At 44.4% G+C, this 144179-nt stretch overlaps 1 protein-coding gene and 1 long non-coding RNA gene across 3 annotated transcripts; one reads left to right on the forward strand and one right to left on the reverse strand.

The window, feature by feature from the left end:
* Positions 1-38025: 38025 nt before the first annotated feature.
* Positions 38026-120253, reverse strand: efna5b (ephrin-A5b). Of its 2 annotated transcripts, XM_084024472.1 has the most exons (5): positions 119116-120250; positions 52716-53008; positions 41974-42039; positions 41505-41585; positions 38028-40044 (listed from the first exon to the last, which is right to left on the reverse strand). In XM_084024472.1, exons 1-5 carry the CDS (start codon positions 119238-119240, stop codon positions 39917-39919), a joined length of 693 nt encoding a protein of 230 aa, XP_083880598.1. In that variant the 5' UTR covers positions 119241-120250; the 3' UTR covers positions 38028-39916. The 2 variants fall into 2 exon arrangements, with proteins under 2 accessions (XP_083880599.1, XP_083880598.1); XM_084024473.1 differs by lacking the exon at positions 41505-41585 and having other exon boundaries at positions 38026-40044; positions 119116-120253.
* On the forward strand, positions 40609-46213 carry LOC311022886. The gene is made up of 3 exons (XR_014598151.1): positions 40609-40691; positions 45717-45838; positions 46109-46213. It is a non-coding gene; the product is annotated as an uncharacterized lncRNA (long non-coding RNA).
* Positions 120254-144179: the final 23926 nt, after the last annotated feature.

Raw genomic sequence — 144179 nt, forward strand, 5'->3', positions numbered from 1 at the left:
TCACCTGCATTATCTTTGCCTCTCCCCTTCAATATTCATCTCCTCCTTTCACACCATATAATACTGGACAGGATGGCCCCTGTGCAGAACGGCCAATACAGTGGCTGTCTCAACCAATTAGAGTTCAGCAAAGGTCCCGTTAGACCTGAGAGAGGAGTGCATTTGTCAACTTATAGATTTCATTCGGGGCAAAGACTTGGATCATAGTGAGGGAATGCAGGCTATTAATCTGATTATACTAATTTGAGAAAATTAAAAACATTATGAAATTGGATGTTTGGACTGAGGTTGTATGTGTCTACTGTATAATTTTTTTTCTTGACTTTTAACACATAATTAAATAGTAATTAATGTGTACTAAATAATGCTTTGATTTGTTATTTTAACAGTTCATTATTGCATGCATAACATTTTCTATACTACCTAAATGAAGTGTATAGAAGTGTATATTTAGAAATAATTTGTTGAACATCTATAAACGTTATGTACCAGATATTTGTAGCACATTGTTAATGGTTAATAATGAATTGGTTTGTTTATTTATCCATTTATACGTTTATTTTGATGGCTATTGTGAAGTTGCAACCAAATTTGTATAATACCTGTGAAATGGTTTATAAATATTTTTGTAGAGCATCTCTAAACATTATTTAGATAGATAGTAAATACATTGTCAATGGTTAATAATCGTGTCTGGTCAATTTATCTATATAATGGTCATATCTGTTTTGCAAACAATTCAAGTTTAACAGATAATAATTTGGCAAGCATTAAATACTCAATATAGCATATGGAAATGTATATTGTGTGTGACAAAAAACTTTTAAATAGTTTACTAATGTAATCACAATGGAATTGTTATCATCATCAACTAATAATTTCACACCTACCAATATTATGCCTAATGGCAACTAATGATGACATAACAAAGTCATGACTAATAATAAGTGAACATTGTTATTGTTTTCAATGTTCGGTAACAGTTGGCTTGCTATTACCTCAAATTGAATTAATTAAATCAATTTACTGTCTAATGATGGTTATAAATAAAAGTCTGATCTGCAAATTGTTGTTTGTTTCATAAAAGCGGCCGAGTCGGTGTAATAATTACTGGTATTGGCCAGCAGCAACGAAGGAAGCCGGGTGTTGTTATAGAGACACATAGTCTGCATAGACAGGAAGCCGGGTGGATCGGGGGTCAACAAAACATTGCCACGGTACACTGCCAGTTCCCTAGCAACCGCTAAAAGAGATATTTGCCATGTGGATGTCCAATGAGTGATCATCGTACATGTAGTTGATTGAAGCAACAAATTCTTCGGTGTTTCCTTTTCTTCTTGCATCATCTGATGTTACAGCGACGTCGCTGGATGTAAGAACTACAGGCTGCTGTTTCCATTAGAATTTCTCCAGGTAGCCTGACTTCCTTGTTGTCTTTGCTTTTATTGCGGACTAAAGATGAGACCAATCTAAACCAATATCGGACAGATGTTACCGATTGATCGTATTACGTATTGATCCATATCAATGTGCAGTAATGGTGGCGAATGGCCCTCCGGCGGTGTAACCGCTGCAAAGAAGCCAGTTATCTTTTTTCACAGTAAGAATCCTCCGGCTTTTCAACCTGGCAAACACTGCCTTTTGTTTTATCACAGTAACAATCTTTTGGCTCATTAAACAGGCAGCGAGAGCCGCTCGGTGCTCTCGGTAAAGATTCATTTGAATGCTGAGCCAGTGTGTGTTTATAAATGGACAAAGCCTTCAGTTTGTTTTGTCACAATCAGTGTTGAACTTTTGACTAAATGGACGGTGAGTCACTCACCATTCACCTGTTAATAATCTAGTTTGTCATACATGTAGCACTATTCCTGTTGATTTCTAACTCTCGCAGGTAACCCAAGCAACCCCTCAACCAATTCCTCCGTTCAACGTCTGACACAAACAGACCTCTGGCCTGTGCTCTTATTAACTGATCGAAATTTGTGTGTATAAACGTCTCACACTTTTTTATCAAAAAACAGATTTTCAGAAACAAGTTGTTTTGTTCGGTATTTATTTCTGTAAACAGCTGTTGCTCTTTTTATTTTTAAAAAAGACAACAATGTTTCTTCAACCTTAATCAAGTTGTGCTTGTGCCAAACCGTAACCACAGAGCTGTCACATTTTTAAGCTTTTATGCTATTCTGATTGGCACTTTCAAACCATATCTTTCGTCATTTAATGTGTTGGAATTATGTGCGTGGGGAGGAAAAGAGGAAACGTGTTATGGTGAGTTCAAACAAACATGAAGCAAATGTTTCATGTTGCATGTAGTTCCATAATCAGTGTTCTATTTGTGCCATTTATGGACACATTTTTTTTTCTTACAGCAAACGATGCACATTCTTATAGAAATACAGAGAGAAACACACAAACATGTTGACGCACAACGCCTAGCAACCCTACGTATTCAAACAAGTTAACAAATCCACTCATGCAGTCGCACTCGCACAAAGCTGGGAGGTGAATAACCATCTGGCTTATGTTACGCTGTGCTGTGTGATTTACACTCCGAGGCAGAAGGCTGAAACTTTAGCTTGACGTTGCACAGTGTGCTGCTCCAATCAGGGCCTCCATCTTCTGTTTATGGATCGCAGCTACCAGCTGTTAAGCACTTCCACTTGAACTGTAGTCATTTCCTGGCAAAGAGCGAAGGGGGCCAGCTAGTCAAAGGTTCACTCCAAAGAGGGCCAACCAATGTTTCTTTCAGGTAGAGTCCAGCAATGAGGCGAGGGAGTTCACCTGCAAGTATAGTGTTTGGTTTACGAAAGCTGAGTAGAGTAGTAGTAAAGGTTTATTTATTCTGAAGTCATATTTGATTGCATTATTTTTAATGAAAGTATATATGTCTGTTCCCCCCTAATATATTTCATTGAGCTGGACAAAAAAAAATCTATATATGCCTAAAAAAAAATATATTAAATAATACAGTTATGTCGGCCCACCAGTTTTCATCAATTATCACATGTATTAGATGAGGATTCATCTGCCTGAAGACAGCAAAAAAGAATAAATGAAAGATAATCCAACCCTCCTAAAATTACGTTTCTATGGCTCTAAAGGATTTTCCCAATTGCATTGCGGTTACAAAATTAATCGTTGTCTGGATTATGTTCATAGCCCGCTAGGTTTGCAGGACGATGAGCATATAAAGCAGACTTTGACTCCAGGGACCGGAGTTTGCATCCTGACTCCCATCTGCGGTTAGGTTTATGCAATAAAAAAACAAAAAGGTCAGGCAAACGTTGTGGTTTGGGTTAAATGTTGACAATTATGTTGTGTCACAAGTCACTGCAGCCCAGGATCCTCTGCGTATGAATAATTTATTTCAAGATGGGGTATTTATTGGCATAAAACAAATGAAATATAAGTCAGTGAACATTGTATTGAACATTTATCAAAGGGAAGGGCCCTTCAACACTTTTGCAACTTGCCAGGCATGTTAATTAACAACATTTCCTCATTGTGTTAATAGAAAACATAACCATGGCTGCATTACGTGTTTTCTGACACTTTCCTTTAAGGAATTTATAGATTATTTTCCATTAAACCCTTTTTTTCATTTCACAAAATTAACCAAGTAATGTTTTGCATAACACAAGCAGCTGTTATAAAACATTGTCAAACAATAAAATACAGTCTGAAGTTACAACTTAAAACACTAAATATCTAATTAATTAAGATGGAAAATCTGACAAAACAATCCAAAATGAAGCATGTGTAGGAATATGTGCTGTATCTCATTCAGTTTCTATATATTATCAATAAATAATAAGTTCCACCACAACTATAGATATTTTTAATCATGGTTTTTCTGTGAGAGCAAAGCAGTTACATTCAGCAAGACATGGATCTTGGGTTTAGTTTCCTTTATACTGTATGCATGTTAAATGTTGCCTTTCGTTTGTAACCTTAAGGCGACCCGCAGCCACGGAGAACGATCTCCAAAAGTCATTTTGATCGTTGGTTGCCAGGTAACCGGTCAATTTTGTTGCTGTTGTGTCTCCTACTGTTCAACATGAGACCAATCAGACCTCTGGTTGCTGGCGTTAGAAGCACTTCCACTTACATACCCGCGAAAAGGCGCCACACAGGGAGAGGGAAATTAAGAGCCAGTTAGAGTTCCACATCCAGAAAAGAAAGAGAAACAAAGGGATATAAAAAGGTCTCATTCACATGAAGTACACGCATGACGCAATACACAGTAAGACATGTTTTGTTTAAAATTCTTACCCTGAATCATCCTGGTTAGACAAACGTGAGATTAATGACATAAAGAGACATGATTTGGAGAGCATCTTGCATGCCGTCTTCATTTCATTTATGAGGCCTCTGTGTGTGCTGCGACAGGGGGGGAAGTTGCAAGTGTTTCAAGGTTTATGCTGCAGGGTGCACGAGGTCAACAACATATATCTTTACAATGCACTTCGAAGCGGTCCTCAACTCAAACTAAATGGAGGGTATTTTTTTTATGCTCCAGACAAAAAGGATGCAGCGCTTTAACCTGGGTTGTGCATGTGCAAATCAGTAGCAGAAGCATGCTTTTGATGCTGATTAGCATGTAAATGCCCTCCAGTTGTAGCAGGGCAGCTAAACACTCCCAAATGAAAACCTTGTGTCTTGTGCTTCAAACGGCCATGGCCGTGATTGCTTAAGTCTAGCATAACGACAGTCGAGTAAAGCAGCTGCACAAATTCTAAGCTCACGCAGTAATCTCACGTTAATGCCATGTAAGATGTGTATCCCCCCCTCAGGTTAGTAAAACTAAGGATCCCGTGAAGGATCTGTAACGTAATCCGCTTGAGATGTCAGAAAATCTCATCCAAGGTATTTCAGATATTCACTTATATCCATGTGTACACGTGTAACAGCCTTCGGTTGGCTTTTACCGGTAAACGTGAAATACAACAAAAACATAACGAATACAAATGAGTTAAACGGGGGAGCGAATGTGGAGGAGGAGGGGCGGTGCAACAACGCGGAGGGAGGATGCAAAGGGAGAGGAAAAGAAAGAGGCAGAGAATGAGAAAGCCAACAACGGCGTAAATCTCTGTGTGAGCGTTGTAGTCTCCTCCATAATGGAAATGGGAAAATGCATTTTCATGATTCATGGTGGGCATTTCCACTTACTGCCTGCAAATCATTATAGCAACAGTCGTCATATTTCTGTGCCCTAAGTGGCAGCTGAAAATGCTCAGATGCTGCGGAAGAGAGAAGCGCACGGAGAGGAAAGAGTCGGATAAAGGATGCGAGAGGAAATGGTTCGGGATAGGTGGATGACGCAGGACTGGCCTCCCCCCCCCTCCCCTCCCCTTCCCCACTGGCTCCTGTCTGGTTACTAGTGAATACAGTTTACCACATAAACGCTGGCAACCACGGGGCTTTTAGTGGCTTCCAAAGACGGAGATAGGTGTATTTAAAGGCGAGGGCTTATTTCGGTCTGGTTAATGGGAACAGGCGTTTACAACAAGAGCCCTGGTGGGAGCCTGGATTTGCCGGAGTCGGAATACTATTCTAACACCGACGGCTTGGAGTTCTCGACTGAAGCGCTGCTGTGGTTACCTCCCGTGAGCCTGTCTCTCCGAGCTGCCACATCAGCACAGGATTACGTCCACATGCCAGGCAAGGTCTTAGTAACGTTAGGAAACACGCAAGTCATAACCACAAGCATATGGATGCACACAAGGGGAACACATAACTTAATTCAGGCAGATACAAGGGGAGGGAGCAAGAGAGAGAATCATAGAAGCATGAAAGTGACACTACGCTGGTTAACAAAAGGGATGTCTGTGTTCCAATTAAGGAAAAAATAAATCCTTCCAATCGGTTGCAACATGGTGTGTTTGAGCTGGAAGAACAAATAGATATGAAGAGAAAATGGGTAAACATCCAACTTTTTAGTTTAGCCTTACAACCAAATCCAAGATCATTTTCAAAATAGTTCAAATCAAAAGCCGAATTTGTATTTTAATGTTAATTTAATTTGTATTTTGGGACCGAAAGCTGTTCCTGTAGGTCAGATCATTTCAAAATAAAGGCTTTAACTCTTCAGAAACCTTTTATAGGTACGCTTTTATTGGTCTTCACACACTAAGAACCCCAAATAAAGACTGTGTAATGTAGAGTTCATTCATAAAACGGAAGATTTGTTTTGATCCCGAGGTCTTGCGGGTTAAATTCAGGCCTGAGCAACTGTGAAATTCTAGTACTCAAAAATGTCATCATAATGGACCGTGAAAATTTAATATTTCCGCAGGATTCACATATGCCAACGCACTCTGGATCTATTTTATTTCTTCTTTTCTTTTTCTTCCAATTGATTTATTTATTGTGCGCAGCATATTCAGTCACACGTGGAACTTTACTGACAACCTTGTGAAAACGGTCCCTCATTTACAACAGTGCTCTGAGTCAATGAGCCTCAAAGGTCTTAACTCTCTCTCTCTCTCTCTCTCTCTCTCTCTCTCTCTCTGTCTCTCTCTCTCTCTCTCTCTCTCTCTCTCTCTCTGTCTCACACACACACACACACTGAGGGAATGTTACAGATTTAGATTGTTAGCCTCTGAACATTTTTTTTGAAATATTAAGGTTAATTATAGTGCAACATCATCAGGTTTCTAATATGAATTTGCATGTCTCATTAAAGCCATTTGGTTGTATGCCGCAACTAACATGACACTTTTGTAAAAAGCTGCCTATTATACTGACAACCTCCATTGGTCGCCGGCTATTTGGGACAATTTGTATCTGCATGGCTGGGGTTTAATTGAGCTGCGATGGCTCCCACAGAGTACAGAGGGAGGCAAGGTCAGAATGCTAATATACGCAAACGCTCATTCTAGCACATAAAGGGGGACATAAATCATATGATCTTAGGAAAAAAACACACCCCGCTCGCAATTAAGACGTGAATATGGCAGCGCCGGCACTTTGAGTTGATACATCCGGTTGTCATTTTTTTTAATGAATCGTATCCCTTCTGTCTCCGCTCGCCGCCTCTCTCCATCGCTGGAATTGGACCTGAAAAGTCTTTCTGTCATTTCTCCATTCATCTCCCTTTTCCTGTATTTCTCCTAGACCTGACCCTGTGCACTACCTTGGCCCTGATTGGTGGAGAGCTCTGGGCATCACAGCCTGATCCTGGCTGAAAGACAGTCTCATCCCTCGTCTTGTGGATGACAGATAATTGCCGGGACATCTCTCGTGTAAAATCAAAGCGAGACGACCGCGCTGAAGATAAAAGGGAGCAAAGAATCGTGTTGCCACATAATTGACACAAAAAAAAATACATAACGAAATGTTATCAAAGACAGAAAGTGGGACACAACATCAGACAAAAACATTTTTCAAAAACTTTCTTTTTCTGGAGCATTTTCGTTGTCGGGTGTCAACTTCTGGGATCTGAACTGTTCAGTGATGTTTAAAATCGATGAACTGTACACACACCCCGCCTCATCTTTCCATCTAAACTGCTGTGTTAGAGCAGAGTCGTAACCCTGGCGACTGTTGTGGTCTGGCTCAGGGTTTGTCTGCTGCCACTCCTAAATATAAAAAGAAAGGCAGGTCTGCTCTGCTCCGCCTCTTGTCTCGAGAGGCCCTTCTCTCTGTTCCCACGATTGCAATCTTTGTGCCTTTTGGCGGCGCCTTCCGCATCCCTCGCTCCCCTGTATCAGAGGAGCGTTATCACCCGCCACACACCCCGCATCCCTGGACTAATATTCAGGTGGCTGTTGCGTTTTCCCCTCGAGGGGGGGGTTGTCTATCAGATGGAGATAGACAACACAGCAGAAGACACACACTCGCATGCAGATGTGCATTTGTGTACTCTCGAAATGAAGGCATTGTGGGTTCTTATCGGCCCGTCTGTCACATTGAAACTGTCTGAGACGCAGATAAATCGAAACAAGCCATTCATATCGGAATAACCGAAGAGGGGAGCTTGTTTAATTCCCTCTTTAATATCTGTCTCGGCTTTCATGAGCACATCAAAAAAAAGACATCTATCGAGACACCGCTCCGCTGATAGGAGGGCAGAGAATAAAAGTTACAACATCCCAGGGCAGCATTATAACTGCGCTCCTGCTAGAGGCCCGCTCAGCATGGGGGCGCGGCAACGACTACTGCAGACACTTGGAGAAGGAATCCATGCAAAATGAGGAGAAAGTCAATTGCTCGGAGAGAAAGATTAAGGCTTTGCCAAAATTACAAACACTCGTTCACACATTGCACTCGGAGCAGGTTGGGGTTGAGATGTGGGTTTTTTGAGTTGGTGTTATGTCTATAGAGTAGCAGGGCTATTTGATTTGGGTACAAAAAAATGTGGCGGGATTCGCTCACGCAGGTTGGCAGTGATGGTCAGCATCCTGCTTGGAGAACAGACCGATATATACCCAACAGCCTGCGCACACAAACAGAACCGGGCAGCTGTAGACTTACAGAGCGTCCATGCCAGCTTGTCCACCTGAGACAAGCCGTTTAGCTGTAACACACGCCTTCATTCAGTATGCATACGATTAGAACAAATATGTGGACACCGGAACCGTGGTGAAGAAAGAAAAAATGACCAGTGACTGGGATCGTCTATCCAACCAGTGGTCATCCGTTCCATTTGTTTTATTGAAGCACACTTAAATCCAAGTATGTCCACTAATGCAGCTCTATAACTACCAACGGACCGTTGCACTCATCCTGATTGCCGTGCGAGGGAGGGGATCAACAGTGACTCCCTTCGCCTTCCACGGATAACATGCAGTCATCGGCTTTATTGCGGTAAACGCAGTGGGAGACATTGTAGAAGTCCACCCACAAATGGATCCCTCCCAAAGAAATAAGAGAATCAGTGCAACAGAATATACTTGTGCAATAGCTGCTGATGTTAAGGTGTCAGAGCAGCTGTGCTCAAAGCCTGCAGTTATACCATCATGTAACAACTGCCTGTCTCACAATCAGCAGTCGAAGCCGGTGGAGCAAATCATTTAGATCATCAGAAAATGTTATTATCTCATTTTTTTGTGCTTTTTATCCCCAAATTAGTTGAGGGATTCTGGGATTAGACGTGAATGGGGATTATACATGTACAACATTGGGATGCAGAGGTGTGTGTGTGTGTGTGTGTGTGTGTGTGTGTGTGTGTGTGTGTGTGTGTGTGTGTGTGTGTGTGTGTGTGTGTGTGTGTGTGTGTGTGTGTGTGTGTGTGTGTGTGTGAATGTATGCCGTGACTCAACAAAGGATTGAAAGCTTGTGTGTCTGCAGAATCCAGAGAAACATGATGAGATGATTGTGTCTGTGTATATGTTAGCATTTGTCTGTTTGTGTATGTTTATATGTGCGTGTGTGTTTGTGCGTGTGTGTGTGAGGGAGAGAGACAGAGAGAGAGAGAGAGATCCATAACCCCACAGCTCTCTCCACCGCAGATGGTGCAAATATGGATGCCAGCGTGATGATTCTTCCAAACCCAGTGGGGGCCAGAATGATTGTCTGAGATCTTGGAAGAGCTGGAAGACAGAATGAGGCACAAATTAGACTTGTTAACGAAGGACAATGAGTCTGACATGCAGCTGTCTAATCTCATATCTTTGAAGCACGCGGAGAGCATTCAGAGGAGAGCCGCCTCTCAGACAGGGGCCAAGAACATGTTCCGTCCATAGCAACAGCCATATTCTGTCTGAAGATCTGGCATGACGCGTCGGATGTGCTCCACAGTGGAGGGGAAAAAGCACTTTATTCATTCACTCATTTCTCTCCATGTTCAGGCCATCAATCAGCTACTGTGTTACAGCTTCTGGTCTCCAAAGGTTTTCACTTATTTGACTGTGGTTGGAAGCGCGTTTCAAATCCCGCTAAGAAATCAGCGTTGATCCCTTGGAAATGGCGTCGGATTAAGAGATCCCGTATTTATTGCCGTTACCGAAAGGGCGGAATGTGAAGCTATTGTGCTAAATCAGAATGGTGTTTGCGTTTTTTATCGGCTCCATTGACACACTGCTGCTGCTGCTGGGCAACTTGGCCCGATCTTTTGATAGCTTCCTGCCAAGAATTGGCCACTGTCACTTAACATTTACAGCTGGGATATAAACTCGGAGAGATCCAACCATATTTCATAAACAACCAAAACACAAAAACAACAGCCAGTCATTTTTGATGAGTCTCTTTTTGGCCATCTCCTCTTGTATTCTCACTCCGAAAATGGCTTCCGAGTCACATGAATTCAAGGCAAGGCAGTTTTATTTGTATCGCACCTTTCAACAACGGGGCAATTCAAAGTGCTTTACATAAAACATTAAAAGCATTGGAGAAAAAAAACATTAACACAAGCCAATAATAAAATAAATCTTAAAATTTAAAAATGAAAAAAAAAATAATAATAAATAAATAAAAACAAGAATATCAAGGAATAGAAAATACAGTGCAGCATAAGAAGTTCATAGATAGTATTGTTTACTGAAAGCAAACAGAAAAGTCTTCAGTCTTGATTCTTCATAGTAATTATAGTTCAGTACTCATGTATTCATGATGAAGTCATAGGGGAAAAAGTAAAACGTTCCCTGTTGCAGTTACAAGATATTAATACGCAGGGAGAATCATATCGTATATAAAGTGATCACATAAAGTTAGCGGATCTGGAATCGCAGTGTGGGATTCTGATTTCACCACCCGCTTCTTGGCCTCGTGTTTTACTTTTGTTGGCATGCTTGGACGCCGAGCTTTGAACCCGCGACCATCTCCAGAGTTTTTCGAAGCGTCTGCGGACCAATCACGGCACAGGAGGCGTGGACTCTGGGATTCCGGCTCAACGCTCGCAGCCAAAAGCACTTAATGTTATTTCTTCCCCTCTGTCAGGGATTACAAGGAGACACGTTTAAGAGTTATAATGTTCTCTTATATGACCTTACTCAACCAAGCTGAATGATTTTAATGTGGCAGTTCGTATGAGTTATATCCCCCCCACAGGGAGATTCATCCCCTCTGTCACTTCCTAGCTGTTGTGGTTGAGGCCGGTGGTTAGACAGGCCTTGTCAACAACTGCACGGCCACGACTTCAAACGTCTATTTACTTGAATATAGAGCAAAAGAAAAAAAGTATAAATCATCTGAACTATAATAATGAATGAGGGGCATAATGAGATGCTACAAATTGCCTTTCATTATGTCCTCTCCTTTGGATCATTAGCCACGGTCCCACATGACGCTGCAGATCAGGGAACTTCATGTAACTGTTAGAATACCAGTCAAGCGCATTTTAGGGCTCATTTGCACAGCATGCGAGGAATGCGGAGCTTAGCGCTCGCAAGTCTGGTGATTAACGCCTGGCTTTGGTTTATTTTTTCGTGAAAATGGATCACTTCAAAACAGTCCCATTTATGGGAATCGTAAATATCTTAACTCTGAATTCATTCGTCTTGGAGCCGTCGAGTGTTTGTGGCACTCCGATGTTGTTATTTCACATCTGGAATTACTTTTCTACTTTTTCTTTCAAAAAAGGGATGCGAATGTGGGCACACACACACATACACACACACATATGGGCATGATGTTGGTGTTGCTCAAACAATAGCTATTGTTTTAGTATTTGAATGGGAAACTGGGGCAGTGTTCTCAGCTAGCGTGCTCTTTTTTTAAAATGGGAAAATGGGCAGAGGCAAAGAGTGAGCCCGAGCCTAAGCCTTTCCTGTAGACTGGGCTAGGTATCAGAGTTGACCCGACAGTCCCGAGTCACATTTAATTACCACCATGACTCAGCGAGCCGGACAGCTGGCCAGTCAGCTCGCTCGCCTGCCCGGTCTAACCCGGAGCCACGGCAGAACAGAGCAGACTTAGAGACCAAAGCTTTGACATTTTGAGAGATAGCAGCCGCACGGCAGTCTGGGGTTTGCAACCAACTGTCTTTCTTGGCCCCGGGTAGTGGGGCCCGTAATATTCAGCACATTTCCTACACGGCTAATATCTTCTGGACAGTGTCGGAGCCAGTAAAAATACGCTCATTTCCAGGCTCAACGCTGGTTTGCATCCAGCTCTCCTTGACAATTTATGGAAAAATATGAGAGGAGGAAGGGGGGGGGGGGTCATTTCTTGCATAGGGTGATGTTATCCGACTGCCACAAAGAAAAACAGTAGCAAACAGAATTTAGTATACATTTAGTAATAAATCATGAGATAGAAATATACTCTTTACTTTGTATGCAGAGTGGAAACAATGAAACTCAAAAACATTAAACAGTGTGACATTAGAGGACCGTACTGGAGGGGCTGAATACAGATAGCATATGGTGTTCATGCCGCACCGACTGAAATAGCACTGTAGGCTAGTGTCTGTAGACCGAGCCAGATACACAGATGTGCACATGCATATTTATACGTGCACTCCCAGGTACACACGTAAAATACAAACAACATGTTGGAAACACCATGTCAACGGTTCCCTTCCAAAGATGTTTGCTATTACTGACTCCGCGGGCCGAACCAATGTGAACTCCTCTCAGCCCGTTTCCCAGCTCGCAGCTCAAACTTGGCTCCGGGAACAATCTGCTGCGGTTTCGCATTCTTGTGGGACATTTTGGACACGACGGCGTACAGTTTTGAGTTGCGTCAACATTTCTCTGTTTATTTCCCCAAATCTATTGGTCATCAGAAAACACTTAGAACCGAATCTCGTTCGGTGGTTTTTGGACGCGCTCGCGTCGTCCCACATGAAACGGTGAAACGGTTTCGATGATCGGTATCTCGGCGTCTGCCTGTCAGCGTGCAATAATCAGTTTTGTCTGCTGAAATATCAGTTGATGGATTCTAAGCCGCTCATTGGCGGTGTTCCTATTACGCACATTAGGATGTTTTGACATTAGAGCGCTGTTCAAGGAAACCAATCTCTTGCCTGCCTCGGGTCAAGATGGATGTGTTGAGAGCCACAGACCAGATTCCCCATGGTCTTTGGCCATTCTGGGCTCCCCTCTTCCTCCCCCGCCCCGACACCCCCTCCGCTTTCCCTCCCAGGGCTTATTCTACCTCGAGCGGCTGGAAATCCCCCTTTCTGTTGAAAGGCTGGCGCTCGGCAGCAATTTCAGACGGACACGTGATTCGGGTCCGAATGAATACAACAAACATCTCAATCTTTCAATCGTGGCAAAAATGGCAACTGAGTGTTTTTTTAGGGGGAAGGAAGTACTTTGACCGGAGAAAAAATGTTTATGCCCTGATGACTCAAGACCTGTTCGCGTGGATCCGGGACGATATTTCATGGGTGGAGCAGTCAAACCCGACAGGATCATGTTTGCCTATCTTGACAAACGGGACGCGGGCCCAGCAGCATGTTTTCTATCCAAACAACTGGAGCCTCTAGCCTGTGATCGACTGTATTGTTTTAGGGACAATGGACAATGCACTGTAATGCTGTAGTGCAGTAAACGGTGCGGCAGCCAATTACACTGTGAAATCTGCCACCAAATGTGTGGCAACAAGTATGCACATATTTCCAAAAATGCTTCACCTTTGAAATACACCAAAAAGTATTTTCCACGTACTAAAGTGGAACTGGCCTAACGTTTAAAAAGACATCTATATTATAATGTTATTTAACATCCAGCCTCCTTCTTTTTTTTACTAGGTTCAGTGTTATATGGCTCAAGACGCCTGTCTCCAGACGCAGCTTTATGATTCTATCTTTTCTACCCCCGAGGTATGTTTTGCCTCAATATCTATATCCCCATTACGCTTTTTAACATTCCTTGTCAGAAAGGGGATATGTCACTTCCCCTCTGTAAATCTGAGTGGAACGTTAGCTTCCCCTGGAAACGCACCTTTTTACCTTTACAGACCCGATGAAGGTTATAGGCTCTCAGTCATCGCAATGCCGTACGCCGACATTCATGCTGACGAGAATGTGATTTCACGTGCATGAGCTCACGCACGGAGGAGCGCACTTACGCATTTACGTCCGCATAGGAGGCCTAGCCTTGTGCTCGGCAAGAGTGATGTCATGCGACAGTGCTACAGGCCTAAGACGTCACCCCGTAGTGAAAATGCTGTAGTTCGGAAGGAGGGACCTTGAGATAAACACATTGTTAAACACTGAACAGCTCTATCTACAGGCAATTTACTTCAACTGCACTGTATTCCAACTTTGAACCGGATTGACATGTTTTTTTATTCCTCTGTTTGAAACTGCATTAAATCACAATACGCAGTCATGTCTGATATACAGCCGATGACTTTCTTTGTGGCTGCAACATTTTCAAGTTCTTCCCCCTCCCCCCCACCACCCCCCCACAACTCACTTTTTCCCATTATCATTTTCCCAGTGACCTCTGTGGTAATTGCTCGAATAATTTCCCATTAGCCACAAGTGTTTGCTTGAGTTCAATGGCATGACTAACTGTATCTCAAGGTGGAATTTCAGCTCGAGGACAGACTCTGGGTGGATAATGTCTGTGGGAGAGCACACTGACACAATTACTTTAACCATTAAGGTTGGTATAGGCTTACTCTAGACCAGTGATTAAATTAATGCTTGCAGGAGGAGGGGCGGATGGCCTAACAGCCAATTACACCAAAAACCCTGGACCGCATTATCTGATGAGCACTTACGCACACATTACACAACAAAGGAGGAGGTGAGAGGGAGGCACACACTGTAAGAAAGTTCAACCCCCCCCGCTGCCACAATTTGTGTGAAAATGGAAGATTTTCTGCAACTTTGATTGGACTTCACATTCTGGCTCATGATTACTTCCTGTGCTGTGTGAACCAACCTTTTCTACTTCTTAAACACACACACACACACACACACCCACACACAGGGGAATGTCTAATTGATAAAACATGTTATTTATTAAAACTAATGGGCCCTCATTTCGACTGCACATACTGCACAAGGAGGCAAAATGGCTTCACCTGTGCCCTGCTCCACACAAGCACACAGCTTAGGGTTCCTCGTAATGAAAGTGGGGTGGTAGTTACAGGAGACATTTTAAGTGCACAATTTCAAGGTCTGTAACCAGATATAGTACGAGGAAACACTCAGCGCTCTTCCAGGGAACTGCCGTTTTGAAAAGTTGTTCTATTAGCAAATCAACAAAAACCTCCTGTTTCCTCCGTAAATCAATTTGGATAGATTTGTAGGAGAGAGAGAGATTATTCTCTTCCAAAATCACAAAATTCAGTTAAAAAATCCCTGAAATTAAGCATGCGAGATTTAATATTTGTCGTAATTATTATATTATATTATTATATTTTCTATATACTATGTATCCGTCTGTTTATCTATGTATCAGTTTATCTACCTGTGTGGATATAGGTTACATTTAAATGCACACACACATTAATATAATTCTGTTATTTAATTATGATTGAATATAAACATCCCCCTTTTGACATTTCCTCTTCTGGGTCGAGGCAGAATGGAGCTAGCAGACCACTGAGTCTCTTGTTATAGTTGGCAGGATGGACAATAAGTGATCATTGAGCTAATGATGCGAAAAGCAGCTCCTCTCCCTGTTAGTCTGCTAGCCTGACCTGACTCAGGGCGCTGCAGCATGTGGACAGGAACCGTGCCAGAACACCAGTGTTCAGGTTGGTTGATAAAACAGAGGGTAAAATAAATGGACTTTTTTTTTTTGCAGCAGCATTCTAATATGTGACAGTAGTGCTCATTTGTTTTCGTCTTTTTTAGCAGTGAGAATAACCATCGAGGTTTGATCACGTAGCTATACATACAGCAGTAAAGGTGTATTTATTAATGTTTATGCAAATCAAGTAAAGAGCGATTCTACCACACCGGTGCTAATTCACCACATACGGCGACTGATTTGTTTCACACTGCGCCTCGTAGATGGCTGATGAATGGAGTTAATTTGTTTCTCATATCTGTTGCACATCTAGCCGGGGAGGAAACATGAAAAGTGATCATGCAAACTATTCCAGCCGGCCACATCAGTTACCACGGAGGTCGGCAGCCTTTGTGCCGCTGACAAATGGGGAATATCTCATTGGTTTTGCAGCGTGCGATGCTGCCGCCAGAGAAATATGCTCATGCATGATCAATTTTAAAGATTTGGAGAAGTTCTGTCAAAGAAAAACTGATAGGAGGGGGGTAAAAAAAAAAAGAAATCTGTGATCAATCATGTGCAACTGCCGTGATGATAACCTCTCGGGAGCATTACAAATCAGGAATTGAAACTTCAAATTTGCTATGATTGTGTGTGTGTGTGTGTGTGTGTGTGTGTGTGTGTGTGTGTGTGTGTGTGTGTGTGTGAGGGCTTATGTATTACTGCCCAGAGAACTGTGTGTGTGTGTGTGTGTGTGTGTGTGTGTGTGTGTGTGTGTGTGTGTGTGTGTGTGTGTGTGTGTGTGTGTGTGTGAGCAGACAAACCATGATTACCACCATATCTCACACAGCACATATAGTAAATTGTTAATAAATGATTGGAATATGTTGATTTATCAGTTAAAGACACACAATCCCAATAAGAAAAAAAAAAGTATTGGGGGAATAGAATATCCGTACATTGGGATGTACTGTTACACTGAATAGAGATTCAAGACGAGGGGAAAACAACTCATAAATTAGGACATCTGTTAGGAAAAAGAAGCAAGAAGAACCCCCCCTCTTATTTTGTGGTGATGTATTCAGCACAGTGATGTGATAGCAAAATCCCATCTCGTTCTCCCAGACCCTATAAAAAGGGAGTATGACGGTGATGTGCGACTGCATGGCCCTGAGCGCACCACCAGGTGAATGTCCCAGAAAAGCCAGAAAATACAATTTAGCAGTGAACTGGGGATTCTGTGGCCTCTTTTCCAGAAAAAGGCGAGCGAAAGTTGACACTTTCCCGTCTGAGGAATTCCACACGTATTTCCTGAATCAGATGGCATCATAAAGCTGTAAATTAAGCGTATCGAATTTTCTCGGTTTTTTTCTTCTTCTGAGAAATGATAAGCTTTCCCTTTCTAGTGTTTTACACTTTGGTTGGGTATTGATGGGGTTTGTTTTTAAAGGATACACAGGGTGAATGCAAAGACACAGCGTGACAATACTGGTAGTGAATCCATGACGAAAGCATCGCTCTGTGACCTAGAGACGGAAACTCCGGAGCGGAAGTTCAAATGTGGAGGCATGTTTGTGTGGCTGTGTGGAGTGGCGGCTGTAGGAGAGTTGAGGGGATGGAGTAAAAAAAAAAAAAACTCAATTAGTGGTACTTAAGGGGGGCTCTAAGGGAACCAGCCTGAAAGCAGTTGAAGTGGCTCAAGCGAGGAGGAACTAGAGGGAAATCAAAGACATGTTTTAAGCAGAAGGAGTCCATATATGCTTCCATAGCAGGCCTCGGTTCTCAGTTAGTGGGAGGGATGTGTGATGCCTGAAGTACTGCTAGATACAGGGCCCTGAAAGCTTTTTACCATGATACAGACAGAGGATTCTGTCATACGAGTGTTTTCTAATAGGAGCCACATTACTGCCATGGCAACAACGGCACCAAATATAAAGTCACGAAACAATACGAGAGGAATATAATTGAGATCAGGAGAAGAAGAAGAAGAGGAGGAGGAGGAGGAGGAGAAAAGTTCCCTGGATGAAGTGTATCATCTGAAGTAAAAGACTAGTTTGTGGTCTACACTGGAAGAGAGTTCTCCCCCAAAGGAGCTTATTATCCACATATAGACACATCACTTTCCTTCTGAATGACATAGAAGATCACACACACACACACACACACACACACACATCGACTGGTTTTAAAGCAGACGTACTACAGAAAGACTTTCCACCATGTTTGACCACCCTGCTAATCTAAGATGATGAAGTGTCGGTTGCTCTCTGCTGTGGGAAACACATGTGCGTGGGTATGTGTGTATATTTCTGGGTGATTTTATACGGCTACATATGCATGTATGTGTGTGTGTGTGTGTGTGTGTGTGTGTGTGTGTGTGTGTGTGTGTGTGTGTGTGTGTGTCCTAATCTATTTGAATCTTGCTTGTTTCCTCACTGTAAATAATTGCTTGCCAAGCGAGGTTGGTTTTGGGGTGTTTTCCTTTTTCTTTTCTCTTTTGTAGATTTAGTGACAGGGTTTAAATGGACCTCAAACAGCTTCCGTTGGAATGTTGGACCCAGAGTTTTATTGCGTCTACGGGAATGACTGTTCAGTGGAATGACCTCGAATGCAACCCCTGGTGCTAAGGATCAACAGGTACTTTCCCCCGTGGTATCGCCGGCCAAAGGGGATCTGTGTGCAGGGAAAGACTCTGTTCCTGACCCAACCGTTCAAGCAGGGTGCTTTTAAGTTGTTTTGTGGTTCGTACGACTCAGGTCAGTAAAATGCTGTGGCTTCGTCTAAAACCCACTGCATGCAAAAGCCATCCAGTCATTTCTAATTTTCGTTTTGTATCCTGCAACCTCAGACTCACACAGGTTGATTGGAATAAACAAAAGCACTATTGATGAGATTATGTAGATCAATATCCCAATTTGTTCCTCATGTATGCAAGTAGCCATCTGTTGTCAGGGTTATTCATTTTCATGCTTCGTAGCTGGTGAGTAATTCCGCCTACAGGCATATATTCATTCGAACGATTTACTCCTAGCAACTGGGACAATGTTAGAGATCTGCTGGTTATTAAAAAAACTGCATTCGGAACTCCGACAAGACCGTAAATAGATCATGAGCAATAGCTGGGTTGACTCTGTGCATGTAGACACAACCACGCGGTCGCACCCTCCTCAACTGGAATCGCTCTGCAGGCGGAGCGAGCATGCTTCTTAGCAAATTAAATCCGAGGGGAAGAATATCATTATTTCGATTCAATCAAAGGGCTTATCGAAGAAACAAACTGTAAACCTGGCTGTCGCGTCGCCGTGTAATCATCTAAAGCGGAGGGAATCTGATTTGTGTTTCAAATCGGATATTTCAAGCTTATTTTCCACACGGTTTTTTTGTCCAAGTGAGCAGAATTAGTGCTGCGTTGTGGTGCGATTCTTTCCAGCTGCATCTACATTGGTTATTATAGGCCCTGCGGAAGGCATGCATCCTTCTGCAGAAGAGATTTGAATCTCACTCCCCGAATCCGAAACAGCAGCAGTCTGGTTTTGGTTGACTCTGTAGGACTGTCATTTTTTGAATAGTTCGTACACAATGTTTCTGGGCAGCGGGAGGTTGACGCTCAGCTGCATTGTTTGGCACCAGACAGTTAAGCTATATTTATGTTGTTTACCACTCAAGTCACAGCCCATTGTCCGAGTATCACGGAGGCTCGAAATATTTATGAACCACATTCCCACAACTTCATCTGAAACCACGTACGAAAATGTCTCGTTTACAGTTTCTGACTTTGGTTCAGTTTGTTACTTTTGGGCAGCGAGGTGGCTAAATGGCAGCCTGGGCTCTTAAAAAACGAGGTTCCCACACAACAAAACTGCATCGTAAACTTCATTTTGAGGGAAACACATTTTCTCCCGGATTACATGTGTTTTGACGCATCAGAAGTATGTTCCTAATCAGAGTCCACGTAGGGATGAGGTTGGGTGGGTAGGTCAACTCGGGACTTTCTCCCAGTAGACCACTGTTCATGTCCACATATTATTTTTGATTTACACCCATAACCTAAATAACAAAATATTTTTTTTTTAAACCATTTTGTTGTTTCCTTATAACATTAACCTCGTGTTTAAATCCGTGACTGTAATTTGGGAGAAAATAGTTTTCTTGGTTCAGCTCCATTCCACCTGCGAACCTCAATAAGTGGGTGTAGAAAATGGATGAATGCACAATTAATTTCTCCGCACACCACCTCATTAACAAGTGCCTTTAGTGAATACCGTTTGAAAATGAAAGAGTTGCTTTTTACTTACTCCTAAAAGACCTCTCTCCTTTTTTTTTTTTTGTCTTTTGATGTCTCCAGTCGAGTCAGTTTAGTTGGGCCATCAATCTCCATGAGGAGAGCCTCTCCACGTGTTTCACTGGAAACGCTGCCTACTTAATGGGCATTATTTGAAGGCTAAAGGGTTACAATGCTCTAAGTGGCCGAGATAGAAATAAATGAACTGAAAACACCATTATGTGGAGGAAGAGATTATGACACTTAAAGGCCCCCCCCAAAAAAAAGCAGGGGGAAGAACACTTTAGGTGACCGATCACTTTTTATCTCTTTTTTGTATGCATTTAGTAATGGTGCACATGCACTGATTATTTCTATTATCCTTTCAGCATTAGGGCTCTTGTTAAGACTTGACTGTTTGTGATTATGCCCCACGCAGTCGGGCTCTGCCTGACTCAGCCCAGAACATGTGTTTAAACACTTCATTGAGAGTTTCCATGGTCGCTCCGGCTTCCAAGATGAACTGCGATTCTGGCTTTTTTAATGTCCCCCAATAAAAATTCACAGTAGTCCATTTATCTCGAATGCTGGTGTGCGTGATGTGTGCCACAGCGCTGCTCTGAAAAATACGGGGAGGTTTTCCCTTTTCCTGCCTTCGAGTCAGGCTTTGACACAATATTTCTTTCCCAGGTGACCTAGAAATTAGTCAAAATGTCTGCCCACCAAGGAGCAGACACTCTTATGTTAGGGGCCACACAGACACATCATATTCGTGTTCATTGATTTGGCAGTAATAGAGAAAAGAATCAGGCTAATACAATCTAGTCCAGTGATGTAAGTGTGATCAATACTGTGGAGACGGTGGGATCACAGATCACAGCTTGGAAACGAAACAGCTTTAATGGCATTTGGGGAGCGATGACATCAAAGGGTGTTTTTTTTCTTCACTTTGACATATGGATACTATTCATTGTTATTATTTATTATCCACTGAATAAACCTTTTACACACACAATGCATTAAATAGCATGGATTTGATTCTGTTATGCATCAGTAGTGCACAGACATTATTTTCACTCTCAAAGGTAACAAGTTAGCATGCACTAATAATGCAATAAAAGCGACACATATTCTTTTTTCTCTCTCTTTTCTCACCTCTGAGATAAAGAATAGGCTAAACGAGCACTGCTGCGCGGGAGGTGAAATAAGGGAAAATCAATAAGACTATTATAATTCAGGAAGCACAAGCATTATTTAGAGGAAGAAATGAATATAAGTCATCGGCCCTCGGGGACCAAAGCCAGATGATATCATTGAGAGCCTGTTGACGTCAAGCATCGGCTTCAGTAATATAAAAGCAGGGGAAGTAGCTGCGTACTGCCAGAGTTCATTTGTGTAGTGTATTTATGTTTATATTATGCAAAAGAAGGAGCGAACTTGATGGCTTGCATTTCAGTCGTCCCCCATGTACAAATCATAACATTTTATATTTTTGTATTTGATTAACTACCTTTTTTATTGTTTTTTTTATTATTACTTTTATTGACACCTACTCACTGCTGAATACAATGACAATAACCCACAGCACGGTGGGTCATACCAACTCATTTTTATATATGGTGCTAAACGCTGGGCCACTCTGAGGGGGCAGGCTGGTATCAGCTTTCAGCTATAGCCGCGAGTGATAAATGATTACGTGAAACAGGCCTTGACGTCGGTGCTGGATTTTGATTAATTGCCGTTTCATATATTACCACTGTGTGATAAAATAAGGGTTAGGGGGTAAAAACAACGTGCAACAATACAAAACGGTTACATCCGTTACTATTGCCAAAAAATATGCTACACAATATCCCTGCATGGCTGCGTTCCCTTGATATGCATTCTGTAATAAATGCCGTAGAACAGAAAGGACAAAGGGGACACATGAGTCTGTGTCATTGTCTCTATTTTTATGAGGTCATTTACTTCATTCACACACAATTTTATATAGACTTCTACCTCATCTCGCCATTTTGCAGCACTTTATTTTCACAGGTTCGTCATTTCCTAGGAATTTTTCCTTGAAAGCGTTTCATTTGGTGTTAATAAGGTGTAAAAATGGACACAGGGTTTCACTGGTACAGTTTGAGTATATTAATTCCGGTTAATGGTTAGTGTAAACGAGAGAGTCATTTGATAGTGCACAGCAGGTCCCCTGATTATATACACTGTGAAAAGGTGATATTTGTCAAGGCAAGCATTCAATTTAACATACACGAGGAATAAAGCTCCCACCAAGAAATCAGTCGCGAATGTGCTTAAAGGGATACTTCACCGGTGGAAACATGAATCCGTATTGGAGGTGGGTCATATATGTAGTCGAATTGTAAAATACATTTTGAATTTGGTGCCTTCTTGATCAAAAAAAGGCAGATAGTGACTTTTTGGCGCATGTGGATGGAAGACAACAACTCCCACAATGCACAGCTCCGCAGGCCACTCCCACTGATCTGTCCCCCTTCGCCAGTCCCCCGCCGGTTTGCACTCACACATCGCCGTCTCAAAATCATCATTTAGGTCATTTATTATTTCTAGTAAAATCTTGGCCTCTGGATCGCCGTATGTGAGGCGCTCAGGACCCTAGCCTTTAAGGACCGGCAGTCCCACCACTGATGTGTAACAGGTCTGTAGTCTCAGTGGGTCCCGCCCCCTATAAACGGGTTGAAACATGAAGAACTAGTGTTGTAGTCTTACCCCCTCTAAACAAAGCAGCCTCCGATGACGTAAAATGACGATATTTGTGTCATCGGAGGCTCTTTTTCAGAATCAAAATACGGATATCTCCCTTCTCTGGGGAAAATGAGGAAATCACAACCATTCAAAAATGCTACCAGGTTTCTAACGATAGAAAGCTTAATGCAAATGATGGAAGTATTCCTTTAAGCAAAGCAGTTTCTCCTCCTCCACCACTATGATTACAGATAAATACAGTTGTGCATATTGTTGTTGCTCCCCACTGGTTCCAGTTTCACATTATGTTCATTATTATGACCTTGGATTGGCCATAAACATAATGTTTATATGAAGAAGGAGAATAACTACGCCTGAAATGTTCATGTCTGTCGAGTAGCAAGTTTCTGGGCATAATCGTTGGGGATTTACCTGAGAAATATTATGTGTCTGATCTTTGCACACTGTACTACATTCTCAGGTCCTGGCATGAGTTTGTGGTTTTAGCCTCACATTACAACGGTTCACCGGGCTTTGATCTGGAATTAGTAGCTAAGCCTACCTAAGAGGTGCCTACCTGTCGGTTTAACGCATATCACACTGCACACCTTTGCTCTGTCATCATCCACTTACCCACCAAACCCACAGCACATTTCTCATCCACTCACTCAAAAGCTTAAACACACTCAGGCTTCAAGTGGACAAAATGTAACACACACACACACACACAAGCATGTGCATGTAATTCATTCAACAGCCACATTCTAGCTACCTCATTTCATTTTCTGCATCTAGTGCCTTGGGTCTCCTTTGTCCTTGACCCTGTTGCCGTTGGTCACCACCCCCTGCCACGGGCCTGCCTGGCATATTTATATCTTGGCAGGAGGGAGGGAGGGATAACAACGTGCTAAAAAAAAAAAGAGAGAGAAAAAAATCTGGGCATCTGCCAGTCATTGTTCCATTTTCAATAATTACACCACATCAACACAAAGATTGCCACTCTATTGACAGGCTAATGGAGGAGGAGTGCTGCAGGTTAAACAGACTAAAATGCGCCTCCGGCTGGAGAGAGGCTTGTGTGATGTTGACAAATCCTAACATAACCACTGCTGCTCGATTCTCAAAAGACTTAGATCTTACAAGTACATTACATAGAGCCCAATCCTTAACACCAAATCCATTTCTGACTGTAAAATATGTGAAATACAACGCATTCTGTCAATTAGTTTTTGGTTGTTTTCACACTGCAAGCCAGGGCTACAAGTCGGTCTATGTTCCGCGCTCTTGTTGACGTGATCACATTAAATGGAGAACGTGAAACACCGACAGGAATAATCCTCCTACAGCCCATCCTAAACTTTTTGTATCTGACCATAAGGTTACAGTCATGACAGGCACTGAAGTGCACAGCGTTAGCTCTCACAGTGCATGCAAAATCCCTGTCATATCTGCTGCCCACACACCAAGCGAGGCCTACCGCACCTGTCAGATAACATCTGTTCATCTGTCCTCTCTCTCCCTCTCCCTCTCTCTCTCTCTCTCTCTCTCTCTCTCTCTCTGAAACATATGTCTGGATTCATTTTCCATCTCTAGAATGGAAAAAAAGTAACATGTTTTTATTTTTTTTATATACCAGCTCACAACAACACGATCCAGGCTGCTAAAATATTCGCGATGCGTCCTGTTTGCTTTTCCCTTTCCTCGCACAATGCTCAACATGAGTAGGGCTTTCAGCAAACTAAATAATGCAGTGTGATGTGATATGATAATTGCTCTGTTTCAACAACCTGTTTGGAACCTCGCAAAGAGCGTCGGGATGTAAAACGCTGATAATTAAGTGCCCGCAACGGCGGGACGGGACAACATGGAAACAGCAGTTTGCTTTACAAGAGTTTGAGCTGAAACCGCTCCCATGGTTACTCCACGCAGTGTGCACTGCTATGTGATTTTTCCTCATTAGGTCCATTGCGTATTATATAATTATGGCTATAATGGTTGCTCTAAAGGACCGTTTTAGAACTACTTGGACAAGACTTTTAACTTTGTGAAGTTTCTGTGTTCCAGAAGGGATTTTTATAGTGTAACCTTGCCATCGGTTTCATCAGCCTTATACCTTCTCAGTGAAGAAAGATATTTTCAACCCTTTGTGAGAAAAACACAGCAATGCATTTAAATGGCTCAAAACATTGTACTAGTCCATGTGTCCTTGATCTATCTTGCACAGCACTGAGATAAAACACATCCAGCATTCTGTAATAAGAAAAACAAATCTATTTAACTTTTATACTACATCAGGCTATGGAGTAGCCTGGAACAGTTGTTGGCTGTGATAGCACATGTTCTGCCTCGGTCACATGCATATGACACTGTTCCATGTTGTATCCTTATTGTGACATATTTAAATGAAATTTAATTTGCTTGAATTCAAGTGCATCTAAATGCGCATGAGGATAATTCATTCACTCAATCATTCATTAAGCCCATAAACGCCTGGCGTATATATGGAAAATGCAGCACTTTCAGTGGACTTTTCAATCCTTACTGTACAATCGCTAAGTAGCTGCCGCCGGTGTTTTCCAAAGTAGTCCATCTAATGAGGTTGTCCCGTCTGCACGATCAACGCAAAGCTTAATGTATTTTGTCATCAATTATTCAACTCATTTTTGTCAAACACCGTAGAAAGACTCTCTACTCGGCAGGACGCAACCTCCCAGCTGAGCACACACACACACACACACACACACACACACACACACACACACACACACACAGTTTGCACTGAGGTCCCGCAAATATACCACATATTTGTACCTTCGTATACTGTATGGCTACGCCCAAAGCATGGTAGCACAGTGTGTGTGTGTGTGACAGCACGTCAGCTGGGACAACTCATGTACTTGGCGTCCGTAGTACAGGCAAGCATCGAAGGCCATATTTAAATGTTGACCTTGTGACCCCTGATATTTAAGGCTGACCCTCAGAAACCAGACTTAAAAGTCAGGGGTCAGCAAAAGTCACGTAAGGATCTGGCTTCAATGAAGACTTGACTTGTGAGCGTCTAAAAACCATATATGTACATGTGTTTATTCTTTATCATGACTCAAAATATCAATGATATGTGATGTCATATTGATTAATAACAATATACCCTTTTAACCTACACATTTTGTTTGCATGTGTGTCCCATGGGATATTAAATATAATGTGAACTTGCCAACCTTTTCAAATAAATTAGCATTAAATAAAAATGAGAGACTTATCACCAGCAATTCTCTGTACGTGTGTGTGTGTGTGTGTGTGTGTGTGTGTGTGTGTGTGTGTGTGTGTGTGTGTGTGTGTGTGTGTGTGTGTGTGTGTGTGTGTGTGTGTGTGTGTGAGTGAGTGTGTGTGTGGGTAAATTAGCAGGAGAAAGGACAGCAGGGGGGAACAGAGAGAGGTGGAAGTTAGCAAGATCATGCAAAGGTCATTTGCATGATCCTTGGAAATATTGCCATAGCCTCAGGCTTGTACTGATAATACTGAGCTTAGAGAAAAATGAGTTATTTCCTAGACTCTGTGTTCACGCTGCTAATTCAGGATTAATAAATGCACTTCCGTTGGGCATTAAAACAATCATATTAAATAGACGAACAATTAGTTTTGACTTTTCCCTTAATTGTTATTCACTAAAACTTCAGGATGATGAAATCCAATAAGATCCACTGAGAATATTTATGACGAATGCATAATTTGGACTGTATGATTACAGATTCATTTTATTGTATTAATATACCGATGCAGCGACCTCCCAGCCAGTTCTTAGTCTAATACCAGTTGCTCCTCTTTCCTGAAGGGGCATGTCTAAAACAGGCCTTCCACCTTTTCCAGCTCCAACAGTTAAGTGAGGAAAATATGAATGCATCTGTAATAGAATGAATACTTTTCCTTTGGTTATTTAAATATATTTAGATGTGACATGCTAGACCTACTTTTACTCAAATCAAATCCCCAAACTTCTTCCATCACTGCTGATTTCACATTTCACCTTTATGACTTTGAAGTTCACGCACAAAAAAACACGCCAACTGCATATCATGTTGTGTATCTCCTCGTGACATCTTTTCATTGAAGTCAATCTCTATGACGTTAAGACTGAACTGTATCTAATGGCTCCCCCCCCTATCTTTTCCTCCCACCCCCTTTTGTGTGTGTGTCTGTTATGTATGATTTATGTCTGTGTTTATATTAGTTATTTCATCAAATCGATTCATATCAATGTGGATGGCCAAAAGATGCAAATGCCTGTTTACAGGCAACATAGCACTTGGCTTTCACTAACTAGCCAAGGCAAGGCAATTTTACCTATATAGCACCTTTCAACAACAAGGTAATTTAAATTGGTTTACATAAAACATTAAAAGCATTGGATAGAAACAGACAAAAATAATTATACAAAATAAAAACAAGCAAATAAAATAAAAAATAAAACAAGAATATCAAGGGATTAGAAATTACAGTGCAGTATAAGCAATTAATAAATTGTGTTGTTTACTGAAAACAGAAAGGTCTTTAGTCCTGATTCAAAAGCGCTGAGGTTTGGAGCAGACCTGCAGTTTTCTGGAAGTTTGTTCCAGATATGTGGTGCATAAAAACTGAAGGCTGCCTCTGCATGTCGTTTAATTTCTAACAAATAAAACGATTAAAAAGTGAGCGCTATGTTCTGTAATCGCCCCCAGACCTCCTCCCATCGGCTCTAGGCAACAACATTGACCTTGTATTTTTCAAACGATTTTCAAATAGTGTTTTGTTATGCTAACACGATTTCCATGATGAACCACTGCCACTTCTGGTCTCCTTTCGACGACTTCTACCTGAATACGGATCATTTTGTTGGTTGAACCGACACAGCAGGCGTGTAGAGCTGCCTGTTTATCAGCAAAAGATTGAACTATTTGCTGCACATTTTTGGAAAGAATATGCCTCCTTTCGTCCCACAGACAGAGTTAAGCTGCTTGTTGTCAGTGCCTCCTTCTTACGCTTGACCTATTATTGCAGGCGTTGGATTCACAGTAACAATGAACTCCGTCCTTCATGCTGCTCTGGGTTCAGCTCCGACCGAATCACTGAACTGAAAACATAAAATCTACATTGTGAGACTTTGAGGGCTGCACCGGCTTTGGCCCTGCGGTCTATGAAACTGCCTTTTCATCTGTATGTGCGAGAGATAAAACGGCTTCATCTTGGGAATCTTGGTTCAGAAACATGGCTTTCATTACCGGCCAGTCGCACAACCGTTGCAGTAATGGCTATCCTAATTGAGAAATCAGCCGCCACTCTGTTGGACTCCAGTTGCCACGTTATTGCACATTCTGGACGCTTCTGCAGCTCAACATGTTACAGCTGCACGTCGATCCAGCCCATTTATAGAGCCTCACATTTACACCCAGATACATTCCTCTCATTTATTGATTTGGTGCTAATTACATAAGATTATTAAACATTAGTCGATTCAATTGCTTCAGCTAGGATAGGCGGTTCCATATTTTGATTTGATTTGATTTTGTGACAATTTAGCGGCGGCATTCTCAGACATCTTTTAGGTTATTGTGAAAACGCTTAAAAACAGATGTAGTGGGGATGTGTGCTTTGCCTGCTGGAACATCTGCTTCACAAGCTGAGTTGTAAACTGTACCACATGCCTATATTTTAACTAAGGCCCAGACTCCCATCATTTACAACGAGTCAGGATAAGTGGTTGGTGCGATCCATGAGTTTGGTTATTTGACTTCTTCTGGCAATTCAATCTGTTCTCCCCCTATTTATGGAAGTGCTTTTGTCTTCACAAGTGGATAGTGTAAGATATGTTGCACATTGCTGATACTGATTCTGTTTCTAAAGGTAACACTTGAGCTAACTATGCTACTAAACAAGTCTTTTTTAACTCGTCTCCTAAGACTTTGAATTAGTAAAATAAATGTCGTCTAAAATCACTCAGACGAGGAGCAAAAGTGTTAAATTGGAAAGTGCAGGTTCCTTATCGTTCCCTGGGCTCCTCCAACTCAATCAATCAATTCCAATCAATTCTCAAGACAGGGAGAGAGGATGGATGGCACAATTAAAGAAAAGCTAACTAAATCGACGCAGACAACAGGTTTGAAAAAGTCTGAAGTTTTGTCTTGAGTGCTATAGTCTATCAGAGGTATGCTAAATCCAAATGAAGTGTTATGAATGGTAATATAACAATCTATGAATGCTGTTTTGATCCCAAACCACATTCTGACAAGCTGCCGCTGTATTTCTCAGATGGAGAGGCGCATACCAAGTGCTGCTAACCATGAGAACCGCCCTGAAGGTGGAAGAGAAGCCAGATTGGACGTGTGCCACATGCGGGGGGAAAGATCCGAACAGGGGGAAACGACAGGACGGAAGTTGCCAAAAAGTGGTTGTGGCCGGAGGAATGTCCCCATGCATGTAACTCTTTCTTGGCAATGGCAGAGTGAGAGGATCACCCGAGGGTGAGGGCTCAGTCAGATCGCAATACAGACCAGTATCCTAATCTTTATGCTATCGCTAAACTGCGATGGACAGTCTGGAGTAACCGACTGTCTTGTGTGTCAACAATTCCCAACTTGAGCTCACTCAACAAAGCTGACTCCAGTTCAACTCATCCCGGCTTCACAGAGGGAAACATGATTAAGTAGCGGCACTTGTTAATCTGTACATACATACATTATCACACATAATACAACTTAAATAGTGTGATCCCTAAAATCTCTAGTTGTATCTGTTAAGTACTAAAACTGGAACAAATGGTGACATGGTGATCGTGTCATTTTCTAACTTGTGTGTTAAGTTTCATTAATTTACATGGACATGTTTGTTTTTACTGTTTGATACCTTTTTTTTATGAATTCATTACAGTGTTGCTCCAAAGGAGATTTCTTAGACGTTTAAGTCCTCTTGTATCTACTCACAGTGCTCTGAGTTACTGTCGTCAGCTTGTACAGTGTGCCAAAATATGTATAATAATCCATCCATCCAGGGAGATGACACATAGAGACAGACAATCATTTACACTCGCCAATTAACCTACCATGCATGACTGTGGGAGGAAGCCGGAGACCCCAGAGAGAACCCACGCTGATACGAGGAGATGTGGACATGCAAACTCCACACCTCGAAGCCGGGCTCCTCGTGCTGAGGCGCCCAGTAACCACCACACCACCTGTGTCATAATCACTGTGACTAAACCTCCATATCACTGTATCTGGTAATACTTCCGTTGTTAATGTGCTTATAGTAACATATAGTTTTGCTATTTTACCTCTGACAAAGAATAAAGGGCACACACACTGAGCCAAATGTCCCACTGGCTACCCAATTAATGTCATGGCTGGAAATAGGTAAAAGACTCACTGAGATTAAGTGCACTGACAGTGCAAGATGGTTAAAACCTCTGGAATGACAAAAAAACTGGGAAACCCAAAATGCATTTCTGTCAGTCAGTGAGAGAGTCAGAGCTCATCGGTGCGTGGAGATAACTGTTTTTTTTTTTTTTTAGTTGTTGTTTTTTTGTTTTGGTTTTGGAGCGATGCTGATCTTAGGATCACAGAGAATGATGAAACTGACGTGAAAAAAAATGTTGAGGTGGAGATATGTGAATGTCACCGTAACTGTATTATTTGTTTGTTCGTCATCTGGTATCTTGAAAGTCCTTCACGCTTGGCATGCCTTATGTGAGGAGGTTTCATAAATCTGCAGGTTCAGATTGTCAATATTCCCAATTCCAGCAGTCTGAACCTCGGATTACACACATGTCATTGTTTTGCTTCAACAGGGTGCCCATCTTGCATAAATGTAACAATTATACTATAGGACTATACAGTCATTTAGAGGCTGAGATTCATGTTGATGAAAACGAATGGACAGGGACAATCATTTAGTTTATTTGTATTTTCAGTTATTTCAAACAACAAATATGTAGTATGACATACTACACTGTGACTTTTTATTACATACTATATAATCACTTTAATGTCATATTATAGTATTGTTGTGACAATGTTATGACTTTTTAACAATGTATTCATGGCATACTTTATGACACTATTTATTAAATACTATACTAAACTATATTTTGTTTTATATAATAGTATACCATGACTAATTTTTTTGACACATTACACGTTTCTATTTTCATTACAATATTTTTGGTATATCATGACTTTTCATAGCTTACTATACTTTGAGTTTTTGTAGCATAATATACTATGACTTTTATGTCATATTGTTATGACTTTATAATGGGGGGTTTGATGACATATTAATTGCATTCTACTATGATATTTTCTCAAATGTTTATCGATTTTCATGTTTTATAACATACTATATCATGACTCTTTTTTTTTACAGTACAGGCAAACGTCAAAATGTTGTCACATTTTCGGAGATATCTTAAACTAGCCATGGTACGAAATGAACACACTTCCGATTGGTTTCAAACTAAATCACTTTCTAATGAAGAACATGACAAAGATAAACTATGAACAATAATGGTGCTTTTGATTTGAAACTGATTCAACAGATTCATCAAACACAAAGAGACGACATTATCAGGAAACCGACCCCATGCACTTCCCACACCACAACCCTTCCTCTATTAAAGTGTTCATGATCGCGATAGCTGCAATGCTATACTATGACTTTCTTATGACTTTTCTCGACTTGCTATATTACTTTTTTATTACTTTTTTTCAACATTCTATATGACTTTGTTATTACTTTTTTCGACATGCTGTACTACAACATTTGTATTACTTTTTGGACATGCTTTATGACTTTTTTTATTACTTTTTTGGACATGCTATACTACGACTTTTTTCAAAATACTATATTATGACTTTTTTTATGACTTTTTTCAACATGCTATACTAGGACTTTTTTATGATGAACTATAGAATTACTTTTTTTTACTTTTTTCAACGTGATATATAATCCCTTTTTTTAAATATATATTACTTTTTGCGACCTACTAAAGTATTATTTTTGTATTACTTTAGACATGCTATACTAAAAAAGGTCAGAAGAAAAGTCATAGTATAGGCTTGTAAAAAAAGTCATAAAAAAGTCATTAAAAACTCATACTGTAGCATGTCAAAAAAGTAATAAAAGGTGATAGTATAGTATGTTGAAAAAAGTCATAACAATTCACACAATATCATGTCAAAAAAGTAATAAAAACATATCATAGCATTTGTATTAAAGGGAACCGAAAACTTTCATTCTTAATTACTCAGCATGTCGAATAAAAGCTATACTATGACCTTTTTCATTACTTTTTTCAACATGCAATACTATGACTTTGTTTTACTTTTTTCGACAAGTTTGAAATTCAAAATTAAAATGTTTCCTGCCTTCAATTTAAAAGTGCAACTTTTGAAAATACAATTACATAAAACATGTTTGTATAACAACAGAACCTAAAAATATAAAAATATGTTTTTATTAGATCAAACATTTATGATACAAAGGACTAATCTGCTTAATTATGAGATGACTGAAGGACGACATCAGTCTGCTTTTTAAAATACAGCATAATGATTTATCACATTTCTTTGTTATAAAATGCAGGAATATAACTGCAAGCCAAAAGGTTTTCTACTTTCATCCTGACAATTTGTAAGTGTTGAGGGTTTTTTGTTTTTTTATTGTGTTGTTACAGGCTGCACTGTCAACATTTACACCAGGATTAATGAAAAGATGGAACACTAACTCGAGCTGTCTGCCAATCTGATCTCAGACATGCTGCATTCTCATTGGAAATACAATAAGATGCTATCAAGTATTGGAGTGATAATCCAGCCGGAAACACATTTGCAGTGATGGCGGCTTCCAAGAAACTGTGAAAGAGTGAAGTGAAATATTGTCAGAGGAGGAAAGTCTTAAATTAAGAATCAGATCAACGTTATGGCGAGCTTCATGAATAATTCAGCCAATGTTTATTTCCCGGGAAGTCAACTGTAAGACATAGTTTTCTGGCCAAGTTCCCCTGCTCTCAGTACTCTCTACATTTCATCCACACCGGTAATGATGGATGGCATTTTAAAGTAAACTAATTAAGTCCAGAAAAAGAAAATGAATTGTGACAATATTTCATCGCATCAACATCATAATGGCAAGAGTGTCAGATGATTTCTTGCCATCAAAAAATTAAAAGCATAAATCAAAGGTTATGGAGGCCGAGGGGGAAAAAGGAGACTGGGTTTGAAAGTTATTGGTTTAACAGGATGACAAAATCGTTAGAATCTAATTTATGACCCCGGGGCAAAGACTTTTCTATGATCTAGTGTGGGCATGTCAGTGTAATCTCTGTCATATCGTTTGCCTCATTCACTCAACGGGCATTGGAAATATTTTCATTTCAATGGCACACTCGGAGTGGAGTGGTATGAGCTGCTCGGGAGACGACCAGGGCCCCTTCCCCTCTGGCAAAGCTAAATTGGTGTGTTATAAAATAAATATAACTCCTCCATTCTGTGAGGGACGAAGCAGGTAGATGTTCAGGATATAATTCTGACTCGCAATCAACACAAATGTGATTGCACGTCATCCTCATCCTCAGTCCTTCCCTTTCAATCTTTGTCTCATTTCCCTTGAAGTTGATATTTTGCAGTGGCGTCACATCTTCCCGTAATCCTCCCCTGGATTGGCTGCAGCCCCTCATCTCCCGGCCCTGAAGGTCAACATGTGAGAGGCATCAGTAAAAGAAAATGACCTGCATAAAACACGTCGGCCGGAGCTGAGGGTAACCTCCCCTGGATTTATAGGGAGGCAGGCGGCGAGGAAACTGCACTCGTACAAATAAAACATCTTTAAAACATGTACTGCGGGCCATTTCCCCAAATATCAGTGCAACAAAAGTGTTTCACCTTATTGTTTACAGGATGTTGCGTTCTAGTGTTTAGAGCCTGAGATCTTTAGAGGGTCCAGGCTGTATATTTGCCTGATTTATTTAGGAGGGAATTCTGCGAACTTGAGATATGTGGGTTTCTGTTGTCTCCCTTAGCCTACAGACTCTGCACAATGGAAGTAACTAAGACCGTTTATTTGGATGGTTATCGATCAAACGCACCTGAGTGGAAAGACACATTCCCCCTGCTTTGACGGAGACAAGGCGCTTCGAATAAATAGGTTTTGTGCCGATAAATCTGCTGTAAAACAATGCACTGATGGCTTTGTTAAAAAAACAAAACAATGTTTTTCTTTTTTTTCCCCTCCAGCCAGCATTTCCTATTTTATTTTCACTCCCCTTTATAATTATTTCTGTTTTTCTCTCTGAACTTGTTCTTGAAACACGTCAAAGCCATCATAAATCATAAATCCTGACCTTGAATTCAGTTTCCAACTTTCTAACCCAGTCACACTGTGACATTCCACCGTGTGACTGAAACTCTGAAAATGTATTCGGCTTATCAGTTATTTCTGGCACAAGCAGCCAACCCCCCACCAAAACTCCCTCTCAATAAATACGGGGTTGACGAAGTTGATATGCCTCGGAAGCATCCCCCCCCCCCCCCCCTAAAAAAAATATCTATTCATAAAGCAGGGCAACATAATTGGGTGATTTATGACCTTTTCACACCACTGGAGCGATTAACTGAAGACATCATTCAGAGCTGTCAATCAAACCGATTGTTCACATGGAAACGGAACACTGTGCAGCCAATAAGGGAGCAAGCCGACTTGAGAACGACGCCTTCAAAAGTCTTTTTTTTTCACTAAAGTGGCCTCTTCATGACTGTCAGTTGCGCTGGTGTTGCGTTAAGATAAAAACGTCTCCTATCAGAGAGCTACACGGGCAGAAAGACAAACTGAATCAAAGGCACATTCACGTCTCCGGGGTGACGTGGTTTCAGCCGAACGCCATCTCATCCCGGTGCCTTTTCCTCCTGCTCGCTGCTGGTCACAGACTTCCACTATGTTCATATCTTAATGGCACATCTGGGACCCATCTTCACATGGAGCTATCATTAACCTCGGATTTAATGATCAGCTGCAGTGATTTGTCTTTATTGGGCTTCATAGACACGCATCTGCATCTCCAGAGCCTTCCTTTAGTAAGCGCACCAGGAAAGAACAACTTGACACTAATTGGCTCGTCGTGTCAAGTGTGTTCATGCATAAAGCATTTCGATGCTTATGAGGAGTATCACCTTTGGAAAAGGAGGAGATTGGAGAGGATCGCATCCTGGATGAAGATTCCCTGACTTTTACTCCATCCTACAAAGCTACCTGGTCTTCGCTGTCACCCACAGTGGTACTGAAAAAGCCTTACCATACCATAACTATCCTCCAAGAACCCACAATTTATTCATTTCTTTCAAATACATCTATCCATATATGTACCTCCCATACTGACAGTGACAGTGTTCCTATTCTGTGCGGTCAAATTCCGCCGATCTTCATAACAACACTTTAACTGGCTTATCGGGAGGCCTCATCCCGCCCCTTTGGTCCTCAGGGCTCGCTGGCTCTCAGTCTAATTACCAGAGATAATGGAGGGTGAAGCTAAATGACGCTGATGGGGTCCAGCAGAAGGTTATTAGGTGTCCTCATTAGTGCCCGGCTGAAGTGAAAGGAGGTTTAAGGTCTTATTCCGATCCTGATGGATGGCGTTCCTCTCATTCCATCTTTAGAGGGTGTAGACAGCAGAGGCATAGATGGGGAGATACATAAAGAGTGTCTCTGTGTGTGTGTGTGTGGTGATGCTGAATCCAATTTGGCACATGATGAGGCACGATTCTACCTGAGAGAGAGGTGTGTGTTCATTTGCTGTATGACTGTAGGAATGTTTAATGCGTCACGCCTAATGCTGTGACAAATGTGACAGTGTTTCTAATTCCAAGGCGATGACGATGATGGCATCGGTTACACGTTCATTTTTCTGTAAACAGGTCAAAGAAGAAGAAAACCACTAGCCCAGTGATCAAAGCAATGTATTTCTGTTTTATTGTATTACTCATAGTTGCTCAGACACGTGTATATACAAATACAGATCTTTTTTTTTTTTTTGTCCACTTTTTTTTTGTCGTTGTTTATATACTGTAAAAGAGCAGGTTGGAAATATCCCCCCACTGATGGCAACGTGGGAGCAAAGGGGTTCAAAGGTGAAGGGAAGAAGAACGGCGGGTGAAGTGGAGGTTATACAAGCACGGGAAGGATGGAACAGGACAGGCACACAGAAATGAACAAGTGGCTCATGGGCAAGAGGAGAGCTGAAGAAAAAAAAAAAAAAAAGGGTTTGCCCCCGTACGCACAGGACCTGGATCGATGATAGGCTTTACCCCGTTAACAATCCATTTTTTAGGATTTGGTGGAAGGGGGGGAGCACTAATCCTTGAACTGTGCCCAGGACCAATGTCTACCGTGGGGAGAAGTGATTCAGGGCTGTTAAAAAGAGAGAGAAAGTGAAGGGCCCCGTTGTAGTCTCTCCGACGCCAGCAGCCGCTCCGTGTAAAAGCACAATGGCAGAAAGCGTCTTGTACACAGACGTGGGCCGCCGGGGCAGAGGCTGAAGGGCTAAGGCATGGGAAACACTCTTCGTTGCCAAAGAGGGTTGCCGCTTCCCATTCACTGCGGCAACAGCAAATGAGGCACGCACACACACAAACTCAAAAGGTCTCACACGTTTTTTTACGTTTTTTTTTTTTTACACACACTGAAAAACGTCCACACACTGATGTATACACCCCCCCCCCCAAAAAAAAAAACCCTGCCTCCTCCTCCTCAGGGAGAGCAGAAAGAGGATGAATAGTAAGAAGAGACAGACTGCAACTACATGGGATGAATTCAGTTGATGGGGACAGAAAGAGTCATTCTTAGGAGAGGAAAAAAAAAAAAGTTGCTTTTGAACTACAAAATGACCGACCCCACCCCCCCACTGTAACTTCACAACGATGGTTTGTGTTATGTACATTTGTCATCTGTCACTACACAGCTTTAATGACATCACTCAAATGGAGATGCAAAACAACACACACACACACAACATGAAAGTGACCAGAAAAATCTAACATGTCTTAAAGAAAATAGAAAGGAAAAAGGAGCAAAAGAAAACTTTCTTTTTAAAACTTTTTTTTGTTGTTTTTTTAAGATTTTTTTTTTTTTTTTTTTTTTACATGTCATCAAGTTCATGCGCATGCCACATAATGAAACTGGCGAGATCCTTCCGTTAAAAAGCAAACAAGTCCACCCCGGGGCACATCGTTGAGCTGACCGACATGCTTTTCAAACACTGAAGGCAAAAAAGTACAAATAAGCCGTCCGTTGAGTCCAAAGTGTTCCTTTCCCCCCGAGGCGGGATCCTTATGAAGAAGATGTGAAGAGTTGGTGACTAGTTTGAAACATGTAACAGGTGAGCCACTCGTTGGGCCAATGTTCGGCCTTTTTTGTACACTGATGTACAGGTTCCCCCCTTCATATTTAGCTCAATGTTTCCTTTAGGCATTGAGGATCAAAGCACACAATGCGTTTGTTTGAGGACGGCACGCGCTTCCGGAAAACCCGGAGACGAGACCGCGTTTCGTTTTTATTTATTTTTTTTAGAAAAGACATAAGAACCAAATTAATACTTTAATATCAAACACTATTTACATCAAGAAGTTTTTCCTAATAATAATAGTCATCATCATAACAATAATAATAATTATACAGTTTTAACAATGATCTATTTTTTTCTTCTTCTTTTGTCCTCCAGAAAGGTACAAAACAGATACTAACCTAACACTACTTGGTTTATGGTCGACTACCTCAGGATACACAGTATCCAGTTTATAAATTGATCCTCATTTCCCAGGTTAAGGTGTGTACAGAATAAACCATGGTAATAATAGCAATAATGACAAATAGTAGTATTGGTAATTATAAGAGAGTACAATTGAAGCTGGTTTTCTGATAAAAAGTCTAGTGTTAATCTGCTGATAAGCGTCCATTTTGAATCTTATGCAGTGCTCATTCCCTGTGGTGTTCTCATGAAAATTAGTACCTCATTAAATGGCCTCGTCTCCTATTAACCCCCCCATAGCTGAGCTGCTATTCCGCTGTAATAGCATTGTTACCATAGCGCAAAAAAAAAAAAATAAAGAATCAAATGGCAAAAGGCAAAGGCAGTCTTTCGGGGGAAGAAAAATAAAACAGGAAAAAAAAAGGCAGCCACAAAAAAATGAGAAGAAAGCAAAAAAACAAAACAGTGCTTTTGAGACAAAATGACACTGAACAAAAAAGGTTTGTCATTGTGAATTGTTTCCTTCAGTAGTGTTGCATGGGTTTTTTTTTTTTACTTGTGTTGTCTTGTTTTGTGTTGTTAGGCACTCAAGTCACACTACTTCCGACGTCTTTCCTCTCTTTCATTTTCTCCGTCTCCTTCACTAACCCATTCTCTCAAACTGCAAGGTCATTGGTGCTTTAACCCCCCCCCCCCCCCCCCACAGTGGAAATCTACACCCCACCCCTCCCCTCCCGAGACCCCCCCAAGCCTTCCACCATCTATTTTTAATACCAGGAATAACTCCCCCTTGCCACAACATGGGGTCCGCATGCCTGTCATTTTGAACCTCATTAAAGAGTCACTTAAACCTGTAACACTAGGAGCCCAAGGTGGACAGCAGTTGCTCCCGCGCTCCTTTTTCTTGCTCTAATTCACTTGTTCCATCCGCCTTTCTGAACCCAGTGGGTGAACATTTCTCATGCCAAAACGTGGCTCGAAAAGGAAGGAGTTCATTTCCATGCATTTCTTTGAAAGCAAAGAAACAAATTCCTTTTTTTTCTTCCCGAAAAAAGAGACACTGAATTATGCTGACTCACCATGTGTGGGAGCTAAAGGAGGCTGAATATCATTAGAACACAGTGAATCCTTTTTTCGTGTAAGTGCTAAGATAAACCTGGCTGGACTAAATAGAGCCGGGCACTGCCTTGAAACCAACGGATCGTTTCTCTATTCACACTATTTGTTTCCAACTAACTGGAACTATGCGTTATTCCTGTTGCACTAACCGAAGGTGATAACCAGCTAACTAATATCCCTAAACTGTGATTTAAGTGAAATAGACAAGAAAAAGTGAATTGTGTGAAGCGTCTTTACGCTTTAATCAGTTCTAATAGAAGTGGATTTGTACAAAATCACAAAGTTAACAGTGTCTCCAATTTTTTCAAAGACAATGTTTAGAGACGCCATCGGCAAAGTAAAATAACTTAGTAGTTCAGAAAGAAATTCAAGTCTTAAATTTATCAGTGAATTTAAGAAATCACTTTAACAATCAATATCAGTAAAAAAAGAAGCTGTGTATGCAAATGTCTAACATACCCACTGATGCTCAAATGGAACGGAGAGAACAGTGCAGCTCTTCTCGGTAAACGTCGCATTAAAACGACTTGAGTCTGCCGCCGTGAAATTGTGTGATCAACTTTCAGAAGGTATCGACCCGCGGTCTTAACGGCGATCTACGCGGTGAGAAACGGTGAGAACGTTTCAATTTGGCTGTTTTGTGAGTCGCGGCGAAGCAGTTTTTTTTGTTTGAAAGCCGTTTTATTGAGCCGACTCAGCGCGTTCTACCACAAAGGACGAGAACGAAATGCCTCGTGGTCCCATTGGTTTTCAAACTTCGTATTCAAGGGGGGGGGGGGCTATCTTTAAACTCCGACAGTCTGAAGACCGGCGGGCTAAGGTGCATGCCGTGTACGTATTTCTCAGTGCTGTGGTTAAAACCATTCCTCTTTTCCTACATCTTTGTCTTTCAGCTTTGTTGAAAGAAGAACTCCATCAAATACTTTCCGAAAGGCTTCTTGAGAGGTCTTGGGGGGGGAAACGATTTATTTTGTGTATGTACAGTTCTTTCTACGACCTAGAATCTTCACTTTCCTACTGCTACTACTCCATACTACTGTTTAAAAACCCTACTGCTATTGACGGTAAGTGTGGCGTCCTGTGACTTTGACTCTCTCAGCGTGTGTCTGTGTATGTGCTGTGTATGTGAGGGTGAACATCAGTGCTGCAATGACATAAACATGATGTAAAGGGATGTCAAACGTCACCGGAAAATAAGAATCTCTACGTGTCAAAAAACGGGATTTGGCATCTCAGTTGAAGGTTTGAGAGGGGGGAAACTGTCTCTCCCGCTTCTAACATCAACTTTTTTGTTTCACTCACAGACGGAGAAAAAGACCACTTAAATATATTTCTGAAAAAAATAGAGGGTTCCTTGAGAAGCCTGCTTTGATTTGCCCAATCAAGCAAACGCGCTTCCACCCATAATCCCGCCCCCTTTCCCTGCAGCCTTTCGGGCAGCTTCAGGCCACGCTAGGTGTAAATGCCCTCTGGGACAGAGGGAGGGCGCTATAAAGTGGGGAGGGCTGATAGGCAGACCAGCAACAAAGCCAGGAGTGGACTCGTTTTCTGCAGGTGTGGCGCGGCGTTTGTTTCGTCACTCCGGGAAGGTTCAGCCGGTTCGTGGCTGGTGTCGTCTGAAGGGTGAGAAAAAAAGGAGACAAAGGATCCTTATTTATTGTGCAAACTCTTATTGCAACACCACACCACAGAACAACAGGACAAGGTTATGCAATTCATCCATCATCATATGGTTTGAGCTTCTATTGTGGTGCAGAAGGCCGTAAGCTTTATTTAAAAAAAAAAAAAAAAAGGAATGGCAACAGCTACTGAAATGCATAAAGTTGGAACGGTGACGTCTGAGTTGCCATATGAACTTAAGTCGCTATGTCGCACTTCAATTCTCGTCGGAAACATTTGGTTTAACTCCCGGTGAAGTGCCTCTTGTGTGGCATCAGTATCTCGGAGCAGCTAACAACCCTCAGCACCACGGGGAAGTCGCTGAACCATGCACAGCAAAGGACAGATAGGCAGAACAGAGAGCCGTTACATAACTTTAAGTGTGTGTGTGTGTGTGTGTGTGTGTGTGTGTGTGTGTGTGTGTGTGTGTGTGTGTGTGTGTGTGTGTGTGGTAGGGCGTGGAGGGACATCGTAACAGTAGATGACGGGTGAATGTTTTAATTTCCCTCCTTTGGAGAGTGAAACAGGGGAGTGAGCCAAAGGAAGCATGCAAGGTGAGCGGCAGCCATCAAGCAGGCGGGACAGCAGGCAGACATATAAGCAGGTAGGAAATCAGGCAGATGGGCATCACCAGCGCCCTAGGATTTGGCCTTGTGTGTGTGTGTGTGTGTGTGTGTGTGTGTGTGTGTGTGTGTGTGTGTGTGTGTGTGGCAGTTTATTACGAAATCTCATCCTCACAGTGAAACATTTCAGAATATAATTGACCAACATTCCAATTTTCCATTTCGTAATGGCCCATATTGAGCAGGTTGTTGGTGTTGTTGGGAATGAGACAGCAGCATGTTGTGATGCTGAGTGTTTCAGATCAGTGCCTGGATTGGACTCACGTATGAAGAAAAAAAAAAAAAAAAAACGCTGCACATCCTGAGCACAGAACACAACCAACGGCGTGCTAACCGAGCCAAACGGCAGCTCAGTGAGGAGGGAAACAAAGAATTGTGTGATTATGTGCACGCGTGTGTGTGTTTGCAAACTATTATTGGGCCGGGATAATATTCGTGGGAAATCAACACTAACGTTATGGAGCACAACATGAGTAAGAAATGAAAAAAAAAGGTTTGAAAACAGAATGTGAAACAAGGGGATATATATGCACTTAGTTATATACTATAAAAGATGCGGTGCATATGTGCATATATATCAACATGCATCCATCGACATAATGTGCGAGCAACAGTAGCATGCCACGGCATCTGGAGAAGATCCAGTGGAAGAGAAGCTTCGAGCAGGGGATGGGGAAGGAGGGATTCCAGACGTACAGCGTCAGAAAGGGAACAGGCACAGAAGAGGAGAACACGTGGAAGGAGGTAGGGAGGTCATACTTGAGAGAATCAAAAAAGCAGGAAGCCATACTAACCTCGTGGTTCTAATGTATTGTCTACTTTCTCGTTTACATCAAAAACGCGGTCATGTACGCCTATAGTTTTCACACAGCTGTCTATAACAGAAAATAGGGAGAATGAAAGATCATTAGAGGTTTAATGCCAAATAGGTTAGTGACATTTGAAGCCCCTCCCCCTCCCTCTCAGCCCTGAAATTAAACATCCCAAGCAACAAAGCTCATGGCAACATTCAGATGAAGTATGAAGTGACCTCAGTTTCATTTGACGTGATCGTCCATCATCCTTTTCATGTTTTTAAAAAAAAAAGAAAAGAAAAATACATATATATTTCTAAGCAAGTAAATGATGAATGAAAGGGGGTATGTTGGACAGTGAGCATACGGTAATCGAGGAGGAAGTGAGGTAACCAGAGACGTAAACTGTCTTGATTTCCAATCCGAATGTGCACTTCAACGAGCTCTTTCTACGAATGCAAACACTTACTTGATGGTCGGACGAAAACTTTGAGCTTCAGGCATGTTTTCCTCCCGTTCTCGGCAATGGTGGATGCTGAAAAACAAAAAATGACAAAGGCAAAGACGGCGGTTAATATCACACTAAATGGAGTGTCACGTGTGCATTCCGCAACGTTCCTGACTGTATTTTCCCTTCCTGTTTAAAAGGACTCTTAATGAATAACTCTTTAATCATTAATATATTACTTTCCCTGCAGAGTCAATTAGAGGTTTATGCAAACTTTCAGATGGTTAATGTTGACTCTTAAGGGGATTTTGTAAGGGTTAGTCATGGTCCTTGTGAAATTATAGCCAGAAAGTATTTACAGATGTGCTGGGGAAATGTATCTGGGGAAAACGGAGCACTTTACTCAGTCTAATTGTAGCATTATACATTCTACAACTGGCAGCAGCTTCAGGATCAAGGAATTAGCATCGCCGATGTTGTGTTGTACTAATACTTCATATGTATACATGTATGTATTTTCCTCTGTAAAAACCTCAGATGCTCCGAGGATGTATGCGCCGCACGTATGGATGGTTTGTGGTTGCTGTCAGGGGATAGATCCCTTCCTGTCAAACCCTTGAGGGTGTGAATGTCTGAGCGTTAGCTATCATAGTGGTGGTATCACATCCCCTAATAATATCTTGTGTGTGTGTGTGTGTGTGTGTGTGTGTGTGTGTGTGTGTGTGTGTGGTTGAGCACTAATGGTATTGCGGTGAGGCACCAGGTGCTGTCTCCTGTAGGCGAGGATCGGGGTCAAACACATGTCAGTGAGAGTATGGTGGGTGCGTTATGTGGGCATCCATTATGGCAGGAGGGGAAAAAAAATATGCCGTTGCCTTGTGTCAGGACCCCATTTTTTTTTTTGCTTCCCCCACTACTGTGATGTATAAACGTTATTTACTGTAAAACTAGATTTCATTTCCACCATCCTACTAGCCCCAGAGGGACCATATTGTCCACTAAGATGCCTTCGGGGCATCGTTCGCGGATCATTCCACAGCTGACGCGATGAAGCCGAGCAAGGCGACCATTTGGGATCTGTCAACTCCTCTCTAGTGAACCTTTACCTAAGCTCTCCCTTCCCCTTCTCTCTCTCCCAGCTGCGTCACCCTCTCTCTCTCTCGTCTGTCAGCGCCGCCATATCCATTCATCAGAGCTCAACTGACTCGCCTTTATCGTATTTTACATCACACACACACACACACACACACGCTCACGATGCCGGTTTTAATATCTGCCTGGAAGTGTTGCTCCTCGTCCTCTTCAATAACAGCGTTTGCAATTTACTGATCTCTCCTGGACTGCAGAATGCTTTTGCATTCAAAGACGTCCGTACACATAGCCGCGATCGACGTCCCGTCATCAATTTCATGTCGAGGCAAGTTGAGGGAAAAAGCAGCGAGCCGCCTCTGTAGCCAGGGGATATGTTCATTACGAGAATTATCGACTAATAACTATGGAAAGGGGCCTTTTCTCGCACCTTTTTTCATCAAATGCATACATGCGTACTTCTTCAATCACTGTCATTTCTGCAAAGGCTTCTCTACAGCTCATCGAGCTCCCCCCCCCCCCCCCCCCCCCCCCCCGCCCCTCGACCTCGCCGTTGCAATTTAATGTTGTTGCTTCATCAGCTGTTTCTTAGTCATGTGTCGGTGTGCGAGAGAGGTGACTCGAGATCAGGCGTCCTTTTTTCACGGCTCAGTTCCTACGCAGCAGAGGCAGAGGGGGGAAGAAAACGAAGTGTAGAGAGAGAGGCCTTATTATTTTGGTGTGGAGGCAGCTGATGACACACTAATGAACCTTGACCACAGTCGCTCACCCACTCAGTCATATACCAGCACCCACACGATTTATGTCGCCCTTCTTATAGCGCTACCTCTCTTTTCCCACCGCTACTTAAGCTGATGTGTGCACATACCCTACGTGGCCACACACACACACACACACACACACACACACACACACACGTCTCCAGATGTCTTATCTTCATCATTGTTGTGGGCAGAGCTGAGTCACAGCCATCGACACCAGCCACTTAGCAGTTGCAGCCGATCACAAGAGAAGTATGGCGACGAGGAAAAAAAGAGAAGCAGAGTCTCTGTCATGATGACAGGTTGTGGAGCTGTTGTGATGTTTATAGATCTGGCCATTACAACCCTACATGAGGAGAATCACACACATAATGTCACAATGGCGGTAACCAAAGTAGCTTTCTCCAACTATATGTGACGTAGATACACTGGAATTCAGGTAAGAAGCATGAAGCTAAAAAATCTTTGATTTTTTAGAAATACAGTACGACAACTAAATAAGCCCAAAAGTGCTTGGACGTGTCCGTTGTGTTTGGGTTGCTGCAGCTGTGTTGCTGAACCTTCATGAAACTACAAAGGAAAAGATTAAACTTTGGCTCAGCATTCTTGTCTTGGTGGCAGCACCAAACCGTCCGCACCAGTGCCTGTTCATTTTGGATTAACGTGCTGTTGAGGGCCAGCTCATTGTTCTTTTAGGCCGCAACATCAACACCTGCTATTCTGGTTCCCATCAGGCCAGCAGCCTCCACCATCAATCCATCCAGCCCGAGCAAGTGGCTTCTTTTGAAGGACAGAGGCCCTGAAAAGATGTTCAGAGACGGGGAGGGGGGGGGGGGGGGGGTCAGGTTACTCCTCCAAGCCATGTCCCCTGGCTGGTAATGGCCGGTCCCTTCAGTACGCTGCATTATGCATCAGCATTAAGGCAAATGGAATGAAGCAGAATCCAATTACGGAAGAACAAACAGGTGGGCTCAGCGCGGCTTAGGCACAGTATTGTTTCAATCACAGCCCGGGCCGGGCTTTATTGCAACTGTAATGTTATCTGGAAAACACATTTCCGTTGCCTTTCAATGAAAGACTCGACGGCGCATTCCAGACATGAGGACGTAAAAACCATGTGTCCGTGGTGACGGGGGGCTGAAAGCTAAACGTCTACGCCGTCTAAATGCAGCAGATGATATCATGGTAGGGATATTGATTTCTTATCCATCATTTTGGGAGGTGTAATGGATCAGCTGTCATAGAATACGGCAGGGCGAGTCAATCAGACTTTACTCCTCCTTTGTCATGTGGGGTCTTCCCATAGTCAGGGAACCGTTTATATTGCAATATTGCACATTAGCGAGCATCAAGTGTATGTTTCAAGTTCTTTCCGGCGACAACTTTGTTTAAGATGTTGGTCGTTTTGTCCCAAACGCCCGTGAAAATGTAAACCAACATTAATAGCATCATGTTAGCATGCCTCTAGAGGGCGTCGGGTCTCCAGCTGGCTTTAATAATGGTGCTCTAATCCTTTGATCCCTGCTTATTTGTTGGGACGACGGGGTGGGTTAAACAGAATGCCCTGTAATGTTGTGTCCTACGCTGAGCTAATTCTGTCAGCTCTCTGGAAAAAAAAAACTGAAAAAAAAAAAACTGCCGGCCTTGTCTTTGATTTCCAGAGATCACTCATGTGGCTTAAACCTCACACATCCCATCAGATTTGAGGTCCAGGAGGCTGAGTTTGTGTAAAACCAGTGTCCAAGAGAGACACCTATGGCGTTACTTCCTAGAACCTTTGTCCAATCTTCTCCCCTCGTCTCTGTCTTGTTAATTAGACAGTTTGCAGCCAGAATACGTTCCCTATTTTCTGTGTGCAAAAAAACCCCCAAAAAACACTGCTGGGATTCATTTACACTTGTCCTTCGGTTTTAGGGTAAGGAATCAGTGGAAAGGGGACGGCGTTAAAACCAAACATGTGGACGAAGACCTTGGATTCAAGAGGAAGTTTCAGACAGAGAAAGAGAGAGAGGAGAATTAAATGACCCATCCAGAAGGTAATATCAACTGCTGCACTGTCTAAACAATAGCACACACAGTGCAGACCTAAGTGAAATGAAATGTGCACATTCTTGAAACGTTTGAATATGACTGAATGTCCTTCATCCAATGTCCTCCCACATTCAACCGGCAACAAAGCAGAATATCTCTCTACCGAGACAGAAAGAAGGGGGAAGAAAAAATGATATAAAGATTCAAAACTACCAGCTCATGCCATAAAAAAAAAAAACGATCCGCACTGTGTGTCTGTTCATGTGCCCACACAGAATGTGCACGTGTAAGATGATGGAAGATGCCATCCAGCGAAGAGGCCCATTAACCAGATGCTACGACAGTGAGCGCACAATAGGAGGGGAACGAGGAAGCTGGGAGGAGCGGCGAGAAGAGGACTTGGATTGGAGCAGCCGAGGGAACCCTCCCCGCCCCCCCGGTGATAGCTGGCCTTTTGCTCTCTCCTCGCATCTTTCAACCGCCGCCAGAAGTGAACCAAAGCTATCCCTCATGCCGCTTGCTCCGAGGTCACGAGGAATGAGGAAAGGAGTGAGAGGAACAAAGGGGGGGGCATGTGAGTGGAGAGGGAAAAGTGAGCTGAAATCGATAATGCCTAATTAAACATCTCACTAGTTTCCTCAGACGATTGTATATCGACGCAAGAGTGCGGGGTTGCAATTATTTCCCCGCGTTATTATGTCAATCCGCATCGAGCATCATCGTTTTTATGAACAATCCTATCATGATTATCTCGCAAATTATTCCACCTTCTTGATTTTGAAATGCTACAATTTCGTCAGCTCATTCAAGTCTTCCGCACTCGAATTACAATAAACCTGGTGAGTTATTAACACAAGGGGAGTTCGGCTTTTTTTTTTTTTTTAAAGCAACCACACAATAATAAATCACTGTGCATAATAACGTGTCATTGTTGCACTTAGTGTATCCCATCGAATCATAATATAATTGTTATGGCCCCGAGTATCCACCCACTGAATAAACGTGGAAGAACTGTGTGTACACAGATGTGTGTGTTCGTCACGGAGAAGGAATGAATAAATGAACAATCGTCAATTAAAAATAATGACCAATGCACCGGGTTAATAATATATGTGTTAATGGTTTGATGGCCAAGGATAGAATGTCCTTGTCTTTGTGATGGTGAATCATAATCAGCTCCCGAAGACCGCTGTTAGAAGCATGAATCATATTATGCTGAGAGGAACCTCGTTGCCCTCTGAATCAAAGCCCTCGCCTGCCCTACTTTTCCTCTGATCTCTTGGCTTTTCGCAGTTTCCTGGCAGACAAAGCGATGACTTCTTTATTGCCGTTCAAACTCAAAGCGACTTGATTAGAGACTTTTCTCTCTCGCCTCGCTTTCTCAGGGCCATCAACAAGTGCGCCCGGACTTTGTTCCATTGTTTCTGCAAGTTTTGTAAATGCTTCTACCTTTGACGGTTAAAGCCATTGCACATGATTCACACCATAGTCACGCAGCAACAGGCCATGCATTGTGCCCTGTATGGAAGCACCAGTTTTCTTTTGAATTGTCCAGAATGCATTTGTTTGTACTGTCCTTAAATCTAAAGAGAGCGATGGAATGAAAAGAGGGAGACGAGAACTTGTGTTGTCACCAGAGGTGGTGGGATCCCGATCCCTATATCAGGATCCTAATAATGCATTCCAGACTTGGCTTTTATGTACCTCCGTTCATGCGATGTTGTGCGAGTGTATCCAATGCGAGTGTGTGTGTTTCTGTCACATTACTCCGTGTTGTCGGATCGTTTCTGAATCCCGACGACAGGCTTGATTTTTCATGTGAATGAATGAGCGGTCTGACTTATGATGGTGTCCATGTGCACGTTCCCTCCCCGCACCGCAACTGGAACGGCAACGGGCTCTTTATCATTATTAGCAGACAGCTTGGAGCTCTAACAAAACACAGACGCCATACACCGTCCCCCCATTCGCCTCTATTTCATTCCTCCATTAATGCCATTTTCCTGCTGCTGCTCCTAGATTTCCTACTTCTTCCTCCTCTTGAGAGCAGCTTGAAGGAGCCCGGCGCATCACGGGATTTATGATCAGTCGGACGACGGCCATCTCTTGCAGGATCTCTTTGAGCTTTGTTTCTGCATGTAGCGGCCCAGCAAAGTTGAAATAGACCATACGAGATCTTGTGGAAATGTTTCTTGTGTGTTTTTTATGAAAAATCTTCGTCTTGTGTTGAATTTTGCATACTGGCCCGGGGGCATCTGCAGTGAGTGATTGAAGCCTCAACAAAAAGTTGCAGACTAACTGAGGTGAGGCTTTGAAGTGATGACTAGGAGTAATAATATAAAGCATGGAGCCAGGCTAAATGGGTGAAATGTAACAATGCTTCACCCACACACACCTGTCACTCCGTAGGAACCTACACGCTGTCTGCTCTGCCCAGTTTCTCTAACCGCTGGATAATTAGCTAGCTAGCTAGATTCCCCCTTCATTAATGCTACACTGTTTACTGAAAATGAGCCAAGCAGCAGGCCACAATTCTATTTCTCTCTCTGAGGTCTCTGAGTTGCTCCAACATCCACCTTTCTGGTAGTGTCAGAACAGAAATATCTATAAAATAACTCCATCCTCAAGTGAGACGCAAAAATGTTATTGATCGTGTTTTCCGCGAGAAACAGGACCGGCCCGTGTATGCGAGTCAGTCAGTCAGACGGCAAGAAAACAACATCTGTTCTGCCAACAATCCACTGCTGCATGATCACACACGCACACACGCACGCACACACACACACACACACACACACACACACACACACACACACACACACACACACACCAAGTGGTTTCCTATTCGCCACACGCATGAAAACACCATCGGCTCTCATCTCTTCCAATGAGCCGCTGTTAATATTGGATCGCTGCCCTTTTCAGGTTAAATTCACTCAAATGCCCGATTGCGGATTGGGTCCAACGTGCTTGCGTCAGCATTCTGGGAGATGGAGTTTCACTTAAACCGTGAACGCACTGTGAACTCCCGTGACCTGAGGAGTGCTCTAACTGGCCGCTTATCCCGGTCCGTCACAGCGGCAGACATTCGGAGCTGTAACTCACTCGATACACTACGCCGATCCTGCATTTGGCAGAATCGCTTGCATATGTGCGTCATTATTAAATTACTCTCTGCATCTCCCCGAGTCCGCTCCGTTTTCACATCTTTCTCTGTAAATGATTTCTTTCTCCGCCCTGTCTTGTGTTAAGCTGGGGGAAAACACAGCTGGGCGTTGTCTCCACAAAGATCAGGCTCCTGACTGACTCCAGCCCTTCTGCTTCGTCTTCAATTACCTGCCAGGACAGGCTGACACTAACAAAAAATGAAGAATTATGACCTCCGTTTGAGCACATTCCCTCCGTCCTGCTTGCGTTGATTAAGCTGTTTCTGTTGTTGGAGCAGATGACAGCAGAACCCTGTCTCCTCCATCTAATTTGATCAGAGATGCAACAAATCAACCCTCGACCCGCATCGAACTCGTAGGGCGAAAACACCATTAACGGGCATTTTCTCCTCGGGAATATGATTTGACAGCTTCATTTTCATCTACAAACAAGAACGCTAATCAATCACGTCACTGAGGGCATATCTTTTTCCATCCCCCCATTCCCCTCGGGTCGTTTGGCTGCAGAAAGTTATCAGAGGTGAGGAAAAGATAAATATTCTGGCACTATTTATAACGAAGGTATCGGCTTTTTCTGTGTGCAGCTAAACTTTGGTTACACTGAGCAAAAGCAGTGATATATTGATCGTGAATAAATACTCAATCTTCATCAGCAGTGCTATAAAAACCAAAGAAATTATGCATTTCATGAATTCCCCTAAATTATATAGTGTTATGTCTGAAGTGCGTGAGCCCCATTCGCAGTTAGGTATTGCTAACCTCTGCCTCGTGTGCTTGTAGATGGGGGCCTGTGCCATTTCTGTTTCATGTAGGCGTGCGTTGAATAGCCAGCTTCAGCAGGTAATGAGGCGTGAGGTTTTCTCTGTTCGCTACGCTACACTACGCGGTAGTACGATAAGCACATGGCTACAAGGGCAAAAGTCTGACCACTGTGTCTTGTGCTGAACTACAGTAGAAATGTATTGGCTGTGTTGTGGTGTGATGTTCATCCTTATTGATTTTTTAAATGTCAATAAAAAACGATACGTAAAAATGAAATTAGCCGATCCCAGAATTCTACAGGTAGCGGGAAAATTGACTCAAGTGGGTTGGCAATGTTGCTTGTCGTGTGACTATTTTCAATTCTAAATGAGTTGAGTGATTGTGAGAGTGGAGGAAATGCCCACCACCGACAGGGTCGCCTGTAAAGTTAGAATAATTTGCAAATGTATTGTCTTTCATAGTGCCAAACAAATGTGATGCATGAAAACATTTTCACCTGGGTAAATGTGACACATAATGTAATTGTTGCACCTGGTCAAAAGCGATTACTGATGAACTTAAACAGGAATAAACAGAGGATTGTGTCTTAGAACAAAATATTCCAGCTTTATCAGCAAAAAAACACTAAATATTAGGGTGAGGCTGATGTCCGGTTTCAGCGGTTTGGTTCAGTTCAGGGCTAAACCGGTTTAATGTATGCACGAACCGGTTGAACCGGCATTTGTCCTTATGGCACATTCTGGAAAATTAAAAACATCAGCGACCTGTGCAGACGGCGTCACAACACTAAATCCAATGTCTTTGCGTGATTACGGCACAATCTTCTGTGTAAAAAAAAAATTATCACTCGGGAGGGTCTGTTATGACTAGTGGGAAAGGTCGGTAAAACCGGTTCGGTCCGGTCTTTGGCTTAGTATCAGACCGGTTTGAAAATGTTTATACTGGCCCAAGCCTACTAAATATCACTTGAAAAAATCTGACTCAAATGCAGGTGTGGAATTCAGTTTTGTTCTCTTAAAAATTGAAGAGACATTCAAGTATTTTGTTTGCGCGCCCTCTGGTGACGAGGAGAAGGACGACGACGGTAGCGATAGAAACATGTCGCAGATAAACTGGCAGGTGTAGCGGTGTAACTACCTCTCTCCCTCTCTTAATCTACCTCCTTCAGCTCTACATTCTGTCCATGAAAGAGACCGCCCAATCCATCAGCAGCCATCTCCCCCTTCTACTTCTGGACATTCAGGCTGGACAGAATGGTAGAGGGAAATCACATGTCAGATGACTTCATGGTCGATGACTTTAATATCCGCCACAGTAGCCTGAGGCTGTACTCTAGAATCATTCAATAGCCAATGAAGCCGCGGGTCGCTAAACCAATATGGCGTGCAACAGCAGAATGGATGTGTTCCACGGAAGCCCTGTTGGTCGCAGTGTAATTTAATCCAGCCCTAAGGACAAGCATCTCTCAACAGAAATGGAAAAAAAATACATGGGAGAAATGGAGAGTTGAGCAAGTGGATGAATTGTATAACCCTTCCCTAACCCCCGTCTACGCTCCCAACTTCGGAGGCTTCCATTTTCCCCCTCGTCTCATTAAGTATTTCCGTCAATGCAAATCGGCTATAAAAGCGAAAAGGAAAATCGGGTTACTTTTTGACAGACAAATGGCCGAATGCCTGGTTGTTGAATGGCCTCTGGAAAAGAGAGCTCGGGCTATTTGTTTTGTGGACAGGCTCGAGAGACAAAACACCACGGAAACAACGGCAAACATTAAGGAGGCGCTTTTGTTTTTTCCAGTCTTTGACTCTTAAGTGTAATGGAGCAGAGAGAGAGAGAGAGAGAGAGAGAGAGAGAGACATGAAGTGAATAAAGGACAGAAGTCTTGGCCCGGCTGTCAGGTTAACTGCTTTATAAAAAGGTGCCAATTTAGAAAACACATCTCAGCGTGAAGACGCTGCTGACTTTTTCAAGGCCGCCTCTGAGAGAAGCAGAAAACACAAAGACGCGGGGGGTTGCATTAAAGCCACGGGCCAAAACGTTGCAGATAAACAGATGCAAGTATAGCATAACCGGCAGCGTTTAGCAGGAGAGCGCTAAATGTCAAAAATGACACCCCCCCTCGCTGGGAAGGGAATTTACACCGTTTTTCATGCATTGGCCCACAAAGCTTAAACTTTTCCTCCAACAGCTGAGGCAATAACGCATTTACACTGCATGATATTGCGGTAATGCCATATGAGAACATAACGCGCTTCCCGTTTCGTAATATGGGCGAAATCCCTGTGACAAATGTGTTTGGTGACTGCACCTACTGACAGTAACGCCTCCGTGTCGTCTGTGGTGGGAGGACCAGATCAAACCGCCTTGCTTTGATAAATCCTCGTCTCCCAAAGGCTTCAACTTCGGATGACCTCAGCCGGGGCTCCGACAGACAACCTCGACGTCTAACGCGAGCCGAGTAACTGCATAACATAATGGGCTCCTTTTTCTTGAGGGATACGGCGTTGTAGGAAGTGAGGTATAACTTTCAGAACTGTCTCAATTTAACTGCCCTGCCACGAATTCCATTGCCATTTTAGGGAAAAGGCTCTCTCCACAACCGATGAGAGCGGCGTGAAAAAAAAAACACCCTTGGCTGAAAGCACAGCATGAAAGCGTCTGCGGCGGGATCACTGTAATACCACTCTCAAAGCTCTGTGGTGAAGTTATGAAAACACGGGTGAGCAACAGCGTGCGTGTCTCTATCTCACTCGCTCGGCGTATTAAAGAGAAAACATCAGGTCAGGAAAGGGCCACCTGGAACCTCGCAATCCATGTCAAGTTATTCCACTTCATATTTGACTGCAAATGCATGCGTGGACATACCACACAGCGTACTTCTAATATTGATTTCTCATGTTATGGCTTCCTTTAATGTGTGATATGCGTGTGGGTGGTGATGGCGGGGACTCACATATGTAGTAGTACTCCCTCCCCGGTCTGAACTCGAAGCCCAGGGAGAAGGGAGTGAAGAGCTGGAACTTCTCCGAGAACTTGAGCGGCCCGTTCGGGGAGTGCGGCCTGTTGCACTCCCAGCGCTTGAAGCCCTTGGCGGTGTGGTCGCACGTGCTGTAGCCGTCGTAGTTGACCATGTAGAGGACGTAGCGCTCCGTGCGCTCCTCGGGCACCGCGTCTTCATAGTGAGGACAGTAGACGTCCAGGTAGTCATTTATGCACACGTCGATGTGGTAGTCTCCACGGTGGAACCTGGTTTTGAAAAAGAAGGAGAGGAAAAAGGTTAATCTTACTATTTTTTATTTTTTTTATGCAACCTTTATTTATCCGGGATAATCCGAATGATATTTGAAATGTCTTTCACAAGGTGGTCCTGGTCAAGATACAGCATACATAAAAAAAAAAAACGTAAAAACACAGATAAAAAATGTAAAATCAAAACAGCAGAAAGTAAAAACCATAAAGAAGTCATACGGTTGAATAATAACTTTCTGATACAAACGGCAGTCATGTGTGTGGCAACCCAACATTGTAATGCAGCAAGACACAATGAATCTGATTTATGTAAGTTTGACATTTTGAACACATACATGTGTTGATAAGTCCGCATTGGTTCAATTATCGCAGAAAAAAGGCTGTCTGGATTCAGCACATAAGCAGAAAATGCAGGTTTGATCACTGCAATCTTTCAGTGCTGTGTGGAAAATTTACAAGCAACAGTGCTCTCATCTTCTGGCTTCAATAAATCCATCATTGCAACAGATATTTACTCACATGTACACACATCTGCCTTCTTAATTATAGCAAACTTAAGTAGTGAATTCTGGAAAAGAAAAATATGCTTTCAACAAAAAAAAAAACACTTGGGAAAATAAAACAACATAGACGCCAAAATGATCAGAGAAATACAGGATGGTCCGGACAGTAAATGTCATAATAGGAAAAATACAGAGCCGGGTCGTCCCTGAGGGGTGAGCGGTGAGGCATCTTTACAACTGCAATGATCTAGAGCAGACCACACAGGGTCAGAGGGCTTCAATACATACAGGCAGATTCATCAAAAGGCCACACGCTGTCACAAGCACAAGCACACACACACACACACACACACACACAGTTTCCTCTCTGCTGCCCACAAAATAGGTCTCTGACCTGTGGAATTTTCACCGCTACCAAAATTGGAGTGCGACCCTGTGTTGTGTTGAGTTTTCCGTCTGGGTCTGGCATGGTACGACCCTATGACCTCGGGGGTCACGCATGAGGCCTCAGAAGGAAAGCATGGAACACCTGAAAACTTGCTGGAGATGCCCTCAATTTAGAAGACACACACACCCGAAGCCCTCCGAGAGCCGGGAATCGATGCAAACCACAGAGCGCACACACAGGTTGGGTTCATCGTCGAGACGGCGCTGCAAGAGCACAACCTGGCGAGAGTTTTGACAAAACTTTTAATTGAAAACTGCCACTGCTGTCTATAAGAGGGGCTCCCCAAGCTGCTGGATGCACAAGGCGCAGAGCATATAACAGGCTAAAATACTTTTATCCTGAAGACTGTGGAGCCTCGGGATTAACATACTGTGCATTGTGACTACTTTCTTTCACCATGCATTGTTTATCCCATCCTCTTTTCCCGTCTCAGCGGTGGCGAGGGGGTGGCGTGGCGAGGGTCGGCACCAGGAAGTTGCTGGACGGTTGTTTACAATCCATCACTAACTGTGTCATGCTGATCCTTCATACTGTATTCTTACTATGGTCTATTCTGTACACCCTGTTGTTCTTACGGAGTCTGTCCCTGTTAAAAGTTTCTTTGTTTTTTTTCTTTCCAGAATAAATGCAGAATGAATAGAGGGTGTTGTGTGCTGTAAAGATCCTAAAGTCCCTCGAGGTGATTTTTTTAGATTTTTGACATCGAGCCAAAATCCCTAAAATTGTCTTGACTGTACATTTCTGTTGCTCTCAAACGTCCATTACGCTGTAAGGATTTTCTACAGAAAGTGATGATTCAGCAAGAGAGCTTCAAAAGAAAGACAATTCTTCTGATCTATAAATACCAGTTGATTCTTCAGATGTTGATGAAAATACTACGCTGCACAACGGCATTAAAAAAACGTCTCTACTTTCCCCGCTGCTCTCTTTCCACCCACTCGTTTGCTTTCTCTATCAAAGCAGCATAATTGCAGCTCATCATTGCAACGCCAAATTTGAGTCCCGATTCTAAAGAATGGATTTTTCTAAGATCAAACCCCTGCACCATGCGCCGACAAACACTTCTGTCCGCAGTAAGCAGAGCGAAGCTACACGGAATTACAATCAAACGGCAATTTCAGCTAAAAAAAACGCGTTTTGGCGCCTTCGACTCGTCACCTAATTCACATTGATAGTTGGAATGATTAATGTTACAATCAAAAAGTGATGAATCGGGGCTGCAGCCACTTCACATTAATGTGATCATGTGTGTCTGCTGGTTCTGCTCTGTATATTTATTTGTGTGTGTGTGTGTAGATGTGTGTGTGTGTGTGTGTGTGTGTGTGCTTCTCTGTGTTTACTCATACAGGGTAAATACCAATGTGAGGATGTTTACAACCGAGGCATGGAGGAGCTCATCTGTAACATCCCATTTAAAACATGTCGGTGGAGGTCCAGGTAGAGCCATGCGTCTCCCTCACTGCTTTAAAATGTCACTGACTTAATGGTCACATCCTCCCATCCGCTCGCCCCGGCATGCATGCGCATGTGTGTTTGTGTGTGTGGGACTGTAGTGTGTGTGTGTGTGTGTGTGTGTGTGTGTGCAAGAGAGATAAAAAAAATAAAAAAAAATGTGTGTGATGTTTCAGCTGCCCTTCTCTCCCCGTCTCAGCAGTCAGAATAGTGGCTTGTGGCCCTGACTGCAAATGAAGCAGAGGATGTTTGGGTGAGTGAGCACATAAAAGGGACAGGACGGGCATTTGTAACACGCACACACACACACTTACATTCTGTGTGTGTGTGTGTGTGATATATGAACGCACACCTGCACGTGCACGCACACCCACGCACATGCGTTGGGTTGGTGTTATCAGCTCGGTGAGCACCCTGGCACCTTGGCAAAGGAATGGCAGTGAGACAGCCAGAAGCTGCTAATGGCACCGAGTGAGAAAGAGAGCGAGGGTGAGAAACAGACAGGACGGGAGAGAGAGAGGGAGAGGGAGAGAGAGGGAGAGAGAGGGACCTGGATCCAAAAGAAGGCGAGGGAATACGAAAAAGAGGCAAGACTGAATAACGCAGATAGTGACTGGGCTCCCAGTGAATCCAAGTCTCTGCAGGAGTTAGTCGACCATGAATTTATCATTAAGGGGGATTCTACCAAAAACCATATGTTAAGGACACGACTCTGTTTTGCAGCCAAAGCTGTAAATCTTTCTCCCAATTCCATCCAGTGCAAGATTATCACCCAGATGTCTCTCGAAAAAAAAAAACGTCTTGTATTTTTTGTAGAAACCTGTGTTTATTGTCCTTATAAAAACGCTGTTATCGAGGGACTAATGTGGGAGCTGGAGATGCAGTCGGGATCTTGTTTATAGCGATGGCAGCTTTAATCGGGCTGCTGCTGTTCTATAAACAGGCTGCTTTTCCGGCAGAAAGAGGAGAAACCGTTCTTCACCCCCCGAAATGGACGTGTTGTTCAAACATACATCAGCCTCTGTATGGGAGACAGGAGCACCAAAGGGGGGTTGCACCAATGGAGTGTAAATCAAGGCTGCGCTTCTGTGAGACAACCGAAGAGTGAAATATAGGCAGGAGGGAGGGAACAGTAACACGGGGGTCGATGGGAAGAAAGAAAATGGAAAATAAAGCTGCATTAAAATTGGCTGTTTTTGTGCGTTTGTGTCTGGAGTGTGCTTCCAGAATAACTATACATTTCCTCTGTGTTTAATGATGTTAATCTTACATACGCACGTATATATTTACATAAACACATATTGATCAATTAATTCATTTAAATAATTAATTAAAAATCTGTTATTTTCTCTTTAAGTAATAAACTTTTGTTTTTGTCATTGAGCTCTGACACAACATAAAAAGTGGCCAATCAAAGTTAAACATTAAAGCTAGGACGCAAATTCATTGTGAGCTGGCTGATGTAAGGGAGACACATTAATGGTATAAATGCTATTTTAATTGATCAATATGCAATGGTTTTATATAGCGTACGTGTTTATTTCCATTAATGTTCCCGAGACGAGGGCCTAAAGTTAATACGAATACAAAGGAAATGTCCAGATGAAGTTGTCCTCGCTCCTCCACCAGTAACACACACACGCACACACTCCGCCAAAACCACCACGATCACTCCCGATTACACTACGCACTAATGGAAACATCACAAGGGAGGATCTTTTTCCTTCTAGTGAGTAAAGAGTAGCAGCTGAGGGTGGCAGCGGAGGCCTCGGAGCAGGAAAATAGGTAATTAAGGAGCAAAGTTGGATGGCGGGCTAATTCTCAAATGGCGATAATTGCGTGTCTTTGTTACGCCACAGCTGTCCCAGCGAGCCGTGGGTCACAACGGCATGCCAGGGAAATCAGCTGGACACAGAGGGTGGCTGCATATATGTGTGTGTTAGTCAGTGAATAAGTGAATAAGCAAGAGAGAGGGAGATAATCTTTATTACCAGCTGATTACATTTTCACACCACCTCCTCGGGGCCTCGGGGCTGAAACTGAAGGGCCAAGGATTGTCAGCACAACACACACACACACACACACACACACACACACCACACACTCACTCACTAAGATACATAGAGACACTTGCAAACACAGCGTCACAAACAGAGAGAGTGAGTCTGGGGGAGCTGGAACAGTGAAGTGAATGCAGGGTAAGGTGGCACACCACTGCAGTTGCTGATTGGCTCATTTCCATTTCAATTACACAGCCCAGTGACATCGCTGTGCACACACACACACACACACAGTCACAAGGAGACAAACACACGTGCGCGACTACATTTGCGCGCATGCACACACACTGTACCCAATGAACTCCCATCAGCCACCTCTCTGGGCTGTGCACCAGTGGCTGCAGACAGAAAGCAAGAAGGACGGGGACAGATAGCTAACCTGAGTGGAACAGAAAGGCAGAGAAAAGCGAGGAGAGCAGGAGCTCAGTGGCAGGCGGAGGAGAGCGGAGAGCAATACGAGTCATCTAACCAGTTGAATGAGTGAGATTCAATAGAAGGGGGAACTTCAACGCGCCGCATTGCTCTAAATTCCGAAGGTGTGAACCTGGAGAATCAGAGGGTGATTACTTCCACAGGATATCGGAGATTCATAATGATCCTCTTTGAAATGCTTTTCTTGTTTAGTACGGGGGGGAAAAGATATTCGCTCTCGTCTTCCATCTCCTTCATTGTGAAGGCATGCCAGGCAACACAGCGTGGAATCATAGCAACGCCACGCAGGCCAATACGCACTTCTGAAGGCTAAACGTCGGGGCGTCCCCCGCATGAAACGGCTACACGCTGTGAGACTCTGCAAACTGCAATGACAAACATTTAGACTTGAAAGACGGACAATTGGAAAAAAAATGTACGGTGACAAAATGCTATGAAATATGGCTTCTTCCGTTGAAAAGAAGGAATGACTGAAACAAAAAGCTGCAGTGACTTTGACAGGAAGTGTCGCGACTGTAGCGCGAACACGCCGCTGACAGCTGCGCTGCATTACAAAGTCAGAGCCTCCTCCACCTGAGCATAACAGATCGTGTTTGTTTGCCTCTCCCGCTCCCAGCTCAGATTCTTCCCCCTCGCCTGAGTTTCCCCGCTCGGGCCCGGTCCCGCTCATGACCCTCAAATCAGATCTATTTACATTATTGCACCTTCCCCTCTGTTGAAATTCATACATCTGATATATTTTCAATTCAATATCCTCAGGCGATGTTCTGTTGCCTGATAAATCAAATCATGGTAACCTAGAAAAACGGGGGGAAAAAATGCACTTGGGGCCTTAAAAGGCAAAATGATACCCTGTCGAGTGCGTGTCCTAAGGTGGATGAGTGTGTGTGCGTGTTCCTCGAGAGAAAGATCATTTGTTGATTTTGGTCCAGAGGGAAAAATATGTTTATCCAAGAGAAGATGAACTCCGACTGAACCCCGGTGCTAAAGTACACATGAGGCGAAGGCCTATTCAGGACCTTTCAACACACGCGACACAAGCGCACACCGCCCAACACTTCTCCATTTAGTTGGTGCAGTTGTCTAATTGCCAATGATTGGTTGGGTTGTCGGCGGGGTGAAAGAGAGAGGAGAGCAGAGAGGAAGAAAGTGAAAGACAGAGGGAGGCAGAAGGGAAGAAAGATGAGTGAGAAGGACTTTTTTTTTATCCGGAGAGATATTCACCTTTGTTATTACTGATGACAGACGAGAGCATTGGACGAGTGAGGAGGGGGGGCAAGGAAACAGATAACCGCATCCAATGTTTCCACTCCACAATCATCTCGACTGTAATATTAAATTTCTCACCGGACCACCATTTCAGCAATTCTCTTTTCATTGGAACCGGGAGATGGAAAGCATTTTTCTTTTTTTTGTCTGAGAGACGGGTAAGAAAATGACAATCCCACCCTCTGGGATACTCATATTACAGCTCGTAGTACACGACAGACTATTTCTCTACCCGTCTAACAATCCCACGGAGCGGTCGTCGGCAACGGCCTCGTATGCAACCGTGGCTTCAAGGAATCATTACAAAACCCCCCCGAAAGAAATACAACAATGGAATACGAGAAGTACAACAAACTCTAATGAGGTCAAAAAACTGCTCAGATAGGTTGTAAACACGCCAAAGGTTTAGCAAGATTATCTAAACCGTCTGAAATGTTGGCAACAATCACTCATTGCACTGTAAAAAATATGTGGTGCACAATACACTTAATACAATAACCAGAAGTGGGTCTGTATGGACATTTGGGGAAGGGTCGCCCTTGTTTTTCTCCAAAGAAGCCGACATTTATCTGACTGCTTGTGTCTCTAAATCAAATTCCCTTGCTGGCTACCACGCACCATTTATACCCATAGGAATAATGGACCAAAAACAATGAAAAATAAGCCTCTAAAATCCGAGCTCTTATCTCAACTTCTTCGTCTAATCGGATTTGGTTGAAGAACATGATACTGTGAGGAGAAGAGACGGAAGCCCCCTAAAATACGAGCATGGAGGTGGAGAGGGGGGGGGGGCCGAAGGAGAGGGCAGTGGAAGGACATGCGAGAGTGTCGCTGGTTATATGAGTTGACAGCCACATTCCTTGCTGGCTAACTGGCCGATATAGGCTCACGGCGACGGGAGGGGATGGGGGGGTTAGAAGACTCGGAGACATCAGACCTATAGAGTATCGCATATTACAGATATTGGATGCGGTGGAAGGCTGGTGTGTGTGTGTGTGAATGCAAGCACATTTTAATATATTAACACACACATATGAATACATAGCTGCTGGTCATGGTGCATTTTACTGTGTCCATCTGCTGTAGCTTTATGGAGGGTGTCCTGCAGGCCCAGAGCAGGTGGTCAGCCCAGTATAATATACTGACTGTCAGCAGTGAGGGACACAGGGACGTAACCATGCATTCCTTCATCTCCTGTTCTCACATGTACATTCACTCAACCTCTCCTTCTCCAACCCTTTTTTTTGTTTCTCTCTCCTTCTACACCCTCCCCCCCCATCTGCTCCCTCGCTCTTCTCACCCCACTTTCTCCCGCCGCCACCCCTTTCGACTGTGATCTTACGATATTCATTTCTGCCATTTACGTCTGTCAGCGCTCATTTCGCCCCGGGGGAGACAATGAATTAAGAGCAGTGACAGACGAGTTCTTGTTCTGCTCTCGGTGCTGAGTGAGACGGCGAGATGCCGGGGCTCCGGCGGCGTGTTTGATGTAGTCCGCATTAGCATGCCGCAGCTCGAGTCCAAAACAGAGAGGACAGAAAAAGAAAAAGATACTTCCTCTGAGCTCATCTAGTCCACCAAACAGCCACTTTTATGGCCGTGTAACGCTGATGCGTGGAGGCTATACATGCCAGTGAATGGCTGAGTGTGTGTTTGTGGGTCAGTGTAGATCTCCCTGTGTGTAAAAGGATTTCTTTATGTCTCAGCTCGTCACCAAGGGAGTCGGGGGAAAAATGACACACCACCCCCCCAACCCCCCAACATCCTGTCAGACCCCGGGGCCATTTTCCTGAAACATTGCTGCCCCAAACCCACTTCAATCCCATTTGTAAATACTGTACGCTCTGAGATGTTTACCAGGGCGTGTGTGTGTGTGTGTGTTTGTGTGTGTGCACAGGCCGTTAGTGTCAATTAATAGCTTTACATCACTGAGTGGGGGACATGTTTGCCATTAATCATAAGTCATTGTTTTATAGTGACATGGTATTTGGCAGCTGAGACAGAACAGCAGCAATGAAACGTCTCTGAGCCGTGTAACATGTCTTCCTAGTGTGTGTGTGTGTTTGTGTGTGTGTGTGTGTGTGAGAGAGAGAGAGGACTACCTTTACATCCATTACCTGCACTCGGCTCTGAATAGCTGGGATGTTGATGTATGTCCCAGGTTAGATAAACACAAACACCCCACCCGGTTACTACAAGCTGCGGCAAAATGCTTACGTAAGTATACGTGACACACCTGAACACTGGCGCTAACATGCGTGTGTAAACACAGATACAAGCAAACACCGCATGTTTGCATTGTGAACAATGTGAATAAACCATAAATAGAATAAAAAAGCTCTCCACCAAAAAACACAGGGAAAACATCACTTTAATGTCTCCTCATACTGAGAAGATCATTCCACTCACAACACAATGCTTAGTTGCATTACATAATGTCCCTGGTGTCGACTTTTAATGGAACCAAAAGAGTCTCTTCGAGAGGCGGTGAAGCTGTGGCTGGATTAAGTAAAAGGCGTTTTTAAATTAAAATGTGCACTTTCTCTCATACTTCCGAGACGATCACTACACTCGGGGGACAATGCTTATGAGCGAGAAGGCCAAAAAACTTCAATAATAGAATATCAGACTCTGCACACTTAAATCCGATGCAGGAATTTAATGGAGCCAAGACCTCCATCTGGGCATAAAATACATAACAGCTCAATAAGTGGGGTTGACGAATGCTGTTACGAGGCTTTCCAACCTGCTTTGGACACAGACTGGACACCGCTTTGCTTTTGTGAACAGATGAGTTGCACCGATCGATTGTCTGGTCTCGTGTATCCAATACACACACACTCAAAGGTTCCCGATGGGAAGTGCGCCAGTAACCTGGAGAACTATTATTTTTGTGTTTTCTTTGAGTGACAGGAGAGAAATTCATGTAAACTGTGTAATTTTGAACATAGCATTGAATTTCAATTTTTCCACAAAACAAAAGCACTCAAAAATTTTCGTGATTGCTGTCGATTTTTAGGTTTATCTCTAGTGAGCAGGCTTTTTTTTATTGAAATTCTTCCAGAATTTGCCTAAAACAAGACAGCATGTTCAGCAGACCTACGTCATATCTGCTGCATTGAACAAAACCTCCTGTGGGCCACCTGTACACCGCACATTGCACAAGAATGTCAGCCCACTTTTCTTCTGTTGTTGCTGTGTAAGCCCCCCCCCCGCTCACTCCCTGTCTCACTCTGTCTCCCAGGACAAATGATCAGCAGATGGATGGAGGAGTGAAATGAGTAGGAAAACTGGCACATAAAAAAAGGGCAGAGATGGACAGAAAAAAAAAATAAAGGAAGCAAAACATGTGGGAGAGGCAGCAGAGATCCAGTGTGGGAGGAATGGAGAAAAAAAAAGAAGAAGAAAGGCATGTATGAAGGTTTAAAAGCTGCACAAAGATGGTGGGGGACATTAGCAGAAAGAGTTTCACGTGGGCAGAGAAACACACAGAAGCGAGGATGAGACAAACATGTAAGTGTCTCGTTCGTTTCATCTCAGCGAGCCTGTCTATCCTCAACCGTTGCACCTGATCATTATGTCGGGAATGGCAGCCGTGAACGCCCACGTGCCCCGCCCCCCCCCCCCCCGTGTATGTATCTGCACGCGAAATGCACATCGGGCAAATGACCTTCAAGGTAGGTTGCCGGAGCTGCGTCAGGGTATTATAATGTCACCACTTTCATAAAAGGGCGGCCCCTTCGCCACCGTTCACAAACCACCGCCTGGATGCCGGCGCGGCGCACGAGTTCCTGCTCGTCGTGTTCGGGGGCCCCCCTTCCGTGAAACGTATTGATCGGCTGCGCATTAAATTGTATAGCTGCTTATAAAGAGGCGAGTCTCCTGGATGTAAACAGCCTCGTTAAACGAGGAGCTCCCTCTCCATTGGTTGATGCTCCGTCTTCCTCCCACGGCCCTTTACTCCCATATATCCAGGATCGTTCCTAGATTTCACTCTTGATTGCTCCTGGATGGGTTTCCTATTGCGTAGGCCGGGTTTTGATCCAAACCAGACTTTTGGAAAATGTTTTGTCAGGCATCGAGCACCCATCCCCGCTGAGTTAAGACGATATGGCAAGGCTTTTTGGGATTCCAAGAGCAAATGTGAGTTATTTTCTCACAGATGCATTATAATCTATAGCCATCCTCCTCGACTTCTCCCACGACTGTGCCCCCCCCCCCCCCCTTGTAAAAGTTACAAGGTATTTCATTTAATGGATTTTGCTCGTTCCCGTAACGAGATGATACGTCAGCCGTTCATTGTTCCACTAATTGCCGCCCTAAGGCGATACAAGTGGGCTGTGGAGTGAAATGCAGCGCAACTTTGATATCTTGCATTAGACTAAACCACAAATTTCCCGAAACAGTCTGATTCACTGGCTCTGTGTTGCTCAACAGACAGACGAGTCGTCCAACTGGTTTATTTCATTCCGCCGGACGCTCGTATTTTATTTCACACGACAGAATGATGTTGTTTGATGACATGTTTCATCACATCGTGTCGTGTTTTGCCACTTTATTATCTGCACCAGTCCAGACAGCGTTTTAGTCATATCATGGTCTACACAATACCGCCTTAAGAGAGGGTGTTGACACATCCATGACATACACAAAAAAAAAACCCTGATAGCTATCACCCTGGGAGCTATCCGAATCCAGTTTTAAGTTTTCAAGCTACTCTCATCTTAACAGTGAACATCCATCACAGTGATAACAATCACAGGGGCTCTGTCTTCTCTCTCTCGGTCCGATAGCAACTTTCAAGTTCAATCATACGTTTTAAGAACAATCGACATTCACCGACGTCCTCGGTGTTACGACTCTGTTAATGAACCGCAGATCTGGCAGAGGAAAGATGTGGTTGATGTAGCAGGAGAGGGAAAGGAGGAGGTAATTTACAGAGCATCTGCTGATTGTAAAAAGGCAGAGTGTTTTTGAGAGCAGATGGTTATGGAGAGATGATTGAATTCCTTCGTAAAAAAAAAAAAAAAAAAAAAGCCTTGCACACACAAGGCAACAGCAGCAACAAAGGGCCTGCTGTTTCTAGATATGGGAAAGATTTGTTTCCATCATCAGCTGTAAAACAAGCGTGCGTTCACGCAACGATACTCACGCGTAGTCTGCGTGTTTGTAGGCGAGCGGATGCTTTCGAGGGATGCACCGACTGTTTCAGTCCCAATAGTAACACCTGGGCTCTGGGTATCGGCCCATAACGACTACTGATCCAGGAGCAGCGTTTCATAAATAAGCGGTATGCCTTGCTGTGTGGGAGGGAGTGGGCTCATTCTTTTATTGGTTCAGGCAACTTAAACGTTGCTTTCCTAACTTTGTAAAACAAACTGTAACTCATAAAGACATTGATTTAAATATTCCAACTTGTTTTTTCATCATCACCATTATAAATTGTACACCAGAATTTTTTTCAGAATTAACAGAATTTTAATGCAGCATCAAATTGATGAAAACGTAAACTTCTAGTCCTTAATGTTTAAAGTATATAAGTTAATGAAATAGATCAGCCTTATTCTCAGCGATATCCGATCCAGCTAAGAGTCGGCTCGATATCTGTCATATATATATAGGTGCAACCCTAATACTTGATTTATTAAATGTGAGTGTAAAAAAAAGTGTAAAAACTCCAATTACACTTTCCCAGGGCCCAAGCTGATGTCTTCACATTTTTTGTTTGACTCAAAAATACTCACTTTGCAATGATGAAGACACATTTTTAAGTCGTAGACATAATGGAATCTGTATTTTTGTAGCATAGCTCTACATCTTTGTGTTTCCATAAATGTCAATATCTGGTGTGTACGTGTGTGTCGGAGGAGGTTATCTAGAGGCGGTCAGGAGGACGGAGCAGGAGCTGGAAGTCCAGGGGGATCGGGAGTGTTTTTGTCAGCAGGGGTCTGAGACATGGGCCTCTCTGCTAATTCCTCATGCTTGTTTAAAAGCTATACGGCCCTTCAGCTATCCTGTATACGCACGTGTACACCAGTCTGTCAATGCACCGAGGTTTTGTGCAAAGCGTGTGTGTGTGTGCGTTTGGTATGAAGAAAGTATTCTCCAGGACCTTCAGGGTCAGCCTCCTATGGAGAAGCTGTCAAGGTCCCAGGCAGGGGGTTAAGCGGTGTGTCGGGTATTTGTGCTTGTGTCTTATGTGGGCAATGTCTGTGTTATACAGGGCAGCAAAGGTCACTATATAATAAAGACGTGAGCGTATCCACGGCCATACACACAAATCTGAATGTGGCATGTGACATGTACACACACGGCCATGGCCGTCTATTACGGAGAGACCTTGTTCAGTCTTCTCATCTGGCAGATAGAAATGTGTTAAAAAAACACAAAGCGATGATCAAAATATGTTGCTGTCTCACTGTATTATTGGAATTCCTATCAAATAATTCATAATAAGCAATTGAATTCTAGCGCTATATATTTTACAGGAGCTGATTCATGTTGCATATTGAAAAAAAACAGCTTAATCAATGCATCACAGCTGTCTGAAAATTCCTCCGAGATGAATGACCTCCAAGTGGAAATATGTTAGGAATTGACGAAGTCTGTGCTCGTTGGCTGTGGCAGCTCCTGCTTAGAGTTTGCTTCGCCTTTTTCCGGTGCGTTCGACTTTGCAAACAGGATCAAACCTTGCAAAGTGGGAGCAGTCGGTCCCGTCCTCGCCTTTGATCCCACCTCAGCCCCGTTTAAAAAGGCCCAGTCTGACGGAGCAGGAACTCCTGTCAGTTTAAAGGAGCTTTTTCGTCACGTCAAAACAAGCAGAAAGGTGCTCGTCGGGCCTTTGTTCTGCCATCCTGGCGAGTGCGCCTCGGGCGATTAGCGCTACAAACACGGCGCGTGTGTGTGTGTGTCCTTACTGTATGTGCTTATCTCTATACGCTTCACAACGTGGGGAAAAAACATCCTTATCCAAACCATTACACACACACATCCCTTCCCAAATCGTCCTGATAATGGAGATTCTGATTAATTCTTCCTGAACTAAAAACGACTTCTGCATTCAGACTAATTGGCTCGTGGAGTTTCCCCATGTGTGGAGACACGGAAAGGCTTTTTGGCACTGAAACGAGGTCTGTAGGTCGCGTCTTGGTGGGCACAAGCTACATTCTGTTCACACTCCCGAACTAGCGAGTTCACGAACTTTTGAACCCCAGGAAGATCATCAACAAGCTTCTGGAAGGAAACGTAAAGATTTCAACACAGAGACACTGATTTGTTAGAATAGCAAATAATTTGGCCCCTCTCTGCCGTTTATTTATGCACTCTAGTTGGGTTTGTGCAAACAGAGAAATGCTCCTCAATATACCCCCCCCCCCCCCCTGCACACACTTACAAAGGGGGTTTTATAGAAGCAAGTGGTGACACGCTGTGGACAGGTTTTGGGAGGTTTACCGACATGTGTGGTCTAAAGTTAGCGCGGGGTGGGAGAATGCCTTCCATCCTTTGCTTCCACCCGTCCCCGAACACACACTCCTCTCCAGCTGTCTCCTTCATCTCATCCTCTGACCTGAGCTGGCTGTCAGGGCCCCCCGCTTGCACACATGCATACTGCACGTTCACCGCATACCGGGGCCGGGTACTGCAAGACCTCACAAAGTACGACAATCAATCAGTGTTATAGAAAGAGGGTCCAATTTGGACTTAACGACAAAAAACACCATATGTTGTGCCGCGTATGGCACATATGGTGGTCCTTATTATTACCGCCATCTTTAATAGTTTGGGGTCCTATCATTTTGAATGCATTTTTCAACCTTCTCGCTGGGTTTTATCGCCGCAATATTGTTCATGTTTACGAACAAAATAATGTCGGTATTATCATTTTGGTGCCAGTCTAACTAACTCCACCTGCTGCTCTTCCTCCGCACGCTGATGTTAGTGTGTCAAAAGCCTAAACCGCCTGGTACTGATGTCCCCATCAGGGCCCAGCAGGGGCCCCTTCATCACTGACACACACACATGCTTGGGTGACGCATCCCAGTGGAGTCATAAGTCAATTGGTGTGTGTGTGTGTGTGTGTGTGTGTGTGTGTGAGACGGTCCATGTCAAGTCAACAGTGCAGACTTAGTAGGGTTGGCTGAAACCTCCCACAGGTGTTAGGGATCAATGCTAACACAAATCATATCACACACTAATCCCCATGCACGCCCTCACCTGCATGTTTTACAACTTCTGACATTACACAGCTGTTAACATGCAGAAGAATCTACTCATTTTTCCACCGGATTTCTTTTTTTTTTTTTTTTTCAAGCAATGAGAAGGGGGGAAAAAAACACAAATTCCCATAAATACCGCTGACCTTTTGCTTCTGTTACAGGAAAAAGAAACATCAGGAGGATATTTGGGGAGTGAAAGAAAAAAGGCCGATCAAGATAAGGCAAAGAAGAAAAAAGGTGACACGATCCAAGAAAAACTATTTCTCTCTTAATATTTCAAAGAAGATGTGGGGCGTGAGCAGAAGAAATTTGATTATGAAGCTATGTCACGGACAAGAGGAGTTTAAGGAAAAGCTATTATCAAAATATTAAAATCATATGTTACTATCTAATTGACCATCTCTGAAGTTCAGCACATCAGCATGCAGTAGGAGGCACACAGCAGTCTGATATCAGCCTCGGATTTCATGCTGTTTGACTGAAATAATCTCGTGTGAAACACCAACTTGTGGAGACGGAGAGAGAGAGAGAGAGAGAGAGAGAGAGAGAGAGAGAGAGAGAGAGAGAGAGGAGGCATCTGTTCAACTACAGAGAGCACTTGCACATCTCATTTAAGCACATTTGACAGATGACAATGGATCAAAGTAATACGAGAAACAATCAGTGTTTCTCAAAATGCTACAAAAGTTGAGGCTGCCGTTAAACTGGCTGGCTGACGTTACGGATGGTCTTTAAGAAACACACACACACACACACACACACACACACAAACACACACACGCACGCACGTAACATCACAGACACTTTCATTATTCATCAGCGCCGACTCAATATAGATCCCGATGAATGGTGAAATATTTGAAGTGGATGCATCATGAATAAACAGCGGAGGAAATGATTGTCTGGAAAAGCTTATTTATCAAGAGGATGTGAGGGAGGCGATGGGGGAGGAGATTAGGTTAAAGGGAGAAAACAGGGAGAAAACAGGGGATTTTGTCAAAGGGATTGTGGGTAATATTATTTCCACTGTCACAGTTGGTTGGCCTTGAATTAAACTGACGCACAGGCCGACACATTTGAGCATGCGTGTACACAAACGTGCACTAGAACCTAAAGAACATGCAAACACTTAAGTTTTAAACGTGTGCAGACAATCGATGGGCTGAGTGAACCGACCCGAAGTCACTTTTGTGTACCTACGTCCAATCCAGCCGCTCGGATTTTCATCATCGCCGCAAACAAATACTCTCGCGTTTAATGCAAACTGCCGACCAAACCCAACGAGGAGCGTGTGGGGGGAAAACACGCCGACACGCAAACAATCAGAGCCCGCTGTGATACGGCGGAAACACACGTGCTATCGAAGACGAGCGTGCCCTTGCATAAAACATCATTTGAGCGTTTTAAGTGCCTCTATTGTAATCAGGCCGACGCCATAACAGCTCCCATAAAGGCATGGCGAGAGAGGCTGGAGGTCCATTTAGGCGTCCAGAACAAAGACCATCAATTGATCAACAGACAACCTCGTTAGGGCAATATGCTGTGGCGGGCACATTCTGAGGCACATAGGGGGGGGGCAGCAGAATGAATATACAGATGTAAAGCAACATGCATGAAAGACCGTCCAACAATCAACAACAGAGTGCTTTGCGCTTGTGAAAAACTAATGAGACCTGTGTGTGTGTGTGTGTGCGTGTGCACGTGTGATCGAAAGCCACTAAAAGCTCTTTAGGGGCACCTCAGGGAGCTATCCTTCATGACTTATCAACTAGGCAGACAGGCAAAAGTGTGCGTACGCATACACACACACACACACGGACGCACACACTTACATGCACTCACACACACAAAGTGGATCCTTAATGAACCCTTGTCGGTTTGAAGGGAACAAAGGTTAGAGGGAAGAGGAGCGCAGAGTGGAATCAAGAAGAATAGAGTGGAGGCGAGGGGAGAGAGGAGAGGAGAGGAGAGGAGAGAAGAGGAGAGGAGAGGAGGGTGGATCCTCTCCGGGCTGTTTGGCCTCGAGATCGATCGCTTATCACTGTCACCTAATCTGTCCATCTCCCCCCCCCCCCCCCCCCCCTCCCTCCTCCACCTCGCTCTGCTGCAGAAAGGTGTGGAGTAAAATGAAGGGCAGACGGAGATATAGGGAGACAGAATGATGGAGGGTGCGCCCTCTCATGAATAGAATTAAAGGAGGAGGAAAGAGCGAGAGGAAGTGGTGTGCGGAGATGGAGTAAAAAACAAAGGCAAATAAAGACTCACAGAGAGGGGGGGGGGGGTGGGATGACAGCAAGCACAGAGTGACAGGGAAACAGAGGGGGAGATAGAAGGGATGATGTGCGGCCCGTGAATCTACAGTAAATCTGTTTTGAAGCGCGGCGGCACTTCAGATATATGAAGAAAAAGGAAAAAAAGACTAAAACAGAAGCACCGAAGGCGCAGACAGATATTCAGTTGGGGAGCACAAAGCTATCCATATCTAATCCTCGAGGTATGGGTAAAATAATAGTCAACATAATAGTGGAGCTGGGTAATATATCAATATCGATATCTTGCCAGGACAGTCTCTTAGTCTGTAGTTTTGTGTAGGTTTTCTATTGGGTGTCTGCCAATGTATGTATCAGATGGTACAGTACCGTGGAAACAAATCTCCTCCTTTGGGGGACAATAAAGTCAATATCGGATATATTTTGGATATTTACTTATCGTAATACGTGTTTTAAAAGTTACAGTACAGTCATTTTCTGAACACCAGACTGATCTAACTGTTCTATTATTGCCATCATTATATCCACACTGCTGATGATTATTTATTCAAAATCTAATTTTGTGGAAGCACCAATTTGGTAAAGACAAAATCCTCCATTTCTGCTCAGGTTGACGCCTGGAAAAAATCTTTAAAAAATGGACGTGGAGTTTTTTTTCTTCCCGACAACACTTACATGAAAACATTGAGAAAACTCTATATTCAGTGCATATAAATGCACCATAATGGCACATGGACCTGCACAAAGGGGTCACAAAGGTGCTGCATTATAAAACTGGATCACACCAAAACTCCATCAACCCAAAATACTTCTACAAGATGTTGCATTTCCACCATTATTCAAAATGTATGAACATCTTAAACTACACCCGAGCTCTCTGAGGGGCCGCAGCGCAGCAGGAGAAAACCATCATCGCGCTTCACTTTCGTCAATTCCCCTCTATTGTACAATTACTACACACTGTTTCCCCCTTTCCTCTCTCTACCTCCCTTATCATCCTTCCTTCCTTCCTTTCCTCCCTGTTATTACCCCGCTCCGCCTCCTGGCTGTCGTTTGGCAGCGCAGGAGGGATGACGGATGAGAGGGAGGAAACAAGACGCGGGGACATCGAGGAGAGAGGGAACGGGCTGTTCGCTGTTGTTGCACCTCCAATGTCTTACAGTAAGCTATGAGGATTTTACTCCCGTGCTCAGAAGTAATGGACATTGTGCAAATAACCTTGTGCAGGATGGAGAGTGAGGGAGGGAGACGGGAACTGACCTTTGAAGTGAGCCATGGGATTTCCCCAAAGGGTTGCTTTGAAACAACAGAGGATGGGTGGTGTTGTGAGAGTGAGAATACAGAAGGATGTTAAGGGTGGTGTAGACCCCCTCTTTAGCTGTAGTGGAGGGGTGGGCTCCACTTAGGGCTGCAATTAACCTGCACACTCAACCCCCATCAGGGAGAGAGACAGACAGAGAGATGGAGGCAAACTTTACACGGACTCCATTAAACAAAAAAAACAAAAGAAGCCGACCATCAAACGAAAAGAAGACTTCTCTCGAATTGAACGTCAAAATTGCACCGATCTGCAGTCTCCCGAGTGCATTTCTCAACGCGCGGTATTAAAAAGAATTCCACTCCGGCAAACTGCCAAGCCCACAGCATGTCTCCACTTTAGACACAACTGATTCTCTGGATAAATGTGTTATGACTCCGGCGTGGTTTGTTACGCATCTTTCCTTTCACTTTTCATTCTCGGGGAGAGGATTTGTAACCTTTTTCTAGAGATATCTTTTAAAAATCCTCACGTTGAATAAATTCTGTGAATAAATTCTTCTCTGGCACGGTGATAAGCAGTTGAAGTGTCGCCCTGACAGCAAGAAAGAAGGCAGAGTTCAAGACTCGTTTTGTGTTCACCGTGCTCCACTCCGTCCCATCGAGTAGAGGCTTACGGCAAAACCACTGATTAATGGTATTGCCCAGAATGCACCACACAGGGGAGCGTGGTCGCTGGACAAAGAAATAGAAAGAATAAGCAGAGTTGTTTGATGTCAGGAGATTAGAAGGGGAGACAAAAAAAGTGAGCTTTCAGAGGATTTTCCCTCCTCTGTCCTTGAAACTCCCTGCTAATCTCTCCATCCATTCCCTCTGCAAACCCGTTCAAATGTTTATCTCCACTTAACGCTCCGCCTTCCCACTCTAACACACTTTCTTCCTGTCATTATGTCACAGTTATCCATCCTCCTTCGACCCTGATAATGCAAACACAAATGTGTATTCACACACAGCGGGAAGCCATTCGAGCGCTGTTCGAAAGACTTGAGGAACAAAGTGGGCAAAGGGGGAATTAGACAACATTTAAATCATATTACTCATAACTTTACAAATGGACAGTTGGCCTAAAAGCAGAAAGCTCATCTTGTTGATGTTTTATGATTTGTTTTATGATGTGTCAGATGGAGAAATATTTCCGTTTCTAAGTAAAAATTTTGAAAACTGACTTTTCAAACTTTCAGCTCGTTTCCAAATATCTCTGTTTAAGGAGTTCAAAAACGACCAAAAGTTATGTATTTTAAAAACAAGAGCGTGCTAAAAAAAAGTGTGTGGACGAAGCCCCGGTTTCCCCAAAAATGTCTGTCATCTTGTTTAAGTGCCAGCTAGACACCGCTGCGAAAAGGACAGACGGGCCCCTGTTTAATTGCCTTCCCGTGCTCCTGACCTCGTCTGGGACATCCCAATCATTAACAAACATGGCTGACATTTTCATCTTCACCCTGTGTTGCCAGCGGTAGAGTGAGCCGCATCATCACTCAGCTCAACATGAAGACGGATATTAGGCAGTATGGCGCAATGTGAGACGTCCTCTGGTGAAACATTAACATGTCTCGAGTAATCAGATTACTCGGACCACATCCAGAGGGGGTGTGGCCCACATCCTTTTAGCAGCATGTATGCAAAAGTGAAGCCCCGCCTACTAACATGCATTACTCAAGAGTTATTCTACGCGCTACACCTTTTCATTAAGGTATTAAAATAATGGCAAGCGCTTTATTACTCCCACTTTGTCAACAGCTTCTCTTTTTCTGTTCTGACCTTTCACAATAAAAGCCCTGGACATATAGCCTACACCGCAGGCTTAATAGCTTGATGCCTAGCAAAAACAGTGGTGTGGGCGGTGCAGAGATCAGCGGGGAACACCAATAGACATTTTTATGTTCATAAAAAGCACCCACCTTGTATTGATTTGCCACATTCAGAAGTCAGTTCCAAGTGTAATTTAATTACATGTAACTACGGTTAATTACATTTAACAGTTAGTGTTCACTAGTCATTAGGGATATTAACTTAGTGAAAATGTTATACATAAGGAAGACACAGTGTACTACATTTCAACAGATACAATTAACATGCGACAAAGAAAAAAGATAAATCAGTGCCATAATAAAGTAAAGTGGTGCTTAAAACGCTCAATGGCTTGCTCTAAAAAATGATCAAGATTAAGGCAGCCTGCTACAAACTGAGCTAAAACTGCAAACCATAACTACAATGTTGTCATATAATGATATCTGAAGGGCCACTGAATTCAAAACTAAGTGTAAAACTGAGGAGAAATCTGAAGCGTGCTTCAAAGTGATCCGACTGTGAGGAAAGTTGGACCGTTTTCTAATCTGGGATGGATCCATCATGTAATGAGTCAAGAGTAATCTGAGAGAGCTCATCACCGTGATATATTACCAAATACCATCTGGCAGGGAGGACCACAGTTAAATGTTGACAGTAATGACAATTTAGTTCATCGGCCTTATTAAATAAAGAGCTCATTTGTGCAGACATATGGCCAATCAACCCATTGCCTGGCACTTCATCATGCACACACACACACACACACACACACACACTTGCATGCAAACGTACACACAAAGAATAAGACAAACCTGGATGCATAAACACTTTGACATGCAGATGACGACGTATTCTTGACGACTTATCAAGAATACATCTTTGGCCGAACATCGACTGCGACTCGCTTTGTCTGAAGTCAGAAGTCTTGTCAGAGTCGAAGACGCACGCTGGCACATAAAAACATGCAGTTTTCCGGCTCCCATGCTTGTTATAAAAAGCCTATTTTGTTTGAGGCGCGATCCATTTCTCCATTTCTTCCCCCACCGAAAAAAACCCCACATAAATCAAGCATTTGCCCGTTCGTTATCAAGCTGGAGCCAGGGGTGGGACTATTAGTTTGAAAAAAACAGAACCAAATCCATCAGTAATATTGTCACATGGGTGTTAAGGCCACACAGAATCACAGACACACATATCACTCATGCAAACGTTCTACCAGAGTTTTAAGGGTCAGTTGGAGCAAAAAGGAAGAGTTGTGCGATTATTGGTGTGGGGATTTGGAGGGCGGACAGACAGACAGCTGGGACCATCTTTATTGGATTCCACATAAACACTCCAAATGTTTGTGAGAGCGGCTGTCTGTCTGTCTGTCCGTCGGTCTATCTGACTGTCTGTCTATCTGTCTTTATACATGCCTTGTTTGTGGGGTGTGCGCAGGTGTTGATCTATGTAAAACGCCCAATGACGCAGCTCCTGTTTTACACACACACACACACACACACACACACACCTACTGTACATGCTCGTTTAGATCCAAAATGTCAATAATGTCACGGATTCCCACATGTACGGTACACAACTTCTTCTTTTTTTTTTTTTTGCATTCGACTGAAGCCTCATCAAAGCAGCGAGGGAAATCCCACATCACAGCGTCTCTCAAACAAAAGGAAACGTTGCATTTAACTGGTTCGAGGAATTGGCAAGAAATCCGGCAACGTTTTCCCAGCCTTCTTTGCTCATCGTGTTCTAAATACTGACTCACATGTTTTGGGGGGATTCTGTTGATTCGGAAGAGTAAAACCTGTTCTCTGCTTTGCTTCCACTCGTGTGTTTGGCAGCTGTGCAAGAACTGTTTTGACTGAATGGAAGTAGAAATCTAGGTTCAAAGGTGTTATATCAATAGTATATCATATATTCATCAATTAGTGACTGCATTGCTCTAAGATTCACTTTGAACACTTTTTTATTTGTGATATATTTCCTGGAACTGTTGTTTTTGAGTCGAGGTTGATTTTTTTCTCCCGAACGGACACATTCAAAATGTAGACTGTAGCGTACAACAAGAGGCCAGATCAACTCCCTCCGTTCTCACCTTCCACAATGAAATGCCCCAGAAACATAACACTGCGTTGCTGTTTACCAGAGGGAACTCAAAATCCCCCTAGAGCGTTTCACTCAAAGGAAAATGTTATAGTGTAGACAGACTGCCAGATGCGGGTTTGCCTTCCCATTGGCAGCCATTGCATTTGTGCATATTTTGTGGGCTATAACGTAATTTTGTAAAGTGACTGAGATTAGCCAGAGTATATGGTATATGGTCTTTTTCTCTTTTTTTCCCCCACTTTCTTGACATCCAAATATAGATGCTCGTCAGAATTTCCACTTAAACCCTCGTGTGTACTCATGGCTGTCAGAAAACCTCGTGATAGGTATAACATGACTCACAGATTCTCATACCTGATAACATTCTTCTGTTATTTCAGCCGCTGTTTCTCTCCTCGCCATCTCTCTATCATCCCTTTCTCATCTCCTCATCTGTTATTTCTCCTATCCTCGCCGATCACCACGGCATACCACTCTTCTTTCCATCGTTCCTGCTCACATCGAGCCGACGTCCTGCAGCACTCTCTCACTTTCTCTCTCTCTCTCTCTCTCTCTCTACCTCCCTCTCCCGTCTCCCCTCTCCCTCGCTCTCAGGTTCTGTTTAGATAAGGCTAGAGGAGGGGATTATTGAGAGCTCTCTGCCATGTTTGCCTTTGGCACAGAGGACAAAAGGACTGGGACGTTCACTACTCCGCCATCTCCATTCACCTGCCTGTGTGTGTGTGTGTGTGTGTCCTTGAATGGCTGTTTTCCCCCCCACACACACACACTCACCTGTGTAATGGCTGTGTCACTGTGCCCCAGTTATGAACTGAATCAGCATAATCCCTTCACACTCCATTAATCAAGAAAAGGCGAGGTGTAGTCTCACGTAATGCACACACAGAAATACAGCGCTGACACATATTCTCACCCCGTGTGGTCTTGCCAGTTTCAGCCGGTCCCGTGGGCCGATGTTACTGGTCCACTGAACCGAGTCAGACACAATAGACTACACAGTCTACAGGTGTGCAAGAGGATGCATGACTGTGGGCCCATATATGTCTTTTTTTGTTTTTGCAGAATACGATCCAAGCTACATTTCCACTATATGCCCAAATCTCAGCAGGCGATTCTTGTGATTGTTCCGTTTCATATCTCTCAGCATCGCTATGATTCTCCTTTCGTCATGTTGTCTCCTGCTGAGATGATTAGTCAGCTCACACCTCAGCCTTTAATGGAGAAATGAAGATGTTTGATTGTGTTCTCCAAACATCCGATAAACACCATATGACTGCTGCAGGGTGGACCGGCCGTGTTCCCCGGCTCCCTCCCAGTACCTGCCAGCCCCATCACTCCTCACCGTGCCTATTACGGCCCAAATACTGCAATTGTTCAAGCATGTGCTTGTGCCGGCAGACTGTCTGGAGGAAAAGTGATGTGTGTCAGAAATGTGGACTTTTTGGGCAACGGAGAACAGCAGTCATGGTTTATTAACTTGTGAAAACGCTGTATTTAAAATAGTCCAACGGTCAAAGATTGATGGCCATTCTGGAGGAGGTGCCAAGTCGATGCTAAACACGCGCGTGGACACAAACAGAGGCGAAGCGTAGAGGCCATATCATGAACATACATCAGCTAGTGTCGGAGCTGTCACACTAAAAAGCACATACATGGCAGTCGACACGCACGTGAAAGAAAGAAACATTGTGGTATTTCATGTAAGAGAGCAGCTGCTGTATTGTTTGGTATGAAGGTTGAGTTTCCATTCCTCCTCCTACATCGTTCGTTGAAAAAAATAAGAAAACCAGAGCAGCATGAACCTCTTGTGCAGGCCAATGATGACTAATCCTTCACCCATCATTAATGGGTGAAGTGAACTTAACATCCATATCGTGGTGCTAATGTATACTGGACTGTGCTTTAAAGCCAATGATGCCACCCACGTTCTAAACCATCTACTACCTGTCCATCTACCCATCAGCCCGTCGGTCCCAGCTGGGCAGAGCCCCCGGGGCCGAGCTGGTCCTCAATCTGGAGCAGACTGTAATCTGGAGCTCCTATCGTCGGGGATCCGCTCGTCCGCAAAGCGCCGAGCGTTTTGATAGGCTTGATAGCGAGCCCAGTGGGCGACGAGCCACGATCAGTGTGATACCTACGCGGCAAGAAGAGGCGAGCACGTGAATGACGAGCGCGTGCAGGCCACAAGAAACAGTACACGTGAAAATAGACGGATCCAGTGAGTGGGCAGGAACAATATTGAGTTAGTGAGGGGAAAAACAAAGATGGAGAAAAAGAAAATAAGCAAAGGGAGGAGGATGAATATGTGTGTGCTAGAGAGAGAGAGAGAACTCTGGTTTTTATGTTTGCTATCTTGCGAGTGTGTGTGTGTGTGTGTGTGTGTGTGTGTGTGTGTTGTTTTTCTAGCACCCACCTATCAGTCAGGGCCTGCAGGCGGGGAGCAGAGCAGTGTGGGTAGGAGAGGTGTCAGCTAATCTGCTGTGATTGATGTGCAGGTCCATCACTGATGAAACTTTACTGTACACGCCGTGGTCTCTTCACAGCAGCGGCGCACACACACAACCGCGCACACACACACATTTCTATATATGATAATAGCGCACGCAGACGGTTCTGCTCCGCTCATCTCGGAGCCTCCGCTTGCATCCTCTAAAGCCAGAGATCTGCCACCATAGCTGAGGTTTCACTGAGACACGCACTCTGTTTCGCCTAATTGCCCATGAAAAATGGACGACAAACATAAACAGCAACAGTCATAATGTGTGTGTGTGTGTGTGTGTGTGTGTGTGTGTGTGTGTGTGTGTGTGTGTACCTGCGTGAAGAGACGGACAGTTTGAGCACGCGCGTTGCTATTTATGTGGAAACTGGCAAGCATAAACCGAAATGTATTCTATTTGTTTTTAAGCCTAATTGCCGGAATAACAGTGTACTTTCAAACAGCGGCCAGATGTGGCAAGAACACCCACACAGAACTGAGAGAGGAAAAGGGGGAGAGAGAGACAGAAATAAGCATGGAAGGAGGAGAGAGAGAGAGAGAGAGAGAGAGAGAGAGAGAGAGAGAGAGAGAGAGAGCATTCTTCTTTCTTTCTTCAGAGAGACGGACAGGAAAAGATTCCTCATCTCCTTCCTCGTCTGTTATGTCATCAAAAAGCAAATTTTTTTTCCCGTTAAATGATTCATAGGCTACAACTTCACAAATACCACACACACACACACACTCACACACCTTTTTACTTGCATAAAAGATGACCTCCTAAGTGATGATGTCATCTGTGTGAGAAGTGAGCAACAGCAACTGTTGTTCTCCTTGACAATGATTCATCGGTGCAGCTCAAGGAAAAAGACCAACATAAATATGCTCAGGGCTTCTGCTTTGAAGCAGTTTTAACAATTGAACAAATATTTGCATGTTTTTTTTTTATATGCAAGCCTTGAACTGTTTACTGACTCGATCGCTGCTTTCCAGAGAGAATGTTTCGAAATCGCCATCGAGACACTGTGTATTTCTTTTCTGCCCGAAAGCTTTGAATCCTAACCGGGCTTTGTGTTGGATTGTAGTCTGTAGTCGGCTGTACTGCACACACACAGGGTCCTCTATTCAAACATGCACAGTGGTGTGCAGAGTGGAGGCCTTGCTATCTGTACACAATCTGTGTAAGTCAATGAAGGATTTAAATGCACACACACACCTACAGTGTTGAAGCACTGTGGGAGGGGAAGACGTTTCAAAAGTAAGAAGCACAGAAATACAAAAAACTACAGAATCTGTAGGCAACAAACAGGGTTTTGCTATGGGAAGCCTTCTGGTTTCCCTGCATAGTCAGAGTGGTATTGACCAATCACGTTCAAGCCTTTGCTTCTGGAAGTGAACCATCATATGGTGCTGAAATGATTACACTCAAAAAGTGTGAGGACGGGCCACGAACCCAAACTTCCTGCCCCATTTGCTGCCTGACGTGTGCGTGAGAAAGAGCGTTGAGTGGTGACGCTCAGAACGGAACATTATGCAGGAATGTTTTTGTTTTTCATTTCAAGCAAATCCAAATTCCCACCAGTACTTCCCAACACCATCACACACACACACACACACACACACACACATATACACATGGGACACATAGGTATGCACGCATCGAAACTGCAACAGGTCCACTCTCTTTCTTTCCCCTTTGCAATTAAAATGTAGAACGCCAGGAACAAAACAAGGAGCCAAATGCAAAAGGTCCTGCAAATGTTCAAAAGCCTCCAAACAAATCTTCAGTAGGTCCCCAGAGAGGGAGCGAGAGAGAGAGAAGGGGGGATGGGGGGGTAAGGCCTGGGTTAGGATTAGAATCCGAATCAGCGGTGAGGGGCATTGACATTCTACACCAGGTTTGGGAAACTTTGGCGGGCTTGTTGGTTGTGCCAGGCTGGAATTCCTGATGAGCTGATGTTTATCTAATCTCGGGGAGAGTACAAAGTCATTTCTGAAGGGTTTTACATCAGTTCGGCTAATTCAAATGTGATATGGACAAAGGGCGGCACCGCTTTTAATCAGACAGGGAATGCATGTAAACGCCCCCATCAGGCATGACAGACACATGCCCTCAACAGCCGGGTAAAGCATGTTCCCACTGCCAGCGGTATGCAGAGTGAGGGCCCGGACGATGGGCCCTTCTGCAGTGCAGGAATGAGGAGAAAGTGTCCCTCCTTCAGCAGCGAGTCTCTTGAGGACCAATTAGTCAGAGGAGCCATGGTTAATGTTACAAAACTCTCTTCTTTGCTTCATTTCCTCTGATGGCTCCTTTACCCACCATTAAAACATGTACAACAAAGCAGAGCAAATTGGGGCGGACAGTCATTCAGGAATTTTAGCGATTCACACTCACACACACACACACACACACAAACACATACACACACACATACTGAAACGTGCAACATTTTTTAAAGCTGGGTATTGTTTTGCTGGATGTCATGCAAATGTGCATTTTCTCAATAAAAAGATTCACCCGTCGACCTTCCAAACTGTGCATATTGATACGTCTGCTTTAATCAGAAGGCCTAACACCTGATTGGCTCTTGCTAGCTTCCTTCCTGCTCTCTACCGGCGTTCTTTCCTGGTGCAACAAAAGTAATTACCAGAGACCTCTACCCCGCCCTAGGGACACCGAGGAGAGCATATGCTATCAGACACACACACACACACACACACACACACACACACACACACACACACACACTAACATTGTCCAGTACGTGTTCATCATCTTGAGCTCCCCGGCCACTGAATGACAGACCAGCTAATTAGAATCTGATTTACCCATTTAATGAAAAAAGGAATAATTAGATAGCTAGATAGCAGCCAGGAGACATGTATTCTGTATGCGTTCAGAGTCACAGAGTCAGTAACACTCCCTAAGTGTGTGTGTGTGTGTGTGTGTGTGTGTGTGTGTGTGTGTGTGTGTGTGTGTGTGTGTGTGTGTGTGTGTGTGTGTGAGACCTGGGGGGATAGAGTGTTGAATTAAGATGCCTGATTGCACCGCCCATCTAACTGCACACTAAATGAAATTACCGTTCATTAGATACACATATGTAAACGCTCACGCTCATAAGCACTCACACACACACACACACACACACACCGATACAACTAGTACAAAGTGGTGCCCCTGCTGCCCCTGCTGTGTTACAGTGACAACATGGCTCCTCCTTCATTCTCCGTTTCTTATTTCCGTACGGCTTTCTCTTCAAATTTGTGCGCATTTTCACATCGGATTGTGATTGGACACGCACCAATTTGATTTAGGCATTGGTAAATGAATTTCGTCTCGCCACAACTCGTGTTGGAAGTGTCTCTAAAGGGGCAGCTTGCTGCTTCTTGCCCTCACAATACGTTCTGTGTGCGAGTTTTCTGTCATTACAAGATTGCCTAAATCCATAGCTAGAAGGGAATATCTTTTTGGAGGAAAGCAAGATGAGCGTTATTGTCTGGAATTGAGTAAGGGATGATGGATGGGATTAAGGTGGTATGTATAATATAGTGCGCTAAGCAACGTATGAAACATAACTGTCACAGTTGATCGTTAAATTGTTAATCCTGACTGGATTTGAAATGATGTGTGCAGTCTTAAAGGATTATACTAAACGCCAGGCATGTGTTTAAAGCAGTGGCAAGGATAGTGAGCTCCTTTCAGAGGGGAAGATGAAATTAAAAAAAATCTTCAAAAGCACAACTTTATTTTGAAGCCAGGATTTTCCTTTTCCTTATCAAATTAAAGCTCATAATATCATCAAAACGCAACGTTTACTGGATACATTTGGTGCTTTCCTTCGCTTGCAGCAAGCTTCAATGTCCAAGATTCAAGAGTCACCTGCCAAAAAGCATTACATTCGCAAGTTATGCTGTCAGAAAATCGATTCCGGATGAAAAAATAAATAAAAGGAAGATGTGAAAAGTAGGAGGAGCATTTTCTTCCAAAGGAAAAACTGCTGATGAGCAGTGGGATCTACCATCCACATAGTGCCTAAAAGTGAGTAAGCAAACAAATGAATGCAAATTATTCAACTCCCTGCCCTTTGTCCTTGAGCAGGATGCTTTGGTAAATACCCTTAATGGGCAGCTTCCAGGTGTGGGTGGATACGCATGTGTCTGATCCTTCTGCAAACCTTCCCCTGGCCTTTGCTGTACATACTAATATGAACCACTGCACCTACCGGTACTAATAAGAGGTATTATTTCACATTAAATTTCAATGAGAAGGTCAAAACGAGTTTTGGTGTTGTCGAAATTAGTCAAAAACCTTCTTTTACCCTTCTGACTCCAAACTCTCCATATGGTGTACACTAACACAACGAAGGACATTTGTTAATGAGATGGCATTGGTACAGCTTCTCAAGTTGTGGGCATTAGAAGACTCTCTCCCTCTCTCACTCGGGGGCCACACACACACAGCCTGCCGCGTGGGATTAGAACTAATGTGTTAACGCGTTGGTGTGAGACAAACAAACAGTCGCGCAGGCGGCCTCAAAGAAAACACGCCTTGCACACCACATCGTAGCTCGGGCTCATGTCCGTCGCCAGATTAATTACCTGCCGTGTCGGAATTGCCTCACTGTGGCTTTCCCGCTTTCTTTTTTTTTTTTTTTGTATTCATCTATTTATTTTTTTCTCCCCCCATTTAATCTTGGCTCTGCATTCTGGAGAGAGAGAGTATAAAAGAACGGCCCAAGCCCACGGGCCCGATGTGAAACGCCAAAAACTCCAAAAAAACCCCGGTCCACTTTCTATGCTGGAGGTTTGAGCAAGCTGCTCCCGAGGCAGAAACGCCCGGCCGTCCTCAGGGAGTTGATGGAGCATTCACCTTACGCCTCATTGAGCTGACTCACTGTACCATCGCAGAGGATACAGCATATGGGAGGAAATAAATAAACAAATGCCCCAAGTGTCCTCTCTCCAGCTTGGCTCCGAGTCGACTCCCCCCCCCCTCTTCACTCAGCTCTGGTGAGAGCAGCCCTGAGCGGCTCCTGGACTCCTGTGTTGATCCATCATGGTTCATCATCATGCTGGATCAACCACCACCATCCTGGTGCCGGAAGAGCTGCTCCTCTTTCTGCTCTCAATCTCTTCCTCTCCCCTCACACAAACACACACCTCGGCCCCGAAAACGCCATGCCTTCCAGCTCGCTCTCTTCGCCTGTCAGGAAACTGTCTCGCACTTCCGACACCTTAACTTTTCCAATGGAAGGCCAGCTGGAAGACGGGTAGAAACTTTGGGAGAAGAGGCAGATTGTTGCAGGCTGTTTTGTCCTCGGGGCCACCGATTAGGTGACTTATACTGCCGGCATGTATGCATCATGTATCTTATCTCATGTATCTAGTTTTCATCCCGTTGTGACTAGAGTGCAGGAAATAAGACGTCTGCATGGGAGTGAAAAAGTTGCGTGTACACGTCGCATAGCGAGCGAGAGCTCCTGAAGCGCTCCTGCCCGTCGAGTGCAAGCCTCGACACGGAGTCTGAAAGTCGCCCGGGGCAACGTGCCGTCTCGGCGTCACAGCACCGAGGTCTGGTGATTGGCATGAGGGTGTTTGCAGTAAACAAGAACAAGGGCTGGCAGGCTGGCTGGCTATTACGCAGGAATGCACCCTGCTCTCATCTTCATTCTTTCCCCTTGTGTGTGTCTTTGGCTGCGCTGGAACCAGCCCTCAAACACCAAACACAGCAGTCACTCCGACGTACGTGTGTGTGTGAACGATGTGCGCGGTGAACACCCGACCGCAACAGTGTGTGTGTGGCTGCCTGTTGAATGCACAGTGTTTAATTAGGTGAGGAGAGCAGAGCTCGCAAAGTAAGGTCAGACTAGCTGTCTAACGAAGAAAAAACAAAAAGACAGGAAACTGGAAACGGTTCAGAACAAATTACTTATTTACTCTAAATTAGAAAGTGTCAACAAAGGTTTTGAGACGCCACTCGGAATTTCTCTTTCTTTTCCAGTCATGCTTTGAATGACTGAGGTTGAATAAACAGCCTCCTGATGTAGCTCGTCTCTTTCTACAACTGATAAACAGGTAGTACAGCTGTCATTTGTAATCATTGTCTCCTCCGTTTTGACAACTGGCTCTCAATCACACAAATGCACAAACACATTGATATATATATATATATATATATATATATATATATGGGTGTACATTCACAAACACAACACAGTGACTTGTATTCATTCCTCACATCCATCTGCCAAGTTTTCCCCTCTCTCTCTGTCTGTATGTGGTGACGTTGATTATCTTAAGTCCAGGGTGGCACCACCAAGTCAATTTTGAGATAATAATCTAATCTCTCCGTCTTTGATCCCCTTCCTGTCTTGCATCTTCATCACCATGTGGTGTTGTTAAGCAATGACTCCAGGGGGGGAATCATTGATATAAAGTGTTATTTACAGTGAGCTGTGTGAGCTATGTAATTTTTGACTCACTGTAATTCTCCCCCAAAACCACCCTGTTGTTTACTGTACATTTCCGATCCCACTATCTATTGTTCTTCCAGGAAGCGCCCCCTCCGCTCGTCTACGCTAGTCCCCCATGCTAGATGACATGGATACTAAAACACACGAAGCAATTACACATGAGCTTTGCTCATAAATACTGATGGTTTTCCCTCGGAGCTTGCGGCGTCCCACATGAGTTCCCCTCGCTCACAGTTTGTATTACAAGGGAACTGCTATGGTGACAAAAGCCAAAAGTTAACACGTTGTATATCGGGGTGAATACGAATGCGTGCAAATGAAAAGAAACAGTTTTGAGTGAGCACGCACGCACAGCACTTCATCCTCATTGTCCTTCGCTGGACGTGGCGGTTTTGTCAACACGGCACATCAATAGGAAGATGAGCGCAAATTGGTTCTGGCTGAGAACGCATTGATCTTGGTCGTTTTGGAGCAAACGGCAGTCGGCTGGGTGGGGAAGCTGGTGCAGGTTTGTCTCGTCCCCTTCCTTTCCTTGCCTGCCTTCCTCTCATCCCTGACCCTCGCCCTGTTCTCATTGCCTCTTCGTTCCAAAATGTCTGTTCTGGTTTAGCGTCTGGCCTACATTCCTTCGCCCTTCCTCAGCCCTCACATCATCCCAAGACAGGTCCAACTCCTCTCTCATAACAGGGTGTGTCCTCGCGTCCTGGATTCGGGGCCAACCATTTCTCATCACTTTCCCTGGCCCTATTAGTCCCCTTTTTCTGTATACCATCCACTTCCAGTCCCCGCCGCCTCCTCCCCTCCCCCCCTCGTCCCCTATAGCCCGGCCTCCTAAGGAGTGTACTTAATCCCTGTTGTTGTCTCTTTACTGCTGCACACAGAACAAAACCACAGTACCCTTTTTTCCTAATCAAAGTGTATTTTCCCCTTTTAGTCTTTTAAAAGGAAATCAAACAAAGAGAGAAGAAACGCATAGCTGGTCCCCGGTTGCTAGGAGACGTCGTGTCCACGCTTCAAGCAGCTATTCACAAGCTCGTATTTACTCTCTCTCCCTCTCTCTCTCTGTGTCAATTCTTTTCTGCCTCGTTCTATCTAACTCTGATTCACTGTATCTGTTTATTGTCCTATTACTTCATCTCTCGCTATCTGGCCAATGAGGAGAAAGACGGTGAAGGCCAGATAAACTCAGACTGAAAGCCAGTAAAAGGCAGCGACGCTGTAGAGAAACCAAGGGAAACTTGAAGAGGAGGAACAGAAAGTCAGACTATTGATTTGTCTCCCTTCTCCTCATAATCTCCTGCTTTGTGTCATACGAGGGGGCAGTTGTGAAATCAAAATGTCCCATACAATTTCTCTTTTTCTACCCTGACTCGCATTTTCTTATACTCCTTCACCTGTTTCTTTCCCCTCTTTGTCTCCACTTTCCAATACCAGCATCCGTGTGTAGATTTCTACCCTCATCTGTCTCCACTCCCCCTCCAGTCACCAACAGCCCCTCCTCCCTTGTATATCTTCCTGTCTGACAGCAGCGCCGGGGACCCGGGGCAGTTGAAGGGAGGTGTGGCAGCCATTAGCCAAGCACCTCCAGTCTGCCGCAGGGTGGTGGGAGGATGGAGGAGGGACAGAGGAAGAAGAGGAGGATGTTGCGTGGCCGATCCGAGATCATCTCAGTTGCGCGTTTCCTCCTCTGTTCCGTTCCGTTTGGTTTTGTGTCCCTCCCCTGCATGCTCCTAATGGCTTCCTAATGACAGCTTGCAGGCACAGCACACCCAGCCATTTATAACCATCTAGACGGAGAGACTGTGAGCCTGTGTGTGTGGAGTGATTAGAAGACAGGAGGGGGGGAGGGGGGACATTAAAAAGCAGATGCACCTCATCCGCAACACACGCATGCTGTTAGCCATTTGCCTCCGCTGTCCCCGTTTAAACGACGGCGGCCCGGGGGGCAGCGCTACGTGAACCTGGAGGTGACACAAAGAGTTTCAGCATCTTACCAGGCCAAGCCACACATCGTGTGGAAAGTATCATTAGTTTGCTCAAATACCTGCAGGCAACTTTTACTTGCACTTCACAATCCGGCTCTTTCTCCACATACAACTCACACGGAGTCGGGGGAAAAAAAGCGTACAGCTCGGCATCAAGCTGTCAGATATTTCACTGCTGGTTGTAAAAGAGCATGTTGACCTGTGAGTAATGAATCAAGAGATGTGAATCAGCTCGCACTTGAGCTAGCTGCGTGCCTGGCCCTGTCGCGGCGAGTCCTGCTGGCTGCATTGCTAAAGATTCAACTCACCGCCCGGGGATGAGAGCAGAAAACACACTTTATCGTTGATGTATGGATTACATAACTTCCAGAGACGAGCCCTGCTGTGGCAAGTATGGTGTGTCATTGGGAGATCGGGTGGCGGAGGCAGCACTCGGCATGTGAGCAACAACAGCAGCGTACGTGAAGGACCACGGGGATGAGAAGGAAGAAGGCTTTTGGACCCGCACCAATATGCACCGCATCTATGTATGGATGTGTTCCTGTCAATTTAGAAATAAAAGGGGGCTAGAGGCGAACAAGAGACTGGCATACATACACAGGAAGGGAGCGGCGCAGTATATTCACATCGAAACCTGTACGGCGAATGTGAGACGGGAGAGATCCTATCTGTGTCCGAAAATCATTAAGCACGTTCCTCCTGGGCTTAAAGCGAAATCCCTCAGCGGATGAAGACTGTGTGTGTGTGTGTGTGTGTGTGTGTGTGTGTGTGTGTGTGTGTGTGTATTGGGGATGTTGGATCAAATCAACACCTTCCCTCTCTCTCTGATGTCTCAGACTGTGACCACACGCAATAACCGGACACCGGGGAGGTCCTGAGATCAGTGTTCATTCGTATAAGAGCTCACGTTTTTTAGTTGGATTATATTCTTATATTCAGAATTTGTGACACAAAACAGCCAATATCAGTCTTTGCATATTACCAGCAAATGAATGCCTCAATTTTCTCCTGAGATTACGAAACACAAGATTTGCCATTCAAAGCACATCCTCAAGCTGTTAGCAGAGCCGGTAGCGGCCACATGATCACAGTGTTGACAGCGTTCCATGACCTCACCCATTTAAATCCATTTTCAGCTCAGAGGCACAAAAAATACCTAGTAAGAAGGGAGTGAATAGAGGAATTGAAAAAAAAATGAAGAAAAGGGTAGGAAGACAAATAGGGTGACAGAGAAAAGGTAAAGAGAGTCAGGGATACGAGGAGAGAAGACTCAGGGGGGGAAATACAGCAGGGAACAAAGGAGGGAGAGAAAAAACGAAGACACGGAGTGTGTGTGTGTGTGGGGGGGGGGGGGGGAGTGCACCTGGCAGCCAGTCACAATGCAAATACACTTCAAAGCTTCGCTGCAAAAGGTGGGATCAGATCGTGAACGCTGCAGAGAGTTGGCGGCTCAAGGAGGTGACTTGGAAACTTAACCTGCATCTTCAAAACCCTGAACAGAAAATAAAAAAAACAAAGTGAGGAAGTTGTGAAGGTTCAGGCGAGGTAATCGAACCTGACTCGCGGGTCTGGGAGAGCATCATTGTTATCATTTTTGCCGATGTTTGATAAATGCCACCTTAATGCTCTCTTTTAAAGATGTGTCAGCTCCTAACGTCGGCTGTCTAACCGGCCTCTTCTCTTTCAGTTCTAATTCACTTAACATGGCCTGGACGAGAGAAAAGAGCTGAAGGGCGAGATAATGGAGCTGACTCGCAACCTGTCTACATATCAGCGCGACACACACACACACACACACACACACACACGTCCAAAGATGCACACTCACTCGTGCATATACGCGCGCGCGGCCACAAGACGGCGATCAGGACGGAGTGGATAATGAAACTGCCTCTGACCCCGTCCACTTACGGCCCTCCGTCCATTACCCAAATGGACACCACTCTCTCTTATTGATCACGGCCCCTCTTTCTCGTTCGCTCCTCGTCGTTTTTCATCTCGTTACCTCTCCGCTCATCTGCATCGCTCCGCTGATGGTTTCCGCGGGCCGTTGATGGGGCGATAAATCAGGGGGCCGCGCCTGGCGATTATGACCGCGGAGACCGTCTGAGAGCACGCACTCCCCCGACCCTGAAAACCCCAAAATGTCCTCGATGGGAGCGATACACACCTTCACCGTTCACGGTGGGCAGGTCCAATGGGCAGGTGTCCTCTAGCCTCGAGTCTACCTTTTGGGGAGTAAGTGGTAGACTGTGTGTGTGTGTGTGTGTGTGTGTGTGTGTGTGTGTGTGTGTGTGTGTGTGTGTGTGTGTGTGTGTGTGTGTGAGTTATGAGTTACGAGATAATGGAATCCCTTCCTCGATATGGAGGTGCTCGGCCCATTCGAAGGCCCGTCAACCGTGAAAATGTCAGCCATGATCTAGAGGGGCTGGAGCAGGTTTATGACATCATCAGTGTGCTGCCACAGCAGAGATATGGCACAGGAGCTCCCCTGACAGTCTGATCTATCCGCAAGGTCTAAAACCGCCGCGCTAACAGTCACCAAAATGTTGGAACGTGTTTTCCGAAGTGCTTCGTTCTTTCACAAACAGAATGAGACACTTGAGATAAGCATGGGGGGGGTTAAACACCGAAACACAACCAGGAGGCCTTCAAGTGTGTTGCGGGTGAGACAGAAGGACACTGGATACAGGCGTTTTAGCCCAGTATTTAGTCTGTGGCAGGGCTTTGCTACTTGTCTGCCACTGTTGCTGCCAATCCAAGCAAACGAGCAAAGGCTGTAATCAGAGCAGGACAATCACAGGGGATTAATACCAGCATACACCCATCACCACACACGCACATTAAGACACTTGCAATATGCAACCGCGTGCATGCACACGTAAACACAGAGGAGCCCGCAGATGTACACAAAGGGCACCCTAACCCCCCCGAGCCGAGCTCTGATCTCCAAACATATGGTCGTCTCCATTTTGCTGATGGATATGCAAGAGGCTGAGCTTATGGAAATGACTGTTCACTCGCTGTCAGGAGACTAAATGTAAATAAAAATGTTCTCACAGCGAGGCCTGTCAACGTGTCATTGACAGACGAATGATGTCGGTCGCCATTCAAGGCCTCCAACCCCCCTCGGTCACATTCCAACCGAAAAAAATAACAACTGGAAATTACATTTTTTACAACGCCGGGATACTCACAAGGACGCGACGTAACGCTGCAGACGTCAGGGGGACCACAGGTGGGGGAAACGGAAAGACATAATTGAGAAAAAATGAGAGAGGAAGCAGAGAAGGAGGGGGGGGGGGGGGGACAGGCAGGAAAGAGGGAGCATGAATGAGCAAGACGGAGAGTCGGAGTAAAAAGAGCGCTATGTGGATAGTGGTAAATGATAGGGTACAACTAAATGAGGGTATGTAATTTGGGGTGTTTAGTAATTACACTGGTTTGACAGAGCCATGTCAAACCATCCCTTTGTTGATCTCCCACTGCTCCACTGGCTGCTTTTTTTCTGCCAGCATCCTCATGTTTTCCACATTTAGCTCTTCTCACTCTCTCTTTCCTGCCCTCCCTCCCCTCCCTCCCCTCCCTCTCTCCTGCTCGCTTTAGCTTTTAAACGCTCCACTCCAGTCAGCAAGCGTCGGTCAAAAAGCTTTTTTAACCAGCGGTACGTCCCGTCTACCCCCTTCATTTGACAAGCTTGAAATACAGAGGAAAATGTTAATATATGTTTTCAAGTCACCGGCCAAGTCTATGAAACGCATTTTTTTTTTTTCTTTTATTGGCGGACGTCGTGCCAAGGAGCCGACGGCGGCCGCGTGTGATCTCGCTGTGATTTATTTGATCCCAAAAAGCATATTATTATGAAGTGTGAATGTGTGGATTGCGTGTGTGTGTGTGTGTGTGTGTGTGTGTGTGTAGAAAGAGGGCGCGAGAAAGAGAGCCAGCGTTTATGTGTTTGTATTATATATTACTTAAGTCTTCTTATGTCCAAGAACATAACCCCAAAGCTCGAGCACCGACTGTGTCGCGGAGGGTTCAGTTGGAAGTATAAAAGAAAAATAAAATAAAAAGGGGGGAAACGTTACTTTTCGCTCAAACATCTATATCCACATGCTGAGTTGATAAAATCGACATTAGTGAGGCAGGAAACCGGCAATAAAAGCCGACACATGGAAACAGTCAGGCTCCTGTGATTTCGCAGTAGTATATGGGCTCTCCGATGAATATGAAGCATGATATGCCAATGATGAAAGACTAAACAGAGAATAAAGTGGGCCGCGGAGAAGCGAGGAAATAAAAAGACGGGAGACGTATTGTGTGAATGCGCGTGGCGGCTTTTCTTGGACACGGTAACGGCTGATGTCACCGATAGAACCGGGGTCGTGAAAACACAACGAAGATTCGACTTTCCGATTTCAAGATTTTCTTCTTCGTGTAAGTGTAATCACACACACACACACACACACAGGTAGAAAAGGACTGAAAGGGTGTTGAAATGGACATAAAGTCGGTATTAGTTTAACCGCCCTAAAAACCCTGGGAGAGCCATTCTTTTAAACCCACCCCCCTTATTACATTACACGGCCGCAGATTTCTTTTAACAACCGCACGCACAAGCGTATAAACACATATCCAGGCGAGCACGCAAGTTCACACACAAGATCACACGCAACTATACGTCGCTTCCCAGTTCTATTTGAACGACCCCGGGGCCCCCTTACAGTGTTTGAACCCTGACCTTGTCACATTTGAGTGGCTCCGAGGAGGGAGGGGATTCTAAGGGTTCGATTTTTACACGGAGGAGGTCGCGGAGAGCGGCGACCCTCAGACAAAAGCTCCGGTTGTGGCGGGTGTCTAGCGGGTCAGGGTGGGTCACCGGGTCAGGCCTGCACCCTAACCTTCCTTCTGTGTTTCGCCTTCTTCTCTTCCCTCTCTTCCATCCGTCTCTCTTTTCAATGGGGAGGAAGATCCGCAAAAGGAACAATGGCCTTCTTCTGCCCCCACTATCATCCCAACAGTAGGGATGCATACTGAACAGGGGCCGAGGCGAGCCAAGGGGAGCCTATTTTTCTCCTTTTCCTCCACGCTTTCACCTCCCCTTTGCCCATTAAACTCTCCGCCCTCCCATCTCCCCCCTTCCCACGATACCCTCCTTCTGCCTCCGTCACCATCTAAAACAATCTCCTTGTCCTTTTTCTTACCTGAAAGCGTCAACCTGCTTTTTATGCGTTACGTGACAAAATAAACATCGCACGATCAGATAGTAAATCGACGTTGGCTCTGCATCATTTCCTGAAACCCACTCCAACACACCACCCCCCAACTTTCATTCATTCTCTCGCCCTCTTTTTTTCTACCCAGTGGGCCTCACAGGCCTCTCTCTCTCCAGCTGGCACTACAAGCTGACCTTTGCCACGACAAAACAGCTAGAACACTCTCTGCCTCCGCTTACACGCACACTCACACACACACACACTCACACAGACACACACACACACAAAGACGCGTGGACCTGCTACAGCGACATGCAGGAGGAACGCCAGCGGGAGGACGAGAGAGGCCATGCTCGCATACAAAACGGCAGCCTTGTTCCTCTTTCAGCCGCGGGTTAAACTAAAAGAGCTCCCCCCTCCTGTTCTTCCCTTCCAATTTTGTGCTCGTCTGACCTCTCGAGTCCTTCTAGTGGCACCTTGGCAAAAAGGAGGGGCTCACTCGGGAAAGTGGCAGCCAATCCGGGACCAACTGTGATTAATTTGCTGCATTCAGGGTTGTTCTCCACACACAATGGAAATGGACTGTCTAGGAGTCCATTAAAAAGCCAGAGGGCCCCCATCCCAGGCACTTGGCAACGACCAGGAGGTCACACACTGCAGTCAAGAAGTTTTCAAAGGTGTGTGTATGTGAAAGAGAGAGAGAGAGAGAGAGAGAGAGAGAAGAAGAAGAAGAAGAGATAGTGTGTACAAGGCTGGAGACTTTAAGGATTCCTTACCAGAGAAATAATATATTAATAAGCCTGGCACGTCACAATATCTGACAATAATTCAGCATAACAAGAGGCGCTTCTGCTGTGTGATGGGAGTCCATTAGAAGGAATTCCTGAGGTAATCAATCACGAAAGGCAATCAACGTGGAGAAAAAAAAATCATAGAAAGCACTCAAACTGGGTTTGTAGTAGCTGTTGCTTTGCATTTGTTTTGTTTTTCTTGCATCTTATTGGAGCTGATCATCTCCTTGGAAGCGGTGCCTTAACTTTCTAAATTCATCCGAGAGAAGAAAGAAAAGTGCTGCACTAAGTAAACTGCATTAAAAATAGAAAGTACCGTTTAAATAACAGCGGATGCATCGTAACGCGGGAATTCCCTCGATGCACAAAGAACTACACGGCGATTGGATGCACACATCTTCACTTGCATCTGTATTCCACCATCCGCCGGTGGAGCGTCTCTGTTTGTTTTGCCGTCTCGCAGCCACTCGGTCTCGTTTGCTGAAATAACGCCGCGGCGCTGGAACAATGTCATAATTAGCCCTGATTGATGTAGCATATTAAGCAGGGGACAATTAGCATACAGTATATTGCTACTCAGGCCATCTGAGAATGACTGATGGGACTGACCCGCACGGAGCTCAATACCAGAGAGAGAGAGAGAGACAGAGAGAGAGAGAGAGAGAGAGAGAGAGAGAGAGAGAGAGAGAGAGAGAGAGGAGAGACTAAGTTATTTTTTCACAAACAAATCAATACAATTTGCCTGATTTTGAGCTGAATTGAACACGCTGAATGCTAAATAAGCCTCTGTATGCCAGACAGGTGATATCTGTTTTTATTTTATTTTCCCATTCAGGGGTTCAAACGGTGACTGCAGTGTTTTTCAGAATGACGTTCACAATTCATTATGTACTTATACTGTACACGCAGAGACAATACGCCAAAAAAAACACGCCGGGGTTTAATAGACAAAGGACGAGGAGATTAGCAACACGCTCGTTTGACGTGCCTCATTGTCCTCTCACAATTAAGTGCGGCCTATCATTAGAGGAGCTGCGAATGCTCCATTCACGCAGAAGAATGCGGAAAAGCCTGCCTATTGTCAAGTTGTCCGTCAAGCTGAAAGTTTACACCTCGGCTGCGTAACAAAGCAGAAAAAGATTACAGGGTGTACATGTTCGGGGAGATGGCAGATATCGCAGAGAGACAGAAATGACACGCCGCTTCACGTTTCCTCCAGTGAAACCAGTGTGGAACAGTTTCTGCCTGCCCGTGTGACAAAGAGAGAGTGTGATTATGGCGGTCAGTGCGTTCACTTGGACACATGTGTGCACAGGAAGCCGCCTGTGTCCGACGGGGGCCACATGAGCCGCGCTAGTGAAACTGGAGGGGGTCAATTATCCAGCTTTGTTCTTAGCGTGGGACATCATCTTATCCCTTCACAAAGCCGAGGGCCGAGACGGGGCCTCTGCAAACCACCGCGGCCAATTGTTCTCTCCCCGTTAGACACATTCCACCATGTTTTACGATAATAAATGTGCTCAGAAACACTTCATCCGATTTTCTTTTTTCTTTTCTTTTCCGACTCCGTCTACCTCTATTTCTGCCTGCTCTTCCCATACGTCTCTCCGTGGTGCAACACCAGACCTGGTGCAGCCATTACGGGGTCTCTAGAGCTCGCAAATCCCTGTGAGGGCTCCCACGGCAGCTACAAGCCCCCAGCCTAGGGCTTCCTACCTGGGGCTCTGTGCTTTGGATATTTCCATGGGGACCCTGAAGACACGGGGAGGGGGGAGGCTGGAGGGATAAACACAAATGTAATACTACTGGGAAGATTTAAGAGGTGAGAGTAAGGGAGAGAGCACGGGAGGTTACGAAAGCAGATGAAGTCAGAGAGGAACTGAGTGGGAGAAATGCAGAAAGGCAAGGGTGAGAAAAAAGGGATAAGTGAAGTAGTTGCTAGCAAACCAGTCTTTTTCTGTGATCAAAGTATTTCTCCCCCCACTAGGCATGGGTAGGTATGACCGGGCAGGTTTCCCAAAATGTAAATTAAACAACAGATGAAAGCGAGTGCATGAAGTGTCTTTCTTTGAAAGAACAATGGCTTGCATGGAACACCCAACGAGTTTCTTTCTGCATTGCATGGAGCCACCGAGCCCGTTTCTAGATCCAGGTACCACAGACGATGTTTCATTATCGTATTCTAACGAAACAAATACGTTTTTTTTGGTGCACGAATGGATTCAAAGAGAGGGTGACAGCTGAGCGATGTCCGTTTTATATATGGATTACTTTTTCTGCCATACATGAGAGAATGCTGAGTATGCCTTGAGTATATATGTGTGTGTGTGTGTGTGTGTGTGTGTGTGCAGCACCGCGGTGTTGAAAGAATGCTGGTATAAAGCCACAGGGGATGGAGGGCACTCCTCATCTCGCGCCAACAGAAAAGGTCAAGCTCCTCAATATTAACTCCAGCTCAGGTCAACACGCTGATTACGCTACAATAACCATTTTACACACTGCATCTATGGACCCCCTCCACCCACACACTCACACACACACTATCACACACACACACAGCATTTTTACCCGTCCTCACACGTCCATTTGGAATTAAAACCCACCCCGAGGGAGAGCCCCGTTGGCGCCCCATGCAGACATACATAAACACATTCTCACACAATCGTCCGCAATCACGATCCTTTATAATGGTCTTAGCATAAACCCAGGGCCCCTCAGGGACCCCCGGCTCGCCACGCCGGGCCACACAGTGGAAATATAAGTTGATATGGTCGAGGTGTGAAAATGGACACACATGCACACACACATACTGGTGGGAGGCACTGACGCAATACGGCATTAGGGCTCCAGGAATGTTGTAGGTTTACACGGGGGGACTTGACTTAACCTCCAATCTCCCCAATCTCAGCGTTTCTTCACACGACGCCCAGACTGGAGCTCTCAGTCCTCCCTCCTTCCCCGACAACAAACTGGACTTTTGCCCTCACCAAACTTCAACAGAGAGGAGCGTGGAGCGAGGGAACATTGCGACCAATGAATCATAGCACATTTCGGGAGAGATCACGCGGAAACTGTTTTGAGTTATGATTCCGACCGGTTATGAAATGTGGTCACTTGTTTCACTGCACGCGCATGTAAACTATCTGACATGAAGTAAACTGTCGGGATGACGGTTAATCACGTCATGGTTTTCCTGGCGAAACCTGTCGACGGAGAGGGCTTCGGCAGGCTTCAAAGAAAAAAAACACCAGTAATGGGCATGTGCGAGTGTTTCAAACACCCCCACCCTCCCCTCATGTCAATAATTACAGAGATGAAATGGACTAATTTTCTTGCAAATTGGTGGTATTCTGATTGCTGCCACATTTGGAAAGAAAGACTGGAATTAAATAAATCCATTAAAACGGGCGAGGAATGCAAAAAAGGAGACGGGGGATAAATATATAAATAAAGAGAGTGAAAAGAGCAGAAGTCATCGTGAGTGAATTAATTTCGGCGCTCGGCGGTGGAGCTGTATTAAATGACACCTAGTGAAATGTGTGGCTAAAGCTGTCAACTGCAGCGCCTCCTTTTCTACACTGAATCATCCTAATCCTGTCTAATACCATACTGCTAAATGTCTGTCTTCACTGCCTACGGTGTCTCATATTAGCCCGGCGTTGTGTTAAATTATGCGGCTGAGCCTTTTCCTCCTATTGTGGCACCAGAGAAAAGGAATGCAGCGGGGCGGACACAAATACAACACGATCACATTTAACACTATTGAACCGCCGTGGTCACAAGGTGTCATGGTGAGTCGTAAAATGGTCAAGTGATGATCAGGCGCCAACCTCCGGGTGTGAAAAAGGGAAGCTGATGCAGAAGCCAGTTAAATTGCAATCGCTCATTTCAAGTCTTCTTCGGCATGATGTTGATTTGGTCATTTACGGTCCCGTTTAGAGGAAAAATAGGCAATAAAGCAGGGTATGCTATAGGGCATGGCTACCTTATAATTGATGGTTGTCCATAAGATAAGATAAAAATCTGAAGATAGTCCTTTACTAGTCCCACAGTAGGGACATTTACAGGGTTACAGCAGCAAAACAGGGTGCAAATAACAAAGGCATCAATACCAGATGCAAAATACTACTATGTACACAGTATAAAACAAAAGGACAGTAGAATAAAAAAAGTGATAAATAAACAGTGTCCATGTTTTCGTCTTAGAACTTTAACTCTTTCATAGTACATTTTAGTTCGGTTGTACTCCGAATTGAATTTTTTGTTGTAAAAAAACTAGATGGTCACGGCAAAAATGCCAAGAACCCAAGGCAAGTCCAACAACAGTCCTCGAACGTTTGTTCTCATACACGATACTCATGCATAATGACCCATTATGAACAAAAAACAAAAGACATGACCGACTGTTTGCCTTTCCTTTTTCAGCTTAAACAGACTTCTTAAATACTCATCACCCATGTTGGACCATACATCATCACCGCCGCCGAATCAGCAGATAAATCTGTGTTAATTGTACGTAATAGCCACGTTGGCCACCACGAAGCAAACGGCTTAGTGGATAAATCACATTCGCCACTAAGAGATGCCACGCGCTCGCCTAAGAGGTGAAGAATGACTTCCAGGTATAAAGGGGAGTCGTGACGGATCTCTTCCCTGGTCTCATATCTGCTCCCACTGTGATCTGGGCCATCCGTGGCTGAGGGATGACTCTCTGAGAGCGCAGGAGAAACGCTCTGTCATCTCTGACGATGGGAAGGAGGCAGTGTCGGGTATAATCAGCGGGGGTGACGGGGGTGGAGGCAAAGAGGAGGCACGATTTGAGGATGGATGAAAGGAGGCTGGCGTTCCTCTTGTTAACGCAAATTATTAATCCTGCTCTGCTGGCTGCAGAGTTTAGAAGGAAAACAAGAGGAAGAGCAATAATTTAGCCGTCAAATTTAAACAAATTGTGAGTGCAATCACATCGCCTGTGACATCTTGTCTGATAAGGACTGATACGTAGTTCTTGTGACCTCTATATGATCACATTAAGCAAATATGAGTCAGGTGCATAAAGAACACATTATGCAAAACAGTGGACGCAATTCTGCACGTGAGGAATTGTCATCTGCCTGTTCAACGAACCATCTTTGTTTCCCCTTTCAAATGATCCATGCAGGCCGTCATTAAGGTCAGCAGGGCAGGAGTGGAACATCCCGGGATGTTCTATTATGTCTCTGTGTTGTGTCCATGACATGTGAAGTGGCAGACCATCTTTACTTGTTTTATATTAGTGTTTTTTGCCCCACTTGACAATAAAAAAGAGCCTTATATTGACTTAAATTAATTATCTACCCATTCACCCAACGGGTAGATTATCAATTATCAATTATGCCAATAAACAAGCTTTAGCTACAGTGCACAGACAGAAAACAAAACGGGGAAAGAGGACCATTTTAAGCAAATCAATTACCTCATGTGATTCCCCGGCTGCAAAAGAGACTGTGTTAGCCGGGAAGCCGCAGGGCAGACCACGATATGATTCATAACGGTACAAAAAAATGGAAAAGAAAACTGAGCAGCTAACTGAAGAAATGGATGAAAGAAAAAGAAAACAATGAAAAGAGCTTTACTTGCCTTCCTGTATCATGGATTCATATTCAAATGTATTGACTTTATCTCTTAAGTACACACACACACACACACACACACACACACAAAACTCACAAAATCAGAAAACTGATGAATGCTTAATCACAGCAGATAAGGAGTGAATAAAATAGGTTTATTAGCTAACTGTAGTGCTGCAATTACCCATCTACCCAAAACCAAAAAGGCACACCCACACACACATTGATAACGTACATTTAAGAATGTGCGTGCATTAGAATAGGATCTGATGACCCTTTCATTAAAAGAAGAGCTCACAATCCAACTAACCGAATTTGCAAAGCAATCCCAGGCCGCGTCCTATTTCGCTGCTGCGAAGCACATTTCTTAATTCCTATTGATTGAGGAAGATTGACGAGAAGAGCAGAACTGCAGAACAAAGTTGTTTTTTCTTCCTTTCTGCCGCCATGAAGGCCCTAAAGAGAGTCCAGCGTATATTATATGAAGGGAAAGAGATGGAGAGAGAGAGAGAGATCTCTTTTTATCTCTTTTTCCACTGGCTGACCTCCAGATGGAATCAGGGAGCTGTCATGAAGCACAGTGCCCAAAGAGGGCATAGGTTCCTGGGCTACCTTTTCACCGTGTGCACCCTACGACCACGGGAATGAAAGAGGAGAGACACATGAAAGCAGAAAAGAGGGGATGACTTCCCCCTGATCCCCCTCCTGTCTTCTCCGTCACCCACCCGGAGGAAAATTTAATAAAGTCCACATACCGAGAGCCACACAAGAGAGGGAGACCAGAATACATGAAAGGAAAGATGGAGAGATGCGGAGAGGTGGAGGAGATGGAGGGGTGGCGGTGATGACTGACCCCTCTCCCACGGTGTCATCTCTGACCTTCAGAATAGCTGGAGAGCGTTGAACTCGGGGAAGCGGGATGAAACACAGAGATGCAACAAACACAAACACAACGCCGACACAAAAATAGAGCTTGTGCACACACACACACACACACACACACGTACAGATGATGCAAGCACACTCCCTCACACACACAGAAGTATACCCTCATACATTTAAGTTCAGCATCAACTCCTGTGACATTGGTCATTGTGCCAATTTCAAAAACAGGATTTGAAAAAAAGCAGAGAATGAGCCCTATTCATGAAGGTAGAAGAAAGCAAGAGTCATGGGATCAGCAACAGACTGATCCACACACACACACACACACATCATACGGTCTGAGCGACTGTGACCTTGAGGTAGGATTTGGCGAGCGTGTGCAGGGGGGGGAGAAGTAGGGAGGGAAACAAAGTGGGCCATGTTGGCATCGCGGGCCACTCAGACGGCGACACACACAGAGCGAACAGTGTTAGCTTTGGTAACATTAATGTTTCCTCTTTCATAGATGATTACTCCCAGCAGGAGAGGGGGCATCCCTTTAACGACGAGTCTTTCACACCCAAAACACTCCCAGTAGACAAGGGGGGAGGGGGAGGGAATGGGGAGAGCAAGAGTTGGGGATAAAAGACACGAGGAAGTTAAGGAGAATGAAAAAGAGTGGGGGAAAGGGAGGGCAGATCACATGGAATAAAACAGAAGATGAATGTAATAAATACTGGCTACAAGGAGGGAGAACAACAAGGTGACAGGAAAGACTGCACTAAAAACAAAAAACTGAAAAGACGAAGGTGACGGTGGGCAAAGTTTAGTGGAAAGGAGAGGAGTAAATAACGTTAACACAAAAAGGTTAACAGTGCAACACATGTGTAAGGTTGTCTTTGTGTGTGTGTGCGTGTGCTGAAGGAGGCAATGCGTTTGTCAAGTGCCAGCCAACAGATGGTGTCTAATCCCCCCCTCAGGGCACAGCGGGAGCTAAGGACCCCGAGTGGTGCTCACAGTCATCAACCGCCGACGGGCGGAGGAACACACACGAGCACCAAAGTGACTCACGCACTCAGAACACAAGACACATCAAAGATGTTCCGATCCAGATTCAGATCAACGTGCATATCGGCCAAAACCGAGTACCGATCAGAGAAATGGAAAAAGAAGCGAGAGGGCTTGCTTTTCCGCTTCATCATCAAGTTGAGACGTGCACATGTGCAGTACCGATCCGGCGGGATCGGGTAGCTGGCGACACATGTTGTTGTTCCCGCGTTTACGAGCCGATAAGCGATATGATAACGTGGACTCGCAGACAGGGGCCGATACCCGATCCAGCCTTCAAGGCTGCGTCGGAGGCATTTCTGACACTGGTATCCAACTCCACATCAAACAGATTCATATAGTGCTTAAACGCTCACTCATCAACATGCAGCATTGTTGTTTAAATTCACCAATTAAAGGGCCAGTACTCCTAAAATACTGATAAAAATGTTTTCCTTTTTAGATTCCATCTCCCAGTTATTCTGGAGAATCCACAAAATACATATTCAGCATATTTCTTTGCTGGAACTATATTATACAAAAGAAATAGAGCCCATGAACACTGTTGCCAGGTGTATGGAGCCTCCAGAGCAACGGGGACACTGCTGAGTGGGTGGGAGGTTCAAGGCTGAAGTCTCAGAAAAAGGATAACTCCAACTCACTACAATTCTAAAAATTCTGCATGACTAGATACAGTACAGGTAAGTGAGAATACTCACTGACCCTTTGAGTTTGGGGTTAAATCATGTTCCAGAGGGTATTTTTCTTCAGAATCAAATGACTTAAAAAACAGTTTGTCCTCAAATGGCTGTCATATCCAATCGGTCACAAAATTAGGGCTTTTGGCCGACACGACCGCATTACGAAGAACAGGTGAGGGCGAAAACATCAAGAGCACTCAACGCTAAACACCGGCTGTCAAATCTGCGACTCCTGCATTATGGCACCCTCTCTCACGCCACAAGGCCACCCTGTCTGCCCTTGTGATAGAGCGTACATTTCGGTTGAATACAGTACAAAGTGAATCAACCTAAAACCGCTCATGCATCCTCCTGACGCGCGTGCACGCATCCCGTCCAACTCGCACGCGCGCAACTTAATGTCTACGTGGCTCTGCATGGTGTCTGTCTGGCGTAGCCCCCAGTGCTGATGCTGCTGCGACAGCTGTCTGAATCAGCAACATCCAACATTGACTGACTGCCCGGAGGAAAGGTACAGCCAAGCAGGAGCCCAGGATGAAGGTGCGCGTGGATATGTGTGTCCTCGTCGACTTTTCTGCATATAATCGGGAAAATGAGAGGAGGAACCATGTGGGACGAATTAGGCGTTTCTGTTTAACAAAAAAAAAAAAAAAATGGAGGTTCTGAAGGCCTGATGAAAACCTTGGTGTGAACAAAGGAGAACTGTTAGGCACACCGACCCCCCCTTTAGGGCTGCCCGCTCCTGTGACAAGCAGTGAATCAGAGGCCATTTACACGGTAATACACAGAAATAATAGGCCTAAATTACTCAGTAATGCCACCTTGTCAATTTTGAAGGAAATTATTTTCCCTTGAGCTGAATGTCTAACGGTAACCTATTGTATTCGTTGTGCAGCCGAAGACCAGCCGAATTGCGACGGTGCATTCCATTAGCGGTGAACGTTTCCTCCGTGACGCCGTGCCGTAATGGGCTACATTGTGTCCAATAGATGCGTCCATAGAGTCGGGTGTACTGTACACGGGGTGCATCTATTCCGTGGGTGTTGCTGTGATAACTATTGTAAACGTCTGCTCACCTGACGTTACATGCTACGTGATTCATGGCCGAAATGCGCTCGCATCGCATTCTGTAAACAAAGTAAAAAGGAGACGCGTGAAGGTGAATGAGGTTCTCGTCGCTCCAAAGGGTCCATTTCTCACAGATATGGGTCATTCTATCCGTCTGTGTCTCATTCCCCCTCCCCCCCTCCCCCCTCTTTACCGCCTTCCAGTAGTACCTTTTTTAAATTCAGTCCATATAACCGGGCACTTTACACCATTAAACCCTCCCTCACCCGCCCCCACGGCAGCTCCGAGCGTCTGATCTGGAGACACAGGTCATTTGTCACCAGAGAGGGGGGGGGGGGGGGGCTCGAGGAAAGACGACGAGGCCCAGCATGGGAGCTCCACCGCTGGGCCTCGACGGCTCTCGACGCCGCTCTGAGGATTCGTTGAATCCAGTCAAAAGTAGTCAAGTAGAAGAAGTGTGTGTGTTTGTCAGTGTGTTTCGGGGCGACGTAACACTCGCCTTTGTTTTGCTTTTCTCTCAGGATGTAGCTTTTGACTGAGGGACAAATAGAAGGTTAACGCGGCAGAGGACAGTAGATGGAGTCAGCTCTGCATACATAGTGTAACCTACACACACACACACACACACACACACACTGGAAATGCACTCACACCCGCGCTCGGTATGGGGTTATAATGTCTCGCTCCGTTGTGCGTGTTTGCTCTCACTGACCCTATAAGAACTGATATTACTCTCATTACTTACACACACTCACTCACACACACACACACACGCAGTCAGACTCTCATTACAAGCCATCCCGAGGAGGAGGAGGAGGCGAAAAGGGGGCGCTGTAAATGCATTTGCAGTCTCTTAACTTTCTCACCCTTCTGCATTACATCTTTGCATCGATGAGAGTGAGGAGGCGGGCGGGGGAAAGGAGGAGGCACGTAAAGAGAATTAAATAATCGGGGAGGTGAGGTGTAGAGGGAGTGGACGGACTGGGAGGGGAGGTGGAGGATAAGACACCGGGATAAGGGGAACGGGCAGGCAGAGAAAGGATGAAGAACACGAGGACGCTTGGCTTAAGAATAGCCAACCCCCGGCTGTGTTTCTGTTATAGCGTGCGTTGTATTTTATCCCAATGTACATGCAGATACTGTATTGATCCGGGCTGTGAGGGGGGTAGGCAATGGCAGAGGGGTATTAAATAAAAGAAAGAGGGGGAGAAGAAAGGATCAGAAAATCAATTGCTTCTGCTTTAATGGCAGTCTGGAGGAAAAAGGAGGTAAAAAGAATAAAAGAGTAGGGAAGAAATAAAAAAAAGAGGAGTGTTGGTCAGCAAGCCCCGTTGGTCTATCTGAGCCAGGCTGTTTATGGCGTACCTACTTCGTCTGCACCCTTTTGTCGCCGGATTCTCCGCTCAGCACATTCTGCCTCTTTGTCTGCAGAACCTTCACCTTTTCCCTTCTGTTGTCAATAACCGCATCGCTACAAAGAGTGGGTGGAAAGGCACCGAGCCACACTCGGATGCACACGCAGAGAGAGAGAGAGAGAGAGAGAGAGAGAGAGAGAGACACACACACACACACTAATAGACACAGATACAGACAGGTGCACAAAATGCACAACGCAGCTCACAGGTGACTGCCTCAATTAGATTAGAAGTCATTTAAATACAGCTTTCTGTGTCACCAAATGTCAAAGGTGTGTGTGTGTGTGTGTGTGTGTGTGAGTGTAGACAGTAGTCTGTCTCCAAGTTGAGCGTGTGTGTTGAGTTCAAAACATTGCGTGCCAAGAATCACCCAGGGAGATCTTTTTGTGCACCCCCCCCTCCCACGTGACCCAGTCTACATCGACAGCATAAGCCAGACATCGACCACTTATCTACCGGCCGCCACCCTCCTCCTCCTCCTCCTCCTCACTCCACCCTCCACCCAAACCCCATCAACGACACAAGGCCAGGCAAGCGTGAGAGGAGGGCTGGCGATAGACACGAAATGTGGCACGAAATGCAGAAATGGAGCCCTTCAGACACACATAAGAGTCGAGCACACAGACGTCTCAGCCTTCCAGCCAAGCCTACAGTGTGGTTAACTTCTGGCATGCCACGCAGGACCAGAGGCAGCTGTTCTTAAGAGAGACGCCATGGCTGGATGGAAAAAAAAAATCTTACCCCGGTGTCAAAAGCAAAACGAGAGGACTATTCCACTTACGTGTAAAAATTGTCAAAAACAGCAGTATGTGCCTATCAAACTCCAAAAATATCCTTTGTGTAGGAGTGTGATCTCACTTCATCATGTAATGAAATTTGCATCTTCATTCTTTCTTTGAAAAGGGCAAAAGTTTGACAAGGTGCAATCAAAACGATGCTTTAAAGCGAGGTTCATTTTTCAAATTCAATTTTTACATCAGTTCGTCACGCTATATTCTCTATCCAGATGGCTAATATAATAACGAGAAAATTACATATTTATGTCCGCGGGTGGGTTTGGATAACCTTTAAATCTGCAGTACGTGGGTGATCTCCTGCTACTCTGGAACACGTCCCCCTGACCTTCCAATTAGAGCTCCACTACCCAACAGCAGCAAAGCACTAAATCTCCCACAGGCTGCAGGTTTGGACACCGGTATAAAACAGCCTGCTATAAAATCATTACTGAGCTGTAAAACACTGGAAGAAAATTCACAATTAAAAGACCAACAGAGACACGGAATAAAACAAAGCCAGAAGGAGAGGAATTATCTGTGTCCAGATACGTGGAAGGGAAACATTTGCCCAACAGACGCGGTGACGTGTGAATCCCACAGGGACGCCCGTATGTACAGAAGTAATGTCATTTGTTTCAAGGGCACAATTAGAAAGAAGAAAAAATGAATTACCGCTGAGATATAAACTTATATTCTATGAATAGAAGCCTGTACATAAATCTGCATGATAAGCCGTGACAAGCAAACAACACCACAACAATCGTAAATCAACTGGCTTTTTTCTCGAGGACGCATACATCACACTGAGCTCCGTGAGCAAATAAACACATGGCTAATCTGAGCTTCACCGTGACATTTAATTAATTGGCTGTTTACGTGGAAAAACTGCACATAAATAACACATGTTCAGACAAATGTATCAAAAAGACAGGAGCGCATCCTCCAATCAGCCAGGCGGGGTATTTCAACTAAATGCCAGCCGAGCCGTGGGCTCTGGCGGTGGCATTTCCTGATGACACTTTTTCTTGATAATGCACTAATTAGGTCTAGAAAATTGGTCATCCCAGTCGTACAAGAGAGGGGGGGGGATAATTTTCTGTTGCATTTCTGCCTTATGTAAATACATAAAGGCATGTAGAATAAATTGCACGGTTGCTTGTAAATATGCAAAAGCAAACCATCAGTGAAGCAATTAACGGCGATGACACATCGAACTGCTGTACAATCTAATTAGTGACGTCGTAATAAGCCATTATGTCGTATTAATGACGTTACATTCATGATGATAGGGTGGGTGGGGGGGGTGTAAAAGGCCACCGAGAGATGATTTATCGGATCCGGCCTCATCAGTTTGGCACCAGAGATCGTGCCCTGAAATTGAAAAGTGTAGTGCTTCCTAAGCCGAGTCCAAATGCAGATCTCTGAGAGTCCTGGTCCACCGTGGGAGGAGGATTCCCTCAATTAACTTCACAGTGAGACAGACAGGGGTCTAATCCACACCTCCATTCCAACGCTGGCACGCTGAGCCGAGCTGTAAATAAATAAGAGCATGAGCTCAACGACGCAAACTGGCCTATTCGCATGTCCTGCTGCTGGAAGACCCAGACTGTATGACACCAGGGAGGGGGGGGGGCACAATTGTTTCCACGCACAACAGCGGCAACGTTGTTTACTTAATACTGTGTTGATTATTGCAGTCTCCTTTAATTAAAATTCATTTCTCATTTGGGGTATCGAAAAACGAATTAGTTGCATACAAAAAGAATAATTGCAATGAAGAAAGGGGGTGAAAAAGCACTGTGGTCCTTCCAATTCCTCTCTTAATAAGATAAAGGCTAGTCTCTGAAGAATTGAAATGCTACCAAAGATAGAAAACATTCATTCCAGAGGAGTGCTGCAAAAACAGTTCAATGCAGCATTTAGCCTGTAGGAAGAAAACAATGAAACAAATCAATGGTAAGCTTGTAAACGCCGCAATTTTTAGTTTGAAAAAGGAGAGTCTCAATTGGAAATAACTGGGCGAAGTCCACGATTAACAGGCCCTCTATCACTTATCGATCCGCATTTATTACTTTTAAATGTGGGTAATTGGAGAGAGTTTGGTGCAATCTCTGTCTGCATCTTTATAGAATGGCTCCAGTAGGTGTATGGGCCTTAAGTGCACTCGTAAATTGGCTTTATGAGTTTCTGAGACATATCGCTACTAATGTTTCCACTCGGCGGTTTTATGGCTGCATTGCAGCGACTCTGGTGAAAGATACTTTCTAATATATTGCAAAAATGATGTGGAGTATTGAAATATATATATATATATATATATATATATATATATATATATATATATACAGTATATATATATATGTATGTGTATGTTTTGTTATAATTAGAGGAGAAATTAGCAGAATCGAGAAAGGCATCTAATACTGCTGTGATACAATTTGTGTGTGTGTGTGTGTGTGTGTGTGTGTGTGTGTGTGTGTGTGTGTGTGTGTGTGATTTAGCATTAGCACACACACAGACACTGTACAACTCCCTGCATTATTCTCCCAATGTATCCCAGCATTCAGCCGCCTTTCCATTTTCCGTCATCGCCCCCCGTCCCTCCTGCTCGCACCATCCGATCCCTCCATCAAAGCAGGCCACTTTGCCAAACATGATCCCCGCCTGTTGTGTGTTGGTTTGGTTTCGAGAAGCGGATTAAACAGTTCCCACCAAGTCTCTGATGTGGACCTTATCTCAGGTTTCTCTCGACACCGGCAGTGCCGCGGTGTTATTAGGAGCTAAAGGGCTTTGTTATGGAGCACAAAAGGCAGAGCTCGGCAGCAGTTAGTGCGGCTTTGTTAAGGGTCAGAGAGGTGTTAAATAGACTACACCTGGGGCCGTGTTAACACCTTCACCTGAGACGTTCAAACTTCCATGGCAGGGTGTTCCGCTTAACGGAGGCAGCTCGCAAAAAAATGGCTGGGTATCAAACTATAGGATGAAGATATACGCAATGACAGGTTACTTTAAATACAGACAGCATTCTTTTTTTTCTATTTCCAAGAGAGGAGTATTATAGTCTTGAAACATATTCAGAAGGTTGTCTCACTCAATTTCCCCAATAAGATGGCCTCTCTTTTCCTATTGGACTGGAGCCAATCACTGCTCTCTCCCTGGAGGTTGCTGTTTATTGATCCTTGTATCGTACGGTTGTAATGTGATGTCCGTGCCTCTCTTACCTGCCCGAGTGAGCAGGCGAGGAGGGAAAAAAACGTGCTGGATTGGGTCCAAAGGAACACCCAAACCTACAACAATTGTGATCACTTTATAACACAAAAATAAACTGTTTTTTTTCCCATTCCAAAATCAAATTCAATTCAATTTTGAAGTATTTTTGCCCACAGTGGAGCCTCCAAGTCACTTTGGGGTGGGGGGGGTAAGACCACATTCTGGGACGGCTCAGCGTCAGGCCTTGTTACTCTGGATCCCCATCTCCTCTCTCTCCCACCGCCTTTCATCCCCCCCGACTTGTCTGGCTGGCCTACACACGCGATCCTCACGCTAGCTAGACCTAAGCCCCGTAAAGGCCAACACAAGCTCCTATAGGGGCCCACCACCGCCCCCCCCATGCCCCCCTTCACCACCCCACCAATCCCTCTCTTCCCTCCCGGTGCTGCCCGACTACACTTTCGCTTTGCATTACTTCTGCTATTCTAACTTTTCCACTTCTGAGCACTATCAATTATGCACTAGAATAACAGTGGGGCCCGGCTTGGCAGCAGGACATAAAGGCCGATTATGAGTGTGAATAATTCAGCCATCTTCGTGCCATGTTCCTCTTACCAGTGATACAGGCAGGAAGGCTCTGCTGCTAATGTACGACAGCAGACGCAATCTGACCTGGTCTTAATGTAAGGACGGCTCTCCGCATCCCAGGGAGACGAGAGGATGGAGAGCCGGGAGGACATAAAAAGTGTGGCCGGGCTGCATTATTAAAACCGCCGCGGACCTAATGTCACTCAGGTTGACACGTCTGACACCGTCTCGGCCCCCGGCGACTGACACCTGTCAGTCTCTTAACAAGAAAACCGTTAATTAAGGCCAAATTCATCACGAAAAGTGCGATAAAAGTTATAACAAATATATGTCTTTTTAAACGAGAGCAGACAAACAGGAAATGTGTCCAGTTGAACCAGCCATCGTGAATTGTTGGGGGTTAGAGTCACATGAACCAGACAGGCAGACAACCTTCCATCAAAGTCATGCTCACAACATGTCTGCCGTAACTTCATTTTTCATGAATTGCGTGCGAAGGGTTTGCAAGTGCTACTCTTCTTGGGGATCGCAAACAGTGATGAATATTTCATCACTCCACCCTCAACCGGGCACGCACTCAAATCCGATGCGAGAAATATGATGCATCGGTTTTTCCCACAGGCCAATAATCTACTTCAACTCAGTACAATGAAAAATAATACCACTGAGGTGTCAGCAAAATTGTTGGACTTTTCCATAAAACCTATGGCGATGAACGGAAGGCAGATTAGCATTTCTAAAGCTGAACCAAAATTGCGGAAAATCTCAGATCTATTCATGAAATGCGGTAAAAATATATACTTCATTTTAACTTCACCTGCGGGTCTGAGTTTAACTCCATTCACTGCATAATTTTGCTAAAAAATAGGCCTGTGGGTGAGAGGGGGGGGGAGAGGTGCTGGGGAGGGGTGGGGGTGCCCAACCGGTCCACTCTGTCTCAGTATTTGCCTTGCAAGGTCCAGGGCTGACTCCAAACAGTAGTCTCAATGGTTAAATAATTGAAATAAATCGTTTTTAAAAATACATATATATATATATATATACATACATACATACATACATACATACATACATATATACATATACATACGTATATATATTTCACTGTAAAAAATTGTCAACCACTATCAAACAATATCTGTAGTTTGTTAGTTGAGTTTTCTGCACACAATTTCAATAATTATTTAAAAATAGCAGCTACTTCTAATCATTTTTGTTGTATTTTTTTTTTCATTTTGTTTTTTAATCTTAAATTGGCCAATTTGTAAATAAATAAGTATATGAGCTTGACTAGGAATCATGAATCATGAATTATTATTCCCATGTCCTACTGCTGGATAAGAAAGAATGGATTTCACAGGGGGGCGCAAAAGAGCAGCAACGTTGCTTACTTAATAATGTGATTCAATTTCAATATTAGTATTTTCTTCTTTTTTTTTATTGTGTAAAAATCACAAAAAACATTATAACCTCAAAACAGCAAGGCCAAATGCTATTTTAAAAAATAAATTCAAAAAAGCTCCTTCGCCTGCTCGTATTTGTGCTTCCGTTTGTCATGCACGCACTAATCCTGGCTGGAATGTCTCCGGTCGTGGAGTCTTGCGGCCCCAAGGAACAGAACAGCAGGTGAAAGTGAACTCTCTGAGGACTTGTCCCGCCTCAAAGCTACTCCAGTAGTTCTACTGATGTAGTTAGACCAGACCCTCTGTCCAACAAGAGCCCAAATGTGCGACAAAACAATTCTTTTTTGGGTTCTCCGAAACAGGAATGGGAAAATATAACCTACATTTACTCTTCCAATGTATTTTTTTAAACATCCCGTATTCCGAAATGTCTGCGTTGCTAATTTATCCCGTCCTAACTCACCCCTGACATCTGCCATTTTTTAATTATGGGTAGATTTTTAGAGAATAGAGATGATTTAATTTGCCTCACTAAGAAGTTTGAATCACTGTTGCCTAATTAATCCAATTTCTTTAAATCAAAAATATTTACATCTTTTATCTGGTTGGTTTCATCGCATACACTGTCTTAGAGATGATAGCTTTAGTACAAACAGGGAGAGGGTTAATGCGGTACATGTTTTGATATTTTAATTATGGAAAAAAATAGAGGAATAGGGTGAATGAGAAAGGGAGTGTAGTCGCCTGTCAGTCAAGTGCTGCAGCCACAACACTGACCCTAATGCTGTCAGTGGGCATGCTGGGTCACCTCTGCAGGTCCCCGAGAGCCAAGGACAGTACAGTTTAAGATCTGTTAATCCCAGAGACAGGAGAGAGGAAGGGAGGTAGGTCGGGGGAAAAGGGAAGACAATATGGCACTAAAAGCAAATGAGCAGGAGGAAACTGCCTATAATGTGCTTGGCGGGGTTAAGAAACAGAAGGCATGAGCTGCATGGTGGTGTGACAAATTCACAGATGCATCTTCTCAATCTAGAAATCAACCAAAACCATGAAACCTCACCATTTACAAGGAAAGGTGATGATTTCCTCTAAAGAAAAGTTGAGTTTTTAATTGATGTTTTGGTTTTTAAAGCACAACAGTGAGATTAAGGACATGAAAGCTTTTTGTATGCATGACTATGCTGTAAAAAAAAAAGGAGGGAAAAAATAAAACACTACTGAGGATGTAGCCATAGGCAGCGCTCATCACCTCTGCTTATCCGGAGGGCTTAGGCCACTTTGGGGACTCCCTTTAAGTCTCACTTATCTCATTAGACCCTTAAAACTGATTAATATGAATGCCAGCAGAGGCCAGCTCAAGGCATTCTTAAGAAAGGAGGGAAGGAGGGAAAGAGAAGAGAAGGATGGGGGGGGGGGATTTTAGAGGAAGGGTTTTTTGTGTCTCCGGACAATGAGCTGATGGCTTTTTAAGCCTCTCAGTGGCTCTGGGTTAATACCCAGGGCTGTAGTCATGGGATAGGCCGCGGTTCAAAGGCTGCTGCACTCCGAGTCTCGCTGCTCGCTGATTTAGAGGAAGAAAATAAACAAGCAGAATAAATACCACGTCTGCTGCAACTTGAACCTCACTAAATAATGAACTGTCCTTTCAAACCAGCGTGTGTGTGCGTGTATGTATGTATGTATGTATGTGTCAGTCGTTCTATGTTCTTTAGGGTGTCATATTTGGTTTTGTGGGATAATGTTTGGAGTAAGCCGGAGCAGTCAGAAGTGGGCTCAGATGAGAGGAGAGGGTGAAGATGGGATTTATCATACATTCCGGGGATCAATCGGTTTCCCCTTCAGGGGGAAAAATACACACTCGGTACGGATTCGCACAGGCACACCAAGCACCACATACAAACAAAGGCCGCCATGCACACGCACACGAAATAGGAAAAACTATCCAGCAGCTCTCGGAGGAGAAGGCTCAGAGAATTGGGTCAAGAATAGTGCTGTGCTCCGCTATAGTAGCGGGTGTGTGTTTCTGCTGCTTCATTAAAGCAGGCCGCGGTCCAGAGGTCGGCTCGGGATAACCACGCACACACACCCACACACAAACGCAGAATTTTACGACAAAGTTGCATTTTTTTTTCATATAACTGCAGTCTGCATCTGAAAATATGTACTTAAAAAGATGCTGGATTAAACAGGATAACGTTACATGTGCATGGAACATAGCTAAGTTACGTAGCCGGCTAGCAAACCACGGTAACGGCCGTGTTGCATGTTCAACGTGCACTAAAGAAGTGTGCTGAATCCTGCATATAATGATAGATCTCCAAAATGATTGCAATTTTACATTTGACTTTTGATCGCCCCGAGCCTTCACGGTGACGCGGCGAGAGATTCGGCGAGAGGGGAAGACAAATAGGAAGACATTTATTACAAAATGAGATATCCACCATTTGAATTACAATCATGCGTAATTATACACATTCATCATCAAAATGAAAGGAACGCACCATTTTAGGACTATGCTCGATAAGTAAATCTCCTTCCGAGGACAAAAACAGCTCATTCTTATTGTGCCAATTTGTCTCCGTGGCAGATGTATAGCATTTTAGAATGAACCCCCCCCCTCCTCCATTAAGCTGCTACATTAAACACACCACGGCATTCCCACTGTGATACATGCATTTCGGTGGGAAATAAACTTTCAAGGACACAGTGTGCAATGTGTCACAGTATTTACGGGCGAAATGCAACTTAGTGTCAGGGCGCCGATCCCCGAGTAAACACAGCCCTGTGTGTGTGTGTGTGTGTGTGTGTGTGGGAGCCTTCAGTGTCAGGGGAAACAAAAGCAGGGGTCTGAACCTGAGCGGGCTTAATCCCGTCTCTGTAGAAAGTAGCCCCGGGGTCGCTAAATCCGGACCGAAAAGACGACACCTCCTCTGGGTGAAGACCGGGAGTCTGTCCCCTGGAGAAACCACCACCACCAACCAGCCGCATGCATTTGTAAACCGTGGCTATCAGACGAGAAGTGGAGGGGAGGCCGGTGGGAGAGGATGGATGAGGTTAGTGCGAAATGAGGGGGGGGGGGAAGCGCCACCTCTTCTTTCCACGCGCTCTGTCACTCCCGGCGACTACGCGCCTCCTCCCCTCGTGTCTGGAGCTCCGCGTTTCTTTGCTCCTCCTCTCCTCCCCTTTTTTTTCCTCCCCGTCTCAAAAGCGTACTACGACTTCAGCTGTGCGCTCTCCCTTCTCCCGAGCCATTCACACCATTCTCCCTCACTCCTCTCCCGAGCCCTCCCTCCCCTTCTCTCAGTTTGAAACGCATGCACTGGCTATGTGGAGTGGACAGACAGAGCAGAACAATGGCAGCCTTTCAGTCTCACGGCCCAGCATCGGTGGGGGGGGGGCGGTCTGGGCATTGGCTGTTAGTATTTTTCTCTACTGTCAATTCAAACGGGCTAATGCAGCTAGCTTATTATTGGCACGTCTGTCTCGCCACAACGGTAGACTGAACAAAGTGAAAGCACTATTGTGTGTTTATTTATATTTATGTCAGTGGGAAAGTGTAGCAGCAGCGGGGAACTTTACAGAGAGCCATCCGTATTAAAAACAAGGCCAGGGAATCAATTAGCGCTTTCAACTTCTCGTGACTTTGCCCAAACGCAAACAAAGAAATGCCAAATGGAAAAGCCGCCAATGGATCTACTCACGGCACAGGTGAGGCGGTATGACAGCATCTCTGGCTAAAAAGCAGCAGTTTTCTATTTTTCTGGGGGGGATATAAAAAGTTTGGAAATACACCCAAGCAGATTATCTGGACTCCGAAGGGAAAGCAGACCACGAGATCGTACGGCCCCTCCGTGTGTTTCTCAGTCCGTCTCCGAAGACGAATGACCTCATGAGTCATTTACAACTGGCTACAACCCGTCAATTAGGTCTTTATTCACAAGCTGGAGATGTGTTCTCTTCTGGGATCTATTCTCCACACTGCTGCCCAGCTAGAAAAACATCCAGTCACTTCCCCCGCAGCCCCCCCAGCCCAAGTTAAATAAGGAAAACGGCAGCGTAAGGTCCGAAGTCAGCCTACCATGAAAGGAATTGTCTGTGGAAAATGTGTCTGGCAAAAAAAAAAAAAGTATGAACGGTCTCAATCGTTCCCGTCACATTTTCCAGTTGAATAGTGAACGGTGACAGTAAGAGAAAACATTTTTTTTTTTTTTTTACAAACCCATCAGTCCCTTCTGGCCTTTATATGCCGTTGTGGTTCCTGTAAATATAATACGACGTTGACAGTAAATGAGTTTAACGAGGTCAAATCAAGCAACGTGGAGAGAGCTGGTTTAAATCAAGCAAGCGCACGTCGCATTCGCTCCCAGCTGTACACCTGAAACGCCATGAGAGCGGGAGGGTATCAGACCTCTCTCAGTAGCGCCCCTTTCTGGTCGGGGGCGATAGATCAACGGAGCGTTACTACAGTAACAGCTGCTCGTAAGCCTCCATCTTACAGAGGAGAGCAGAGGAGCTGAAGAAAGATATGGAAGCGCCATTTTCCCGCCATGAACAAGGACTTGTGATACACAATGAGCTTCCTGGAGCGGCGTTTCGGTCCTTAGCGGACCTGCAGCAGTTCTGCATTCCTGTTAATAACTGCTTTTTGGGGGGTCTTAAAATGAAACATATGCTTTTCTGAAAAAGAGCAAAATAGTGTATTCTCTTTCTGTCTACTCTGTTCACATCGACTCAACCAAAGCTGCTCTGGGTGGCACAAAGTAACTCAAATAAAGAAACAGTTGGGCCGGGAAAACGTTCCACAATTTTGAAATTGAGAGTGAGCAGAGAAAGAAGAAAAAAAAACAGAATAAACAAACGCATGCATCCTGCAGCTGACAAAAAATGGAAACATTATTTTACTGAGTTCCGCACAGACGACGACGCCGCACGAGCTGGTTAATACTTTATTGGTTCCACGTAGAGCTCTACGGAGCATTCCCCCTGAAAGCCACGGGTTGAATGAGGGCTAAAAGACAGATCACTCAGCTGATAGCAGCGTTTCAGCACTCCAGCTGACCTTGGAGTGATTACTTTGAAAACAAAGACCTGGACGTTAAGAAAAACCGGGTTCTCCAGGCAAGGAAGGGAAACGTGTGCCGCTGAAGTGAAGATACCATTCAATGTTGTCTATTCCTGTCAGGATAATAAGAGATCCTGTCCGCCCTTTGTCGGATAACCAAACATTTGTCGTGACAGTGGTATTTTTAAGGCACTTAGTACCAATTCAACACAGTTAACCTTGGTCAGGCTATGAGTAATATTTATCTAATCACGAGCAAACACACGGTTTCTCAGGTTGTGTTCGGAGAAATAAATTACCAGCACGAAGGTCAATAAACGGTATCAGTTGCTCAAAAGTAAAAAATATATATATATTTACAAAAACAAAAACAAAAATAATAACCTACCCACTATTGAAGAACAAATGTATTGAAATAAAATGATAAATAAATATAGTTTATTTAAATATATATATATATATATATTTTAATATATATATAAATACCCAATAAATAATTTTAGGAATGTCTTTGTCTATCGTTGTAGGCTGCCTTTACTTTGAATTAGCATATCCAAGAGAGCCTGACCACCAGGCATCCCCAGCGACAGGGCTGCTTCTGTCCGCCCGCATAGCACCTCCACCAGGGTCACGGCCAAGAGTCCTCCCCCTCTTCCACCGCGCTGAAGAACAGCTGCTCTGCCAAGCACATTGACTAAGCATTGACTACTGCCTGCTGGGCTCATTTTCTAGTTAATAGGAAGAAGGAGAAAAAATCTAATTTAAACGGAAAGTGCATTTACAGGTCTGGTGAGAAAACACAAGAGTGTCATTTAAAGCTAATACAAGTATTACATCACACAACAGCATCATTATAGTTTTTTTTTTTCATCAGGTCCCTGTGTGTTTATTTTTCTACAGCCTCTGCCTCGGCTCCCTTTGTGTCCCCTACACTTTCTGTCCGTCCCCTCAGCTCGGCCGCTGCTCGTGCTTGCCAATGCCACGGGCATAAAAGAATGACGGAGCAAGGGGTCATTAACGAGAACTAATCAGCCCTCAAACAGAGAGACGGAGGGAGAGAACCCGGGGAGAGAGAGAGTAAAACACGGCTCCGAGCGAGCCGCTATAAAAATGATAAGGGAGACAGGAAAGACTAGCATGGGGTCAAAAACGAGCCACTTTTGCAATCAAAAGGCAATATAAACTTGATATTAAAAACACCGGCTTTCGAAAAAAAAAATTGGACTTATAAACAAAAGGTTAATATCGCAATATGTCATGTCCACATTTGGTGGAGACAGATGGGTGTACGGGCTAGCATTCCACCTCCGTGCGTATGTGCCTTTTGTTGGTGTACAGTCAGCATTTACACACACACACACACACACACACACACACACATCAGCACAGATTGACTGATTCACTGGTCTGCGACACATTATGAAGAAGTCCAAGGGAGAAAGGCGTAATTATTCTGGTATCTATGAGTCTGAAGGAGAACAAACAAGCCCCATATGACCTCATGGCTCATTTGGTACAGTGGAGACACACACACACACACACACACACACACACACACACTAAAATATCAAGGCACAGACAAAGACGAGCCAGACGTCATATGTAGACCTCCAGTTACAGTACACTAAGAATAAAAAGGGGGAAAAATACTTTCCAGGCTGCTTGTTGAGCAACAAATTACACAGCAAAACACAAATCACCTTGACCAATTTGCGCGGCCACAACTGCATCAAATGGTTTCGACGTTAACGACACTCTCCGCTTCAAGGAGAGCCGTAGTTACTAGTTTGTCATTCGCAGTCCAACTTTTTTTTTTCCGCTTCGTTATTCCTCGCCGCATGCGCGTGACCTCTCCCTGAGCTCCTCTCAAGAGCGGGCCTGACCTCTGCGCGTCTTTCCTCCACCGTCCGCCGTGGAGGGACTCCCGAAATATCTAATTGTATTCATTCATTTTCTGTGCCCGGCAAGGAGAGACGGACAGAGAGAGGCGAGAGGGAGGGAGAGAGAGAGAGACGGGGAGAGGCAGAGCGCCCGAGAGGCAACACGGGGGAAAGGCGAGGAGGGCTACGGGGAAGAAGAAAAGGGCAGAGGGGGAGAAAGGAAGGGAAGGGCCGTCTCTTCGGCTTTACAGTGGAGACCCCATTACAGCCACTGGCTGTCCCCTCATTAGAATAAATACTCACAAGTACAGATGGCAGAGGGCAGAAACCAGAGAGAAACGTCCCTGGATGTGAAGTTATCTTAAGCTGAAGGAAGGACAGATAGAACTAAACCCTCAAAACCACTTTTTTGAGGGGCTAAATGCTGGAAAAGCTAAAAACCAAAAGGAGAAACGTGTGGATATGTAGAAGAGAGAGAGAACAAACTAGCAGATAAAGGTGTTTCAAACACAAGAATTAGACAGTTTCTGGTTTCATGCAGGAGTTGATACATAGCAGTGGACTGAAGCCAACGAGACACCATGGAAATCCCCCCCCGAACCCCAACAACACAAACACCCAGCATGAGCCGTGGCTAAGATACACTAAACCAATACAGAAATCCATTCAGGTCAAACAATTGCTTGTAATTCTGACCAAACAGGAAATTCTAACCTGCGGAAAACATTTTTGTCGACTAAAGGTTTCACAAAGAAAAGTCCTGATTTGAGATTCCCCCATTCTTCCCTACGGCTAGTCTGAGCTGTGGACGTGGCAGGAGAAGCCCTTTCACTTATTTCGGTCTATGTCCAGTTCATACCCTCTCCAATCACCCTGAAAATAGTCAATTGAAAATTACGATTAACAGCTGTGACAAAGCTAGCAGGTTGGGGTCTTTTCATTTCTCTCAGAGCAAACAGAGCACAACGTATTCACGCTGATGTGTAACATCCAATTTGGGCACGACGATTTCACAGCAAAACAGATTCCGTAATCAAACCAAACTCAGAACTACTGTTCAGTGTGACGGACCATCATTTCAACAACATGAAGAGAAAGACAAAAATTATCTCTGGAGTTCCCTCCATCCTTGATGACCAATTACAATGTTCATTTAATGAACTTCCATCTCGCGTAGCGTCGGCTCAAATGTGCCTGTTTATTACGTGCATTTGTGGGGCGTTCACACAGTAAATTTGAACCTTTCAGTGCCACACCAGCTTTCTGTACAGCAGCCTAAGGCACGGAGAAAGGGGACTCGATATGTATTAACCGAGTCGTCAATGAGACAAGTTTGCTATCTCTCCGTCTCCCCCTCGCCTGCTGCTGTGTCGCCTTTCTGGCTTCCTGCCTCGAGTCAGAGGGGGGCGAGAGTCAAGCAAACTCAGAGCGGGTAGGAGAGAGTGAGTGGCGTTCGCTGCACTATAGCCTCTGTGAAACCTGTTTCCTTTCCTCGGGCGAGTCGGCGCTTCAGAAACGCACTGGGGCTCAGGAAGCTATCTATTTCTCCGATTTGACTTCAGACGCAAAGAGAGCAAAAAGGAAAAGACGCAACACGCATGCAGCCAAGCGGATCACAAAGTTCTTGTTTTCTCCCCTCTCACTTTCAGTGTCAGCGTGTTGGATAGGAGATTAAAAGATTTACTTAAATTTCCCCCCCCCCTTTTTTTTTTTACTAACTCCTGTTTTTTTTTTCCTTCACTGAAACTGAGAAAACTTGTCAGCACATCTGGAAGATATCAGGTTAACTGAGCAGCCAGTCAAGTCAAAACTTTAAAAAAAAAGTAATAATAATAATTAGTGTCTAATGAACGTCTATCAGCAGCAGTAATCTAGATTCAACTCAAAATTGTGTTTGCCTCTATTGAAGAAAGCAGTCTATAAATAAACAGCTGGGGAGAGACAGAGTAAAGACCTAGACCACAACAGTCATGGTCTATGGTATATCGGGACAGGGATCTAGGCACCCTGCGAGACCGGCCCCCGGCTTCAGGAGAGGGCTTACAGTCAGCCATCCGTTTGAACCCCTGACCACTAATTGCTTCAAGCAATAAATCATGTTTTCTAAAAACTTCAAACTGAATATAAATAGGTGTGCAGCAAATTCAGCATGTACCATTAATGGCTTTGTGCACACTTGGAGGCTAAGCTGAGGATTTTATCTGACGAAGACTAAAGTGCCGTTGTGGCGGTTGAGTGAAGGATCTCTGTAAACTCGGCCAGCAGTGTTTAGACATAATAAGCCGAGGGACGAGGCTGTACAGTCGGACACCGTGAGGGACTTTTAGTGGGAAACGCCGTCTGGACGGACTGAACGCCGAGGTCGACTCAAGTCTGTCCCGGCTGGAGGTGGACTAACAAACTTTTATTTTAAACTTTCTCTCTCGTGGCCCAACTAAGTCAACAGCACACAAAAATCCTCCCTTCACCACCAACAGTGCTGAGTCAAATGTAGTTACCATTTTATTAATATACCTGAAAAGTGACCACTTTTTCATTCCTAAAACATTTAACAATATTTAAATTAACTGTTTGAGTATTTGTATTTTACATATCGGTATCATGTAACGTGTGCATCCGGACATATAAATGAGTAACTACTAAATATGAAAAAAAAAAAAAAAAAAAAAAAATATGTTAAGTTTCATTTGGGGAAACGTCCATTTTAGAGTGAGACACTATCAAAAGTTTGGAACAGGGAAAGTCTGTGGTTCCCACAATTCACTCTTTCACAGTGTCAAACAATTACGCTATGATAGATTTAATGATCCACAATATGTTTGCATTATTTATTATTAATTTCATCAAAACCATGATCTCTAAAAAGCTATTTTTTTTCTCTTACTTTACAATAGTGTGATCCAAATGTCAGTGATAAAGTATCTGTGCTGCACACACACACACACACACACACACACAAAAGCTTCTGAACTTAACTAGAATGATTTAAATCTTGCTGAAGGAAACGTCTCCTCACTATCCAAGAGGTGATTCAAGAATTATTTAACATTAATAGTAAGAAAAAAGAAAATCACCATAACGAACTTGGGGCTTACTCACATACGACTTTGTCTGCCATGGTGCCTTTAGAATAATCACGAAGAACTGTGCCGTATGCCCAACAATTGATAATAGCTGTAGTGAATTTGACGAAGGAGCGTTATGTGATTTCATTTAGAATCGCTTTGACCCACAATTTTAACTTTTCCGAAACAAGCCTATCTGATGAGAAACATTTAAAAGCACATTTGTGGTGATTGTTGGGACTAGTTAGACGCTGCTGTTAATACCCAGTGAGCCCCTGTAGCTACCTACAGCTTGAAAAACAACGAATGTCCTCATGTGGACACCGTTGACAGCGGGTGCAGCACCGGACGATGGATGATACGCCCGGGCCTTATGGATCTATAGTTTGGGACGCGCTGACAATGAGAAGGAAATAAGACACTGTAGCCCCGTTTTTTCTCTCTTTAAAAAAAAAACTCCTGTTAATAGCCTCGGCTACCTACAGCTACTGGCAGTCTGCCCTCACTGCGGAGAACAAACACCGATGTGGTCCAGCGGACCTGCGGACCCCCGCGGTTCATGCAGATGCGCGGAAGGAGACGGAACACCCGCCGACTCTCCCGGCCGGCGCGAGGACACTTACTTGGCGTTGGTGCGGTTCCAGAAGACGGCGTAGCGGTCCGCCACCACTTTGGAACTGGGCTCCTGGCTAAATACACACGTCAACAGCACCAGGCAGAAGAAGATGACCATTTCCATTTGCAGCATCACTACGGTGAAACTTCGGCACGTATTCCTCTTCGGTCGGTCGGGTTCCGGTGCAGTCAGTCGAGCTGTTTGCGGGGCGCTTCAAACCGGGACAGGTGAAACGCTCGGTCTCGTTCACATGTGGCCGCGCGTCGCCGGACGCAGTTCGCGAATGCTAAGCAAGTACGAATGCGCAAAACATGGGGAGGGGGGGAGAGAAAAAGGCGAGAACGCGACCGTTCGAATAGGGGGAGAGGGGGAGACACTTTGGGTGACAGTTGAACAGGTTGACGGAGGTCGACGCGTCGCCGTGTCGCCTCTCGGATGCAGGTTCGGATGAATCGCAGTTTTTTTTTTATGTCACGCGGAATGACACGAAAAGCGCGAGCGGCGCGCACGAATGCGCAGCTACGACAACAGGCAGTGTCCCGGCGGCGGTGTGGTAACGTCCTCCCCTGATACGGGGAGCTGCTGGATGTGGCCTGCGTGTCAGGGCGAGTGACAACTGCCGAGCACTTCTTCTTCTTCTTCTTCTTACTCCAAAGCGCGCGCGCGGGGGGGGATTAGTCAGTCCACGGTGTGATGGAGAAAAGAGAGAGAGGCTCAATGTGTCCAATGACGCCGTGTGGCGCATCAGATGTCCATGTTCTCCGTGCAACTTTTTAAAGCCATACAGTCAGATGGATGGTAATGTTTCGTCTTCGGCGTGTAAAAAAAGAAGACTGTTATCCCTCTTCTGCGATTAAACCGGAGGTGTCACACGGCCGAGGCGGGGAGGAGTCCTTCTCGGTGTCGGCGGTGCGTTTTCTCCTGCGCTTCTCTCCGTGGAGACGCTCGTTTATGTCCGCGTCCCGAAGTCTCGTCCTCATATAGAAGTCATCGTAAAGCGTGGGGGGGGTTGTTGTTGTTTTTTCTTTTTTTAAAGATGAAAGAAAAAAATCTCTGGCGTTGTCCCACGTGTGTCTTTCCTCTTTCTGATGTTTGGGTGTTTGAAGACGCTAGGACACGCCGGAGAGGTGAGGGCAGAGGCGGGCAGCTCCAGACGCCGACTGAGAGAGTGGGTTTGGTTACGGCGGAGCGGGGGATAGTCCCATTGGTTTGAGACGATTTCAATGGGCGTCACACGACCAAAGCCAAGCCCCTCCCCCCGCCTAAAACCGAGCTAATTCAATTACCCAGAGGTAGAGCTGGAAGGGGACGAGGGGGACGAGGGGAGGGGGGGGGGGGGGGGAGAGGTGCACAGGACAGGGACAGCTTTTAGGAACTCCACTGTCAGATCCGACCGATACGAGCGCGCGGCGCTATTTAATTACATGCAAACGGACTTGTTACTCCCTCCGTTTAATTGAACTCAATTAAAATGTGCTATATTCTAAGAATAAGCCTGAGCTTGGACGATAAAAACGCGCAGTGATAATAATATTAATTAAAAAAAACATATTTTGGCGGAGGGTGATGGCTATGTAGATGCGACCGGGGCCAGCCTGTTGCGGGGAGCGGACTGGGGGGGAGGGGGTGTGCCGCTCCAGCGCCTGGACGCCCCGCCGTGGCGAGCGGGCGGGATGGCTGACTCAAAAACGGCCACAAATGTCGAGTGCGCCAGGGGGACATGCGTCTGTCGTCGCCTTAAATCAGCGAAGGATTTATGAAACGTTATAAAAAAATAAAAAAAATGAGCAGCAGGCCTGAATTCAGGTGGGAAATCCCAAACGAAAATAACCGTAACGTGAATTCATGCTGACACAATGTGCAGAACGTCTGGGGCAAATGTATAATGACCTGGCCTTATGGCATGTTTCACAAAAAGTCTATTTCTCCAGATTTAGGACTGTGAGGTGGAATAATCGGTTGTCTGTGTGTGTGTGTGTGTGTGTGTGTGTGTGTGTGTGTGTGTGTGTGTGTGTGTGTGTGTGTGTGTGTGTGCGCGTGTGTGTGTGTGTGTGTGTGTGCGCGCGCGTGCGTGCGTGCGTGCGCTTGTGTTTGTGTGTGTTTTAAAGATGACAAATATATATATTTTTAAAGACATGTGAACTTAATTAGGCATGTGAACTTTGAGGGCAAGAGTAATTGTATATCTCAACAAATTGAGGTTGCAGTAAAGTGCAAGAACGCCCACAGTATAGGGAATTGAAATATAAAGCTAAAAATAATATGGATGGTAAAGTTATAGAATAAATAAATATAAACATTAAATCTAAAATGTTTCAGATTATAAAGAGCCTTTTGAAGATTATTATGCTCTTCTTTATATCTTCTTAATTTTTCTGTCAGCCAATATAAAATATTTTAATTTTACATCAATAATGAATCTTTGTATGGTTAAAAAAAAAACAGATGCATGCTAGTTAGTTTTAAATGCCTAACGTGTGTGTGTGTGTGTGTGTGTGTGTGTGTGTGTGTGTGTGTGTGTGTGTGTGTGTGCAACAGGTGCTGTTTGACGTCAAAGGAGAGAGAAGCAGTGGGAAGACAGAAGGAGGGAGGAAGGGGTGAGAGGGCAGCTTATATTTTAAGATAATTCTCTTGACCTCTTCCCATGGACTATTGTGAACTCAGGCCCATTCACTTCCAGCTATCACCACACACAGGCAACACACACACACACACACACACACCAGGACCACCACACAAACTCCAGCGATCATTATCACGTACTCACAGCATTTTTTTGCAATGCTCACACACACACACGCACGCACACACACGGACACACACACACAAAATCCTATCCCCTACCAGGGGAGGAGGGGTGGGTAGGTCAGCTTGGAGGTCAATGAACATGGCTGTTTTCACACCCACTTTACAGCCATGACTGCATTCCTCTCCTGCTGCGTCCCATCTCTTTCTCTCTCACACACACACTCACTCACATACAAATACTTGATAACAAGCATATATGACTGACTGGAGTGCACAGCGTGTACCCCCAGCTGCTTTCATTTTCTCGGGCATGGAAACACAGCTTTCCCTCCCCATCTCCTTCCCTTAACCCGCTGTCACCATCATCGTGGGCTGCGTTGATTACTTCTCTTCCCGGGCTTATTTTCTCCCTCGCCCCCGTCCACATGCGCCAGCAGAGCGGCGCAAAGATGCCTCAAACTCTATTTCCACAGAAAAGCTGGGTGGTTTTTTTTTTGGATTTTTGTTGTTTTGATTGATTAGTGAGGAGGAAATCGATACTGACATGGGCTGTCAGCAATGAGATGATGTGTTTTTCGAATAGGATGAAAAGGTGACAGACAGACACACACTTATTTCTTCTCTCTTTGCTCTTGCTCTTAAATCTCTCATCTTTTTAGCTCCTTCGTCACAGATTGTTTATATTCACGTCGTATGCACACAGCGTACTGAGCCTCGTCTTTCCCACTAAAATAGTATTTAACTCTGAGGTTTTATTGTCCAATTCAATTTTGGTCGTGATGCCTTTTTGATACAGGGTAACTGGCTTCATCAAGAGCTTTAATGTGAGTTATAGAAGTCATTCTGGCCAAAATGACAAGTGTCTGGCTTCAAGCCTGAGATTTTCCTCCTCTCACACAGCCAGGGTCACAGCAGGGTGAGCTGGGAAGGCTGGTGACTGACTGACTGACTGACTGACTGACTGACTGACTGACTGACTGTGTGCTGTTTTCTTTTTTTTTTTAAACGTTATTGTTCTTTTGCCAAGTGCACAATTAGAGACCGCATCACAACACAGACTCATTAAAAAGATGTGAAAATTCGGTATGTCGGGTGTCAACACGGCAGGTCAGTCGTGCCAACAGGTAATTAGGGACATGAAAAGCAAAAAAGAGCCCTTTGAACAAGTTCTCTTGAAAATATCTGTCAATTAGCGGTGTGTGTGACAGCGGCAAAAACATGTCATACTGTTTGGCAAAGCATTAATTAAAACTAATCTAATCACCTTCCCTCAATTGAGATCTTTTGTATCCATTAGAGGTGAATTTGTCGTTGTGTCGAAAGACATATATGTGAAACAAGGACAAAGTGTCGCCTTGAAGGTAAAACGGCTTGCTTTTAATACTATAAACTGTTAAAAAGGAAACACGGTTGGAATAGAAATGAAAAGGAATTTACCAGAGGAGTCGCCCCCTGATGGCCATTAGAAATAATGCAAGTTTAAGGCTCTTCCATGTTGGCTTCAATTTTCAGAACCGGAGGGTTCCACCTGGATATGTCAAGCGGAGATCAAAGTAATGATCTATTCAGACAGCGTAGCACCAAGTCTCATTGATATACACCTCACACATCCATAAATATGATGCTCTCTCACAAGCCCGGGCAAAGGGATAGTTGTCAGTTAGAATTACTGAGAGCAACGTGCATGCATTGTGCCCCGTAACCCCCATTCACACTACCCCATTCGCAGATTAGGCTGGGTTACATATGAGGAGAAAATAGGTTTTCACCCCTTCAGAGCACAGGTATGAAAATGTCATGGCCATTTGCGAGGATAATGATCATATTTCTCCTTTATGGAGCTAGAGGCAGGCTGAGGAGTTAAAATGAAGCCTGTGTACCTGTGTATCTTCATAATTTGAAGGAGTCGAGTTTGACAAACCATTAAATGCGCACATCTTACACCTGAAATCACACGTTTGCCAGTCAGAATGAAACCCCCGAGCGTAGCATACCAAATGCTAGCGTCTGTATCCTGTATATTCATAAACTTGACACAAGCCTTTCTCATTACATCTGAGCTCATCGAGAACATTACCTCCCTTCTCCGTCTCGCTGCCTCGCTCGCTCTTAATTCTCCGCTGCCTCCCTCTTTCGAATGCATATTAGATTAAAGATTTTATTGTCACACTCAATGCACTTAGAGCGGTGGCAAACTAAATCACGGGGAGACAGCATGTCATAGAAGAGACACCTTGGGTTGACTAAGTCATGACGAGCCAGCACAAATCGATGAGAGGGACTAATCGGATGTATCTGCTGGGACGGGGGCCTGCCCTGAATCCAAATGATGGACAACAGATGGGGGACTGATGTTGCCATTAATACACCATCAGTGCAGTAGACAGGCCGACGTAAGGACAAGGGCTTCCTATTCAATGAGGAATCAGGTTTTCAATACAACCAAGGTCCTTCTATTAAGGGAAAGCAGGAATCTACAGCTGTGATGGTTTACCTGTGTTTCTGCCGGCCAAAGAGAGAGAGAGAGATGAAGACAAAGTTTGTGTGACTGTTCTCCTGTCTGGGTGTAGGCCTACTTATGAGGACCACATATACACACAAGGAACGACGGATAAGGGAGCTGTTGCTCCTACAGGTCTAGTATTTAAGTAAGATCCAACCCCATGTGACTGTAAAGATAATGATACTGAAATATAAAATACTCATATGAGCATTTTCTTTATTAAGTATGATTACGCTTTAACAACTTGGATAAAGTTTGGGTTTGGTTAAAACTGCAGGTCCACCCCTGAGACGTAGTTGCAAAAAGCAGGGAAGGAAGATGGACTATTTGTAGAAGATATGCACGTTATAGGCCTTTATTTTAAAAAAAAACAACGACCTTAAATAACCATAGATTTAAGAAGGAGTTGCGTTCAAAAGAACTGGAATAATTTCCTGTCCTTACTTACTATTATTATTATAGGTGAGTGCATTATTATTCGCCTGGAAGGATTTCCAATTGTTTCCAGACTTTATGCTAAGCTAAGCTAACTAGCTCCTACGTTATTTACTGCACATACACAAACGTTGTTGATCTTCTCATCTAAATATTTGCAAGAATGTCTATCCTAGGAAATATCCTACTATGTCTGGAATTAATTTCCTCCCTCAATCCCCCAAATTGCACAGAATGTATTGGCCCTCACTACAGGAAGGTCCATTCGAGGAGGGCATAGCGAGCAAGCATGTGCTCTATGTACATACATATCACATATCTGGAGTTCAAATCAATCACGCACGTCTCTGAGAGAGTTTGGCTTTTAAAGTCTCGACTCTTATCTTGCATCACAAAGTAAATATTCCCGAAAAAGCAGTTTTACTTTCTTGGATGAATGAGAATGTCCACGCAGGCATGTTTCTCCAGGGGGGGTTGGACATGCCATCAGCTGATAAAGAATTAATAAGAACATTCCTCATTCTTCAGCTGGATGTTATCAGCTACGGCTGGTGTGAAAACAGTTGTTTTATGTCCTGACCTACGCCCAGTTCTTCAGCAACCTTACAGTAATGTCATCTGTTTTTTTTCCCTCTCCCATTCTGTCCACAGTTAAATGAACAAAGGCTCACACGCACACAAACACACACACACACACACACACGTACACACACACGCAGACAGACAAAAAACACAAACAGCCCCCAGCCCCAGTAGTATAAATGTTTATCTGGCCTGCGACAAAGCGGTTTGTTTCCTAATGTCTATGTGTGATGCATTATATTGTGCGATATTTTATCACACCATGCAGTAACGACATCAGCTCCAGCTGTGTGTGTGTGTGTGTGTGTTCCCAACTTCACTGTGAAACAAATTGTGTCGTCCTGTGCTCGTGCACATACGTGCCACACTACGTACGTGCACCCCTCTTTGTGTGTGTGTGTGTGTGTGTGTGTGTCCTGGTTATATCACCTACAGCAGCGTCGAGTTACTTTTTATTGTTGTTTTAAACCAAACTCTCCCCATTTATTACCATTAAGTGTATTACTTCTAGTGGGCCAACGCAGGGTTAATGATAAAGAGTACATCGTGCGGTGGCATTTTATCCTTAGATCTAATTCAGAGAAGTCTAACTTATCCTCATTACAGGGACCTGCAGAGGAGCAAATGACAAATCACAGTGTGCGATAATAAAGGTGACACTGTGAAAATCCCTTGGCTGGGATCCATCTCATCATTATGAGAGCATTATGAATGGATGTAATAAAAGTGAATTAAGACAGGACACCGCTGATATAGATATTATGAGCACATTGTCCCTTCCCTAATGCGAACGGTGCTTCAGCAGGCTTCTGCAATAAGGGCCTCAATTTGGAGAGGCTATCCTCGACTACTGAGTAATACTTACACACAATCGCAAGCAAAAAGCTGGGAGGAGAGAGGGTGGGCAACTATCGACTTCTCCTTTTGTACCCTCGCTGCTCTTTCATTATAGCAATGAATGTAGAAAAGCCTTAGATATTCCTGGCTACGGTGTGCAACGCAGCAGTCATTCGGCTGTACGGGGCCTCACGTCTCTCTTTGAAGTCCCAGGAAGAAATTGATGTTCCACTGTCCCTTTATGACTCTTCTGTCGAAAAGGAAATATAGATTCATAGGCCCAGGACAAAGCTAATAGCCAGACTTGTTCAAAGCAAAGGAGCAGAATAATAGTGCTGTGTGTCAGTTCAAGCCAAAGAACATTAATCTCTTATTAATACCAGTTGATTCTCTTTTCAAACTGTACTTTCTCTGCTTCTGTCCGCTCTCTGTCTCTCTCTCTCTCTCTCATCCTCTGGCGGGCGTTGCTCTGTGGAAAAGGCCACCACTGAAGAGCTCAGCGATACATCATTGATGAGGGTACAATAGCATTAGTGTATGCTTAGCCTGCTAATTCTCACTGCCATTATGGAAAGTTTTATAACCGGGCCCATTTGTAATTCTGCACATAAAAGGATAAGCTGAGATTCCCGGCTTGCGAGAGGGGGCTTACGACGCTGATCAAATTAAGATCATTTTCTCCCAACAGGAACACCTGATAATGAGAAATACAATTGCCACTGAGAGCATCACTGACAGGCTATTGACAAAGAGATTTGCCCTGCGGTATTTATGAGGAGGTATTTGTTATGCATCTGCAGATATTCCAGCTACGGGCTATCCATTTTTTCATACGCAGTGCCCTTTTTCTTTTCCAAAGGCGTTACCACAAACATCAAATTTCAACAAAAAAATAACGTCACTTAACGTGTATTTATTAGCGAATCTTGGCCCCATTGTGTCAGTCATACATCCCCGACTGTGTGTATGAACGTGAGTGTTTCACGTCTCCCAGACGCCACACTAATCCTCCCTCTCCAGATATCACTCAGTTACTGAGATAGACCATTTCCCTCTCATGTTCTTAGTAGTTTGTCTTTTCTTTTTTTTGTAATGGAAGGAATGTAGTACACATAAGAGCCCGGGGTAAACTCGCATCTGATTTCAACACACGCAGAAGTCATTACGATCACACGCAGCAAAGGAGTCATGTTTTAATGCTCGTGCACACCTTAACACACGCAGACGTAGAAGGGCTCCCATGCATAATCACAGACATAAACATAGAGGCATGAAAGTACAGCCTTTGGAAATTATGGGTTGGAAACACTCAGGTTTTCTTTCCTCGGGAAAATGTTTAGAGTGATCGCAAGTGAAGGCAAAGCGAGAAACCGCGTTATTAAGGGTCGGCCTGCGTTTAGAATAATGAAGATACGGCGTTGTGACATCCAGCTCACATACCTCGCGCTACGTACACAAACACGCCGCAGTGACTTACGGCTTTCCATTTCAGGAGGCGATGCCCACACCTGCGTTGTGATGTCATCAGTTTCCCCTCCTCAGTTCTTTATGAAATATGATGGCGTCATTCGGCACGCCTGTCCGATGATACGATCCAGGGAAATGTGAGGTCACTGCAGTTTCCCCCAAATGTAACATCAATCACAACGGCTTCCAGAAAAACACCCAAAGGGCGGTGCTGTGTTCGGACTGTATCGGCACCGTCTAAACACACGGATCAGGAAAAATAGGGTCAATGGCTTTTTCGATTTAATCACAGTGTCGACCTTATATTATTACAGCGTGACACTTTAATTAGCATCAGTGGAACATACGTACATCTGTTCAAAATGTGAAGTGTCTGCCAAGTTATAAAATGATTAAAAAAAACACTGTCTCACTTAGCTCTTTGGATTCATGTGAGATTAAAGATAAGTAGCATTTTTCAATGCGCTTATCACCACAGACAAATATGTACTCACAAGTATCTGCATGGTTAGATAGCGGAGAAATCAGATCATGTGCTTGTTTGGACTACTTTTGGAGTACTTTTGATTTGGGTTAGCTGACAGTCACATAAAGCATCATTCACATTAGGAAACCCAACCATCCTTGTGTGTGATAAGTGTCAGTACTGCACATCCAACCCCCCGACTCTCACACCTGCCAGCCAGCGGGGCCGGGAGCACACAGAGCGGCCGACGTGTTTGACTAATACCAACTTGTCAGCACCATGTATCCCTGCAGCTCAGGATATTGGAGCAATTACCTTCATGCAGCATCCCCTCGGAGCACGGGGGTCGTCGGAGCCCAATTCATCTGCGGGACCCAGTCAAACAGACCTAACATCGCCAACGCCGACTTGTTAGGGAACAAGGAGCCTGTCATAATTAGCGGTGACATTTGCTGACAGAGAGGCCAAGCAGGCCCGGCCTCCGCTGAGATGTTTCAGCGTAGAGGAAGAGAGAGAAAGGGGGAGATCTATCAGATAGGGGGAGATCTTTCACCATCCTCTCAAATGGATGCCACTGCCTGAGGGGCCATTGTGCCAATCAGCAACTTTTTTCGGACTAAATCATTTGCATCATAAACAGTCTCTGGCGGTGTGCTGCGAATTCATTTGTTGTTCAGTGAAACACCGGAGTGACAAACAAGGTTAAAGCACCACCAAAGTTATGCAAAAGAGAACTATTCTGTTATGATTGGTTTTAGACTTTTCTTTTTTTTTGCAAAAGCCCACCGAGGAGCCCCATAACATACAGCACACGCTTCTGAAGTTATGTAGCTCAAAAATAATCGTTGATCGTCCCGTCCATTTGAATCCTAGACCACCAAAATCCAAAAAAAAAGAGTTTCCCCTTCTTCTCCTTTTGCCCTTCTGACTCCTTTAACAGTAGTTAAAAGCGATTATTCAAGTGGTGCTGCGGCTGGCAACTCCGGCGACAAGTATTAACAGTTGCAGATCCTGCTAATTGTCAACCCACAGGGGAGCAGGGATGATAATGGCCCTCTCTATTTTGAAATCTTCACCTGTTTTTCTCCCTCCTGCCTCCTCAAACAGCACCAGCTCCGTGGGTGGACCAGAGTGAGAGCGGTGTGTAAGCTCCGTGGCGTCTGACTGATAATGCACGGATGAGCGTGTTGGTATTGTTAGCCTTGTGTTTCTCTGCGTGGGATCCAGAGAGGGATGACAGTGGAAGATCGCTACAGGAAACAGGAATGTTGACTGTCCGTTTTCACTCCGAAATACTACATGCATGTGAAAGATAATGTGTCCATTAAAACAGCCACAGGATACTTTAAACGTAATGATGATGATGTGTAATACTTGGGATCCGGAAGAAAAACTCCCATAATCGCTTTTAAGACCACGAAACAAAACATTGTCACCGTTCAGACGATACATTTGCTCAGTTTTCGTGTAGTTTACAAGTTCACGCAGGACCAAATAGCGAGCATTTTTGTATCCCGCCGTGCTTTGCCTGGAGGCAGAAATGTAACACGCATCCCGCTAAATATATGTTGTGCAAAAGAGCCTCGCATCACCCGTTTCTCTGGCATGTGTCACGTCTGAGCAGCGCTAACACAAAACAGATCCCCCCTCTTGTCAGTCACGCTCACATCATAAGGAAACGCGGCGATGAAGGGAGACGGATGGAGCTTTGTCTCAAAGATGAATGAGCACGAGCGTGTCGTGATTTGCTCACCGTCTGCCACCCATGAAGCATGTTCACTTTCTCACCTGTATCATTGTTACTTTCTGCCTCTCTCTCTCTCTCTCTCTCTCTCTCTCTCACTTCCTTGCTCGGGGCAGAACATGGGACCACCTGCCACCGGTGGGGCAGGAACACATGCAACAATGACAGCTCGCCTATGGATTCGTAGACTACTGCAGGCCCTTGAGGACCTGTGGTGAAGAGGGAGAGCAACGTGAGAGTGAGAAGAGAGGAAGTCAGTTAATTATGCAAATCACACGATGAACTTTGACCTATATGTCGCGTAGTAATTGGTAATTTACAGTGACATGTATGATACAGTAATGCTGTCACGACTTTGGTTCTTGGTTTTTTATCGTGAAATGGAGAATTGTTTTCGGAATAAAATATCTCAAACTATCTAAGAGGTAAATGCCTCTAAGTAAAACGGTGATGGGCGGTGACTGCAGCTATCGGAGCCCAGTTCCACGATAACAACAGTTTGTAAAACATCCAAGCTGATTAATCTGTCAAACTCTAATCAGAAAACACCCATTTTGTACATTAAGAAACAATTTTGACGTCCCGTTGATATAAAGGCTCCCTCGGGTCTTTTAGAAAAGAAAAAACAACCTGTTTTATGTATATGAATAACTTTTTGAACTCTATTGTTCCCCTCTGAGTTGAAATGAATTACTGCCATGATGCATTTTATTGCATCACATACATTTTCATTAATTGTGTAGCACGAACGCCCAGCTCGAATATTAACCCAATCCATTACAATAGGTGATGGGTTGTTTTGCACATTGTCGGGCCCTCTCTTGCTCTTCCCTTCGCCCGTCTACGTAAAACCGAGCGCAGACTGACAAACCTGGGGGAGATTTATCGCCTGTTCCATTACAGACTTGACACAGGATATATTTCAGATAGGCTCTCTGTGCCGGTGAAACAATAGCCCGTCAGACACGTCATGTCTGATGTTGTTTTTTCTGGTATTAAGTAGTATCAGCTGGGGGATTTTCCTTCTGGTGCTCTGAGGGTCCTGCAATCCTTGTGTGACTGTTCAGTTGAGACAAGTGCTTGCTGTAGGAAAGTGTGTGTGTGTGTGTGTGTGTGTGTGTGTGTGTGTGTGTGTGTGTGTGTGCGGGGATATATACTCCCTTTGAGGGTCTACCATGTAGGCATGACAGCACCGGCAAGATAAAGGGGAGACGAAAATAGAAAGAGACAGAGAATGAGGCAATATATATGGAAGATATGGACAAAGCTTGATTCTGAGACAAGAGATCCCCTTTGAAAAGTCTCTGATCATAAATTAAACATATGCATCTTAATAACGCTGCATGGAGAAAATAGCACCACCCTGGATGGGATCCGCGGTGGCTTTCTGAAGTCGTAGTGAACACCTCCTACAAGGGCAGAATACATGAACACCCCCAACAAGGGCTGCATCCACATCTCAGGGCTGTGGATGAATAGGAGATGACAGAGTGAGGAGGGTTTGGTGGAGAGGGTGGGGGGGGGTTATTGTTTTGGAAGGCCAACAAATAATGGCAAAAAGTTAGACAATGAAGGAGGGTCATTAAAGGGAAAAACACTAAGTCATGGGGAAGGATGTGATCTAAGGCCTTAAAAATGCCATTAAATTCAGATTTTTTCTTTTCATACAAACTTTTTTTTTTCTTCTTGCAATGTTGTCGCTTGAGTTTCCGAGGTTTGCTGAGGTTTCTGCAGCCTCAGGAAACAGAAACAAACAATGTGATTCACACGGACTGCTAAACTCTCGACCTTACATGAAACACGTGCTGGAGTCGAGCGTCCATATTTTGACATGCTTTTCTTTCCGTCATGAGCACGTAGTCGTATACACGACAGATGCGTTGCTGTTACCGTTTGTTGTCTTCTCGTCTTCCCACTCGATCTGTGCACCTGTCGGGGTGTGTGTGTGTGTGTGTGTGTGTGTGTGTGTGTGTGTGTGTGTGCACGTCGGAGAGTACGGGTTGTTTTGTGTGCACACAGTGACGCTCGTGCGAAAAGCTGCAGGAGCAGACAGATCGGAGCTCTCTGCACAGTGGTGCCAGAGGCAAACCATTAATTAAGCAAAGAGATGGAAATTGACCCAGCTGGTGGTACGGCGCATACGCATGAAAAAGCTCAGAGTGCACGCCCACATACAATCTGCACAATCACGTGTGCTCACATAGCCGACCCCACCAACCACAAAAACATGCACACACAAACTCCTGCATGCATACAGGCCAAAAGAATCTACACTGATGAGAGTCTGTCTGCAGGTGAGAAACAATTAGTCCGTGAGCGAGGAAACGCTTAACGATTTCCCCTTCCTCGTCTAACTGCGTCTACTTTTTGTGCTCGTGAGTGTTTAGCTGCATGAAGCCATCTTTAAAACAACTCCAAACCCCCCTCTGTTCCACAATCGAACTTGCCGTTAAAATATATGTGCGCGGTTGCATGGACGGGCCCGCGTGCATGGAGCTAACGATTGGTCGTGAAAAGAGAGATTTTTTTTTTTTTTAACGGCCTTGGCTGTGGGGCTCCCAGCGAACCACTGGGGCTTTGGTTTATCTCTGACTTTACATCTTTGTTCCATTCATCATGTCAAAGACTGATAGTGAAAAGCTTTACTCGCACGGGCTGCTCTGCCACGTTTTCTACCTGCCTACCTCTACCTCTCTGCGTCTCACACACACACACACACACACACACACACACACACACACACACACACAGTCAAACGGAGGAAAAGAAGTTAAATCAGGTTGTTTAGATTGGCTGTCTCAGAGTAAATCCTCAGTCCTGGACCCTATGGAGTGAGGTCATGGAAGAGCAGTCAATATGGATTAAGGCAAATTGCTGGGTTGTCTATGAGAGTCGAGACAAGCAAAGGAGAGGAGAGGAGAGGAGAGGGGAGGACTTATACAATAAATACCAACAGTAGAGAAGTAAAAATACGCACACATACATACACACTCTGTCACAAAATCTGCATGCATGATGATAAAAAAACCTTAAGACATAGTCCCACTTAACCTTTACCCTCACAGTTTTACCCTGCACACCTTCATGCACAGCACCCACGCAGACACGACAAACAATCCTACACCCAATGTGCAAAGTGAAAAAAAATGAAGCTGTTATAAACAAATCTCCCTGCAGACACAAGCATTTTCTCTCTCACTTCCTCACACACACACACACACCTTCTGTTTCTGATTATCTGGGCATCATGAGATGTTTTTTGAGGGTGACATGTCCAAAGATCTGTCACTCTTAACTCTTTCAACTGCCCCGCTGGAATGTGGTGCGTTATAGAAAAAAAAAAAAAGAAAAGAAGAAGAAAAAAGATTGGTGCCCGTGCTGTCTGTGCTTCACACGTTCACAAAGCTCCATAATGGTAATTACTCTTCACATCATGATGGGAACATATGCAGCCACTGAATGGCCAACAGATGTGGCCTGATAATCCGGAGGATTTTTGAGATGAAGATCATTCTAACCTAGCCTTGAATACACAATCACCCTCCTTTTGAGGATTAGCACCACTCTGTTTTCACTGTTCCGTCGTGGCATTTCTCACATGTCATGTATGGGTTCGGTTATTTCTGTAACCGAGGAAAGATGCATCCCGAGAGTTAATTTGCACTTTCCATTAAGGGTATAGTAGTTCAATGCCACTTTTTTTTTTTTTATAAATGAGCTACTAATACATTTTTCTCACAGGGACATGATTGCAGTTTGAAGAGACAGCAGAAAAAGTAATCTGCCTGACCTTATCTTGTCCGTATCTGTCCTCTCATTTTGCCCTTTTATCTGAGTATAGGAGGGCTGTTCTAGCTTGTTTTTCTTGGCCAGTGCTGCCATGATTTCCTTATGTTTCCTGTTATTGCTGTAGTCTTTCCCATCTTCCCCAACTCTAACCCGCAGAACACTCCGCCACATTGAGACAAGGCTGGAAAATCAGAAGTTTACCCAGTGTAACCCACATGTTTAGTCCATGACAAGAAACAAATGACACATTGCCATAAAGCTAGATAGATAAGTGAGTGCATGAGGTGATCAACAATTAGACATGATAATAATTACATGTTACAGGTTATCCAGTGCAGGTGGGCATGTTTACCCCCCCTCGTCACAGAAGGAGGATCAAACTACCGTCACCGAATCCTAACCTGGACAATTAAAGGATCACATGCTAAACCGGCCCTCCATCAGCATGTGACTGACATCGTGCCACAATCCTCAGGAAGGGCCTTGGGCTCCATGGAGTAATATCCATTACCCATCAAGCACCGTGGCAGCCCTGGGCTGCCCGTCACAAATGAAACCATCTGCCTCCTCCATCTGCACTCATTTTGTTCATTATTCTTGGGCCAGCAACAGTGCTTCCATCCTCCTCCTCCTCCTCCTCCTCCTCCACACCTCTCTTACACACCTCCTACTGCAATTACGCAGCATGCTTATTTAAAGACATGTTTGCATATTTATGCACAATCGTCTCGTCTCCGTGTCGTATTCTGTATTATTATGTTGTCACAGCCTTTAAATCCCATCATCTTTCCTCCATGTGATATCTTGCGTGTGGTCATTCATAAAGTAGTGCTGTGAGTGTGTGTGTGTGTGTCTTTCAACGTCTTAATAAAGATGGAGATTGCATCGCATCCCAACGTATTAATCAGCCGCCCCCCCGCCGCATCACTCGGCACGTCTGCATGTGAACGTGTGCGTCTCCATATATTAAACTTCATAAAGCTCAGACTCTTATCTGATTAAGTGATTAACATCTGTTTAAGCTGTAAATAGCCTGAGGTGGTTCACATTCGTTAATGCGAGCACGCTGAATATAGTAGCCCCCCCCCCTCACGTTATTTTATTCAAATTCAACGAATAATTTAAATAGCCACGTATCACCCTACTTAACACACCAGCCTTGAAACCTAGCAGTGTTGTGGTATAGTAAGGATATGATGAGTGCAGTTCCCGGTTACCACCAGCGCTCTCATCCTTGATTAGCTGGAATATTTCAGAAGCCCACACTGACGGTGTTTGTGGCGTCGGCCTCATGACTCTCACAAGATTAATCTCTTAAATCACATTAGATTAACTTGGAAGAACACATATTTATTCAGTTTCAATTAAAGCCGAGTCAGAGGAGGAGGAGGAGGAGGAGGAGGCCTGTGGACATGTTGATGATATACTTCAACATCTGGCTGCAGCTGTCATATATTGTAATTAATCAGGTGACCTGTAACATGATGGACGATATCGGCTTATAGGACTTGAATGGGAGTGTTTGAGGAATTTCAGGCTTATTGGCTGAGAATTCACGTACAGATTGTCAAGATGGTAAATAAATAACTTGGGGAAGCTGGATGAGCATTGAGATGTATAACAGAACTTCAGATCTCCTTTTTCTACACCCTCATCTCCTGCTCCAGTTCCTTCTTTCCTTCCCTAACTCTTCATATCCTCCTCTACCTCCTCCTTTTCCTTCTCTACTCCCACATATCTTTTCACACCTTTTAAAATTCCTTCTATACATCCTCCTTTCTTCCCATTCTTCCTCTTCTCCTTCTCTCCCCCTTTAATCTCCTCGTTTCCTTTCCTTCCCTCCTCACGCCCAAAGAAGATCTGATCTATGTTGCCGTCACGGGGCTTGTATATTTCCTCGCACATTTGCACGCATACGTCATGCCGAGTGGAAGTTGCTATCATGATACAACGTGGTACAATAAAACAATTTGTCCTGGGATTGAACCAGCAGAAGCATCATTCAGGGATATGACTCTACCAGTCGAAATGATCAGGCTGTGTGAACGTGTGTGTTTAGAGGGAAAGTTTGGAGATGAGATGTAGGAGAATTACAGTCGGGGGCATTGACTGGGGGAGTGTTTTATTAAAGTTAACGAGAGAAGGCCACGCCCCTCCCACTGCCCATGCCCGCAGTTTAAGTGCTTGTTACCCCGTTACTCTCTGCAGATGTGTAAATCTCCCTCCCCCCCTTTCTCACATCATGTCTCCCCTCTTTCCTCCCTCAGGAGAGCGTGCAGACAGGAACGGAGGAGTGTCCAATAAAAACCGCTGCCGTTTATGTCGAAGACAGCAGCATGTCCAGCTTTAAACACCTCACACACACACACACACACACACACACACACACACACACACACACACACACACACACACACACACACACACACACTAACTGCTTCGATTGACTCCCGTGATCTCTTTCTGTCAAACTCCACATGTAAAAAGCTGCCGTCCAATTTGCGAGTGACCGAGGAGACGAAATACAGAAAAGGAGTAAAGGGCAAAGATTGTATAAAGTGCTAGTAAAAATGACCCTATATATGTCAAAGTGAGATGTGCTCTCAGCCTCCTTATCGGGGGGTTTACAAGTCGTCTAAGTTGTCTGTGTGGTGTTAGGAGGAGGAGGAGGAGGAGGAGGACGACGCCGTGAGAGGCTGGGAGAGAGGGAGTGAGATCAGAAATCAATAAGGCAGAAAATGAGATCATAAAATATGATAGAGGACAAAGAGGAATGTCTGTCTCGTCGTTGGTGCGTATTGTTCTTCTGCATTAATACCAGCATGTTAACACGTTGTCAGCAATGGGGCTTTTGATGTAAGACAAGTGAGGCTATTCAAAATGCCAGCTTATCCAAATTTTAGAATGAGAAACTGTGTCAGTGGTGTAAATGTAGAAGGTTAGTAGAACGAGGAGACCTTTTGGGTCTTTCAGCCGTTTCAAATACAGCGCTTCTTAAAGCTACGACATCACTCCAAGCCTCACTTCACTGGCTCCCTGTTCGTTTTCCATTTAAAAGTTTTACTGATCACTTTTAAAGCTCGTCAGAGTCTAGTGCAGACTATATTTTAGAATTGATGACCCCATACGATGCCTGTTCGCAGCCTTAGATCCTCGGACCAGCCCTCCTAACTGTTCCAAAGTCGAGGCTCAAAACCAGAGGCCCCTTGGCTTTGCCCGAGGAGCTACGGCTTGCTGAATCAGTAACTTCTTTTAAATTACATCTTAAAACACACTTTTTTAGACTTAGACTTACAGCTTTTATGTGTTGTCGTCTTTTCAATTTTTATTTATTTCATTTATTTACAATTTTTATTTTATTTATTTTTATTTTATTGTCTTTCTACTGTCTTTTTACCTCCCAACTCCACATATCCCATCTCTTGTTCTGTTGATGTGTCTATATACAGTATGTCTATGTGTATTGATCCATATGTGCCTTTTGCTCTGTCAAAAGCACTTTGTAAGCTGCTGTTTTTAAAAGTGCTCTATAAATAAATGTATTATTATTATTATTATTACTATTGCTGGCTGATAGCAAGTCTCTATTTGATCCTATGATAAGACGTTACTATATCTGGGAGCAACTTTAGGCGTAGAATCTTTGGAGACTAACATGCTGAGCACATCTGCAAATGGAGCGTGCAATCGTGTATTTCAAACATAGAGGGGCCCGTCATAACAGCATGTACCGGGGCCGTCCTAACTACCTCATGTCACTGGCCACAGCTATGAGTGGTTTTATGGAAAATACTAATGTGCACTCATACCTGAAGCATTATAGCTGAAGCCACAAAAGCAGGAGCAACTTGACGGTGCCAGAAAGTAGTTTTAAGTTGTGGTGGCGGATCCACAACATCAGTTTGACATCGTGTTAAAATTATCTGTGTTGTAAAACAGCTCCTGCAGCTTGATGCATGTGCAAATATCTGAGACTCTTTAAAATCATTATTAATAAGAGTCCGGTAATGTAGGCTGTTAAAACAATGTTGCATTCATTGCAATCATGAAAGTACCTTAGGCCATCTTGAAGCAGGGGCAGCATGTGGGGCGTGAAGAACATGTTCATGAAATGAAAATATATCGAATACTAAAACTTTGTTTCTGCTGGACCACGATTTGATATATAAAACCACAATAAGAAAAAGGAGGGAAATAACCAGAAGCAGCTGATGTCTCAAATTCAGAAGAAAGAGGAAAAAAACCAGACTGGCCTGACTTGTTGTTGATTTGGGGAATGGGGGCATCTGTCTGGGTTGTCAGTCTTTTTAGTGCAAAGGTCCCCAAAGATGAGGAGTTCACCATCCACCAATGTTTTTCTATAACCTAGAGGCTCAACACAAAGCTTTTGCGGGGGGCCTGACAAGAAAACCTTGGGGAAAATAAAGTCCCATAGGCAATAGAATTTTAGATTTTGGGGATTTTCAAAATTTTGAGGAGCATGAACAGGAAAATCCTATGATTTGTTTTTATTTATTGCTAGATATTTTACATATATTATACATGATAGAGTAGATCAGAGTAGAAAGATCACAGGAAATGACGGGGAGAGAAAAAGGGGGGCCTACATGCAGCAGAAGTCCATGGCCCTGGTGACTCGAAGGAGGGTGGCTCATGGTTGGAGCTTTAAAGGGACAGTTCACACTGTCTGGAATCAGTCGATCAGTAAGTCCTGGGAGCGAAGACTCCTGGTGTCTGTCAGGATTGGTCCACCAAGCACGGCATGAACTAAAAACACTAAAGAAGGCAGAGTATCATGTTTATGGTGACGCCTGCAAAGTAAAGAAATGTTTTTCTTGTTTTAGCGGAGACACACTGTAATATTTTTCCTATTGTGGTGTTTTTTTCAGTGATGTTCTACTCCACTTGGCCCTCTGTTTCTTCTCCCTCACCCCTAAATGTGTGTGTGTGTGTGTGTGTGTGTGTGTGTGTGTGTGTGTGTGTGTGTGTGTGTGTGTGTGTGTGTGTGTGTGTGTGTGTGTGTGTGTGTGTGTGTGTCTTGTTGGGTATTGACAAAAACAGGAGGAAGGAAAAAACAGCAAACAAAGAAAAAGAAATGTGGGAAAAGGAGACAATTTGAGGTAGAACGGGGTCAGATGGAAAATAAGTCTTGTGTTTGGTGTGAAAACTAGCAGACAGAACGAGCAGAGAAAAGGGAAGCGGTCAGGTACTTTTTTTCTCAGATCTTTGCTTCCCCTATAACTCACAAACTAACACTAACAAAAAGAGAAGAACGAGGAGGAGACGGAGTGAAACACAGGAATGAGAATGCGATGGGGGGGGAAAAGACCAAATGGGGGGAAAATGAAAAGCACCCTGCTGGAATAATAAAAAAAATAAAATAAAAAACAGATTGTGAAATACAATATAAGAAAGAGGTCAAGGTTTTTGAAGCCAGATAAGATCTGACATGTATATGGGAGATGGGTGAAGAGAAATGATGAAGAAATGGAAAGGAATGAAGAAGGGTGGGAAGTGCAGAAGTCGGCAGGGATTATAGAGTCACCCTGTTCTGCTTTCTGCTCACCATCTCTTGTGACAGAACACAGAAAGAGGCTTACTACTGAGTTATGCATTGCAAACAGGGCGTGTGTGTGTGTGTGTGTGTGTGTGTGTGCACCCATGGCCATTAATAACATCTTTAAGGGATCCAGTCAGGCACCGCCTTGTCCTCTGTGCCCTGTCCCAGGCTGCATACCACTGACTTCATAGGCTCCCGGTCTATTTATCCAGCCAAGCAGAAAGATAACAAATGGACATTAATGCCATCTTTCTCCCTCTCTCTGTGTTTCACATCATATACACAGACACACAAACCTGAGCGTGTGCATGCGCTCCCATTGCTCCGCTGTAGCTCAGTCGGTAATGTCAGCCTGGCCAGCGTCCAAAATTTGATTTCACTTATCGAAATAAATGATAAAACACCTAACAGTCGATAACAAGCTATTGAGACGCTATTCCATATCAGCAACTTGGTGGCTGTCTGAAATGCCAGGATGAATGACTCTCCATCAGACCTTTTAAAACACTCACAGGCCTCAACCGAAACGACGTCGTAACAAATAGGCGCCCGAGCTGAGCCGCCACTCAGGTTTATTTAGAAGATATTGATTTTACGCCTAGGGAGAAGAAATATCGCAGCCTTTGCAGTAAATATCATAAGCATGTACTAAACAACAATAAATATTTTTTTAAATTCAACTAGGCTGATGTCGCAATTTCGCCTGCCGAGTCCTAGGAGCCGCGCCAAGCTGTATTCAGATCTGTGTCACTACACGCCTGTGAAAAATACAGAGCCGCCACATGCTTATGTCATAATGAAGGGGGAAATGAGGAAGAAAGAAAGAAATCTTCTTTTGGCACTGAGAGGCTCCATGATAAGATGGGAGTTCATGCAACAAGCCTGTCAAGCTTGGACAGAGGGCAGTTAAGATAGCAAAACTGATTATTTCAGCCAGACTTGATTAGGGGCAGGTTTAAGGCTTAGTCCAACTTAATTTCCCAAGTTCCTTCAGCTTTAAAGCATCCATTAAAGCAAATACAATGCAACTTTATGACTGTAGACCTAACTTCCACTCTGATGTGGTTTAAAGTGTTTTATAGATAGACGTTGCTGTCGGGGGTTTTTTTTTGGTCATTAAAAGCTCACCATCCTCATAAACGGCATCATCAGCTCTGGTTCTGAGGCCCTCCGAGGGTTTTCAGTTCCTTATTCAATTGTTTGTCGTCCGACCGCACACCAAAATCACAAGTTATTTTAATGGAACGAATGTAATCTGGAATGTGAAATCGGATCTTAATGAAGCAAGACTTTTATAGATCTTGCATTTTCTCATCCATTAAAAGAAAGTTGGCGTAATGCCAGAGTTAAATGTACAACCTGTGGCTCATAAAGTAATGGTTTGAAATATTGTCATCTACTACTTTTGCATTCTGATAAAATACACAGAGAAACTAGACTGGAGATGTCTTTTCTACAAAACCTTGCAGGATAAAACACGATAAAGTGTTCAGAGTTCTTCTGTTTGCATAAACAACAAGTTTGTGCTCTCTGCCAGAGGGTTAAACTATTGGACACCACCATTTGTTATGTAAGAGAAAACAGCTTTAAATGGTCCTTAAAATTCTTTCACTGGGGGGAAAAAAAGGCCCTCTTGTCACAAAGCATGAGATACTAAAGGCTTTTTAAAAAATACCACAAGCTGACAGGGTGATCGGTGGTGGAGTGTTAGTGTAGGAAAACCTCCAGCATGAGAAAAATATCCTTTTTATTATTATTCAGCCTAAATTAATAATGACATAAAGAGAATGGACTGTCAATGTAGTAGGGGGAGTCGGTCTGCAATTATTTTTTTCTTATGATGCTGAAGAGTTTGACTATCCCAACTATCCCATCCGTGTTGTTTACAGCACCCCGGTGCTCGAGAGACCGGGATCAATGTCCCAGAGACACCTCTCCCCGTCTATGGCCCTCATGACGAGCACTCTGATGCTCCAAGTCAATAGCTCATACTATCAATGATGAGGTTAGTTAATCAGAGAGAGTGCATTGACAAGACCGTTTTTTTTCTGGTCAATAAAACGTATCATTGATTGGCATAAGTAGCATTATTTCCTGTCCTGTCCCCTCCTGTTAGCCGTGGACGCATGCAGCGTGTCAAAGAGATGTGGCTCCACGCTGCAGTCTGACACATCTCAGCCCGGACTCGTCTGGTTGTGTGGCCTCCACAACACAATACAACGAATGGATGAATGTCTGTGAGCTGAACCAAAAAAATAACGATTGTAACCTCCTGACCTCTCGAAGTGAACCTCAGCCGTATCCTCTGACCCCAATTCAAGATCAAACTTATTAGCATTGGCGACACCGACATAGCTTATCTGCCATAACCTTTTAGTTACTGAGGTCTCAGGGGTCCTCAAAGTGTGGCCAGGGGGGATGAAGTAACAGTTCCCCTCAGAATTAGCTAATTGCCACACAATTCTTTTTCCCATACAACTGTGGTCTATATGGCCTTTAAATATGTAGCCCATTTTGTTAAGTGTATGAGGGCAAGTTGGTCGATTTGGTGATGTGGATGTGGTCTGAATATGGGTAAGGGATTCCATCACTGACAATTACTTGAGTCAAAACACCAACGAGCTTCATAAAAGTGACATTTTTTGCACTAATATTTTAATCCCACTTCACCTTGGAACAGTAAGTCTCTACTCCCTACCAACCAAAATTCAACATATTTTTTACAGTTGGAATTTGACAGCTAATGTTAGCGTCAATCCAACATCCCACGAGTCCAATTCCAAAGGGAATTTAGACTGGCATTGGGAGTGATTGAAAGTGTTATATAAGTATTTTCAGGTACATGTTACAGGATTCAGAGCATTAATATAGCAGCAAACAACTATTTGCTACAGTGGAGTAATGTCTACCTTAGCAGAGAATGAAGTGGCTCTCCCTCTGTGTGTGTTGTTATACCAGCTTCTCGTATTCGGGTGAAATAACCGGGCCGTAGTTCTTAATACATGTTAGTGAATGTGAGCGCCCCCACTGGCTAACTTACGACTCAGAACACTTTTATCACTGCTAGCACCATTAGCTGCTAACACCATTAGCTGCTAGCACCATTGGCTGCAAGCATCTGGCTTAGCCGTCGCCGTGTTTAGAGCCTTCTGTGGAAATGCTTCCGGTCTCATACAGCACCTTAAGAAGTAGAGGGCTTAAATCATTGAGATGTATTTACAGAAGGCCTTATACAATGTTAGCCAAGTATTTGGGACCAAAATTCATCTCTGTCACCGCCATCTTCTCATGGACTCGGACAGGTTAAAAAAAGCATGACACATTGGTAATAGAACTGTCTCAAAATCAACTGGCGGAAACCCACTTAGGTATCTTGGCGGTTGTTCCGCCCTCACAAATCAAATCCAACCCTTTGGGATAACACTTGCCAATCAAGAAAAACTTGGTCACAGCCCTTCAAGAATGTTTCTTTACCTCTTCCCCTCCTCTGGGTCTCCTCCCAGTAGGTGGCCGACAATACATTACAAGTGTAAGATTTTACTTCAGAGTGTCACATTGAAATATTGTCACTTTGATGCCCTAGAATGAACCGTTTCATCTCCTTGTCAATCACATACATCGTCTATTCCCACTGTAGTCTTTTATTTAGCATGATACATATCCTAAAAAGTATTCTCTTCTTCAAAGTAAAAAAATATGTATAAATAGACTTCAGCTCATTTTCTCTTGGTAATTATCAATCGCACGTTTTATTTCATCACTTTCTCTTCAGCTTTTTTTCTCCGTTTGTGAGCCGGATGTTTATTCATCTGCCTGTCTTTCCATCATGCAGACGGAATCATCACAGGGCATGTATTAAATATGTCAATCAGATCATGACTCAGGCGGTGGGAAGAAAAACACACATGCACACACAGACGACACCACATAACACCTTCTACTCACATTGCATATCTTAGGGGATTGCAGTATGTGCATATCCAATATTCCTGCCTCGACACTGATGTTTGTTCCCCCCCCTTGCTGCCTTGGTGAAGAAAGACAACCTGCGTGAGGGGAATATGACAGCGATAGTGTATCGAGGCGGGGGCAGGACAACACTCACCCCCAGTCACCTCACATACACTGTGTATTCCGGTCAGGACTCGATGCTGAAGGGAAGAGGAAGTCAACTTTACATTTCAAGGTGCAGGGGGGAAATTCGGCAGACCCGAGATGCAGAAATACCATCGTTCCTTTGCGACGCTCTATCTCTGACTGTTTGTGTGCATCCAGAGCGTGCAGATTCATCTATTTATTCATTTCCTACGATACATGCATGCATTTGTCTGATCCGTTTGTTCCTGTTTCGTAGTGTGCTTGCTTTCGGGATTGGAAGTGTGTGTAGCCATGTGTGTTTAGGCGTCCAGCATCCGCGGCCCTGCCTCCACAGGGAAATCTCCCCTACTCCTCCACAGTCCGCTCGGACACGTTGTATCTGTGTTCAGGCTGTCGCTCCAGGTCGGGCCTCTGTGCCCCGATGCACTCGTCATGCAGCTTTGGTTTACCTCTCCTCTCCATATTGCTCCCCTCTTTCCTTCTCTCTCTCTCTCCCTCGCCCTCAGTGTCTGTTCCTCTCCGAGTCCCACAGCAGCCAGACACACAAAACGCTCACAGCACACAGCGGTATACGAGCACCAGAGCATTCATGCGCATATTCGCATTCAAGTGCGCACACATGCATTACTCATTCAGTTGCGCTCGGGGATATATAGCTGACAATGCCTCAGTACCTGCCGGTGGTGGGGCGAAGTCACGAGTCTCAGCTCCAGTCCCAAGCTCACGATGATACAGTTTAGTTTTCGAGCACTAAATGAGTTGTAAATGGCACCACCACACTAGATTTAACCAGAGTGCATTTAATGAAGAGGATAATTGAAAGCTTGACAGGTATTGCTTTC

Source organism: Eutrigla gurnardus (genome assembly GCF_963514095.1).
Source record: "Eutrigla gurnardus genome assembly, chromosome: 13".
Taxonomy (NCBI): Eukaryota; Metazoa; Chordata; class Actinopteri; order Perciformes; family Triglidae; genus Eutrigla; species Eutrigla gurnardus.

Excerpts from the sequence above, each read along its gene's own strand:
- efna5b (XM_084024472.1), bottom strand. The coding sequence starts at position 119,240 with ATGCTGCAAATGGAAATGGTCATCTTCTTCTGCCTGGTGCTGTTGACG. Across the intron at positions 53,009-119,115 it reads TGGAACCGCACCAACGCCAA|GTTCCACCGTGGAGACTACC; the intron begins GTAAGTGTCCTC and ends TTTCAAAACCAG. Across the intron at positions 41,586-41,973 it reads AGTTTTCGTCCGACCATCAA|ACAGCTGTGTGAAAACTATA; the intron begins GTAAGTGTTTGC and ends TTTCTGTTATAG.